Genomic DNA, 141840 nt, shown 5'->3' on the forward strand with positions numbered 1-141840 from the left:
GAAGCTGCCACGTGTGTTGTGTGGCCAAGGGGAGAGGCGCGTACACCGATGACTCAAGAGTGAACAGTGGAGAGTGAGGGGGTGGGTGGTCTATGCACTGAGTGAGAGGAGCCAATTTCAAGTCTGCACATCAGCCCTCCCGAGGCTGTGCGTGGTGCTCTGGGTACCTTCCTTCGGTGGGGCTGTTTCCCGGGAATTGCTGATGTGCTGGGCCTGTTCTATGTGGGCATTTAAGGAAAGCAGGCTGGCTGGAGCAACAGACTTCTTTCACGTTCATACTGGGAATGACCGACTCCAAGTGACTTGGAAGAAGGACTGAGTGCATTTGTGCGATGTCACTTTTCTTCCCAAAACTGTGGTGGTCCATCGTGATGAGGCAGATACTCTCCCTGAAGAAAGATTCTGTTAAAAATCCTTCACTTTGCTCTAGAAATTTGCAAAATATTGTCCTCTGCAGTTTGAAGGCAATACTGCTTGTCTCTCTTTTTATCGTGTTGTAAGCTTGTAATTAAGATGATGAGTTTTGATGTTTATTATAGGATTTTGGAGAATATAAAACAGGAAAGATATCTTTCAGACTCATCACTCAAAGACTGGATTTCTTCTGTGGTGCAGAGATTGTAACTTTTTAAAATTTCATTTTCTGTGTAGTATTGTATCACCAATATTTTCACGTTAGGACATTGTCCCAAAGTCTCGAAACTTTCACTCCTCCATCAGCGAGCATGGCAGGGCTCATTTCTCCATATTGTCGACAGTACTGAGGATTATCCTTAAGATCCAAACCCAAAGAAAACATAATATTAAAACCTGGCTCACGTGTTAAAAAAACAAAAAAAAATTATTTTGCCATTTTTGTCCCACCCCTGTAATTTAGCAGAGCAGTATTTTTGGCTTGGCCTGGCCAAGAAGATCAATACAAGGAGAGCTCCGTAGCTTTGGCCATTGGAATGTAATCGAGAATTCCACAAACACCAGAAAATACTTGTATGCATATGCAAGCCTACCTTGCAGCAAATTCAGACTCACTGCAATTTAAAGGTCATGTTAAGGACCTAGTGACTTGGAGTCAAGATATGAGTGGTGAGATGGAGCCGTGGGGCATGTTCATGGGGTGATTTCCTGAACTTCCATCCCACCCCATGAGTCATGCTCATTATACTTATAAAAATATTTTGTGACTCAGCCTCTCATAATTGTACATGATACTGTAAGAATAAGAGGCTCCTTTGCTTTTTTTTTTCTTCAGCTTTATTGAGGTATAATTGAAAAAAACTGAGGTTCTTTTGCTTTTTAAGCTTAGTGTCAAGGTGCAGTAATATGATTTTAAAAGTGTTCAAGAGGGATGGGTTTAGGGGTGCCTGGGTGGCTCAGTCAGTTAAGCGTCTGCCTTTGGCTCAGGTCATGATCTCAGGGTCCTAGGACCGAGCCCCAAGTAGAGCCCCCTGCTTAGCAGGGAGTCGGCTTCTCCCTCTCCTTCTGTCCCTCCTCCCTACTTGTGCTCCCTACTTGTGCTTTCTCTCTTTCTCTCTTTCTCTCTTTCTCTCTCTCTCTCTCTTTCTTTCTTTCTTTCTTTCTTTCTTTCTTTCTTTCTAAAAAGATTTTATTTATTTATTTGGCAGACAGAGATCACAAGTAGGCAGAGAGGCAGGCAGAGAGAGAGGAGGAAGCGGGCTCCCTGCTGAGCAGAGAGTCCAATGTGGGGCTCGATCCCAGGACCCTGAGATCATGACCTGAGCCGAAGGCAGAGGCTTTAGCCCATTGAGCCACCCAGGCACCCCGATCCACATTTCTATTGACCAAAAGTAACACCTGTATTGCCTGCCTTCTAGGTTTGACCTGAGAATCATATGCTCTTTGTATAAATATGAAATTTTTAACTCTTTATTTATTTACTTGAGAGAGAGCACAGGCATGGGGTGCAACAGAGGGAGAGGGAGAAGCGGGATCCCCGCTGAGCAGGGAGCCTGACACAGGGCTCCATCCCAGGACCCCACCATCATAACCTGAGCTGAAGGCAGCTGCTTAACCAACTGAGCCACCCACGTGCCCCTAAATACGTATTTTTTTTAAAGATTTTATTTATTTATTTGACACAGAGAGAGGTCACAAGTAGGCAGAGAGGCAGGCAGAGAGAGAGAGAGAGAGAAGGAAGAAGGCTCCCCGCTGAGCAGAGAGCCCGATGCAGGGCTTGATCCCAGGACCCTGGGATCATGACCTGAGCCAAAGGCAAAGGCTTAACCCACTGAGCCACCCAGGTGCCCCCCTAAATATGTATTTTTAAGTTGCTATTGTGGTAACTGGATAATCAGAGTACTAAACAGACATGTGAATGATCAGGAGTGTTCATATGTAGATCAAGGAAGGAATGGAAATAGGAAAACAGGAAACCCCATTGTGAACCTACTGGGTGCACTAGGCTTGGTACTTTCAGACACAGAATCTCATTTAATTGTCACACCTCAGAGGTGGATGTTCTGCTCTCCTCATGTTTAAAAGGAGAGTGGTGAAGTCTGTAAAGTTACAGACTTCACCACTCTCCTTCTAAAGGTCACACAGCTAGTAGAGTAAGCCCAAGCCAGGCGAGGTAACATGAACTAGATTCCAAAGGAAGCCTTGAGGATAAGTACTCAACGATTGCAGACAGTGTTTTTAACGTGGCTGGGCAGGTTCCAGGCTCAAGACAAGGACAGTCACTTTTCCCATGACTTCTTTCCTCATACCAGGTAAATGGAAGAGGAAAACCAGACAGGAGTGGTCTACTTCCACTTCCACCCTTTCTCAACGGACCCAGCAGTGGCTCGCCTCATATTTGTGGCCCTCTTGGTGTTGTTCTTAGGAAGTCTTGTTGGAAACATCACCATTGGGCTCACCATCTGGAGAGATCACTCCCTCCATACCCCAATGTATTTCTTCCTTTTTGTTCTGGCCATGCTGGAAATTGGCTACTCTACCAACATTGCTCCCCTGACTCTCGCTAGCGTCCTTTCCATGGGGCAGATGCTTATCTCCCTCCCGGCCTGTGGGACTCAGATGTTCTTCTTCGTCCTTCTTGGAGGGTCTGACTGTGTCTTGCTTGCTGTCATGGCCTACGACAAGTACGTGGCCATCTGTCACCCACTGCATTACAAGCTCATCGTGAGTTGGCAGCTCTGTGGGCAGATGACTTTAGGTTCTCTGGGGCTGGGATTCCTGTTGTTACTGCCTTTGACCATTCTGAACTGCCGCCTTCCATTCTGTGGCCGCAATGAGATCTACCACTTCTTCTGTGACATGCCTGCAGTCATGCGCCTGGCCTGTGCAGACACCCATGTATATGAGGCTGTTGTCTATGCCATTGGTGTGGCCGCTGTGGCTGTCCCCTTCCTCCTTATCTGCCTCTCCTACAGCTGCATCGTGGCCACCCTCCTGAGGATGAATTCAGCTAAGGGAAAGCATCGGGCTTTCTCCACCTGTTCCTCCCACCTCATCGTGGTTCTCCTGCAGTATGGGAGCTGCACTCTTATCTACCTTCGCCCCCGGTCCAGCTACTCTCCAGAAGAGGGCCGGGCAGTGTCTGTTGTCTACACCTTTTTTTCACCATTGCTAAACCCCTTGATCTACAGCATAAGGAATCAAGAGGTGACTGACGCAGTAAGAAGACTTTCGGCAAGAATGTGCTGGTTTAGGAAACCAGAAATATTCCTTGCTAGAAAAAATATTGCCCAAACCAGGAGGAGCAGCATGATCTGAAGGACAAGAAGCTCCGAAGCAAAAAGGAAGGAGTGGAGAGATAAACGTGTCCATTGACTATCTTAGTCTGTGAAATGCTTATCACTGCAAATTCCTCTGCTTTTTCATGGATTCCAGTGAGGAAGCCCTGGATTGGCCCTGCCTGCCTAGCCAGCCTTCTCTCTCACTGCACAGCTTAGAATACGGACTGCACCGGAGTGTCAGTGAGGAAAAGGATGGAAGAATGGACACATAGAGACATGATAGCAGTTCATATAATGGATGCTGTCCTGTTACCTAAGAGCCTGCATCCCCGACAGTACACAGAGCCAATGCGTTCACGTATCCAATCGTCTTTTGACCTTTCTCTTTAGCTGCTCTAGTCCCACTGTCTAATGCCACTGTCTAGTCCCACTTTAAAGTCCCACAAACTTTATTGTTTGTCTGGCCACCCCTTCAACAGTGATCTTTCTCTTTTCACTAAATCACACTTCTTTTTATATAACCAAGTTTCTTTTCTTTTTAAAAGATTTTATTTATTTATTTGACAGAGGGAGAGACAGTGAGAGAGAGGAGGGCGCAGGGGGAGTAGGAGAGGGTGAGGGACCCTGGGATCATGACCTGAGCTGAAGGCAGGCACCCCTATAACTAGGTTTTATATGTTTTGGCATTGCCTTTATAATAAGTCTCTAAGGCCCCTTGGAATAGATGAAATGGCTTAGTCTTTCTTCGTATTTTCTGGTAAGTGCTGCATACTTAGCCTTAAGGTCCAACTATAAACTTGAGTCCTAACATTTCCTTTGCGTAAAAGAGAGGATGGTGATATCTACAGGCTTCCTACCTCAAGGGGGTTGGAGGGACAGACAAGTGAGAATATGGATGTGTGAAAATATAATAGGAAAGTACAGAAGAAGCCACGATCGTTATGTATGTATGTATGTCCTCTGTCCCTTGCCCTTGAACGGCTTTTACTAAGTTGTTCAAGTCCTGCCTTCCTGCTGATCCCATCAGCCCTTCCCAAAGCAGTTGAGTCAGTGGTTCCTCATCACAGCAGGTGGGTCCTGTGACTGTCACAGGCGAACCCCAAGCCATAGCGGGCAATGAGCAGGGCATTGGTGGCAGGGACCAGATGGAGGATTGAGAGTAGGGAAAAGTATTTCCAAGACATCTTCCTTGATAAGAGCAAAAGAAAAGAATCCCATTCTCTCTAGAAGTTTCAAGCGCACTTGGTGATAAAAACCAGCCTCTCGCATATCTGATTGTTTTGCATGTGAGAAAGAAGGGGATATGGAATCCTCATGGTAAGAATTCCTGGGGCATCTGAATATTTTCAGCTGTGCTTGTGTGGAGATTCAACAGATATTTTATTGATAGCAATGGTGTTTGTTAGAATTAATACATTACTTCTCTACTTTTTATTTATTCTGTTTCCAATATGCTTCCACAAAAGATGTGAAGCAGCTTAAAAATACCTTGGATACAAATGTTAAAAACACATAAGCAAGAAGATTGGGGTAAAGGAAAAATTTAGGTGGGATTATAGAGAATATAGTAGTAAAATTCTATGTAGAAATGCAAACCATGTGTTCTCTGCAGTTTCTACAGTGGTGATCTACAGGTATCTGAGATTTCTAGTAGCCAAGGAAAAGAATAAAATACAATTCAGTTGGAAAATTCAGAGTTCATATGATAATTTATAGCAGAAATATGGAGAAATCTAACACTTTTTTTTGTTAAATCTCAGAGGTAAAAGAATCTTCTCCCAAAATCTTCCAAAGGAGAATATTCCATATTTAGTAACCTACCTGCAATTATAATAATAACCCTAACTATCATTTACTGAGCACTGAATAATGTGCCAGACATTGTTTAGTACATGTTAACTCACTTGATTCCTACAATATCTTATAAGATATGTACATGTTAACTTGGTACATGTTAGCTCACTTGATTCCTACAATATCTTGTAAGATATGTACCATTATTATCCATATTTTACACATAAAGAACTGAGGCTCAGAGAGGTTAAGTAATTGTCCCAAGATCACACAGATAGTAAGTGCTGTCACAGTCTTAACTTCAGAGCCTGTGACCTTAACCACTATAACATACAGTAAATATGAAATGAATTTTCTAGGGTTAATTCTCCATGTAAATTGATAGTGTGATGTGTTCAAGTCACTTAAAGTAGTTCTGGAAGGGATGATTATGGTCAAAAAGGATGCATCTTTCAAATTTTCTAACTTGATTTTGGGGAATAGACCTAAACTATTAGAGCATGATTGGCCAGCACGTCTTTCCACAAACACTATTTTACTCAACCAGGATCTGGTTAGGAATTGGAGAAGAGGAATTTCCAGGTTATTATTATTATCCAAGAGTTGGAATGCATATATTCTGCATTAATAATGAGCCAAGAAGTTTTTTGCTTAGTACAGAAGATTTGGACACGATTTGGTTTTCTTTTCTTTCATTACACATCCATCAGCATGCTCTAATTTCATAATGGTGTTCCGATGGAATTAGATTTGAACAGCACAAAATACTGTCATCATATTCTAATTTGATTTTATTTACTCATCAGTCTGAGCCTACTGGAAAGACTCCTAGTGGCATTATCTATGCAAGGGAAGTGGCCTAGTATGCTCTGAATGTTTGTGTTGCTTCAAAAATGTATATACTGAATCTAATCTCTGATGTGATGGTATTTGGTACTGTTTGGAGGTAATTAGGTCATGAGAGTGGAGCCCTCATGAACAGTATTAGCACTCTTATACCAGAAATCCCACAAAAGCTCCCTAGCCCTCTCCACCATGTGAGGATATAAGGAGAGTGTGGAAGTGGGTCCTTACCACACCATGTGGCACTCTGATGTCAGACTTCCCACCTCCAGGATTGTTAGAAATAAATTTCTGTTGTTTAGAAGCAACCCACTTTGTTCTAACAGCCAGAACTAACTATGCCACGGTCCTACTGCCTAACTAGTTTATAGAAGGTAGTTATTTAAGAAAACATTCCCTTTTTTAACTAAAAATATCAGGCAGGCTGTCACTCAAGTTTAGGTGGGCCCCTGTGGATCCACTTCTTGTTGTTCACCAAACTGATGGAAGAGAGTGATTGAGGACATCAACCTTCATCCTTCTTCCTCTTCCCCCTTCCCTTCTCTTCCTCTCCCCTCCCCTCCCCTCCCCCCCTCTCTTCTCCCCTTCCTTCCTGCCGGCCTTCCTTTCTTCTTTCTTTCTTTCTTTCTTTCTTTCTCCTTCTCTCTCTCTCTCCTTCTCTCCTTCCTTCCTTCCACACCTAATTAACTTAACCTGATCAAGATCGTCTTCTGTGAACACTCTTAGGGAAATGGTTGTGTAAATGACCAACAGCAGATATTTAGAGTACAAGTGGTACAAGCTAAATAGCGCCTCAGCTCTGAAAGAAATGAATCTGTTGTAACAGAAAACAGGCTATCAAGTAAAATACACACGCGAATTGGAAAAATACAACCTGTTCACTTATGGATGTTACTGAACACAAATCCTTGTATGTATATTTTAAGATTTGATTGTTACTCAGGTAAGTTTGACCTAGAAATTAAAAGCTTTAGGAGAGAATAGTAAAAGCCAAATGATTTTATGATTTGTTTGTAGTGAAATTCAGAGCTCACCAGTCCTGGTCTTTACCCTTAGCAAGGAAAACGATCTTTGGGGCCATGCAGTGTTTGCTATAGTGTCTCTCTGGTTGCTCTTCCTAGAGAAGTGAGATATTGGTCAAGATGAAGTTCAAGGGCTTCTCTATTAACAGCAAGATTTACTGACTCCCCTCATCCCATAGAGACAATTTGCCAGCTATGCCTACTGTGGTTTGTGGTTGCCTGTGGAAGAACTGACTGAAAGTTGGGATCAGATGGATGCACTCAATGAATCACTGGAGAATGTGGAGAGACCATGGGGGAAAGAGGTACATTGATCATAGACATCATTGGATGACTCCCCCTTGGATGCACTCACTCTCTTTCCCAAAGTCTCTGGAGTCTGATTCTAGAAAAAGGATAAGAAGATGACTCAAGGCTGGTGCCATTTGCCAAGGAGTCAAGTGGATTTTTCTCCCTGTAGCTTCTTAAAAATGATACTTATTTAATACCTATAAGGCAAAGGCACATTAAATTTGGGAAAGAGAAAACCATCATTAGGGTTGCAGGAAAAAGTAAGCACGGAGAAGGAGCAAGATGGTAGAGAAGTAGGAGAGTCTGTTTCAACCGGTCCCCTAAAGTGAGCTAAGTATCTATCAGAACACTCTGAACACCCATGAAATCAGCCTGAGATATAAGATTATACACTTCTGGATCTCAACAGGGGCAGAAGACATCAGTGGAGAGGTAAAGTGGAGTGGGAACACTCTGTTATCGGAGGATAAACAGAAGGGGGAGGGAACCACCAGTAGTGACCCATTGGAAAGTAACCCCCCATAATGAAAGTGCCCTGTGATTGGGGACAGCATTAACTTGGAGTCTGGTTAAAAGCACTCAAAAAGAGCAAAAGATCTTAAGGGGCAACTAGTGGAATCGGGCGGTCATAGGCATGGGCCTATGCCCATGGTTCCAGGACGGTCACCACCGGTGACCACCCATGCCAGAGAGAGCCCAATGGGGCTCCAGTCCATGTTCCCTGAGTCCATGGTTTTCCGCTGCTCGCACCACCGCTGGGCTGAGCATACTTCTGCCCATGCCTGAGAGAGCCTGGTGTGGTTTCAGTTCTGGGTCCCTCGGCCCATGCGCCTCCAACGGGGGTGAGTGCACCGCGTGCAGGCGTGGACCCCAGACAGCAGTCCTGACAATGGCCGTCACCAGGATTCGGGCTCACCCAGTCCAATATTGCTCGCTGTTTTAGTGGCATGGGAGTGCAGAGACAAGCGGGGGCCTTGGGCGACCGCTGGGATGGTGGCGGGGGTGCACACTGCCTGTGGGAGGTTGTGGTGTACATATAGATATAAGCTTCAAGGTAATCCTTTTTCCCTATTCAATACTACCCCTATATATAAACCAGTTTTAATTTCCCTAACAATTGTAAATATTTATGCTCCCAATATAGGAGCAGCCAACTACATAAGGCAACTGTTAATCAAAATGAAGAGTCATGTTGATATGAATACATTAATTGTAGGGGATCTTAGCACAACACTCTCAGTAATAAACAGATAATCTAAGCATAAAATCAATAAAGAAACAAGAGCTTTGAATGACACATTGGACCAGATGGACCTCATAGATATATATAGAACATCCCACCATAAAACAACAGAATACTGATTCTTCTCGAGTACACATGAAGCTTTCTCCAGAATAGACCACATATTGGGTCACAAATCAGGGCACAACTGATACCGAAAGATTAAGATTATTCCCTGATGGATTCCCTGGGGGAATTCATTCAAAGAAGAAATAATAGAAATGGCTAATAGACACATGAAAAAATGTTCATTATCATTAGCCATCAGGGAAAGTCAAATCAAAACTGTATTGAGATACCAGCTTTATACCAGTTAGAATGACCAAAATCAACAAGCAAGAAACAAGTGTTGGAGAGGATGCGGAGAAAGGGGTACCCTCTTACACTGTTGGTGGGAATGCAAGATGGTGCAGCCACTTTGGAAAACAGTGTGTGGATTCCTTAAGAAATTAAAAATAGAGCTACCCTATGACCCTGCAATTGCACTACTGGGTATTTACCCCAAGGTTACAGACATAGTGAACAGAAGGGCCATCTGTACCCCAGCGTTCATAGTAGCAATGGTCACAGTCGCCAAACTATGGAAAGAGCCAAGATGTCCTTCAACAGACAAATGGATAAAGAAGATATGGTCCATTTATACAGTGGAGTATTATGCCTCCATCAGAAAGGATGAATACCCAACTTTTGTAGCAACATGGATGGGACTAGAAGAAATTATGCTGAGTGAAATAAGTCAAGCAGAGAGAGTCAATTATATGGTTTCACTTATTTGTAGGGCATAAAGAATAACTCAAGAGGACATTGGGTGAAGGAGAGAAGAAGTGAGTTGGGGGAAATCAGAGGGGGAGAAGAAGCATGAGAGACTGTGGACTATGAGAAACAAACTGAGGGTTTTGGAGGGGAGGGGGGTTGGGAGGGCCTGGTGGTGAGTATTAAGAGGGGGGGTGTATTGCGTGGAGCACTGGTTGTGGTACATAAACAATGAATCTTGGAAATTGAAAAAATGAAGTAAAATTTTTAAAAAATAAGAAAAATAGGCAGAAGCAATAGAAAGAGAAAGAGGAATGGAATTGAGAGAAATCGTGAATAAACTACTGCCACATTGCCTGCTGTGTCACTCAGAGACATCTGTGGCCCTAGCTATAGTGGTAAGAGATCTGGACTCCAAAGAAATGGAGTCCCAACTCAAGTATGGCAGCTACTCTGCTGCATTGCATTCTGGGGCTTTCCACAAGGCAATGAAACTGTGAGTGCAGCCACCTGAGGCCCCCCACTGCCCATTGGTATCTTGTGAGCTGCAGCTTTCCCCTTCTGCTCTAGACAAGAGAACAGTTCTGATGGTCCTTCTCTGAGTGGACACCTGACTACTTCTCCTTTCTGAAACATGTTTCAGTTCAGTGTACGTACCATGAGACTTAAAAATGGCTGGTGATTGTGTTTCAGGAATCGCTTTGTATTTGTCGTTCTAGATTACTTTGACAGCCTCCTGCCAAGTTCTCTCTCTCTCACACACACATACCCACACCCCTGCAGGCCTTCATTTTGATCAGGTTCACAGAGTCTTCAGAGTTACTGGTTCTTGAAAGGAAAGTTTCAGGTGACACATAAATGAGCATTTAAACATTTGTTTGTATTTATTGAAAAATGAGAGATTACCAAGGAGAACCCATGTAATATACATTGATATGTAACAAAAAGTAAGTTGAATTTAAGTCAAGAAAAACATTAAGTCGTTCATACCAGTAACTCAGATAAAACATAAATCATGAAAACTATTCATTCATGTCTGAAGTTTGGGAAATGTTTTTCCTACATTTTATAAAAGCCTTAACCAGGATCACTATAAACTGTTGTTGTAAAACAATTTAAGGGCACCTGGGTGGCTCAGTTGGCTCTTGACTCAGTTGGCGACTGACTCTTGTTTTCAGCTCTGGTCATGATCTCAGGGTCGTGCAACATACCACACCATGCAATGCAATATCTCGTTGAATTAGTTGCTCCCATTGCGCACCTATGTGGTAGGGATGGAGTGACAAGTAATATAATAAACACAACATAGAGTGATAGATGCTACAGGACAGAAAACAAAGATAGATGCCATATGACAAAGCCATCACAGAGCATGAAGCAGGGAGTGATTTTTCCTTTTTTGGAGGAGGGAAAGGGAAGGGGTGTATATCAGAATATGGCTTTATTTAACACTTGGCTGAGTTCTGAAGGATTCCTATAATTTGTCTAGGTGCCCAATATTAATTAATTGGATAAATTAAAACTGTTTATCTTTTAAGCTCTCTCAAACTTGGAGAGTAAAAATTAAGCAATACTTGGACTATAGCTAAGTCTAGTAGCAATTAAAGCAATTTAGAATATCAAGTCTCCAAACAATTCCTATTTGTGTTCAAACATTGACCTACAGGGGATGGTCAAGTTAAAAGTGAAGTTAGCCTCTTGGGGCTTTATTGAACCAAAGCTGGCAGGGAATTCCCCAGAAATAAGATGAGAAGAACTGAGAACTAAAAGAGAACCCAGAATTCTGTCTCTGCAAGACCCAAAGTCCTATGTTTCCCCCTTGGGAAGACACAGCAGGGAAGGAATAACAGTGTCCGGATGTGTGCTCCCCTCAGTACTGGGTGGTTTCTCAGAGTGTCAGTCTCCACGATTCCCAAGATCCTTGAGAAGAGGATTCCACTGTGGGCTTCACTCAGCTTCAGGGAAGGATGTGGCTGCCAGGTTCTCCAGGCAGAAGGTAAGGAGAGCACAGGGAAGACCAGGCTGGTTGAATTGTTGTGTGGTCTAGACCCTGGGGAATGGACCAATGAACCTTACCGACCTTGGGATTCCTGATCCCCTGAGGGGCTTCCTGGGGTGGAATTACAAATGGGTTGGAATATTTGTGCCATCTCCTGGAGCAAATGAAGTGACACAGTTTATGCCAAATATTCTAACAACAAGCAAATCTTTAAAACAGACAGCCCACTGCTGAGGGTGAGAGAGTAAGTCTGCCTCTCTCTCAAAGTGTGACCAATTTCCTAGGTTAACCGAGAGCGGTGAGAAAGTGTTATCCACCCTCCTTGTAGGAGAGGTACATGCTTCATTGGGACACCCAGGAAACATAGTGTAATCTACTCAGTTTCTGAGTTACATGCTCAATGCCTAGTTGGTAGTAGATGCTCAGTAAGTACTTGTCGAACGAGTGGATGCAGAACAGTTCTGTTAATTATACCGTATGAGGGAAGAAGGTAGAGGAGTATGCCAAGGCTCCTTCCTTCTCATCAAGGAAGAGGAAGGGATCTTTCTTTGAGTGTTCGCAAAATCTTTGGAAGCAGTACTGGTACCACAAGAGAAATCAAAGAAGATGCAACATTATTGAGGCTTTATATTTCCCAGGTAAAAAGAGAACTAGAATTCCCTGATCCGATGTTTAAGCCGCAAGGGATTATGCATCAGCAAAGGCAGAAGAAAGCAGACAATGAAAGAGAACATTTAACTACCACCAAGCTCACAGGGTTGTCATTTTTATACCATTGAGAGGAACCCAGAGAAGGAGCAAAATTGGGAATGGAGAGCGGAGAGATTTCTCATTCACTTGTCAATACCTTGGATGAAGACACATAAGGCAAGAAAAATTTTTTATTCATATAATATATTTACTAGGGTTTGAATACTCCTAAAAATAGAGTGCCTTGCAATAAAACCCTAGCTACAGTAAGATCAAAATTCACTTGTGCATTATAAAGGCAAGAACGAAACAGAAACAGAGTTACTGGAGTTGAGGAATGATAAGCAGTTGAATATAAAACTTAGTTTTGGACTTCCTTACAGCTAAGGCAAAAATGGATGAATAGTCAAGTAGGACGACATATATGTGTTCATTAGAGGGAAACGTGTGTGTCTGGGCAAGGGTGTGGAGAATGTGTTGTGGATTCAGGTGAGTCTAAGCAATGAGAATTAGAATTCCTTATCTAAGGAATGTTGAACATCTCTCTGTAATCAGTGTGATTCTGTTTTGCAGTGGAATATGCTGTTGTTTTTAAGACATTCCACACAGAGAACTTTTCTTTAAAACTGGGTGTTATATGCAACTGATGATTCACTGAACACTACATCAAAAACTAATGATATTATATGATAATGATAGGGTGGCTAACCGAACGGGGATAAAAAAAACTTCTGGGGCGCCTGGGGGGCTCAGTGGGTTAAACCCTCTGCCTTCGGCCCAGGTCATGATCTCAGAGTCCTGGGATCGAGCCCCACATTGGGCTCTCTGCTCAATGGGGAGTGTGCTTCCTCTTCTCTCTCTGCCTGCCTCTATGCCTACTTGTGATCTCTGTCAAATAAATAAATAAATAAATAAATAAATAAATCTTAAAAGAAACAAAAACAAAACTTCTTTGAAAACCTATTGATGTTCTGAAGAAAAGTTTTAGGGATATTGGGGTTATTATGCTTGAGGGATGTGGCTTCCATATCTGATCTAATATAGCTATAAATGGGCATTAGACCAGAAACATGTTCATTAAATTTGTAGATGACAATGGGAGAGAAATCAATTGCTTGTTGGAGCAAAGAATTGCAATTTTCCGTAAGATCTTGACGGGTTGGAAGAATGAGCTAACTCTAAATGGTTGGCTTTAAGAAGAAATGAGGATGGGGCGCCTGGATGGCTCAGTTAGTTGAACGTCCGACTCTGGGTTTCGGCTAGTGTTGTGGTCTCCAGGGTCATGAGATGGAGCCCCGAGTCAGGCTTCATGCTAAGCAGGGTGTCTGCTGGAGATTGTCTTTCTCTGCTCCTTCCCCGCCCCCACTCTTGCTCTCCCTCTCTCTCATTAGAGTAGATTAAAAAAAGTCTTAAAAAAAAAAGAGATGAGGATAAAGAAAAATAAAGAGGGGAAGGAGAGAAGGGAGGAAAAGGAAGGAAGCGACACAATAAACTTAGCCCAAGTCAAGAGTATGATATGCCTGGGAATTAACAAACATAAAAATAAATATCTAGATTTAGCGCCATCTTGGTCTGCCTCACTGGCAAGTGTGCAGATCCCATGGCCGTATCTGGATGTTAATCTTGGTTCTGACAATGAGTGGTTGTATAACTAGGGGTGTGTTATGTCTCTTCAGTTTCATAGCTTCTCAAATGAGAATTCTAAAAATTGATAACATTTTTATAACAAAAAAAATAATAAACCCACATTTTTGGGAAGAAAATTTGAAAAGTGGAGAAAGCATGAAGAAAACATCATCCCTCATTTCTCCCAAAAACACTATGAAGAGTGTACTGTTGCCCTGTCTGCTGGCAACAGAACTGGTTGTTGCCATGCACGCAGTTTGCTTCTTTGTTTTCTTCATTTAACGTCATATTATAAACATCTTCTTACTTTATTAAACCTCTTTATTATAACACTTTTAAGGGAAATGTAATATTTTGTCACATGGATATACTCTAAGTGACTGAAATGTTACTTTCCATTAAGCATTTGTTTTGGTTCCTTATGAGAAATTATTAAGACATACTATACACATCTTTGTGCCTTTGGATCCATATTCTGGGCTATTTCCTTAGGGTAGATCCTCTAATGAGAGTGCTGATTCAGTGCATTTGACATCCGTTTTTTTGTTGTTTGTTTGTTCATTTGTTTTTTTGGTGTGGGGGGGTAGTAGGGGCCGAAGGAGAGGGGAGAGAGAATCTTAAGCAGGCTCCATGCCCAGCACAGCACCCAATGGAGGGGGGTCTCGATCTCACAACCCTGAGGTCATGACTTGAGCTAAAATCAAGAGCCAGTGCTTAACCGACTGAGCCACCCAGATGCCCCAATGCACGTGACATCTTAATCATTTCTTGAAAACAGCTGATTATTTTTGTGGTGTCTGGGTGGCTCAGTCGGTTGAGCTGCCAGTTCTCGATTTTGGCTCAGGTCATGACCTCTGAGTCCGGGAATTGAGCCCCTTTTCAGGGGCTCAGCGAGGACATGGCTTGAGGATTCTCTCTCCCCTTGAAGCACCATGCCCCCCCCCCATTCTCTCTCTCTAAAACAAATAAATAGATCTTAGAAAAAGAAAGAAAGAAAGAAAAACAGCTGATTATCCCTCCAGAAAGGATATGCTTAGTATCAGAGTGCTAAAATGAAGATTACTATTTCTACTTCAAAAGTACTCAGTATTAGTTGCTGGCATTGATAGGGCCTCAGTAAATCTCTAGTATTCATGTCAATACGGAATTACATTGTGCCTGGCACTGTGCTAGCGTCCTGGGCATTAGTGAAGAATGGGACCCAATCACCCCTTCCCTCATGGAGCTTTGAGTCCATGCTGAGCAGAGAGCCTGATGTGGGGCTCCATCCCAGGACCCTGGGATCATGACCTGAGTCGAAGGGAGAGACTTTAACCCACTGAGCCACCCAGGCGCCCTACCCAGTGTTTTTTTACTATTCTTCATTCTCCTGCCAGTACCTCTCATTGGCCAAATTCAATCAGAAACCACAAGGTGAGGGAGACTGGTTAATGCAGTTCTTAGTGACTAGCCTCCCATGGGGCAGAGCAGGGTGGAGAGTGGATCAGGAAGCCGACCTAGAATAACCAACAAAATCTTCCTTTTGCAAATTATTAAGAGGAAGGGTGGTCTCTGGAAGTGACAGAAATGGAAAAGTGAAAAAAATGTAAAAGTGTCTAGAGAGGTAGAGTAGCATTACAGAGGCTATGGGTGAGGAATTTCAAGAAGTAGGGACAGCTTCAAATGCAATGCTGATCAAGTCAAAAGTAGCTGTTGGATTCAATGATTTGGAAGTCATTGGTGACCTTCACATTAGAGTGGTTTCAAGGAGTAAGATGGAAACTGGATTGCCTGTACTAAACAAGAAGTGGGGAATGGTCATAATGGGAAGGAGATAGGGAGGCATCAGAGGGTGATGTAAGATTGCGGGAATGTGTTACGGATATGGTGTAGGTCTTATGTTCTAGGTCCAGTGCTAGTGAGGGTGATGATGGGCTGCCTCCAAGTAGCTTTTGTTATTTCTTTCTGTGAAATTGGAGGCTGGGTCATCTATTATTGGTGAGGAAGGAGGTAGCAGAGGAAAGACTTGAAGAGACCAGGGAGGTTTGCACTTTAGAGGACTGGGGACAGTGCTGGGGTTGGTAATGCCCCTTTGCTGTGGCCCTGTCAGCAGGGTTTTGCAATCTTTCAGCCTGGAATAGGTATGTTGGATATTACAGAAGACAACAGGGTTGACAAAAAGTCAAGGAGCCAAGGATAATAACAATATTGGAAAAAGACTAATGGAAGAGATAAACCATAGGTCTTGGTTGGGTGGAAGGGAGTAACGCCCAAGGAGAAGGAGGCTTATTTGGAGGAACTGGAAGCATCAAGGTGGTCTTGAAGAGTTGGAAGAAATGAAATATTAATGATTATTACTACAGTCATGGAGAGCTTACTAGGGGCCAGACACGTTTACTTCTCAAAACAATCTTAAGAGTTTTGTCCTATTGTTATTTTTAAAGATAGAGAAATTGAAGCAGAAAGCCTCAACGAGTTGCTCTAGGTCATACTCTTGGTCAGTGGCAGATTAGGGATTAGAACCCAGATGGTCTAATCCCAGAGGCTGTGCTCTTGAGAACCAGGGGAGGAATTAGGGAACAGAGAGATCTGTGGTCTGGGTATGGTATTCTGACTTAAGATTTCGGTGTGATGCAAACAGATACTTACACACCTACGTTCATGACAGCATTATGCACAAGAGACAAGAGGTGGAAACAAACCAAGTGTCCATGAACAGAGGAATGGATAAACACACAATGGTATATACACACAATGGAATGCTATTCGGCCATAAAACATAAAGGAAATTTGGTATGTGCTAGCACATGGATGGACTTGAAAACATGATGGTTAGTGAAATAAACCAGATACAGAAGGACAAATATTGTATGATTCTACTTGTGTGAAGGTACCTAGAGTAGGCAAACAGAGAGAGAGAGAGAGAAATTGGGATAGAGGTAACTAGAGGTTGGGAGGAGAACACATGGTGAGTTATTGTTTAGTGGGTACGCAGTCTTTGTTGGGGATGATAAAAAAGTTTTGCTTATGGGTAGAGGTGACAGTTACACAACATTGTGAATGTATTTAATGCCCTTGAATTGTACACTTACACACGGCTAAACTCATGAATATTATGCAATGTATATTCTTTTTTTTTTTTTGCAATGTATATTCTAATACAATAAAAAAGAAAAGGATTTCTGAGGTGAACTACTTCTGGATGATTACAACAAAAAGTCTGATTTAGAAGTGCATTGCAGAATTTATTTATTTACTTATTTATTCATTTTTAAGATTTATTTATTAGAGAAAGAGCACGAGAATGCACAAGTGGGAGGAACTGAGGGAGAGGGAGAGAGAATCTCAAGCAGACTGCACTGAGCATGAAGTCTGACACAGATCCCCTCTCAGGACCATGAGATCCCAAGCTGTAACCAAGAGTCAGATGCTTAACCGACCCTGAGCACCACCCAGGTGCCCCAATTGTGGAGTTTAGCCTGGAGAAAAAGATGGTTGGGGTTGGGGAGCTCAAGAAAGGGAGAAGCCAAGAGTTGAATGGGTCACCCAGCAGGAGCTCTGTGTCCTGACATTAATCTATCCTCAGGGCACAGCAGGTTACCATCAACAGGCCCAACTCATTGACTACATGGAGAGTGCAAATCAAACTGGGATGATTCACTTCCACTTCCGCCCCTTCTCCAAACTGCCTGAGGTGCAGATGCTGATTTTCGTGGCCTTCCTAATCATGTACCTGGTCAGCATCAGTGGCAATGTCTCCATTTCTCTCATCATCTGGATTAACCGTTCTCTGCACACCCCCATGTACTTTTTCTTGGCCAACTTGGCAGTTCTGGAGATCTTCTACTCTTCCACCATTGCCCCTCTGACTCTGGCCAGTGTCCTGTCCATGGAGAGAGCCCTCATCTCCCTGCCTGGCTGTGGCACCCAGATGTTCTTCTTCATCTTCCTGGGCAGCACTGACTGCATTTTACTAGCTGTCATGGCCTATGACAGGTTTGTGGCCATCTGTCATCCTTTGCACTACACCCTCATGATGAGCTGGCGCTTGTGTGTCCAGCTGGCCCTGGGGTCTCTGGTGCTGGGTTTCATCTTGGCCATGCAGCTGACTGTGCTCATCTTCCAACTCCCCTTCTGCAGCAGCAAAGAAATCAGCCTATTCTACTGTGATATCCTCCCTGTCATGAGACTGGCCTGTGCAGATACCTGGGTCCATGAGGTCACGCTGTTTGTGGTCAGTGTCACTGTCCTCACCATCCCTTTCCTGCTTATCACTCTCTCCTATGTCTTCATTGTGGCCACCATCCTGAAGATCCGCTCGGCAGAGGGGAGGCACAAGGCTTTCTCCACCTGCTCCTCTCACCTGACTGTGGTCCTGCTCCAGTATGGATGTGGGAGCCTCATCTACCTTTGCCCCAGCTCCAGCTACTCTCCAGAGAGGGGCCAGGTAGTGTCTGTGGTTTACACATTCATCACCCCTGTGCTGAACCCCTTGATCTACAGCATGAGAAATAGAGAGCTTAAGGATGCTTTGAAGAGAACAATGATCAGGTTCCTGTTGTCCTAAATACAGTGAAGACTCTGGATGTTCTTCTCCAACATTGCTGGGAAGAAACAAATGAGTGTTCTTTCTGGAAGATGAGGAGGTGGGAGCTAAGAGGTCACTGGATTTGTACTGTTACTTCTTCCTGTTATATTATTTTTGAAAAGTCATTTTTCTTTTCTCAGCCTTGGATTCTTCATCTCTAAAATGGGGATGAAAACGCCCACCAGACTTAAACCTGGGGTAGTTGTGAGGACCCAAAGTGAAAATACTTTGTGACTTTAAAAGGGAGATGACAACAGGATGTGGTCATTGCTTATCCTCATCATTACGTGTAGAGTCTAGGTCTTGTTCTCAGGTTCTTAGCAGGGTCATATGTATATGTGAGCAGGGACAGAACCAAGAATGAGATACATATCAAACCGAGACCATTGCAACCACTCTGCTGATTCCTGTGGTGCAAATGCTGGGCTCCTACCTTCTCGAATTCTCTTTCATCCTAAATTCTTCTTCCTGGGAAAAGTGATGGGGAAAGAGCAGGAGCTTAAAAGTTGTGTTTTTTTTTCTTACATTTATACCCAGAGCTAATCTGTCTCCATCTTAGTATCTGACTCTGCATTAGTTATTAGTCTGAGTCTAACTCACTCTCCCCATGTCCATTGGGTATCCTCCCCTCAAGTTCCTTCTGTCTCAGATACAAACACACACACACACACACACACACACACACACACACAAGTCTCACATTTCTCTTTGTCCCTAGATGCTGTGGTATGAATATTTGTGTCCGCCCACCTCAGGTTCATCTGTTGAAATCCTAATCCCCAGTGGGATGATATCAGGAGGTGGGGTCTTTGGGAGGTATTTAGGTCATGAGGATGGAGACCTCATGAATGGGATTAGTGCCTTCATAAAAGAGACCCCACAGAGCTCGCTGGCCCCTTCCACCATGTGAGGGTACAAGAAGTCTGTGACCTGGAAGAGGTTCCTCACCCAACCTTGACCTCAGACTTGCAGCTTCCCAAACTGTGAGAAATACATTTCTGTTGTTTCCAAAGCCACCCCAACTACGGTACTTCGTAATGGCAGCCCAGTTGGACGAAGACATGAAGTGGACATAATTGGGAGGTTTGCTTTTTTAATTGAGCCTCTCTGGGTCAGGGAGGGGTAATGTTGGTTCAAATCTCAATTCGGGTTGAGGAAAGCTCGTTCTGTGGAGATAAACACTGGCTGGGCACAATGGAGGGAAAGGACTGTAGTGTGGCTGTGAGTGGGAGCATAACTGTTGTAGGATGATCCTTGTTTCAGGGTAATGGCATTGGAACATCAGAACATAGATGGTTTACTATCTTTTTGTAGGGTGGTGGAAGTTCATTTATTCCTCTGCCCATTGATTAGTGAGTCATTTATTGGGGTGCTAGACTGGCTCAGTTGGTGGAATGTGCACCTCTTGAGCTTAGGGTTGAGTTCAAGTCTCATGTTGGGTGTGGAGCTTACTTAAAAAAATAAAAAAAAATTATGAGTGATTCATTCATCCAACAACATTTAAGAAGACAGTAAACAACTGTTTATTGAACTCTGCTATGTACTATGTACCCACCTGTGGTAGGTTGGGCAAGATGTAGAGAGGTAAGAGGCAGTTCCTGCCTTGTAGGAAGGGAAGTCTGGTAGTGTTGAAGAACACGGGCCATGATAGCCCAACAGCAAGTGATAGAATGCAGTTAGCTTCTGACGAGGGACAGAGAAAGGAATCAAGGCAAGTGTGTCTGGGGAGGAGGCATTGGAGCTGACCATGCAGGTGTCCAGGTCTCTCTGTGTGCAAACAGGAGCAGGATGGGCATTTCTTTCTTTTAAAAAGATTTTATTTATTTATCTGAGAGAGAGAGCGCGAGAGAGTGCATGTGTGGGGGGTGTGGAGGCCGGGGGCGGGGAGGGTTGGGGGGCAGGGACAAGCAGACTCAGCTGAGCCTGACTCGGGGCTCAATCTCATGACCCTTAATGGACTGAGCCACCCAGGCACCCAGGAAGGGCATTCCTGAAGGGGGGATTGTAGAGGCAGAAGAATGAGCTCTTTGTACCTCTGTTTCCTATCTGAAAAATGTTTGCTACATTTTTTTCTTTTGTTTTGTTCTGAAAATGTATCATAGGCTTAGAAGGCAGAAACCATGGCCAGGATTCGTGTTACATGGAACTAAAATGTTCCCATCTTTCTTTGAAAGACAAGAAGCGGGGGGCACTTGGGTAGCTCAGTCAGTTAAGCATCTGCCTTCAGCTGGGGTCTTGATCCTGGAGTCCTGGGATCTAGTCCCACATCGGGCTCCCTGCTCAGTGGGGAATCATCTTCTCCCTATGCCTGCTGCTCCCCCTGTTCCTGTTTGTGCTCTCTCTCTCTCTCCATCAAATGAATAAATAAAACAAAAAACAAAAAAAAAGAAAGAAAGAAAGAAAAGAAAAAAACAAAAAGACAAGAACTGGAAAGGATCTTCTTTGGCTCACTTACGGACACTTTGGGCCTCTCCCGTGTTCTAGTGCAGTATTTCACTAGGTCGGTGTTTTCTGCAGGACATGAGTCCTGTTGAATAATTTCTATTTGGGAGAAATAAACTTTCTGTGGTCAAACAGGTGTGAGGAGCACTGTGTTGATCAAACCCCCACCAGTGGTCTCCTACAGGTTCACTCAGTGCCTGTAATGTGCAAATATGCAGTCAGACTCTAGGATGTGGGGTGCATTTCTCTTAGTTTTCTGAACTCTGTCCCCACCAAACTCTTCTATTCCTTACCCTGTTGAACCTGCTGAGGTTGATCGACTACTCAGAGGGGGGTTTCTTTCACTAGTGACTGAAATAGTCTAGGTACTTTTCAATTCCTGGTGCTCCTTGAGAAAAACAAGTGTAGTTATCATGGGTTTGCAGGCTTCTTCTCAAGGATTGCACAAGGGAATTAATGATTGCCCATTTATCATCACAAAAACCCAGGAGACAGACCCTGTTGTTTTCTCTGCTTACAGATAAGGAAACTGTGACACAGGGAGTTTCAGTAGCGTGTTCAAGGTCGCACAGCCAGGACAGGCAGAATGTGGGATTTTGGTGTAGATGGTGTGTGGTTTCAAAGCCCAGGGAACAAAACTACAACCTCTCTCAGCAAGCTCTCCCTGTACTATGGAAGCTTGGGAAATCCCTTCATTTTTCTATACTTAATTTCATAATAAATGAGGGAAGTAGTATCTACTCTATTCCTCCAAATTATTGTGACATCTTTGGGGGACAGGGAAAAACTGTAAAAATACAATAAAAGATTCAGCATGGTTGGTTTAATATCCAAATGGAGGGGTGCCTGCATTGGCACAGCTGGTAGAGCACACAGCTCTTGATCCCAGGGTTGTGAGTTCAAGCCCCACACTGGGCTTAAAAACACAACATCCAAATGGAGAAATATATGACATGACTTATTTTTTTGGTTATAAACATTTTTTTTTAAGATTTTTATTCATTTATTTGACAGAGAGAGATCACAAGTAGACAGAGAGGCAGGCAGAGAGAGAGAGGAAGGGAAGCAGGCTCCCCGCCGAGCAGAGAGCCCGATGTGGGCCTCGATCCCAGGACCCTGAGATCATGACCTGAGCCGAAGGCAGCGGCTTAATCCACTGAGCCACCCAGGCGCCCCTGGTTATAAACATTTTAAAGCCATAGTGGTTCACTTGCCTTTCCCCTTTGCTCCACTGTGTTTATCTGTTCTTCTTGATAGGTGTTTTGAAGACGTTGCAAGAAGCAAGAAGAAGTTGTCTTCTGCAACTCAAAGTAACCATAAGCTCTTCTGGGTGAGGCCTCTTTTCTAGGTTCTTCAGGGGAGCACCTCATGCTTTTAGGCTCTAGGGATTGAGGAGTTTATATAAACAAAGTGAGAAATGCATAAGGTTCAAATTATTTACAGTGTCAAGTTGAAGGCACAGGTATATGGCCTGTGGAGTTTTGTGCTAGGAAAACATCTGAACAACACAATATAAGACCTTTTTCTTTGTAAGGGGCACCTGGATGTTTTAGTCAGTTAAGCATCCAACTCGATCTCAGCTCAGGTCTTGATCTAAGGGTTGTGAGTTCAAGTCCTGCAATGGGCTCCATGCAGTCCCTTTGGTCCACTGGAAAAAAAAAATCAGTTGACCAGAGATATATGCATTTATTTCTAAGGTCATGAACTCAAGCCCCATGTTGGGCTCCTACTTGAAAAAAATAAAAAAAAAGAGACACGTTTGCAAATATTTTAAACTCAATTCTCCAAAACATGTGGCATTGCAATTGCATTCAGTTTTAAGTAAGGATTATCTTTCTTCCTCAGGGAGAAGAGAGGAGGATCCGAAGGGAATGCATGAGAGAGAGAGAGAGAGAGAGAGAGTGTGTGTGTGTGTGTGTGTTAGTAGCCAACCATTCTTTGGTTTATTCTCCAACTATTTGCATTCCACTTCGTAGTAGCACTAGGAGGTGAATAATACTGGTTTGTTGCTCTTAAGCAGTTTATGGTCTAGCCAGGGAGACAGAGTGGTAAGCAGCTAGATATAAGACAACACAGGGTGGGCTTTCAAAAGAGGTCTGAACAAGTTCTTCTGGGAGCAGGCAGGCCATGGGGGCCAAGGGGCTGCCTGAGCGAACAGAAGGGTTCCGGGCCTTTTTTTTTTTTTTTTTAATGTAGTGTTCAATGATTCATTATTTGTATATAACATTCAGTACTCAATACAGCACGTGCCCTCCTTAATATCCATCACCCGGCTACCCCCTCCCCTAACGCTCTCCCCTCTGAAACCCTCAGATTGTTCCCCAGATTCCATAGTCTCTCATGGTTCTTCCTCTCCCCCTCTGATTTCCCTCCCCTAATGTCCGGAGGGTTTAGGTCTTAAAGGAGGAGCAGGGATCTGACAGATGTGAAGTGGAAAAAGGGCAGAGGGAGGTGGGAAATCCTGGGCACATCTGGCTCAGAGAAGAGGTGGGCGTTAGGTGAGGCGGACGATGGGGTTGTGTGTGTCATGGGGGTGACAGTGCTCGGGGCCGGGCCAGAGGGGGCGAGGGCCTGGCCTGAATGCCACTCTAAGAGTATGGACTCCCTCTTCTTTGTAACGAGAAGCCACTGAGGAGTTCCAATCCGAAGAGAGACGTATGGAGCGTATCATGGGAAGACTCACTTATTAAATGTGGTCAACGTTAACGGAGTGCCTAGTATATTTCTGGCCCTACGGCTGGGTCTGGGTCCACGTCGGTGAAGAGGAGAGATGAAGCTGCTGTCCTCACAGAGTTTACAGAAGGAGTGTGAGGCAGACCAGTGGCCTGTACGGCAGACCACGTAACTGGCAGTGAGGTATGGGCTATGATAAAGTCCAGGCCGTCAGGGGGACTTAAGGGGGACACTTAAGTTAATCCTGGAGGGTGCAACCTTTACTCTGAGGCCTGGAGAATGTATCAGGGTTGTCCAGGAGGTGTATGGGGGAGAAGCAAGCTGTAGGAAGGTGAAGAGTGTAACTCTGGCATTAATTTGGGATTTGACCTCGTACTGGGTAGCTGAGAGATGGCTCCTGGCTTTCATTCTCCTCTGTAATCCTCTTCACCTCGAGTGTGGTCTGCAGCCCGCAGAGTCACTGCTAGTGAACAGAATACAGCAAATGTGATGTCACAGCTGGCATTAGGTTACAAATACACCTTGGCTTCCTTTACCCTTTCTTGTTCATCTTCCTGCTCTGATGGAAACCAGCTGCCATGTTGTGAGCTGCTCTAGGCAGAGGTCTACATGGCCAGGAGACGGAAGGAAGCCTCTAGCCAGTAGTTCTTGAGGAACCAAATCCTGGCCATGCAGAGCGACCTTGGAAGAGACCCCCCCAAGTCAAGCCAAGAGATGAGACTGTTGCCCCAGGCGACACTGCTCTCTGAGGTCTGTGAGATTGTGCCACAGAGCCACAAAGCTCAGCTGCACGGGGATTCCCAAATCACAGAAGCCAGAGGATGATAAAGGTTTGTTGCTTCCAGCTGGTGGGTTCAAGGGCAATTTGTTATGCAGCAGTATGTAGCCATACAAATGCTAAAGGAGTTGAAAACCATGGGTCAGTAAGTTTATTCTCCATCCTTCCCAGTGGTGGGGAAGAGCTGGGGAACAGAAAGGACCTTCCCCTTAAATTCTCTTGTTCCCCTTATCTCTACTCACCACCATACCTCAAGGTGCAGCAGCCAGAAAGTGGTCTCACTGGTTCTGCAGCAGCCTCTTGAGGTCCAGATGGGGTAGGGCTCAGTCCTTTTCTCCAATGGGAAAAGTAGACTCAGAGGGAGGAGAGAGAAGGAAGTGGAGCTCCCAGATGCCAGGATCCTCTCTTTGGTTTGTTTGTGAAAGTGAAATTAAGTGTTGGCTGAATTATACAGAGCCAAAATGCACACTTGACCTGGACGAGGTTTGTTTAATGGGGAAACAGCCACACCCAGACAGAGTGGGTGGGAAACCAAGTTCCTCTGTGGGGCAGAAAAATAAAAATACTTGAGAGAGAAAGGGCTCCTAGCGAGTCTGGAACCTTGAGTCCCTGTCCACCTACCTGGAGACCCTAGAGTCCACTTGGGCTCAATATCAGAGTCTTTTTCACCAGCCCCCAGAAGCCCCCAGGCTCCCCTGGCCCAGGTCCCATATCCCACTGAACTTGACTTTTCCAGTTCCTTGTACACAGCTAGCAGGTGGAATCCATACTTCTGCCTGGTGGGGAAGAGCACACATTAATATACTAATAGAAAATGAACAAAACAGGATTCTTGCCCAACTAGAGGTCTTTTTTTTTTTTTTTTAGATTTATTTATTTATTTATTTGACAGACAGAGATTACAGGCGGAGAGGCAGGCAGAGAGAGAGGGGGAAGCAGGCTCCCCGCTGAGCAGAGAGCCCATGCGGGGCTCAATCCCAGGACCCTGGAATCATGACCTGAGCCAAAGGCAGAGGCTTTAACCCACTGAGCCACCCAGGTGCCCCACCTAATGAGAGTTTTAAAGGCCTCAAGTCTGTAACTGCCTTCAAACAGAAAAACATAATAAAGATGTCTGCTGATATGGCCCATCTTGGGTTCCTGGACTCCAAATGCACTTAAGAGAGCTCTTTAAAAAAAAAAAAAAAAAAAAAAAAAAGATTTGATTTATTTATTTGACAGAGGGGGCACAGTGAGAGAGAGAGCACAAGCAGAGTGGGAGAGGGAGAAGCAGACTCCCTGCTGAGCAGGGAGCCCGATGCGGGGCTTGATCCCAGGACCCTGAGACCATGACCAGAGCAGAAGGCATTTGTTTAACCAACTGAGCCACCCAGGCGCCCCAAGACATGGTATTAGTTTAAGGTATACAGCATAATGATGTGATACACACACACACACACACACATACACACGGAAAAATAAATTTAGTTAACATCTGTTACCTCACATAGTTAAAATTTTTTCCTGTAATGAGAACTTTTTTTAAAAAAAGATTTTATGTATTTGTTTGCAGAGGGAGAGAGAGCACAAGCAGGGTGGTGGTGGGGGGTAGAAGCAGAGAGAGAAGCAGACTCCCCTCTGAGCAGGGAGCCCGATCCCAGGACCCTGAGCCTCTCAGAACCCTGAGTCGGAGGCAGATGCTTGACTGACTGAGCCACCCAGGGGTCCCAAGAACTTTTAAGATTTACTGTTGGGGAATGTGGGTGGCTCAGTGGGTTAAGCCTCTGCCTTCGGCTCAGGTCATGATCCCAGGGTCCTGGGATTGAGCCCTGCGTCGGGCTCTCTCCTCAGAGGGGAGTCTGCTTCCCCCTCTCTCTCTGCCTGCCTCTCTGCCTACTTGTGATCTCTGTCAAATAAATAAAATCTTAAAAAAAAAAAAAAGATCTACTGTCTTGGCGACTTAGAAATGCACAACACATTCTTGTTAACTCTGGTCACCGTGCTGTACGTCCCATCCCCTGGACTTTTAACTCGCAGTTTGTACCTTTTGACCTCCTCCTTCCATTTTGCAGCCCCACCTCTGGCAACCACCGATCTGGTCTATGCCTCTGAGTTCGAGGAATCCAAATTTCTGATTATCCCATAAATATATTTTGATAAGGTTATGGAATCTTCTGAAATAAGAGATGCATGAATGAAAACAAAGACAATAGGACATTCTTAATCTTGAAAAGGTTGGGAACCACTAGTTTTGACCAGCCCCTATGTCACAAAGGAGAATGCAGGTTGTGTGATGTGAAGGGACCGCTGTTGTGTGGCAGAAAGTCTGCCGAGAACCCAGGCGTCCTGGCTCTGTGTCAGCAATCCTTCTACAACGCCATAGCAGCTCTCCCTTCATGGAAAGCACAGATTACATTTCTTAAAGGTTTGGACAAAGGCAAGGAGCAAGAAATAGCAGCAGGGAGGGAGATTTTTGTTTTGTAAAGCAATACACGAACAAAAGTTGGAACTTTTCAACCAGGAAAGATGTTTCCTTGAGGTGTCTGGAAAAACTGCGAAATAAAATGGAAAAAAGAATTATTAGGTTATTAGGTATCAGATGGCATGCTGGGCCTTTCTGGGTTATTTGCATTTATTACTGATTTGTGCCTCCTGTGGTCTTGTAACTATTTTACAATTCTGTAAATTGTAGAAAACTGCTCAGAATGCAAATAACTCTTGTCCATAGAGATGCAAATGAGATCTTTCCCAAGGAGAAGCCAGTTTTGCATTTAACATACTCATTTCAGCATTCCTGATTGCCTGTGTATGGGTGTTCCTTGGGTCCTTCCCTTAACAGTTTTTTGACACCTTAATGGTTCCCTCATTAATTCGTCAAATAAAATCTTTGATGTGTGTTCATTTTATAGTTGTCTGAGAGTCATGATTTTATCTTTATTTTCAATATTTTATTTATTTATTTGAGAGAGAGATAGAGCGAGCACTGGGGTGGGGGAGAGGCAGAGGGAGAAACAGACTCCCTGCCCAGCAGGGAGCTGACTCAGGACCCTGGGATCATGATCTGAGCCGGAGGCAGAGGCCTCACCGAATGAGCCACCCAAGTGCCCCTGATCTTATCTTTTTAAAAACAATTATCTTTTAAAAGGAGGCCTTGAATATTCCATCTGTGGATGTGTTCAGGCAGAAGCTGAACGGCTATCCTTGCTCCTTATTCCAGACTCCTATGGCCCGTTCCAGACTTTAATGTAAAGCTCTTCAAATATCTTGGGATATTTCCCTCAGGAGACTCTCTTTTTCTAAGGCGCGGGATCCCGCTATCCCATCCCCACTAACAAAAATTTAAGGGAAGGTGGGATACGGTTTCTGACTTACTCACCTTTTCCATGTATGACCACCAGGGGGCGCAGAAGCCTGCCTTTATCAAGGTCGGGAACTCCTCTAAGGGAAGGCCGGGGGTGGAAGGAAGCGGACCCTACAGGGAGGATCCGGGCTGAGAACCAGAGTTCACCCACCGACCGCTTGCAGACCGTATCTTTATGGGAGGCGATGAAGTCAGCATGCACCGAGATCGCAGAAGAGGGCAAAGTTCTGTTAGAATGACGAAAGTACTTACAGCCTTTTAACCTGAATACAGAGCGCACAGTCCTGACCTGAGCATCGAGTCTCCGGAACGCCAGTCCCACTGGCGGAGCGCGGCCCGCGGCTGGACGGATCACCGGTTCCCCAGGAGGAAGACGAACGGGAAAGAGGGAAGGGTGCGTGGGGCGGGGCATGCAGGGAGGGGTCAGCACGAAGAACCCGCCCACTTTTCCCGAAGACACATCCCACCTGCGGACCCGCACCGCGGAGGAGCGGAGGCGGCTTCAGCTTTCCAAAGAGACGGAGACACGCGCGCGCGTCCCCATCTCAGCACCCCGCGCTCTGCGGCGCGAGCCAGTCGTTCCTCCCCCGTCGCCCGGGCCTCACGGCACACCCAAGTGGGGATTCACTCTGCCTTACAGACGCGGAAACCGAGTCCCCGGGCGAAACGGCGACTTCCCCAAAGTTGTACACCTTCTGAGCGGCAGGTGCTGGCGTCGGCGCTGGACTGCGCCCCTTCCTCGGAGGAGCCCCGACTGCCGGCTGTGTCAGTCCCAAATTCTTCGCCCCCACCTGCCCCGTCCCGTCGCATGCCCAGTTATTTCCTCCAGGAACGCGCGTCCACAGCGTCCGCCCGCAGGCCCCTGGACGGCCAGCTCCGGCACCCGGAGCGCCCTTCCTCCCGGCGGCGCGCCTGGCTCTCCCGCCCATCTGCGAGGCGCCGAGCGCGTCGCCCGAGTTCTCGGTTCGCCGGACCGCGCGGGGCTGGGGCTGGGGCTGGGGCTGGGCCCGGCACAGCCTGGAGCAGCCGGGGAACGGCGGGCGGGCAGACGGAAAGGGTGGGCTGTCCGTCGGTCGCGCGGGCCCGGCCCTCCCTCAGGACTTCCCCGCCCCCTGAGGGGGCCGCCGCGCGGGTAGCGGGAGCCGTGGGGGCGGGGACCGGCTCGGGCCCTTTAAGGAGGAGCGCGGGGCGCGGCCCAGGTGAGGGGCGGGCCCGCCGGGCGGATCTGCGCTGCGCGCCGGCGCCGGCCCGGGAGCCGGATTTGGAGCGCTGGGCGCCGGCAGGGCCGGAGGGGGCGGCGCGGCGGAGCCTCCCGTGGCCTCGGACGCTCCTCCTAGCCCGCGGCCGCCGCCCGCCTCCGCCTGCGCCTCCAGCTCCGTCGCCCCGGCCGGCCGGCCGCCACTTCCGGCCGCTCACCTGGGACGCGCTCACCTGGGACGCGCTCACCTGCCTCGGGGCGCCTGGGCACCAGGATGAAGGACCGGCTGGAGCAGCTGAAGGCCGTGAGTCCCGCCGCCCCCGGGAACTGGCGGCCCGGGGGCTGCAGCTGCGCGGGACCGGGCCTTCCCTTTGCTTCCCACATCGGGGCTAGAGGGGGGCCCCCGTGCGAGGCTTGAGCTCCCGGAGCTCCAGCCGCATCCGCGCCCCTTCCTCACCCCCCTCCCCTCCTCTTCGGGGTCATGTGGCGGTGATTCATCCCTGGACTGCGATTTCCGTGGATGCCTGCCGCTCTTCCCCCGCCCCGCCCCTTCCTCCAAGCTGGACTGTCACTCCGGAGCTGGGGTCGGCGGGCCGGGGCTGCCTGAGCCCTGCGGGATTCTCTGTGAAGTCAGGGGTCACCTCCACCTGCCTGCTCCTGCCTGGCACTCTGCCCAGGATCGGCCTCCTCTTACCCTCCTTGTCTCCCTCAGTGGGGCGTCGAGTCAGGCTGCCCCTCCCCTGGGTGACCTCCTGAGCTGGGAGCTGGTCATGTGCCAGGAAGGGCTTTGCTCCCCGCCATTCCGAGGTCTATAATTATTAATTTCTCCCCCATCCTTCGGACAGCTGGGCAAAGGATCCGAAGATAGACTGTCTTTGGTCCCACCGCACTAAAGCTGAAAAACTCAGCCTACTTACCCTTCTGAGCTTCTGTTTCCTTATCTTTTGAGTGAGGATGATCATGCCTTAGAGATTTGTTATGATATCAAATGACATAATGGGACTTGATGTAGAGAATTGTTAAAGCGTGGGTATTTGAGTCATTGACTCATTCTACAAATAATTACTGAGTACATTCTATGGGGCAGGCCCTGTGCTAAGCCTTGGGGATTGGGTGACACAGGCTCTGTCTTGATGGAATTTTAAATCTAGCCTTTGGCAGATACAGAACAGTCCCTCTACCTGGGAGCTTGTTAGGTAGCGAGAAGTCTAGGCCTCTCCCCACCCCCGCCCCACCTGGACCTACAAAATCAATCTGATTACTCAGGAATCTCCCCAGTGAGGCAAAACCACATTCAGCTTTGGGGAGCACAGGAATATATAGAACTGGGTTTGCCTCCTGGCTGCACTGCTTACTCGGAGCCTAGTTTTGTCATCTGTAAAGGGTGTGGTTGTGAGGACTGATAGTGGGAGAGCACACAGACCCCTTTTCAAGGTACAGAGCACAGGTAGGATTAATATAAGGTAAATATTATGCTGGTAGCTGTAAAAGCTCTTTGGAAAAATCCAGCCCTCCTACAAGCGTGAGGGACTGCCAGGAGGGCATTGGGTTGGTATTTCTTTCTCCTCCCTTGTCTCTGGTGGGACCTTCATGCCCCCCTCGCCTGCTCTGCCAGCTCTGGGTCTTAGGGCTGCAGAGGGGGCCAGGGTGATGGGGAACCGAGGATGCAGAAGGCACAGCTGCAGAGAGTGGGAGGGAGACTCCCTGCCTCCCGCTCGCCTCGTCATCTGAGCCTCATAACATCCTGGTCACTGACGGGACAGATTTTATTGCCCCTATTTTCATACAAGAGGCAAGTAGAACCCAGCTTGGGTAGGAGGGGTATCCCAGAGCTGGGCAGGGCACAACCCGGAGTGGATCCCAGGCTCCTGACGCTCTCCACCGGACTCTTTTCCTGAGGTGTGCTGGCTGGGGAGGCAGGGAGGAAAGAGGAGTGTGGTTTTGAAGCTCTTCCTCTATGGGCCAGCACACCCACCAGTCCTAAAACAGCGCTGAACTGAACAGGGGGCGGAGGCAACTCCCTTCCTTGTGTTAGAAAATCCCTTTGCAGAGGAAGATAGCCCACAGCCCCTTTTAAGCCAACTGTCAACAAGTAGCAGAGAACTTTGAGTTCTGAGTTTCCTTGCCAGGAAAGCCAAGCAAGTCCCTTTGGGTTGGTTCCCCGAGTCTCATTGTCACCCTCTGTCAAATGGGGCTTCGCCTCCAGGGAAGGTCAGGGTGCCGCCCTAGTGTTTTGGAGCGGAGAGGACCAGGCTGCAGGTTCAAAGGTTCTGATTGTGGCCCAGCCACTGAAGAGCTGTGTTCCTTCCTATCCTTTATCCTTTTGCTTCTCTGTTCCTCTTTTGTTAAACAAGAACTTTTGTTCACCTCAGAAGCCCCTCCTGGTTCACGTCTTCTGTGAGGTCTGTTCAAGTTTGCTTGGATTTTTGTTTCTAGTCCGCACCCCGCCCCTATCCCCCTGCGGGTGAGAGGTGCCTTCCCTGCAGCAGGGCAACCCTTCCTCTGGTTGCTTTCATCGGTGAAGGACGTTCTTTACCCTGCAAGAAACCCGTTTCACGTGGAGGAGTCCTGTGCAATCTCCTCTGTGGGATCTTTCTAAACCTTTTGGGGAGGCGAGCTGATAACTGCCTCCAGATAGTGGGAGGGATGTCACGTGCAGGAGATTAGCTTTCGTCCTTGTAGATAAAAGGAGATTGAAGTTGATGCGTAGAAGGAAGGACTCTCTGCACAAAAGCTTTGTCAGTAGTGAGAGCTGCCCAAGGACAGACTGGGCTGGCCGGAGAGGTTGGGAACCCTCAAACTGGAGGTGGGGGGGGGGGGGGGGTGGGGTGAGGCAGGAAGCTTGTGGGAGGTTGAACATTGTAGGAATTTGAGCAGTGAAGGCAAATGAAAAGATTTCAGGCCCTCATTCACCCTAATGATGTGTGGATGCTTTGTTGTATGTGAGTCGGTTCTAGGTGAGGTGAGGCTCTGAGGTTTCCAGGACCGAAGTCTCAGGGTTGCACCCATAAAGCGGGTCATTGTACGGTCCCCCCATAGTGCCGTTGTGGAAGTTGAATGAGATAATCTGAGATAATCATCGGCCATAGGACATGTGAGTTCCCCAACCTGATCTGCTGGGAGCACCGTCCACACTGAGGGGCATTCCTTCCAGAGGCCAGGGTCACAAGACCTGACTCATCCCTTTCCCTGTTCTCCCTGGTAGGCTTAGTCAGCAGCCTGCTTCCCCAGGGAGGAGGACAGGCTCGCCAGGAATGGGCACTGCCTACCCCCCGCCCGTCTCATAAGGCGGTTCTTGCTGATTTCTCACTTAGCCGACTTTGGGGTCCTTGGAGTCCATGCAGTTCCTGTCCGTGCTCCTTTTTCATTCCGCAAACATGTACCGAGCACCTGCCATGGCCCAAGCACCAGTGATGGGTATTTGGCTTTACTGGCGATTACCGCCTGTTCTGCATGTTCGTAGTAAGTTCACAGACAGGGAGATGCAGGAGAAGCAGAAGATGACAATCCCGTCCTTGCGGACGCTACAGTGGGAAGAGCCTGTTGACTGGCCTCTGGGGACAAGGCACTAGAGAGTGCTTGCCAGAAGGGATAGTTAGCTGGTTTTGTTGAGACCACGTCTCATCTCTCCAGGACACGTAAAATCTGAGAGGGGAGGCTCTGGGATTTTCTGAGCCACTCTCCCACTCATGAGCGCTTCCCTTCTTCACCACGATCAGTGCTTTGGGACTTGTATGTGCTGGGAAGGCTCAGCCTCATCCTCTTGGACCTCTTCCTCCTGGACATCATGTTAGACAGAATTAGGACACAGAGTCTGGGTCTTAAAGAGTAAATGGTCACATATGAAAGAAGAACCCAAATCAAAGGTAGGTTATGATAGTGGGAAGCCAATGATGTTGGGAATCGAGGTCAAGGACTTTGGACCCCCTGAAGTTGGCCTGTGAAGGACTAGAAATAACTTGGGATACACCAGGCCCTCCAAAGCCAGTGCCAACAGGGACACACTAATGAAATCAACCACGTCGGGCTCGAAAGGCCAGACGGACTCTTTTTTCTTTCTGTTCTGTCTTGTGTCTTACTGCATCCGCCAAAGGCTTCTTGGCCTCCTGTTGCATCTGACGTTCTGGGGTCTCCTTGGGATGGGGGGGCCCAATGGTAAGGGTTCAAGGGTAACCCCGTCAGAAGCATGGGGCTGTACTTCCCCTTTAAAGCTTACTTCATTCAGTAAATATATATTGGGCTCCTCTGGTGTGCCAGGTGCTTTGGCTCATAACCAAATCTTGACATCCTGACTTGAGAATCTCTTGATGGAGATTCAACTTAAGAACCTTTTCACTGAGCTTCTGTCCTTTAGTGATAAGATTTCTCACTGGTCAGTGGTTTCCTCCTGGGAGGATTCACCCCATGGGAGAGCAGTTGAGCTGGAGCAGACAGGAGGCCCCACGGGGCTGAGTGACAGGGGATTGAGCAGGGATTACGGACTCATCAGCCAGAGGCCAGAAGAGAAAGCGCTTGGACCGAGAAGGGGATTAGATTTATTTTTGTTCTGGGAGTGAGGGGGAGGCCGGGGCCTGGCAGAAGCTGGGGGAGAAATGCTTGTTTGTGTCATGCTCTCTCCCTTCTCCAACTATCAAAATTCCTACCTATCTTCCAAAACACATTCTTGACACTCCCCCTCCCTAACTGCAGCCTGGATCTCCTGCTACCGTTCCAGGTGCCCACATGGTCTGCACTGCTTTGTAGCAAATGCCTTTCTCCTGTGAGGCCAGTGGGGTTTTTGTCATCACGAAGCAGGCTTGAAACCACCTTCATTTGTTTTTTTTCATGAATTGGACTCTTTGTCTCCTAGGTCCTCTTGTCTTTAAGATTGATGATTCTAGGGCCACCTGGCTGGCTGGGACTCTACAGCAGACTATCTTTAATCTCAGGGTTGTGAGTTGAGCTCCCACTGGGTGTAGAGACGACTTAAAAATAAAATCTTAAAAATTGTTAATTCTCTTCCTTGTTGTCACCATATCATCAGCTGCTGTAAAAATGACCCTTTTTTGAGCAGCTACTGACTCTCTGACAGGACTTGTGTTAGGGGCCTTATGGACGTTGTCTCTAAACTAACCCTGTCAACTGTGCAAGGCAAGGTGATGGTTTCTATGGTTCCCATTTCACAGGTAGGGAGATTGAGGCTCAGATTTGATTGACGTTCCCAGCTAGGAAATGTTGGGATCAAGAATCGAACATGTCTGGCTTTTCTAGGTTTTCCTGCGTCCGTATTTGATCGTCTCCCAGCCACACTGCACTGCACGCCCCTTGATGCAGTGGCAGAGAGGAGATTCCTGTGGGGCTCCAGTGCCTGGCACTCTGCGTGGTGGTCATCTAGCCAACATTTGTGTATTGTGTATTGACAAATCCACGGCGTGGCCCTTACACAGCCCTTACTCATGATTATGGCTTCGGCTTTCCTCTCCAGTACCTATAGGTTGGTGAAATGCAGCATTTACTCAGGAAGCCTGTGACTTTGCTTAAGAAGCCAGGGGTCACTGATTCCACCCTCAAGGACAGGATGGTCGAGTTCTGAGGCTCCTAGCTGTTCCTAAACCCTCAGCCTGGTTCATCATGGAGCATGGCCCCGTTCAGAAGGACAGTGAAAGAGAAGATGTGGATGCCACGGGTGAAAATGTAGCTCATCCCATTTTTTCCCCTGGCAAAGCCTTAGACACCTCTGAATGCTCCAGTCCAGGGTCACCGCAGGGCAGCCTCCAGACCCTGAGTGGGCAGCACTTCCCACTCCTCGAACTCTTTATTCTTGCTGGTGGGTAACAGCAGGGACCGAGTGTTGGAAGCTGCCTGCCTGGTGTGTGTGCTGTCTGGGGGAGCACAGACCATAGAGCCCCCAGCAGGGAAGGCTGTAACCATGCATCCAGTGAATGAATGGGGACAGTGTGCACATGAGCTGACTTGGGATTCTGGAGCCCCCGGGGGCCATACCTACAGCCACTTGGACTTCAGGTCTATGTGGCTTCCTCCTGTCACCAGTGTCCTCAGTCTCCCTGGTCAGGTCAGCCGGTTTTCCGGCAATGGGCCATTTCCACGGCAGCGTTCCCCTGCGGGCACTGTGAATGCGGTTCAGCCTAAAGGAGGTGAGGGGAACAGCTGCTCTCTGGGGTGCTTAGCTGCTTGGGTCAGGGCAACTCAGTGGGGCATTGGGCTTGCTTTTTTAAAAAAATAAACTTTTAACTTTGGACTAATTTTGGATTTACAGAAAAATTACAGAGACAGGGCAGGGAGACCCTGTCTACCTGCATCTGGTGTCTTCCCTGGATAACACCTTCCATTATGATGGTGCGCTTGCCAAAACTCAGGAACTGGTATTGGCCTGTTACTACCCACTGAACTCCAGACTGGATTTGGATTCCACTCCTTTTCCCACGAATGTCCCTGTCTCTGACCTGGGCTTCGGTCCAGGACTCCAGATGGCAGTTGGGTGTCCTGCTTCCTTCACCTTCCCTGGCCTGCGACGGTTTCTCTGTCATTCCTTGTTTTCCACAGCCTGGTTGGTGTTTCCACGGCTTGGGTGTTTTCATGCCTTGGAAGCGTGTTTCGGGAGGCCAGTGCTGCATGCCTGCGCGGGGGTGTAGTGGCGGTTGGAGGCGTCGCTCGCGGCCGTGGGAGCAAGGGCTCTCCTGGCTCAGGCGCTCACCATCTGCGCCATCTTGGGCAGGTTGCTTGGCTTCTTTCTGCTTTTATTTTCTCAGCTGTAACATGGGGAGGGTCCCCAGAAGATCGCTGTCGAGGTTAAATGGTAAAGGTAAAGTGCACGTCTTAGACGAGTCCTCAGCCCGTGGGGAGCGCTCAGTAGATGGGAGCTCGGGTACCTAATAGTGAAGTGTTCTAGAAAGATCGTGATGGGATGGGGCGGAAAGGAAGTGTTGAGCAGGAGGCTGGGGATGAGTCGAGAGGAAGATGGTTTTGGTTCCTCCATTCTGTGTCCTTGAGAATGGGGTGCTGTGGGGGTGTCAGAGGGTGGGGTGCGGAGGGAGAGGAAGTCAGAAAAGGCTGGAGTAGGGGGCAAGAGCTGGAAGGGGACCTGACCCGTCCAGGGAGAAGCAGAAGATATTTTTCAGTTTCTTTGAATGGCTCCTGGGATATGAGAGGACACAGGAAGAGGGGTGGACTTCTCACTCCGGTGGCCTTCCTGCAGGTATCCTTTGGGTAAACCTACTCATCTTTTAGCATTTCCCCACGGGGTCACCTTTGTAACATTCTCTAATAGACACTCTCCTCCCCAGGAAGGAATCCCCTTAGATTCAGGCAAGGTTGGGCACCCCATCTTCGCCTGGTTGTGTGATTCCTTCAGTGCTATCCTCGCTCAGCATGTGGAGCTGTAACGACCGGTGTGCCTCCCAGTGGAGCTAGTGAGGTCCTGGAGGACAGGGCGTGCCAAGCTTGGTCTGTGCATCTCCAGTGTCTGTACTGTTGTCTGGCAAATGATGGTTGTTCAGTAAATACTGTTGGGTGAATGAATGGATGGGACTTCATCCTGTGGGAAAGAGGATGTGTGGCTGTGGGGTGGGCTGTGACATCCCATCATCTCTCTAAGTTCATGCACCATGAACCCAGTGGATTGGGCCAGCAGCGTTCCATCCTGGCTTGGTTCCATGTTAGCCGTGTGATTCTGGACGAATTAACCCCCTACCACAGATTCCTCATCTGTATAGACATCTACCCAGAGGACGTTTTCCCCCACCTCCTTTTCTTTGGGTGAACTTCCATCCCTTTTCACTGTTCCTTCTCCAGACCTAGCTCAGGTCCCGAGAAGCAGAAACAGTTGGCAGTTAACATGGTACTGGGAATGAAACTTCAATGATTTTTATATCCAAAAAATGGAAAGCAGGATCTTTTCAAACACATGTAGAAGACTGAAAAATACTGACCGTGTATGAAGACAAGAAGAAAATATATGTCGGATTGCACAGAATATGAAATCTTTTAGGCCATGTTCTCTGATGATGACATAATAAAATTAACAATACAATAATCCTCCCCCCTGCCCCACCCCCTCCCCCTGGGAGGCTTACCTGCTTTAGAAATTTAAAACATCTTTCTAAATAACTCTTGGATTAAGAAGAAACCAAAAAGGAAATGACAGAATGTTTAGAGTGATAATAAGAGTAGTGGATATCAAAATTTGCTAGAAGTTGGCAGAAGCCAAATTCAGAGACAGCTTTATTTCTTTAAATGCATATTCCAGAAAAATGACTTTATTCAAATAAATGAAGGAAGTTTCAGTTCCGGCTGAGGGACCTTCTGTCCTCACCTGAGAATTGGTATTATTTATTTCTACCACCTTTGGTAGAAACTCTGTTCAGAGGACACAGGCCCGGTTCTAGATTAGGTGGCATGGTCTTGGGCATTTAATATGTACACAGCACTGCTCTCAACATTACATGTACTGACTCATTTAATCCTCACAACAGTTCTGTGAGCAGATTCTTCATATTGCAAAGGAGGGAGCCCCACCAGAGAGGTTCAGTGACTTGTTTAAGATCATACAGCAGCTGAGCTGCAGAGCTGGGTTCTTAACCTGGGATGTCAGATGTGTCTGTGTGTCTCTGTATAGGTGTGTAAGATTCATAGGATTTACATACGTGGATAAATTTTAAATAAATAATTTATTTATTTTGGGGGGGAGAGAGAGAGTAGAGGAAGAGGGAGAGAGAGTCCCAAGGCAGACTCTGCTAAGTGTGGAACCCGATGTCAGGCTTGATCTTATGACTCTGAGATCATGACCTGAGCCAAAACCAGGGGCCTGTTGCCTAACTGACTGAACCACCCAGGCACCCCTGTTCTGGTAACTTTTTCATTCATGTGTATAGATTAATCCAGTTCACAGCATCCCCTGAAGTCAGCGAGGCTGTGTCAGAAGCTGGAGTGGGAAGGAGCTGCAGGTGGAGTGCGGAGGGGAGGGACCAGAGCGCTGGTCCCCGCAGACCCTCTGTCAAGCCCTCCTGCTGCCCCTTACTGGCCAGAACCCCTGTGGACACAGTGTTTAACTGCCTGCTCGAGAGGTGGCTTCGTGTCAGTGACGAAATACACACCTACAACAAGAAGTAGTGTTGTTGAGGCAGAACCTGTGGCGTGGGGCCGTCAGGGACTTCGGGTCCTGCTCGGTTGTCCACGGACTCGCTGGCCTTATTGGCCAGCCTGGCCCCGGGCTGGTTCCTCAGTTCTTCGTTTTCCAGACAGGGCCAGTGTGGGCCTCAGGTTACTCATCTGGAAGACATCTTGAAAGTAAAAGCGCGAGGCTCACTAGGGTGTTGTTCACGGTGGATTTCCTCTTGATTCCTCTGGCAGGCTTCGGTCAGAAGGGGAAGTGTCCCCCTGGAGGCTTTCACTGGAGGAGAAAACAGGCTGGGAGGGAACATGGGTGTTGGAGAAGGGCCATCGGCCGCTGTAAGTGGGGAACACGAGCACCGAGTACCTCTTGAGAGCTGACACGCTTACTCAGAATTTCTGGCTCTTTTAATTGAAGAAGAGGGACTGGAAAAACCAGATGTTGGGCAGTGTGTCCTGGGCATGTGTGTGTGTGTGCGTGCACACTTAGAGTCCTCATTGGTGCTTTTTGTCTCTGGGAATCCACAGCCCTCATTCCAGAGGGAAGCGGATGGCAGAGGGACAGCAAGGACAGGGAAAGTCTCACGCCATTGTCCCTTTGAATTTAACCGGGGCAGAATCCGGGTTTATGAAGAGGAGTGGGTAGCTCCCAAGCAAAGAGCTGTTCCCGCATGTGGAGGAGGAAGTGTACAAATTTGTGTTCACCTGCTTGAGCCAGGAGAGCCCTGCCCCCGGCTCCAGCCACAATCCTTTAATACCCCACTGGGGGAAGTTAAGGACCAGATGTCCCTTCCTAGTCCAGACTGCTAGTGGCCTTCCCCTCTGAGTATTTCCCTCATCCCGGGCCTTCTGGCATGTCCCGGGACCCTCCTGTCTTCCTGCGGCCTGGCAGCTGTGGCAAGGCGGGAATCGGGGACGTCTTCATTTGGGATGCTCCCTGTTTCTTTCTTTGTCCTTCCCCACCGTCTTGCTGCTCTGATGTGTATGATCCTTGAGGGATGGCTGATGATTTAAACTTACATTGCAGCCATATTGTTTTTTTTTTTTTAATTTTTAATTAACGTACTGTCAAAATATGATGTTATCTTAGTTTCAGGCGTACAACACAGAGATTTTGATAACTCTCTGTGTTACGCAGAGCTCACCACAGTAAGTGTGATTACCCTCTGTCCTCATACAACCTTATGACAGTATCCACCGTAATCCCCGTGCCATACCTTTCATCCCGTGGCTTATTTTATAACCGGAAGTTTGTACCTGGAAAGGAGGGAGAGGCTTGCTTTCTCTATCTCTGTGCTCCAGAAGGCATCTATTTGTTGAAGCCTGTGGTTTCCTGGCTAGCTAAGCTTGCTGGTTTGCCTGCCCGCTTCCTTTTTTCTTCCTTTCTTTTTTGACAACGGGACTCTTCAAATGCAATGTTATATTCAGCCCTGGGGTATAAAGCAGATAAAAGGGAAGGTGTGCAGATTTCAGAGTAGGGAAGGGCCTGCCTGCTTGGCTCCCCGAGTACCCTGGCTTCCCTGGGTGGTTTGGGAGGCCCATCTCGAATGAATGTCCTGGGGTTCCACAAAGCCGGGCTGGAGAGCTAAGCTCCTTACTTGGTGAGAAAACCCAGGCTTAATGAGACAAGCGCCCAGCTGGGCTGCTGCTCGCTCTGGCTGCTGGTTGCTCTGGGCGATAGGCCGCTTTGGGAAGGTGCACTGGAATAACAAGGGCGTAAGACAGACAACCCAGGTGTGAGCGTAGACGCTGCCGATCAGCGGCTGGGAGACCCTGGGGAACTTTAGCACGTCCATGGCTTGCAGGTCCTCAACTATAAAACATGGACGGGGCTCGCTGACATGATGAACGTGAAGCAGCTAGGGGGTCGTGGCCAGGGGTCTGTGGGGGCGAACAAGGGGGACCCGAGTCCAATGGACTGAGGTTAACAGAGAAGGCGGTTAGTGTGGAGTGAGAGGAATTAGGGCTTTGGCCCCTGCACTTTGTGCTCTAGGGCCCTGAACTCTCCCCACTCTGCGGAGGAGGTTGTGGTCACGGCTCCTTCACAGGACTGTGGGGCACATTTGGGAGGCAGGGGTGGGCGGCAGATCCAGCGCTGCCCCCTGGCAGATCTCCCATCTCCTGGGGTGGGGGTGGGGTGGGGCGGGCAGCAGGAGGCTGTGCCTATGGGAGGGGGAAGGAAGTGGCCGAGCTCAAGGTTCTCAGAGTTTCTGCTGCGGCCCCACGTTGCAGTTCCTGCAGTGTTCCTGTTACCACACGCCTTGATTCTTTGATAAAGATGGTGAAGTTCTTTTCTTGGCTGTGCTCAGTCTTGTGGGCCGAAGAGAAAGGGTGCTGCATGCTTGGGGTCCCTGAGGCCTCAGTCCAGAGAGCCTTGGCTGTGTCAGAAGGGACAAAGGGTCTCCCTGGGACCAGTTAGATCTCCCAGTGTAAAAGCCTGGTGGGAGTCCCCATGTCCCACGACTCCGGATAACCCGTGATGACAGGCTCTTGCTTGGATTCTCTGACCGGACTCAAGCTGTGCTGTTGTCGTTGGTGTTGCTGTGTTACATTTTTGGAAGTGGCCCAGCCTGGTGGGAAAGACTGTGCAGGGGAAGATGGGAATCCAGAAACCCGAGCTCTTTTCCTGGCTGTGTCCATAACTCAGCCTTTGGCTGTGGGCCTTGATTTGCTCATCTCTAAGTGAGAGAATTGATGATAGAATCTGTACAGTTGCCTTCAGCTCTAAGAGTCATGTCTCTCCCCCCTCCTTCCCCATTTAAAGATACTTAAATTCAGGTTGCAGCTGTAGAGAAGCTGGCTAGATCTTCTGTATGGCAGCATTTTTGAGTTGTAACTACGTGCTGTCTGTTGCCTAAGGAACTTTAAAATATTATTGAATCCTCACAGAAGCATTGGTGGATACTATTATCCCTATTTTGTAGTAAGGAAACTGAGGCTCAGAGATGCTAAACCAGTCGTGTAAGGCTTGGCGACCAGTATGTGCTGATGTGAGCCTTGGATCCCACCTCGCCTGGACGCCCTGGAGCCGACCTTACTGTCCTAGCTGTTAGTGTGAGAACTTCCTTGAAGGAGGAGACCTCACTCTTTTAGACAACATGTCTTTACAGCAAGATGATAGGGAAACTGGTGTGTACCCAGTGTTGTGCTGGAGACCTTCCAGATGTGCTGTTTTCTAATGCCCATCAATGTCGTAAGGTGTGTAGTGTTATTACCACTTATAGGTAAGAACCCCAGAGCAGTAGGAGACTTGATTGGGGTCTCACGGCGAGCAAGTGGTTAACAACATGTTTTAGACCCAGGTTGTGAGTTTCCAAAGACTTCTCTTTTCCTGGCTCACACATTTCTCTCACTGGAGATGGAGCAGTCTGTGCCCCCCCCCCACCCCCCAGGCCTTCTTCAAGCCAAGAAGCGATGTCTCGGATGGGGGGAAGCTTTGTGCAAATTCCAGGGACCTCAAAGATGTATGTTACAATGGACTGCTAGGTGCCTGCCTTCCATGCTCCAGGACACAGTTGTTCTCAGCTTCCAGAAACCTCCCTCTGTCCATGCCAGGGTGGTAGCCTCATCCCACTTCCATGACGTCTGTAGAGAGGAAACTCAACAAACACTTATTAACTCACCTTCCCTGAGGAAGACTGGGACCTTGTATTCCAGTGAGGGTCACAGAGATCCTTCACGGGACACGGAGCTCTCTCTGGAGGCTGCCAAGAGGCCCACGTACTGATGATAGTTGATAAAGGAAGTGCTCTGTCTCTACTTTAGAAACTGCTGGCTAACCCCGGAACAAATAATGCATTATATGTTAATAAACAAACAGACAAACAAACAAATAGAAACTGCTGAGTGCAGGCTGCATCTCTGCAGAGGCTAGTCTATCAATGGGCTGAAACTGATTCCATTTTTTTACATATCTGGCCCCTGGTCAGTGCTCAGTATACACCTGAATGAATGACAAGAGCCAGTTCCTCCAAAACGGAGTTTTTGAAATATTAGAAGAGTACTGTTCAGCTCATTGGAGGAGTGCTAGGAACCTCTGTGGAACATGCCGGAAGCTGAGATGCCGCTTCAGAAGGGTAGAGGCAAGGGTGACTGCAAAACCAGCAGGTGTCTCTGTTGGGCACTGCTGCTGGCCGACTCAGCTCTGTTCACTGTGCCGTTCAGATCCCTCAGGGAGCCGGGGTCCAGGTCGGTCCCCTTTACCTTTCCCACACAATTCTGGGAAGGTCCTCTGCACCGAGGAAGGTGTTCTGGGCAGGCAGGGACACTCAGAGTGTCTGTTACAGTAGGTGAGGCAACCCTGGCCCTCGGGGTTTACAGCCAGGGTGGGGAGGAGATGAAGATTGATAAGCGAAGGAATAATTAACAGTAGGCTGTGCTGGGTGCGCTGTGACCTTAGCGGGGACCGGGAAGGCACACAGAGAAGCTGGTCTTGAGATTGACTTTTAAAGGCTAGGTACAGTTTTTCCAGCTGGTCCTTGTGTGACATTTGAGCAAATGAAAGAATGGTGTGTCCTGGAACAGCCAGGAGTTGCCAGTGCCTGGTCTAGAGAGTTCACCCTAGAGGGTGGCGTGTGGGTGGGGCCAGCCTTAATGGGTCCCGTGTGCTCTTTTAGGCAATGGGACTTTCAGTCCTGGAGGAGATGAACAGAAAGAATGACTTTTTAGGAAGTCGATTTCAGGGGCTGTAGCGCTGCCCTCGAATTCAGTTTCTTGGAATATGGCTGTCAAGTTTGGGTTGCTGATGGTTCCAGACAAGCCAGAGAATGCCACGATGGGGGAGCCAGCTGGTCAGAACGGACTCTGCAGGTGTCTGGAGAGTCTCAGATTTCAGTGGGAATTCCTAGTAATTCCATCATCTGTTGAGGGTGGGGTTGGGGGGTGTGGGTGGTGGTGGTGGTGGTGGTGGTGGTGTGTGTATGTGTGTGTGTGTGTGTGTGTGTATGTGTGTGTGTTGGGGAGGAGGTTGGTAGCAGGTAGAGAAGAGAGGCCCCTGGTGGGTTCAGAGTGTCTGGGTGACACATCTTGGTTTAGAAAGCCCCCTGGAGGTCGTGGAGAAGCAGGTGTAGGGGGATTGCCGCTCTCCACTTCTACTGCCAAGGACCCGTTTTCCCTCTGTGCTTAGAAGTGGCCAGTGTGTTGTGTGGCGCTGGGGAGAACGTAGAAACAGCTGAGGCCCTGGATGCTGAACGGGAGTGGAATCAGTTCCTTTAGGTAGCCATTTTATGATTTTGCAGAGGAAGTGGAATGAGATCAAGAAACCTGGGGTCCCCAGGGGTTGCCGGGGGCTGAGGGGAGAGCTTCCGTTTCCTTATAAACATGCGTTCTGACAGGGAACAACACACAGTGCCGGGTTTTTTGCAATAGGTGGTTTATGAAAACAGGAAAATCTTTGCTCCCACTGTGAGGATCAGAAGCGAGTGCTGTGGAGGAACTGAGGCTAGAAACTGTTCCAATAGAGATCTCTGGTAGGGCAGACACGCATTTGAACACTGTGGGGAAGGCGCTGGGAACATGGGGTCCAAATCCAAGAGACAGGCTAGAATCTGTCTCCACATTTTAGCTGTGTGACTGTGGCCAAGTTGTGCAACCTCTCTGTTTTAGGTTCTCCAACTGGATTGAGTTATAATACTACCCCTACTACTACGTACCCTACTACCTCCAACAACAACAGTAACAACAACATTAAAACCTAGCATTTATTGAGTACTTACAGTATGCCAGGCACAATGAAAACGTGTTTTAGCTTCATTGTCTCATTTCTTAACCACTCCCCCTTCTTTAGTGCATTGTCCACATTTTACAGATAAGGAAGCCGAGGCACAGTGAGGTCGGTAGCTTACCCATCCCTCCCTTTCTCCCCCACCCCACTGCCAAAAGTCAGTAAGCGGTGCAGCTGGGGTTGAAGTGCACACAGTGTGAGGTTGGAGTTTGATGCCTCATAGAGCTGTTCTGAGTTTTAAGGGAGATCCTATATGTATAATGCTTAGTATGGGCGTAGCGCCAGTTGGTGCCCTTAGCCCCGTCTCGGGTCCTGAGCCTCACTCTGCTCCTTTCTGTCTCCCACAGAAGCAGCTCACACAGGATGATGATGCGGATGAGGTCGAGATTGCCATTGACAACACGGCTTTCATGGATGAGTTCTTTGCAGAGGTAGGAGACTGTCTTGAATGTCCATGAGGAAACTCGGCTCTTTCAAGGGTAGCAAAGGATGGTCGGTCTTTTTCTGGGGTGGGGGCGGCCAGGTCAAGCAGTTGTCCAGAGATTCTCTTCCATACATACTTGGGAGGGGCTGGATCTTTAATCTTACTGAGAAAGTCAACGGAGGGTTAAATTATACCTAAAGAGATGTTTTTAGGGTCTTATGCTACATGACACCATTTTCATGATACCCTTTCTTGCCTAAATTTTGTGATTTCAATACAGGATCAGCCATGGGGGTCACGTCAAGAGTGTAGAAGAAAAAAATATTACATTTTTTGGTCCATGATTCAGATAGATCCTATTTGTTGTTTCCAAAAACTCAAGCTCTTTAACTTAAGTCTAGTGATAACTGTAGCACTTAAGAAACAAGCAGTTTATGTTTTTGGAAGTTCAACAGGGGCAGAGATCCCCATCTGTAGATCCACATAATCTTTGATCTTGAAGGTCCTCGTGGGGAATGCCGTTGTTCGATGGTGAGTGGTGGAGTAGAGTCATGGGTTCACATCTCAGCCCTGCTGCTGACCTGTGGTGGTTCCTTCCCACACATGGTTTCCGTATCTGGATCGATACTATAATCCTCCGTGGGGTTATTACGATGATATCCTGGAATAATGTTTGTAAGGCATTCAGTGTAGTATCAGACCTGTTCGGGTCTGATGGATATTCCTTCAAAACAAAAGCATGAAAAGTTCCATGATGGAAGTTTCTGCCATCATACTGTGGGTTTTTTGTTTGTTAATTTTATAAAATTTTTTATATTTTTGGAAAGAAGACAAGGAGCGCTACATTCTTTCCGCAGGAAGAATGGGGGTGCCTCCTGTCTCTAGGTCGGGGATGTGGGAAGTCGCCCTCGAGCTCTTGTCTAAATAGCATGGCGGTTCACGGCAGGTCGTCTGTGGGAGTCGTTAGCAGGTAGGAGCGAACTGCAGCGTGTGCTGGCCTCATGGAGAAGTTGTCTGTGAACGCCCGCAGTTCCCCACGCTCTCCCTGGGTGGGTCTGTCCTTCTGGTCGAGGAGTCCCTGTGAGACCCAAGAGCACTTGAGTTTTGTGAGTCCAGTGCTGTCCCAGGTGTGGATCGTGGCAGGAACAGATCTTTTCAGGGGTGGGGAGGACCCCTGTAGGCACGGTAGCTTGTTCTGATCTTGCCTTGGAGGAGCAGAGACGTTAGAGAACATCTTCCCTTAGATAAGGCAGCTTTGCCAGAAACAGTGCTTTGCCCCTTGTAAGCCAGCGTGAGGGTCCCCGGAAGGCAGGGTCCCATGTGAGGTGGGAAGATGGTGGGCCTCCACAACGTGGTCCCAGTTCCTCAAGCATTTCTTAGCAGTTGATTTTGGTCCAGTCACTTAACGCCCTTGGCCTCTAATTCCTGCTCTGGAAATTGGGAATGTCAGTACGTACTTTCAAGGTAGTTATGGGGGTAACGTGGGTTTCAGACATCCGGCAAGGGTTCTCTGAACAGACAAGTGCTGGCTGCATCAAAGTCACGTTTGGAATCTTAACAAGACCTCAAGGGCTGCTTTTCTTTTTTGCTTTCTTCTTACCAGATGCTTTTCTGTCATTGAGGAAAAGGAAAAAACAAAAAACAAATCCAAACCCTGTCATAATTAGGGTGGGGGAGGGGACTACACAGTGGGGTGGAAAGAGAGTCATCTTTGGAGTTAAGTTCTTTATCTGCTACTAGCTGTGTGATCTTGGACATGTTTCTTGACTTCCCCCAGTCTCGATGAGCTGGTCTGTGAAATGGGGAGCAACACAGTCACCTTGCAGATTTGTTGGGGAGTAAAAGAGTTGACCCCCAGAAAATGCTTTGTTTGGGCTTAGGTAAATGTCACTCCCCTGCTTTCCATCTGACGGGCCCCCGTGAGGATCACGCCGCAGTGGGGCGGGGACGGGGGGAGGGTTAAGGGTGGCTTTGGACCGCTTGTGTCCACGGGTCCTAGTCCAGATCTCAGCACCTCCCTGACCAGCAGCATGACTTTGGAAAAGTTGTTTCACTACCCTGAACCCCAGCTTCCTCTAAAGCAGGACTAGTGGTGTTACCTGCTAGATATTATTATTATTTTTTTTAAAGATTTTATTTATTTATTTGACAGAGAGAGAGATCACAAATAGGCAGAGAGACAGACAGAGAGAGAGATGAGGAGAAGCAGGCTCCCCGCTGAGCAGAGAGCCCAACGCGGGACTCGATCCCAGGCCCCCGGGATCATGACCCGAGCCGAAGGCAGAGGCCCAACCCACTGAGCCACCCAGCCGCCCCCCTGCTAGATATTATAAATGTAAATGGAGAATATATGTAGATGTACCGCGCATGGTGGCTGACATACAGTATGTCTTCATCTGTCTGAGCTGTGCTCGCTGTTCCTGATGTGTTTGGGAATGTGGACTGGAAATAGCCTTGAAAGTGGGATAAAGTACGTGCCAGGTGACGGGGGTTTGGACATGAGGAGGGGCCCCTGCATGTGGCTGGGGACACACTGAGTGCATCCTGCGGGAGTAGAGCCAAATAGATGGCTTGGGAAGCACTCTTGTGAGATGCCTTGCTTTCTGGACTTGTTCCAGCAAGCAGGTCCCCGCGGCTGTTTGTCGAGGACTGAGTGTGTGAATCACAACCCGGTCAGAGGGGCGGGTGCAAGGTGCAGGTGAAGTCATGGGACCAGGACGTTTTCAGAATGTGCACTGCACCGTAAAACTCAAATGGGTTCTCCAGCTTCTCAGCTGTTACAGAAAAGAATTGGCCCTTGGGTCCCCAGGCCTGTGATGATTACGCCAGGGGCCGGTAAATGATAAACCTCCGATTAGTGTCTGATTTGTGCCTGTCTGTATTTTCTTTGCTCTGTTTGCTCAGTTGGCAGAGAGAACACATTTGCAGAGGAAACGGACCTGCCTGCGAAGGCAGAAGCATCAGGGGCTTACTCTGTATCCGTTCGTCCATTCACGAGAATACACACAGGCTTACATCTCACACGGTGTGTTAAGGGCTGGGACTAACAACATTCTGTGTGACAGGGTCCTTTGCCCTCTGGTGTCCCTTTATCTGGTGATTCACCGAGATAGAGACATCAGGCCCCGGGGGAGCACAGCAGGGGAGAGCGGAAGGTGAGGGAAGCCCCGGTGGTTCCACCGGCCCCTCAGACTCACCTGCGGAGCTTCCCGCCTGTCCACGTGCCCCGTTCAGGGGGCCTGGAATGGTTTAGACTTCCAGGTCTTTGGGAAGTCTGTCCAGATGAGGATGCGTCTTCTGCTTCTGCGGCTATGAACTGCGTCAGAGTGACAGGGGAGCCTTTGAAGGTGTTCAGCAAGAAAATGCTGGGCACAGACTGTGTTTCAGGAAAATCGTTCTGGTGGCAGTTCGTGGAGGCGGGGGAAAGGCCAGCAGTGGAAGGACTAGGCGGCTGGCTGGTGCAGCAGCCTGTGGGAAGGGGGATGAGGACTCTAACCCGGGTCTGGACCGTCTAGGGGTCATACCACGGCATTCCGTCTGGGGTGCTTTTGAGTTATTGTGGCTTAAGCAATAAAGGTGCATAATCAGTTCCCACGTGAAGACGTCCGCTTTGAGGTTGGTGCGGTGGGTTGAAGGTGGTGGGCGTCTGGGTCAGTATGTCTGTGATCTTCTTGGCTTTTCCCTTGGGACTGGGAAATAGAGTCTGTTCTGATTCCCTGTTGCCATATGACAAATCACCCCAGTATTTAGGGTGTCAAAACAACCATTTTATCGTGCCAACAGAGTCTGTGGATTAGGAATTCAGGCACAGGGCACAGTGGAGGTGGGTGGCTTTTGCTACATGATTTCCGGGGACTTAGTTGGGAAGACTAGAACAGCTGGGTGCTGGAACTTAGAGTGACTTCTTTATTCAGATGTCTGCTGACTCAAGGGAAATCTCCATAGAGACACTCCATCAGAGCGCCTCTGCCTGACCCGTCTCTGCGACTTGGGTTTCTTAGCCCCGCCGACTCAGCATCCTCAGGGTCTCCTCTCTGTCACATGGAGGCTCAGGGCTCCAACGCAGGGTTCCGGCTCTGGAGGTCCTATGGTACATCACTTCTGTGCTCGGATGTCAGAGCAGTCACAGGCCTGCCAGGTTCACAAGAGTGGTGCATAGATACCCCCTCTTAGTGGGAGGGCCGTTAAAGAACCAGTGCCACATTTTAAAAACTTCCAGAGCCACAGCTCCATATGATACAACACCACCGTGTACCAGCATCGCAAGAAGTCAGAAACAGGGAAGCCAGAGCAGTCCCGGATCCTTTTATGAGGTGAGAAAACCACCCAGATCCTCTAAGTTGACTTCCCCTTGGGGCCCACTGACCAGCAGTGGATCACATGTCATGGCCACTGAGCTGGGAGGGGCACCAGGGATTGACGTGGAACTGATCCTGACTCATCGTCGTGTGGGGCTGACGACATTGCCGCCCAGGCAGACTCGAGTTCTGTTCACAAGGAAGGGCAGGGGCAGGGGATGGCTATTTGGTGCATCAGAGTGCTCGTCAGAGCTGGTGAGCAAATATGTTTGAAAATGCTTCGTACTCTTTTCCTCCTGTGGGGAATTAAAATGTACATGAATTTACTAAAGGCTCTGAGATGTCTCGTAATAAAGAAAACTGTTTAATTTGCTTATCTGAGCATTTTTTTTTTCACAGAATGCTTTCTGATGCATAACTTCTATTAGCAGGGGTGAATAGTGACGTTTCAGAAAATGCTATTATAAAGTTTTTGGTGGTTTTTTTTTTTTTATTAAAGATTTTATTTATTTATTTGACAGAGATACAAGTAGCACAAGTAGGCAAATCAGCAGGCAGAGGGAGAAGTAGACTCCCGGCCAAGCAGGGAGCCCGATGTGGGACTCAGTCCCTGGACCTTGGGATCATGACCTGAGCCGAAGGCAGCCGCTTAACTGACTGAGCCACCCAGGCACCCCAGAGGAAGTGTTTTTAAAAAAAGTCTGTGAGACTGTTTGGCAGTTCCAATGGTCTATGAAGCTTGCTTGTCTCCCGAATTACTTGCATTCACTTATGTACTCAGTCAACAGACTTACACTGCGTCACGCCCCGTGCTTGGCCAGTGATGGCTGTGAGGTAGTGCAGGCAGGAGGAGGTCACTGCGTCAGGGCTGGGACAGGTGAGAGTGCAGGGCGTGTGTGCCAGGGGCTGGGGGCCTGGCAGGGCGCAGCGATGCCTACTTAGAGGAACTGGAGGCAGAGGCATTTCTGCAGAGGCTTAACTTTCATTAAAACTAAGAACTTCAGAGTGAAAGTAACATGGAAACCTCGGGATCGAGTCAAATCTGGCAGGTTAAGGACTCTTTAGTTTCTTCTACAGGTGGAATATTTGGGTGAATCAGTGAGCTGGGCAGTGTGAAGCCCTTGCCCGTCGCGTGTCTGTTTGCCCTTCCTGGGCTCTGCTCCGTACCGAAGGTCACTCATTTCCCAGGTTCCCTTGCCCGCTGGCTTTGGTGCATCTGCCCTAGGGGAGGCACTGACAGAAGACTCAAGGAGGAGGGAAGAGGCCATGGTTTTCCTCCCCAGACATGCCTCCTCTGTGGCCTCCGTTGTTGCTGGGGAGAGCCTGCCTCCATGGTGCCCGTTCTGCTGGGCAGCTCCAGCATGCTCTGGCTCCCATCAGAGGGCCCCTGGCCTTGGGCTCTGGTGACCCTGCTGTTGGTGATTTCCAGCGTGCCTCACCGTCCTCTGTTCGGCCTCTTGGCCCTTCCATCCTGGGGGAAAGAATCCCTGCATTCTGTTATTTTGGCTAAAATAACTAGAGAGATTTTTGCTTTCCTGACCACATTTTGAGTGATGCAAAACCAGAACGTACTTAATTGATTTGAGATTGTTATCTAAGAATACAAGTTTCATCTGTCAGAATGACTCTGAGACTGCTCATTTCTTTTGGTTCGTGAAAGGGGAGTTCACTGGTTTATCACTAGTCTTGATAAAACCCCGGACAGACTTGACTTCTGTTGCTTGGGCTGAGACCTCTTTGTTCCTTCTAGTCTGTTTGTTTTCCAAAGCCAAGAAGCAAACAAATCAAAGAGGACTTGACTGAGAACTTATGAAACAGGAACTGTTTTGGATTCTCCTAGTTCTGAGGACTAGAAGGTGTATGAACCGTGACCCTTACAATCCCATTACTTTGTCACCGTAACGAGGTGGCACATAATAAATATGCAGGAATTAATGTATGTCTAACTGGGGGTACAGAGTATGTGGGAACTTAGGGGAGGCAGATACTCGTAAGTACAGTGGACAAAGCCTTCCACCCTCCCCCACGGCAGCATGCCGCTTCTCCAAAGAAGGGACTTTCTCTGCTTCCCATTATCTAATTAGATTCCACTGTCTCCTTAGGTCTAGAAGAAGGAGGCCATCCATGCCTTGAAAATAACTCCCTCCTTCTAGTTAGAGGGTGGTGATTAGTATAATCTGGTAGTCATAATTGGTTCCCTGAGGCAACACCCAACGTGGAGAGCGACTGACTTGCTGCCCTACTTGATTTCCTGGGGTGGCTGCGGACAGCATCACAGGGCATTTTGTTAACGCTAGGGATTGCTGGGAGGTGTAGATGAGGCGCGCTTGTGAAGGCAGGCATAGCGCCTGGTGCGTCGTACACAGGCGGTAATTTCTGGCTGTTCCTGGATTTCTCATCATTTCAATTCACTTCATGAGCATGTACTTCTTGTTAAGCCTTTGACATGCGTTATCTCATCTTATCCCCGCAGAAACTCTACGGAGTGGGAAACAGTGGGAAACAGGAAAATCCTCGTTTCACAGAGAAAAGAACCAGGGCTGTGTGTGTGTGTGTGTGTGAAAGGGGGTGAGCGGATTGTTCAAGGTTATAAAACTGCTGGGACATGGAGCCGAAACTTGAGCCTGGCCTGTTTGATTCTTAACATTTTCTGAACTGTACTGTCTGAATGGCCACATTACAGACAAGTCATTGAAAAATACATTTTTAAAAAATCACTTTAAAGATTTATTTGAGAGCGAGAAAGAGAAGAGGGGCAGAGGGAGAGTATCGTTAAGCAGACTCCCCACTGAGTGCAGAGGCCGATGTGGGGCTCAGTTTCATGACCCTATGATCATGACGTGAGCTGAAATCAAGAGTCGGATGCTGAACGAAGCCACCAGGTGCCCCAAAAAATACATTTTGAAAAGTAACATATAATCAGTAGGCACTGAGGAAGTACTGGCTGCAAATTTAGCATGATGGTTAAAAAAGTTACAACTTTCAGATGGGTTCCCTCCATCAGCAATGATTCTTGAGGACTCTTGGTGCTTAAAGCTCTCTGTAGGAGAAGGAAGCAATAAGCCACATGATACCAGTAAACAGCAACTGAGCCCGTCTCACAAGACAGGGAGTGGAACATGAGCGTTAATGTGACACTGGCTGAATACACCGGGACGAGCCAGAGAAGAGAGAGGAGCCTCCCATTGGCAGTTCTTGCACCTCTGTACCTGGTTCAGGAGACAGGGTTTGGGGTCTAACAGACACCCGGTTTCACCTCCTTCTGCAGCATGGCCCGCAGTGAGCGCCGTCCTGTGAGCTGCAGTATTCTCAGGTTACAAAAAGGGGCTAATGAGGGTGAGCTCACAGAAGTGTCCGCTTGTCTCTGACATGCAAGTTCGTTAAATCAGTTCAGTTCTTAAATATGTTCTTGTATAAGGTGATGTCAGGACACGGGAACAGCCCCCAACAAACACAAAGAGCCCTGGGGCTTTGGGATTCAGCCTGGTAGGCTTCATACCAGGTTTGCTCCCCCACCCGCCAGTGAGGCTTCAGTTATCTGGCAAATGCACAAAAGAAAATAAGTTGCATGTAGCTGCCACCATGAAATACCCAGAAAGTCACCTTGGAGGAAAACCAGCACTTCCAAGAAAAAACAGAGACACCGAGTTCAAAAAAGGGAAGCTTTGTGATCAGCCAGTTGCCCCTCCTGAAGGTCTAGATGGGCTCTGTGATTGTTTGGTGAATTGACAGTTCCTGTATTACTAAATCAGAATCCCCGAGATGCCTCCAAGTGGTAGGGTTGATGGGGACAGAGGAAAGAGGGTAGCCAGCCCACACTGGGTGGAGGGTGGAGTTGCTGGGAGTGGGAGCCCGTGCTCCCTGGGGTGGGACGATCCACAGGCAAGCTGAGGGTGCAGCACCCAGGGCTCGGCTCTCCCATCCACGGGGTCCGATAGGCCATCTGCCTGCTGGTCTCCGAACATCTGGAGTGACAGTGGACGTGAGGCCCTGCAGCTAACAGCTTCCTATCTCATCTTTCTACCATTGACCAAAGTTCAGATCAGGATATTCTTTGCTTTATGAAATAATATTCCAGAATATATAGTCTAAGACATCCAATCTGTTGAACATGCAAAATCTGAGGCCTTATGGTGTGTTAGATGTGTGAAACCCTTTTTGAAGTGGTTTGTGCATTTTATTCCAGACAGCCTTTTCCCTCAGTCCTATGTGATGTAATGGAATTACTTTGGCAAGACAGTCCCATGATAGAAATGGAACGTGGTGTGATGCAATGACCTTTTATGAGTTGTGAGAGATAAGGGAAGGGAGGGGCAAAGTGGCAATTTCTGGGTTGACCCGAGGGCCTGATTCTGAGGTGGTCACACCTCTAGAGCCTGCCAACATTCACAGGTGGTAACACAGACCCTTGTTAGCGATGGGTGGTCTGGGATTCTGCTACAAGTTAAAGAGTATAGAGAAGCCAAAAGATCAAGTCTTAGAAATAATGCAAAAAAGCATCTTAGAAATAATGCAAAAGTCTTAGAAATAATGCAAAAAAATGCAAAAAATGCTAATGCAAAATAATGCAAGTTTTAGAAATAATGCAAAAAACATGCAAAAATCAGGTTAGAGTCTGGAGTGCTCTAACATCCAAACATCCCTATTTGAGTGTCATCATAATATGTGACCTGTGATGTCCTCAACCTTTAGGTTCCTCACGTGGACCTCATGCATCACTGTGGTTGGTTCTGCCAGCTGCTAATGTGCTTCGCAAATGCGTGGGTAGCAACTTGTACTTTGATTTATACTCTGATCACACGGTTACATTGACAGTTCATCCTGCATCCTGAAGCAAGAGAGTCTGCTCTCAAACTGTGGTTCTTCACAACCACTGTGTTTGTAGAGAGGCAAACTCCACGGTTCCACTGGCAGCAGGGCTCATTTGAGGGTTAGAGAACTCAAGTTTTATTTTTCCTGTTGTCTGTTAAATCTGGAAAGCTCTGACTAGGTTTTCAGACACAAGTGAATTATGTGCTGGAAGAAGGCATGCTGGACACTGCGTACTGAATTACATTTTACTGTATCCCTGACGGTAAGATCCTGCCAGATGGTATTTTACAGAATTTGTTGGTTAATTGCTGCAGTGTTGACAAGCCCGACCTTCTGGAAGTGCGTCAGCTAGACCTGGAGGGCACTGAGGTCTGTGTCAGGCTCCTGCATCAGCAGGGGCCATGGTGCCTGAGTGCTCGTGCATCCGTGTCTTGTGATGCTGGAAATATTTTATGATGTGCACCTTGCATAATCAGGAACTTTAGACAGGTGTAGAAATGGCCTGTGGCTGGAGCATCTGGAGGCTGATCATCTGGGGAAATGCAGCAGAACACGTGTCCAAGGGAAGCTCTGGCATCTCCTGAGGGGGCCATGCTTCCTAGTCTCTCGCTCTCTCTTCTTTGTTTTCACTCTCTATATTTATTCTCTCCCATTCCTTACCTTTCTTTCCTCTTCCTTTTCTCCTCTCTGCCCTCTTTCCCCCTCTGCTGTTCTCATCCTGGGGATGGCTGACGGGTCTGCTTGATGGGGTTTATTGGCCTTGTCCTTCGACTCATCTTCATGGGTTTTCCCGGCTCTTCTTGTCTCTGGTCTGCAGCCTCCCGTCCCAGATGGGCGGATGTGTTCTTCACGAGGAGCAGCATGTGTGGGTTTTTGGTGACTGCTCTGGATGCTAGTTTATCTGGCCATGCAAAGGGCGCTTACCCAGGAGCAGCAGACTTTTCAGTCCTCATTAGCTGTCCCACAAACCCAGAAGGTGGACAGCTTTCACCAGTGAGCTCTGCTAAGCTTTTGTCTCAGTTGTGGACATGTTCTTCCTCTCCCAACAAAGGCCATTGTCTCTGTGATTCTAGATCGAGGAAACTCGTCAGAACATCGACAAGATCTCAGAGCACGTGGAAGAGGCTAAGAAACTCTACAGTATCATCCTGTCTGCACCGATTCCTGAGCCAAGTGAGTGTTTCCTTAGAGCTGAGTCATCCAGCGACGGCCCTTGGCACTGGGACTGAGCCAGTCTTGCTCCTGTGAGCAGCAGGGAGTGTGTGCGCCGCCCCACACTGTGGACACACTGGCTGCTCTCCGTTCCCCTTTCCCTGCCTGAGCTCACACCCCCAGCGTGGCCAGCGCTTGTCTTCATGGTCCTGCGGAATCCACGTGGCTCTGCTCTGCTCTGCTCCCGTCCAGCCTCTCTCATGCCTGCAGTGACGCTGACTGCTTCTCACGCCCCCCATCTCCCACCCTTGGCAGTACCTTTGCGTGTGCTGTTTCTCCACCTGAAATGCTTTTCCCTGTCCCCAACCAGATCCTGCCAGATCAGGGCCACCTTTTTTCCATGAAGTGTCCTCCCATTTGTTGCTGCCGCCTCGGCAAACTTTCACATTTTTAGAGTGGGGCCTGAGGCTGAATTTTAGGTTCCTTAAGGACAAGGAATGAGCCAGACAGTATTATTTTGCTCTGAATTGATCAGTGGCTCCCTAGCACCTGAAGGTTAAAGCTGGAACATTTCAGAGGAGCATGTTGGAATTGTCTTGGTCACATGCCTGCCATCCTCTGGACCTTTTCCTCCTGCCACCTCCGCACGTCTCCCTTACTTTAGCCAGATTGAACTTGGGCTGTTCCCCAAGTAGTTCTTGTCTCATGTCTTCTACATGTTGTCCCTTCTCCCAGACACTCTGCTCTTCTCCTCCTTTCCTGCCTGGTTAATACTCCTGCCTTCATCAAGACGCGGTCTTACCGTCATCTGTCTTTAGAAGCGTTTCCAGATCCCTCCAGGCTGTGCTACAAGCCTCTTCATCACCGTCCTGTGCACACCTTGACCAGAACTCACACCTTACTCCACACTGCACATGAGAACAACAGATTGATTTGTCCCTTGTCCCTTAGTAGACCCTGAGCCCCTGGAGGCAGGATCTCTGTCTTCTCTCTGAAGGCTTGGTGTCTAGCTCAGGTCCAAGCTTGTAGCAGGGGCTGAAACATGGTTTCTGAATGAATAGTCCTGGCCAGTGCTTACTTTGCTCCATAGATCCTAGAACAGCATTGTGCACCGTGGTAGGTATGTCATAAATATTTGCCTGAATCCCATGAAACTCTCTCTTACCTTTGAGTTGAAGCCATCGTGGTAAACCAGATGATTTTCTCATAATTTAATTTTGTGTGCTGGAGAGTACTTGGGAAAGCTTTTTTTAAAAATTCAACTTAATTAAAGTTAGTTAACATGTAGTATATTGTGAGGCTCCGGTGGAGGTCAGTGATCATTGGTTGCATATAATACCCAGTGCTCATTACATCAAGGGCCTTCCTTCCCTCCCCTCCAGCAACCCTCAGTTTGTTCCCTAGAGTCAAGAGTCTCTTATGGTTTGCCTCTTTCTCTGTTTTTATCTTTCTTTTCCTTCCCTTCCCCCTCCCCATGCTCATCTGTTTTGTTTCTGAAATTCCACATATGAGTAAAATCACATGGTATTTGTCGTTCTCTGACTCACTTATTTTGCTTAGGATAATACTGTTTAGATCCATCCATGTTGTTGCAAATGGCAAGCTTTCATTTTTTTTGATTCAAGTAATATTCCATTGTGTGTGTGTGTGTGTGTGTGTGCATGCGCGCACATGAACGCACGCGCACCCCACATCTTTATCCATTCATCCGTCAGTGGACATCTGTGCTCTTTCCATATTTTGGCTGTTGACATTGCTGCAATAAGCATTGGGAAAGTTTGTTAAAAGACAGCCTGTAGGGCTCCAGCTGTGGGGGTTTTAATTCTGTAGGTCTGGGACCAGGGTGCCTGGAAAAGTGCCTTTTAAGTGAGCTGTCTGTGATTCTAAGGACAGATGCCTGGGAGCATCCCAGGATAAATACTGCTGGGGGTGGGAGCCTGAGAAAGCTCCCACCTCCCCTTGATTGGTGAGGCTCACAAAGCAATTAGTCTTACTGATTCTGCTTGCCTTTGTTTACCCAGAAACCAAGGATGACCTAGAGCAGCTCACGACCGAGATCAAGAAAAGGGCCAACAACGTCCGGAACAAACTGAAGAGTATGAAGGGAGCAAAGGGAACAAGCCAGGCCAACACGACCCCCTCACTTCCGCGGGGCCCAGCACCACCCCCTCACATCCACGGGGCCCAGCACCACCCCCTCACTTCCCTGGGGCCCAGCACCACCCCCTCACGTTGCAGGGCCCAGCACCAGCCCCTCACATCTGCGGACCCAGCTTTTCGGGACGAAACACATCCAGATGATACACTCGTCCCATCTTTCCTTGCGGTTTGGGCACTGCCCCTGAAAGTTTGCCTGTCCTGGAAGCAGGACGGCAGTCGAGAGAGTGCAGAACTGAAGTGTGCTGCCGGCTGCTGAGTTGTTACGTGACTTGGTGCTTTAACTTAGTCTCTTGACTTTTCTCTTACTCGTCCTATTTCCCAGCGTCTGCATCCCTGTGGGCAGAAATGCTGGAGCTGTCTGGATGCAGAACATGTTATTATTCAGTGTGCAGTCATTTCTTGGAGGGCCAGGTCTCCACCGCTTCAGTTTAGACCTTTGTTCAGTGAGACCCCGGTCACAGATGGGGTACCCCTGGGGCCAGAAAGGTCCCTTTCTTCCAGCTGCACTTTTGCCCCGTTGTTTTGGGAATGCAGGCTGTTGGTCAGGGAGTGGAGGCAGCACTTAGCATTTCTTCCCCCCAAATGAATCACAGTCCCTGTTTTCTTGGGCAGAGGGGGAGGTGGCTAGGGGCAGCTTCCAGTAGTAGCTGGGAGAGTGTGCAGAGCCCTGTGTGTTCTTATCCACTGCCCGCTGGGTGGGGGAGGTGCTTCCTTCCTCCGTTCTGCACACGAGAGGACAGGAACACTAAGGTGACATGGCCTTCCCAGAGTCACACAGCTGTCGAGTGGCAGGGCAAGGATTTGAGCCTGAGCCTCCTGCTGACAGAGACTCTTGCTGTTAGCTGGGCCACGGTACAGTCAGACAAGACCTGGTCCAGTAATGGGTGTGGGACGTGAGGCCTGTGGCTCCCTGGTGAGCTGGTATGTTGGGATGGTGGATGCCTGTTGTGTCTACATCCGCGGGCTGGGTGTGAGAGGGGGTGCGGGAGCCTTGCACTGAGCTATGCGTCTTGGAGGAGAGCAGCGATGATGTTGCCAGAGTAAGCTTGCTGTGCTCCTCAGGTATGGAGAGGCACATTGAGGAAGATGAGGTCCGGTCGTCCGCAGACCTTCGGATTCGGAAATCCCAGGTAAGATGTTCCCTGATCATTTCATCCAGTCTTAACTTTGTTGTTGTCATTCTTAGCTGTGGAGCCTCCCCCCCCACCCCAAGTACAGTTCTTGTTTGGACTCATTTGGAAGAACTGGTAAAGGATTGCTGCCCAGGCTGAAGCAGGAGAGGGGCCAGAGGCCAGGCCTTGTGGCCGCTCTGCCACCCGGGCTTCTCTAAGGAGGCCCTTAGAGAACTTCTGAGGGTCCCCCTGGGCACAGCTGCAGAATTATTCGCCTCCTGAGGGCATGGAGGTTTTCTCTCTGAAGATTATGGTCATTAGTTGTCCAGTTTGGAGTTAGGCTCTCTGGTGGTGATCAAAGATATGATCCGTGTCCTCAGAGAACTGTCAGTCACGTTCAAGTGGCATGAGGAGGCTGTCACATAGGACCCAGCAGAGTGGTGGGAAGACTCAGTGACGTGCACAGTGCTCTCAGCATTCACAGAGCTCGGGCAGAGTTGGGGGCGGTCAGAGGGGGCTGGGCCTTGGGTGGGCAAGAGTGGCAACGTGGCTCAGGGGTAGAGAGGTTCCTTTAAGAGGCGTGGGGACAGGAGTGGTGGTTATGTTAGTAGCAGTTGTGGTAGTGATGGGGGTGGGGCAGGGGTGAGGGGCAGGCATGGAGAGAACAGCCTGTCTGGAGAGAAAAGTTAGTTGTGGGCTTGTGGCTGTTGAGGTTTGGTTTTATTTATTTATTTATTTATTTATTTGATAGACAGAGATGACAAGTAGGCAGAGAAGCAGGCAGAGAGAGAGGGGGAAGCAGGCTTCCTGCTGAGCAGGGAGCCCGATGCAGGGCTTGATTCCAAGACCCTGAGATCATGACCTGAGCCGAAGGCAGAGGCTTAATCCACTGAGCCATCCAGGTGCCCCGTGGCTGTTGAGTTTTTATCAAGAACTTAGTGCTGTATTTCAGAGATCTCTGAATACCTGTCTGGGGAACCAGATAGCCTGTGTCCATTTCCTTCAGCTTGTATTCTGTTAGGAGACAGTCTGGGAGCCTCCCGAAAGTGGGACCAGAGTATGGGAGGGCTGAGAGGCAGGTGTCTCTTGCTGGGCTTCTGCAGTGACTTTGGTTTGAATGTGCGTGCTGCAAATACTGGTGATTTTGCAAGGGTGAAGCCAGTAGGCCTTGATGTGGAGAGGTGGGCAAGGAGTAGAAATCATGGTGAAGACTGGAACACAGGCACAGGGGGCTGTTGAGCGAATGCATTGCGTTATAGGCAGGGGAAGATAGGGAGGGCAGGTTGGGTAAGAACTCAAGAATTTTGGCACGTTTTGGATTTGGAAGGGAGTCTGGCAGCTTTAGAAAGCAAGCCAAAGGTTGTGCCAGAAAAAGGCAGCTAGTCGTGTGGATGCAGGGCTCTCCTTTGGCCTCAGGATTACCACGTGAGGTCAGCAGACAGATACTGGACACATGCCTTGGAAAGGTCAGCAGACTCTCCTGATGGTGTGAAGTTAGGAAAGCGGAACGCTGAGTCTCATACCTGGTCTTCCCTTCCAAGTGCAGCGCTGCCACAGACTGGGCCGTGTGGGGCGAGGGGCGCGGGCTCTCTGACATTGAGGGCTCCCCGGCCTTCTGCTCCCGGGGGCTCACTGCATTCGGATGGTTCCCACAGCACTCCGTCCTGTCCCGGAAGTTTGTGGAGGTGATGACCAGATACAACGAGGCTCAGGTGGACTTCCGCGAACGCAGTAAAGGGCGAATCCAGCGGCAGCTTGAAATCAGTACGTGTGTGAAGTTTGGCGCACGCCCCTGTGCCTTTCCCTGCCCTGGGCTGTCTGTCCCAAGTTGGGAGAACTGGGAGAGCGAGCGGCAGCCCCCCGCTTGGCCTTCTGCCTGCATTCGCACCCGAGCTCAGGAGAGGCCTTCGGTCACCGGCGTGTCTGATGCCCGTCGTGGCTGAGGGTGGCGCGATGCTTGTGGGCCCGGGTTGTTTGGTTCCTGGGGGTGCCAGCATTTCCTCACACGGAGGGGAGGCGCCTGCTGACAGTTGCTGTCCTGGGGACCTGTGATGTCTTTTTGTTGTGTCTTTGACAGCAGAGAACATTTATGAGATGATAGTATGGTGCCAGGTGCTGTGAGGAACGTGACAGATGTGACGGACATGACATGACATTCAGGGACTCGGGGCGCTGCAGGGTGCCAAGGGCTCTAAGTGGAGGAAGTGTGTGAAGCAGCACGTGGTCAGAGACACGCGAGTGTGTCTGGGAGTGCTGCCCCTGTGCAGCCTGGGAAGAGGGAGCCCTTGGGAAGAGCAGTGTGGGGTTCGGTGGAGGAGGGTGGGCTCGCCTGGGAACTGGCTCCCGATCCTCCGAGGCACAGTGCATGGGCCGGTCAGCTCTCTGAGCAGGAAGGGATGTGGTCAGACTCGTGCTTCAGGAAGTAACTGCGTGTCATGCTAAGGGTGCACTGGATTAGGGGAGAAATCAGAAGGAAGCAAGACGCATCGGGGGCTCTCAGGGGTGTGTTATAGAGGCCACTGTCTTTAGAGTGAAGTTACCGTGTTCCCACATGGTAAAAGTTCCAGAGACTTTTTTTTTTTTTAAGATTTTATTTGTTTGAGAGAAGCAGAGATAGTAACAGAGAGCATGAGTAAGCACAGGCTGGGAGAGGGAGAAGCAGACTCTTCGCTGAGCAGGGAGCTCAGGATGTGGGGCTCGAGCCCAGGACCCTGGGATCATGACCCGAGTTGATAGCCAGTGCTTAACTGACTGAGCCACCCAGGCACCCTTTTCAGGGAACTTTGAATTGGTGTGCTTTGATCTTGTATTTGATGCTCTACTTCTTTCGTTTTAAAGCTGGCAAAAAGACCACAGATGAGGAGCTGGAGGAGATGCTGGAGAGTGGGAACCCTGCCATCTTCACTTCTGGGGTGAGTGTCCAGGAGCTGGGATGCAAGTCCCTGTCGTGGAGACTGGAGGCTGCTGTGGAGCTGTGTGTGGTCGGTGAGGGCGGGGCTGCAGGGGCAGGGAGGCAGGGAGGCAGCGGGCTTGGCTGGAGTGGGGGTGGGGGCTGTGGCAGGGGTGCTGGCTCATGGTCTTTGTGTGGCCTGTTGTAGATCATCGACTCTCAGATTTCCAAGCAAGCCCTCAGTGAGATCGAAGGGCGGCACAAGGACATCGTGAGGCTGGAGAGCAGCATCAAGGAGCTTCATGACATGTTTATGGACATCGCCATGCTGGTGGAGAATCAGGTAACCGGCCGTGGGCACCACCCTGGGCAGAGGGAGGAAAGCTCAGGTCCTGCTGAGAAGGGCGCGCTCCTGAGAAGGGTGGACTGGAGTCAGGTGAGGTGCGGTGGGGGAATCTTCGGGAATCTTCACATGGGGTAACAGGATCCCAGTGTCCTGGAAAGGAACGCCCTCCTGCGTCCGTCTCAGCCTCGTCCTCTTGCCCACTTCGTCGGCCTCACTTCTGCCTACTGTGGGGTTCGATGCGCTTGGTCAAGTATTGCCTCCTACTGTCTCAGCACCTCTTGTGCCCTTTTACCTGGGGATGTGGGTTCTTTTTTTTTTTTTTTTTTTTTAAAGGTTTTATTTATTTATTTGACAGAGAGAAATCACAAGTAGACGGAGAGGCAGGCAGAGGGAGAGAGAGGGAAGCAGGCTCCCTGCTGAGCAGAGAGCCCGATGCGGGACTCGATCCCAGGACCCTGAGGTCATGACCTGAGCCGAAGGCAGTGGCTTAACCCACTGAGCCACCCAGGCGTCCTGGGATGTGGGTTCATAATGGGGTTGCCTTAAAGCGGCCTCCTGATGGGAACTATTTCATGGGTGACACCAAAGACAGGATCATTTCCCCAGTTCATGGTGAAAAGTTAGCTTTCCCAGAGGCTTTAATTTTTTCCCCATTTTTGTTTTATCTTCTGTGTGTTTTCCCCAAAATTTTGGCACTTTTTGCTAAGGAACAAGAGCAGATAACAAAAGGGAGGGAGGAATAGTAGAATAATATTTATGGGAACACTCGGAACACCCATGGTTTGACAGCTTATTTTGTCCCTGGGCTGCTCGCTCAAGGCCGTGCGTCCCTGTCACCTGTACGTGGTGCTGGCGGCCACTGGTCCTTAAGACGCAGTCAGAGATGCCTTGGTGTCCATGTGTGCCACCGTTACCATGAACCCCCTGGTCGCTCTGCCGCCTGGGAAGGACTGAAAACTGCTCCTTATGGAGGGGCTGCAAAACCTAACTGAAGCCTGAGCACTGCTTGGCTAGTTTCTGACAGCTGTCCCCTGCTCAGGGCCCGGCTGCCTTTCCTCTGTCCCCTTCTGGCCTTTCGGACCATTCCTTAAGTGCCCTCTTCCCTGCTCTTCTTTTTTTCTCTCCTCGCGGCCTTGCTGAGGACTTGGTTTGAGAGTCGGTGTTGGTAAGTGCCTTTCTCTGTTTACAGAGTGTCGTCAAGCAACGGGTTGGGTCGAGGCAGGTCTTGGTAGGGGAGGGTTGTTGCCATCCTAAGATGCTCAGAATTCATTGGAGTGACCAGACTTTTGTGTCAGGAAGTAATCGCCGGGAGATGGTTGGGAACCTCACCAAGAGACTGTTGTCTCTTAATAACCTCATAGATATAAGATGTAACCAGATAGCTTAGGTAAAGCCCGTGCCTGTCAGTTAGGGGCTTGGGAGTATCTCTTGGAGAAAGCGAATGTTCCCAACCATGGGTGTTTATAGCTCCCGTTTGCTAGCACTGTTCCGAAGCACAAGTCCACACACTTGCCTCAGGCCAGATGAACTTGGTTCAGGTCTGCACGACCAGGAAGAGGCCAGCATCCCAGTTATGCCCTAAGATACTCTTATTTTGGTTTCTCTCCTCATGCTTAATTAAAAACAGAACAGTGGTGGTGGGATCAGTCTTAGAACACGTATTTACCAGGCATCTTGACAGTGTGCTCCAAGTGTCCCCTGCAGTGCCTGTCCCCAGAGAAGTGGTACTGAGGGTTGCTTGTGTGAGTGACCACCACCAAGGACTGGGGGGGCCATAGGTAATCCCATGGAAGATGGAACGTGTGCCCCACAAAGGACTTCCCCATGCTCCTCTTTGCACTGGGGATTATAACAGAAAGCCCTGTCCCCAGTGAGCTCTGACTGTCCTGGGGCAGGTTTATGGGGTGTAACTTGTGTCTGTCCTTTGCAGGGTGAGATGCTAGATAACATAGAGCTGAATGTCATGCACACAGTGGACCATGTGGAGAAGGCACGGGAAGAAACTAAAAGAGCTGTGAAGTACCAGGGTCAGGCCCGGAAGGTGAGACTCTCCAGCTGCCTTCAGAGAAGAGAGTCCATTCTGCTTGCTCTCTCTCGCTCTTTCTCTCTTCCCTCTGCCTGTCTCCTTTTCTGCTGCCACCACCTCTTGCATCCGGGCAAAGGGAGCCATGATTGACCGTATCGAGAACAACATGGACCAGTCAGTAGGCTTTGTGGAGCGGGCCGTGGCGGATACCAAAAAGGCTGTCAAGTATCAGAGTGAAGCTCGGAGGGTGAGCGCCTCAGTCTCCACGGGTCCGGCTTGCTCCTCCTCTCTCTGGTCCTTCCCACCCGTGTCCTTAAGCCCATGCTTTTTCTCTCTGTCCCGGCTTCATCCCAACACCCGTGTCAGCCTTTCCCAGAGAGTAGCTCCTTCCTTCCCTGGCGTGCCTTGCATGGATCTGGCTCACATGTTCTCTACCCAGGAACCCACACTTGAAGGCAGTTCTGCAGGGTGGATGCGTTGCCCAGTGTCATTGCTAGTCTTCTCCTGCACAGAGCTCATGATCCTTTCAGATGTCACACTTGACTCCTCTGTTCTTCAGAAACCTGTTCACTCTCCTCCATTCCATTAACCAGGCCCAGCCCTCTTTTCTCTGCTGTGAACCCCGTGCTGTGCTGATGTCCGTGCAACATGACCTCCTATGTTACGGAACACCTGTTATTCCTACTTACAGGTGAAACAGTGGAGGGTCAGAAGTTCCGTAATTGGCTTCATGGTACCGAGTAGTATAGGAGTGGGATTCCGGTTCAGGTTCCAGTCACGCGCTTTCCACTGTACCAGCATTATTTACCCTCTTCCGCTGCCCCTGTTGCTTGAGGACTTCGAAGCTTCTCTGCCCACTGGGGTAGCCAGCTCTGGTGGCTTGCACTTTTTAGACTCTTCTTTTCTGACTACTTCTCCTGGGCTCTGATACTTTCGTTCTTCAGTTCTTTTTCTTCTGCTTCACCCATTGCTTGTGCAGGGATTCAAGGAGTTGGGAAGTTATTTTACCTGATGAATCCAGGCTGGCTCACAACCGGACCGCAGTCCCGCTTTCTGTTCCCTAGTCCCTGGACTGGGTCTGATGGGTGGGCGTGTGCTTTAGGGGAGAGACAGAAGTTTGAAATTAGAGCTATTTGAAAATATACACTTCTTTTTGAACAGGAAAAATTGGTCCCTTGATACCATGGCCGGTTGTTGCTAAGAGATCCTGTGATGGTGGTTTTTTAAATCTGTGCATGCACACAAGACTGAAGTGTGAGCTAAGAGTCAACAGAAGCTCCGTATTTCCATTTGCTGGCCTTGCGAGCCAGGAAGTCACTTAAGATATGTAAAATATCCTAGTAGAATGTCTTAATGTAGAGCTATAGTCTTTTTTGGGTTGATAAGAGTCTTTCAGTGTGGAGGTGAGAGGGGTTGGGTTTTGGATGAATTGTTATTTGGTTGTTTCTAATGATGGTTTGTTTTGTTTCTCTTATCCTCTCCAGAAATTGATAATTATCATTGTGGTAGTAGTGGTGTTGCTGGGCATTTTAGCATTGATTATTGGACTTTCCGTTGGGCTGAAGTAATGGTGGCCCGAGTGGCTGCTGCACTGAAATGTAAGTAAATGGAAGGTTCTTGGGGATTCTGGATTGGCTTTCTCTTGAGAAATTGGCCTGGGGTTTCGCATGGCAGTGCTCTTCTTTTGTGATTGTCCTTGGATTCACAGAGCTTGCTCGGACTTTCCATCGCCTGTGCCTTCTTTCATCTCCTTAAAATACTCCTCTGGGCTTCTAGCCCTGGAGAAACTTCTCTTCTGGGCCAGGCTCCCATTGGTTCCTCTCCTGGGGACTCTGTCCCAGCCCTTTTTCTTACACCATGTTTCGCCACCTTTCCTGACACACCTGAGCACCACATTTTTGCTCCTTTCGCTCAGGAAGCATGCTCCTAATTGGGAACAATCTGTGTCCTGGGTCTGGGGTTCATCTTCTGAATTCTTGCTGACTTTGATGGATGTTGGGCTTTGCTTTCCATATCCTTTTTAGTGTCAAGAAAGCTCTGGGTTGGGGTGTGGGGTGGCGCGGTTTTGTTTGTGGCTGATGGGTTGGATCTTGAATGATAAAGCAGTTAACGTTTTTGAGTGTTGAGTCATGCCGGACCATGTACTGAACACCTCATACACACGTCCTTGAATCCCCACAACACCTTCTGGAGGTAGGTACTGTCGTTTACCATATTTTACAGACAAAGACACTCAGGCTTATAAAGAGATCTTAAGTCAAAGGGCAAGTTTGAACACACAGCTGATGGGGGGTTCAGGAGAGTTCTTTCTTACGTCTTAGCTTCTCTTTGTGAAATCAGGTAGCCATTTATCATTGTCTACAAAGTCTAGAGAACCTTGGAGGAGAGCGAGTTTAAAATTTAGGTTATCGATTTCTTTAAAATCTGGTGAAAAGAATAGAGCTGACCACTGAATCAGGGCTTCATGGGCATAGCAGCGTGATGGGAATGACCTAATTGTCCCTGTTAACACACTTGTAACTTCCTAAATATTACTTTTCTGGATAAAGTATAGGATGTAATGTTAACAAAAACTTCTAAAACAGAAACTGTAAACAGAATTAATTTTTAATATTATTGTTGATGACCTTGTGGCATGCTCACACACTCACACATGGTCCACAGACTTCAGAGTATATCAGTGGTTTTAGACCCAGTCCAAAAATCCTGTGTGTCATTCCACATCACTAAAATCTCTTGGTGAATCTAATTTCCAATGCAAGATTGTGAGTATACTCTGAATTATTTAATACTTCCCCAAAGTTGGAGTTTTGCGATTACAATGTTACTATAATGAATGGTGTGACTAATCTATATTTTTCTCATTTTTATTTTCTCTTTATTATGAAATTAGAGAATTAGGATTGCTGAGGTAATAGATACAAATGTCTTCAGTACTCGTCACATTACTTCCATGTTGGTGCCCAGACCTGATCCTTCTTTTCATTTTAGCTTCTGTGTGCCTCTTCCTTCTTCCTGCTCCTGTGAGCCAGAGGGTCTCAAAGTCAGATAATTAGAGCACTGAACAACAATTTCTTCTTGAGAATGTAAATGAATCCCTTTTTTAAATGAGGAGACTAATGAATGTATTGTTTTTAGTTGACTTACCTGATGTCCAAGAGGCTGCCTCTCGCTGAGCAGTGTTGAATTTACTGTAGTGTGTTCCATGTCCATGAAGTCACGACTGGTTGCTCCTTTTAGGTCTGGACCCACCTGTCCCTCCCACGTGGCCTGAGGACGAGGTCTCTGAACAGGAGGGAGGGAAGACAGCCTACCTTTGACTCTCTAGTTGTGTGCCAGGTACTATTCTAAGATAGTAACATGGTCCCTGTTTTCAGATGGGAAACTCTGAAGCTCAGTGAAGTCAAGAAACTTGTCCAGGCTTACCCAGCCATTTAAGAGGAGCAGCCGTGATGACCTCTGAACTTCTCTTTATTCTTTTCACGGTGTAAGAGAAGTGTGGAGCAGAGGAGTAATGGAGCAGAAGATTCCAGTTCTGCAGCTTGTATTTGAAAAGCGCTGATGAGGACCCTGTAGAGAGAACAGGTGCTTTTGTGCAGTGACTGCCTCCCGCTGATGTGACAGCCTGTGTGGAAGGATTACAAGAAGTCCAGGGACTTTTTTTCCCCCCTCTCATAATACAGCTTTTTGTTTCTGTCACAGCAGGATATTTAGTTCCGGATCCCATATCCCGTCCTGTCTTGGGTTTGTCTGTAGGATTTCTCAGGTTTAGTGTTGACTTCTCTATCACTTTCCTTTTTTGCGGTGACGTCTGATCTTCTGTCTCCACCTTCTAGGTTTGTGACTAAGTGTTAATGTTGCTCTCCACCATCATTCTGTGCACTGATCAGCAACTCCTTCCTGTGCCTCTCTTAGAACCCGATTTCACTCCAGCCTGGTGTGGCCACCCTTGTCTTCAGATGGGAACGGAGTTTGAATGGCTTTCCTGAGAGAGAGTGGGACCTGTTCCTTTGTTTCCTTGTAACCGTCCTTGGACCTGACCCAGCAAACAACTTAGCCCCGGAGGAAGCTAATCTGCCTGATGTAACCCTGAGTTCTCAGAACCTTCTCCTGCCCCACCAACTCTGAAGTACCTTCTCTCCCGGACAGTTTGAACCAACCCAGCTTTTCTTTGTTCCCTCTGAATGTGTCAAAGTAAGCCTTGCGCCTTGGAAAGCCGATTCCAAACCTTCCCAGGGTGCTGTATTTTCTACCTCATGGAGTATTCTTCTCCCAGAAATTGCAACGTATTTTTTAAGGGGTATCTTTAACAACACAAAGGGATTCTTCCCTTCCAAGTGTGGTGACAGTAAGGCTCAGCTCGAGCCTTGTACTTGGCAGGGTCTTGGTCCTCATAGTTTGTTGTCCCTATGTCTTGAAAATATGTGGAACTGGCAGGTGTCACTTTGGTCTTAGCAGCTGACTTGTTTGAAGTTCAATCTTAAATTAAGCTCTTGGTATGTTCAGCTTCATGGCCAACTTCAGTCTTTATGTTGTGTTCTCTCATGTTTACTCAAGGAGGCACCAGGATGATACGGTTGTCTGACGTTATCATTTGTAAAGGCTGAAGGTATGAGATATTTGTTTGCCTCTCTGAGTCTTGGAAACCGGCTGTTCTCCTTTGGAGCAATGCTTTGTGAAGCCACTGCCTTGAGGCCAGAAATAATCAGGCACTTAAAATTGGGCCAGGGACAAGGTGCTTGAGTCTGAGGCTCTGGAAATGCTTAGATTGGTGCGAGTGTTCAGTCACTCATTTCATATGTTCCAGATGTACTTTTATAATCGTGTGTGAGACGTACATATATATTTGCCTCTCTCAGGAAGTAGGAAACTAGAAATGGAGAATATTATAACATCAAAAAACAAAAACTTTGGGCTGAGCTAAAAATTAGGTAAGACATTTGCTTATTTGCAAATGAATCACAGCAGAAATAGGATCTTCCTGTGTCATTGAGAAACCTTGTTTTCTGGATGAGTGCTGGGACGATCATAGATCTTTGGGGTTAGGACTACACTGATCCCACTAAGTTTTTCTGCTTAGCATACAGCTATGACAAGTTTTGGCACCTCTCCTTGCTGCTGCATAGGTGAGGCTTGTCCTGGGAGTATCCCACAGCAATCTTAGATCATTCCTGGGGCCTTTAGGATGATCCTGTCTCCAGGGCTGAGTCAGCTGGGGGAGACCGGGGACTACTGAGTAGCTGGTATTGCTACCAGGTAAATGAGCTTGACAGGTTCTTTGTCTCCTCCCCAATTCTTATCATGGAGGAAGCAACAGCCAGGAAATGATTTCAAGTGTAGTGACTATGGTGACCCAGTGGTGAGCCCCTTAGATTCCCTGCCAGTCTCCCTGATGTATAATTGAACTTCGACACTCTAGGATAGAGTGAGCACCTAATCCAGGCACTGCCCTGGGCTTCCTTTGCAAAGGCTATGTACTCCGTCGTTGCTCAGCACTCCGACAGAGCCAAAGGGATGCCCTCTTCCCATGGCTATGAAGTCAGACAGTGGACTGGCTCCAGCAACGAGGGAAGACAAGCTCTTAACCATAGGCCTTTGCTGAGCCCTGGGGCTTAGTTTGGAATACAATAAGTGAAGGTTTTTTTTTTTGTCATTTGTGTTTTTTAAATGTAAACTTGATTATTTTATTGATAATTTAAAAATAAATGACTTTATATTGATCGTGAAACAGTTCTTGCTCTATTTCCCTACAAAATAGTGGTTGGGTGCCACCATGTGGTGGTTTTTGTTTAGGTTTTGGAAACAAGGGTTAACAGTGCTTTTTATCCATGTGCCAGACTGCATGGATCAAAAGTTCTAATTTTTGAAAATGCGTTAACTCTCAAGAATATGGTTTAACTATATTTGAGTTTCAGGTTTAAGGTGGTCTCCCTAAGAATTCAGTTGACTCATCAGGAGTATCTGTCTCTAGGAGGAGATGGGGTAGCTCTGGTGTGGTGGGAACCAGAAAGCAGAACAACATACTGAACATCCTCAGAGACTGCTGTTGATCTCATTTTGAATCTCTTGCCTGAAAGCATCGCTTCTAGTAACATCCTGGGTTCTTGAAGCCAGATCCATCACCCTTTCCCTTCACGTCTTCCTCCGTGTCTGGATCCACTTTCGCCTTCCTTCCCCTGCAACTCTGCGCAGTGATGCTGCTTCTCACATGCTTTTTCTTTCCTTGTCTGGATGAGCAGAAGAAGATCATGATCATGATCTGCTGTATTATCCTTGCGATCATCTTAGCTTCTACCATTGGGGGCATATTTGCCTGAAAAAGGTGAGCCATTTGTGGGGAGATGATTTTTTTCTTTCACTTACTTGAAACTCTTACATGCTTAAAAGCACTTGTCGCTGGTTCCCCAGATTTGGGAGGGAACAGGTATTAGACTAGAAAAAGGCTGGAGAGAACTATGAAAAAAGGTTTCATAGAGAAGTACGGATGAATAACGAGTTGGCCATAGATGGGGAGGCAGGGGGCAGTCTGCTCTGTTTAGAATGATTTATAGAAGGATGTTGACTTCCAGCAGCAAAATTTGGGTGGTGGTGTCTGGGAATGGCTAAAGGAGAAAGAATTAGTTCTTGCACTGGAAGCACCCCTCTTTAGTAGGAGAGCGCCAGCCAGTAACCCCAGAGTAAATTAATGTCCTCTCTTTGAGGGTTAGGACCGTTAGTGCAGACTTGCCGAGTAGACTCTTTGCCCCTGCAGAGGAAGCACTTGGTGATCCTGGATTCAAACCTCCTGTTGTATAACCTGTGATTTTCTTCCCCTTCCATTACCCCTTGTAGTCCTCACCGATGGAGCCTCGGCCGGCACTTTTAATCCTCCTTCCACTTTCTGTGGTGCCATCACTTCTCCACTGCAGATTCCTCAACAGCTACTCCTTTCCACTGTGAAACCTATGACATAGGGTCTCCATCAACCACCTCTTAAAAGTTATGCAAAGGTAGACTTAGGACAGTGTGGGATTGGGGGGGGGCAGGGCTGAAGGAACACGAGCTGGTTAGGAAGGTGGTGTCAAGGAGAGGCTGAGGGGTAGAGAACACGTGCTTGTTGGGGAAATAAAACAGAGCCAGGCAGGTATTGGAGCACATCCAGCTCATCAGCATTTAATTTTCTCTGACCAATACCAGGCCTGTTACGTCTGGTCTTCAGGTTCTTCTAGGTCTCACCTTCGACCAACGCTCCATCTACTTCCTTCTTCAGGGTCTGATAGTCTAAAGTGAAGATGGTCTAACCACAGGTGCCACGCATGTCTTGCTCACAGCTGCGTCCCCAGTCCTTAGTACAGTGCTTGCCACTTCCAGATGTTCAAGGATGGGTTGACTTAATTAGCTGTAATTAAGCTCTGATTTCTGCTCACGGTTGAGTCCGTGGGTTTTACTTTGAAACCTTTTAAGGCATCAGTGGTAAGTGGGTTTGTTAGTATGAGAGGCTGTGTGCAAATACCTGTGAAGGGGCTGATTCACTTATGCAAATACATGACAGGCTTCCCACTACTGTGACATGGTCTTTTATGAATGGCGATGGGAGTTGACAGTCTCTCACTCTCAAAGACTGCTGGTCCCAGGATTGTGGCTCCCAAACAAAAGAAACAGGTTTATACCATGACTGAACTCCCAACAAGCATCAGGACCATGCTCTATGAACTGTAACAGAGAGGAGAGGTCAGGTCAGAAAAGTGACAGGCAGCTACCACTTGCATCGTTTCTTACATGGTTCATGTTGCTAGGTGAAACTGAATTTTCTTGGCCAGCAGTGTGCCTAAAACTATCCTGAACAATTCAAAGTTCAGATGTGTTCTAATGCAATTTAGTAATTATATTACAAGAGCTTCACTACAAATACATTAACCACCACCTTGTGCAACTCTTGAGGACCATGTAACTGTTTAGATATAATTGCACTTTTGAAAGATTATTCTTTGCCACACGTCTTTTTTAAGAAAGCGGGATTTAAAAAAAAAAGCTGACGTTTCAAGTCAGTGTGCTCTTTCTACCCATTTTCAAAAGCAAATGGTGTACGATTTCTGTCCATTTGTATTTCTTTCAGTTTGAATAGGGGATAGAAACCTGCTGGGTAGTTCTGGAAGAGATGAATCTTGTTACAGACCAGACAGGAAGGTGGAGCCATGGGGATTTGAGATACATGGGGCCTTTATTCATCCAACAGTAACTAGTTGAGTGCTGTGCGGCACCGCACTGTCCTAGAACCTGTGGGGCCACAAAGGTAGAGCCAAATACATGCCCTCCTCGGAGTTTCAGACCTAGGAAAGGCCAACTTCAACTTTTATCACTTACTTGTGTTAAAAGGCAAGGGTATGTTCCTTATCATATTGTCCAACATTCCCCTTTGTCTTCTAAAATTGAGAGATGGGTAGTTGGGCATAAATAAATATCTGTTGAATTAATGTACGGACTGGTGTGTTTTTGCTTTCCAAAAACATCTGTAACTAGTAAAGACAGCAACTAGCTCCTGTGCTATAAAAGGTGGTACAGAATTCTCCCAGTGTCCAAAAGTAGTGTTCCTAAAACTGAAACAATGTACAGTGAAAAATTACCATTTTGTGAAAGCAAAAATCTTCAGATTTCTTTCAGTTTGAGGAAAACAGGTACCAATGTAGCTCTTTGGTAAAAGTGAAGTGATGTGAAGCAGACTTGGACAGCAAGGAAACCCAGGCAGATGTTAAATCCAACTTATACAGAGATGGGAGATGGAGGCATTTGTTTCAGCCCTGAAGATATACATCTTACAGCTGGGGAGAACTAGACCCACTAACAATCAGTGAAGCTGGCTCAGTAATCATTTAAGGATTAGGAGTGACCAATGAGAAGTTACATCCTGAGGTGATACTCAGACTTTATTTTATATAAATATAATGCACTTAAAAAAATCAATGGATATTCTATAATTTTTCACAAATCATTTACTCGTACTGCTCCTGGGTTAGATTATCAGTGCCACCCATAGACTGTTAAAGGCAGGCTGAGGGGAATAAAAATGTAGATTTTCTTTTGGTAGCTTTTGTATATTTGTGTCTCCCATTCTCACTACACACGTTCAGGCATATAGAACTTTCCCCAGTACCGCCCCTTCTGGGTTAAGTCATATGGGCTCAGGACTTTGCGTATCCCAAGCATGTTGGCAGTGGCTATGCGCTCAAAGGTCCAGGGGTTTTGGTTGTTCTGTTCCCGTTCCTCTTGATCTTTCCGCATCTTCTCTAGAGTCTCCTGGCTCACGGCCTTTGCTGGGAAGGGCAACTTGTGGGCAACCTGGTCCAGGAAACCTTGTACCTCTTTGAATTCACAACGCCCACCCACTTCTACTATGAGACGGCCAGCCTTCACGGGAGTCACGTAGTGATCAATGGCACCTTTGCCTCCCCCCATGCGCTGTCCCATACCCTTGCGGGTAATGGGCTTGAAAGGGGCTGGTACTCTCCATAAAGCAAACATGTTCTTGGGGTCCATAGAGCGGTTGATCGTCAGGCGCATCATTTCAAAATGGCCCCAGTGGAGGTAACCACCACCCAGTGCCTAAAAGTGGATGAAAGGATTAGAAATACGTGGGGACTTAGTTATCTTGCATGTGCTCTTTCACAGTAACTGTGGCTTCAATAATTTACAAAAAAATAAAAAGTTCTGGTAAGGACCATGGAGAAAAGCCTAGGGTACAGAAGTAAATGAAAACAAGGTGGACCCATTTCAATGGATAACCAGGGAAGGCCTCTTTGAGGAGCTGGTATTTATTTACTTAAAAGATTTTGTTTGTCAGAGAGAAGTGGGGCACACAGCACAAGCAAGGGGAGCAGGGACATGATCCCAGGATCCTGGGATCATGACCTAAGCCAAATGCAGATACTTAACCAATGAGTCACTCAGGCATCCCGAGGAGGTGATATAAAGCTGAGACCAGGATGGTAGGTACCAGCCAAGGAAAAACAAGTTAAAGGAAGAGGAATGGCTTGGTGAGTGTGAGCAGAAGGCAGAATGGCTGGAAGAGAGTGAAGGACAGGGTATGGGCTTGGGCCTGTGAGAAGCAGTCCAGGGCTGATCAGCAGGTGGCGGGAAGGACTGTAAACTATTGCTCTGGCATCCTGATAGGAAATCAGTCCTAGTCCACACCCATTTGTGCAGCTACTGACATCAAGTCTCCATGGAAGCCACTCTAGGAAGGAATCGTGTCCTGCATCTTAAGTCATGGATAGTTTTATTTTCACCAGAAGCCTGTGAGGATTTCATAGTCTGATTATAGGGGCCAATTTGGTAGCCTGCCTTCTCCTGTTTTTGTATTATTTTCACTTGACATGAAAAAGAAATTCAATTGTTCACTGGGTAGTGCACATCAGTTTAAAGAGCAAATGGTGGCCATTCCAATAAAACCCACGAAGGACGAGAATTAACTCTAAGAGCATGAGATTTTGCTAATCCCTGGCTTCTATCATGCAGCTGCTTGACACTGAACTCACTTACCAAGATTGCAAAACTGCCTTCTGTGAACTCAGTAGCTTCAGTAGAAGGTCCCCGGATGTCCCTCAAATTCTTAGGTTCTCTTCTCACTTTTGGCACAAGTGGTACCCTTTCAATAAATCGAAGCTTGGGCTTTTCAGGAATGGAAACATCTAAAAAGGAGCACAGACAGCCAAGAAGAAATAAAACCACACATCTCCAAGGATCCAATTTCTTCCTACAAAGATTTATATTAATCAAGTGGAAGTCTTAAGAGTTACCACTGAAAAATATAATTTCAAAAGTATATTAGGTTTTTCCTGTGGCTGCTTTTTTATTGACACTCGAATCTTTTGATTATGACAAGTATTAATGGAGAGGTTCTGAACCTTTGAAGATAACGAAGTTTCAACTTTCAAAGGAAATGCACTCTACATAACACTAGAAAAGAGACCATCTGGGAAGGTACAGAGATTGAGACTGTCACAGATAACACTGGCTAACTTTTTTTTTTTTTTAATGTTTACTAAGTGCTAGATGTTGAACTGAATGCTTTATGTGCAGTATCTAATTTAATCTTTTTTTAAAAAAATTATTATTATTATTTTTTAAGATTTTATTTATTTATTTGACCGAGAGGGATCACAAGTAGGCGGAGAGGCAAACAGAGAGAGAGGAGGAAGCAGGCTCCCTGCCGAGCAGAGAGCCCCATGCGGGACTCGATCCCAGGATGCTGAGATCATGACCTGAGCCAAAGGCAGAGGCTTAACCCACTGAGCCACCCAGGTGCCCCTTAAAGATTATTTTTTGACAGCAAGAGACATAGCAAGCAAGGTAACACAAGCAGGGGGAGTGGGAGAGGGAGAAGCAGGCTCCTTCCTGAAGAGGGAGCCTGATGTGGGCCCGATCCCAGGACCCTGAGATCATGACCCAAGCCAAAGGCATATGCTTAACAACTAAGACACCCAGGCACCCCTCATATAATCTTTAAAACCACTTTAGAGGCGTGGTAATTTTTTAGGCCTTCCCTTTTTAAAATTTTGAACTTTGAAGTTTGGCACAAATAATCAGAAGGGCGCCTGGGTGGCTCAGTGGGTTGGGCCACTGCCTTGGGCTCAGGTCATGATCTCAGGGTCCTGGGATTGAGTCCCACATCAGGCTCTCTGCTCAGCGGGGAGCCTGCCTCCTCCTCTCTCTCTCTGCCTGCCGCTCTGCCTGCTTGTGATCTCTCTCTGTCAAATAAATAAATAAAATCTTAAAAAAATGTACAGGTCAGTGAATTATTAGAAAGTGAATGCATAAACACATCCACATTAACAGTCACCCTGCTCAAGAAACTGAACTTGAGGCAAGTACTTTTTTTTTTTTAAAGATTTTTAATTTATTAGACAGAGATCACAAGTAGGCAGAGAGGCAGGCAGAGAGAGAGAAAGGAGGAAGCAGGTACCCCGCTGAGCGGAGAGCCCAACATGGGGCTCGATCCCAGGACCGTGGGACCATGACCTGAAACAAAGCCAGAGGCTTTAACCCACTGAGCCACCCAGGAGCCCCTATTTTTTTTTTTTTTTTTAATTTATTTGACAGAGAGAGATCACAAGTAGGCAGAGAGGCAGGCAGAGAGGGAGAAGCAGGCTCCCCGCTGAGCAGAGAGCCAGATTTGGAGCTCGGTCACAAAACCCTGGCTGGGATCATGACCTGAGTTGAAGGCAGAGGCTTAACCCACTGAGACACCCAGGTGCCCCTAGGCAAGTACTATTTTAAATCTCCATTTTATAAAAGAGGAACCTGAGACCTAGAGACATTTTATAATCTGGTCTAGGCCATCCAGTGAAAACAGCAAAGCCAGATGGATTTTTTTTTTCTTTTCTTAAATACTGCACAGCATCTCTGGATGTTAATTGGGGTGGTGGAAAGAATACTACACTGTACATGAAAATACTTAAGTTCTGCTCTGCCAGATTGTTAGGAAACCTAGAACCTAGGAATCCTTTGATCTATGCTCTATTTCTACAGGGGCTTTTCATGCTGGCACCTGTGCATTTCCTACAATGTGCAGCAGCTTGCTGTGTTGAGAGTGGATGGATTGAAATGCAGGCTGGACATGGTACATCTTTTTCATAGCAGACATTCTGACAAGTTGGGGGAAAAAATTATTAACTTGAAAGGCACTTAAAATATGTCTCTGGGGGCGCGGTGCCTAGGTGGCTCAGTGGGTTAAAGTCTCTGCCTTTGGCTCAGGTCATGATCGGGCTCTCTGCTCCACGGGGAGCCTGCTTCCTCCTCCTCTCTCTCTCTTGCCTGTCTCTCTGCCTACTTGTGATCTGTCTGTCGAATAAAAATAAAAATCTTTTAAAAAAACCAACAACCTGTCTATGGTAAAACAGGCACAGCTTTATCATGGAGTCAAATATAAAACAAGGGCCTTCAAGGAAATACCAAATTATTAATTGGCTAATACGGACCTAGAAACTGCCACCTGCTCTCCTCCAGTTTTTTCTCTTTTTTAAAAAAATATTTTAATTTATTTGAGAGAGCATGCACAAGTAGGGGGAGTGGCAGGCAGAAGGAGAGGGAGAAGTAGGCTCCCTGCTGAGCAGGGAACCAGAAGTGCGACTGGATCCCAGGACGGTGAGATCATGACCTGAGCAGAAGACAACTGCTTAACCAACTGAGCCACCCAGGCAGCTCTCTCCTCCACCTTCTATAAGCAGCTACAGAGAAATTTAGTGATGCTGTCCCCTCCAAATCCACATAAACTTCTGGAGCATACAGTAGTTTCACAATTATGTGTAGAAGATAAAATCCTCAGAGCTCAAGGACACTTTCATATTTTTTTTTCCAATTGTTTTTCTTTCTTTAAGATTTCCAATACAGTAAAGACATGATAAATTATATTTACAAAATTGTGGTTTACCTTAACGTTTGTATTTAACAAGTTAATGCTTTCCCCATAGTTCTATGACTACATAGTGTAGCATCCTTTAGGGAGAACGTCAGAAGTTCTAATTTGATGGCAATATGCGCTGGCTGGGGACGAGGGGTGCGCTGGGGGGAACCGCCCCACACAGTACCACAGGGGAGGTACCCCATTACACGGTCGCGCCGTAACAGCACCTGTTCTATCCCGACCGTTTACACCACTTCCTGGCACACAGCAGGCCCTCTAGGGTTATTCACTGAGTGAATGGAGGGGGGAACGCAGGACCCGCCTTCATTCTCGCCTCCCCTCTTCGGGTCCCATCAGAGAAGACAAACCCGAAAGGGACACAAGCTCACCCTCAAAAGTCGGCACCGGGAGCAGCGTCTTGAGGCCAGCGCTGGCGGGCGGGACGGTCCAAGAATCTACAAAAGCAAATCAAAGAAAGATCCGGAAGCGACAAGACCCGGGCCTGCTCGGACCCAGACCCAAGTCAGTCCTGACGCAGGGCCCCGAGGGGGGGCCGTGGGGTTCCGCTACATGCGCTCACAGGCCCAGCACCAATTCCCACCCCCCGCCCCCGGGGAAGCCAGCAGGGGTCTCCGAACGTTGACCCCCGCAGGTGGCCGTGGCCCCCCGGCACGAGTCCCCACGGCGGGGACAGCGCGGCCCCTACTCAGCTACTCAGCTCTGGGGCAGCGGTCGGCGGAGCCGGCTAGGCGCCGCACGGGGGGTGGGGAGGTCTTCTGAGGGACCGAGGGCCTCCTGACCTGACACCCGCGCTCGCAGGAGCGGCGCCCCAGCACGAGCCAGCAGCCGCCACATGGCCACGCGGGGTCCACCGCCGCCGGACTCCCACCGCGAACGCAGGGACTCCCTGGACCTGGTCGGGCCGGAAGTTGCTTTCGCAACGGTCCGTTCCCGCAGAGATCCCGGCGGAAGCAGAGGAAACCGGGCCGCCTCGCTCGGGTTCCCGCGCCGGCGTGTGCTAGTCACGCCCAGCGCCGCTTTAGGTTTCTGGAAGTCTCAATACGTATACTCTTGGGGTCTCTCCCTGGATGCGGGCAGCGGGGTGGGGATTTCCGCTGCTTCTTTAGTGGGGGAAGCTCAGAGACATTGGGAAAAGCCCACTGACTGACCATTGCTTGAACTTGTCAGTGTTCGGTGGCAGTGTGGTAGGCGTTCAGTACCCTGTCATTGCCTGTGTCCTTCAGAGTTCAGGAGCTAATGACGTCATGGCACCCATGTGCAGATAACGTGCCAGGGGTCGAAGGATTTCACTTAGGGTCACACAGCAGAAAACGGTAAGATCAGAATTTGAGTCTGTCACTCCAGGGACCCGAGGGACTGGACTGGATCCAGATTTGATGATCAAGTTAAAGTCATGCCTGACTCTTCTGGGAGGATGATGGTAAAATCATGGGTCTGAACCCTTTAAATACTTAGACTGAGAGAGGCTCTTTTCCCAAGTTTCTGGGACACAAATGGGATTAACAAATGGAGACTGATGTCTGTTGTATTTAAATCACGCTGCATCTGTGTATGGTCTTTCCCAAAGGATTAATTTCAGAAATGGCAAAAACTAAAACCTCTAATGCTTGCAAAGTTACTGGGAGAACTTTCTCTGTCCACAGCGTTAGGCGCTCTTGATAAAAGCTGTCTCAAAAAAGAGTTAATGGACTTTATTTTAGCCATTTCCGGCCGTGTAGAGCAGTTCTGAAAAGGTTTAACTGTCCCCCACTCCCAAGCCAGTGTCAGATTCTAGAGAGCTCTTCCCTACTCTCTTCCACCCAAAGTGGGAGACCTGAATGTGCTCAGGCATTTAAAAATCTCAGGCTGAATATTGTGTAATTTTATCTTGGATAGAAAGTAAAGTGTCAGTACAATCTCTCTGGATTGGTTTCTATGACTCTTGGTGACCCTTCAGATGCAGATCAGGGGGCTAATGATAATTGCTAGCATATATCTTGGGGGGTGGGTAGAGATAAAGGAAATTTCCAGAGGGAATGATCTTCACCAGCAATGTATCAGAGTGCTTATTATCCACATCCTTGCTGAGTTGTCTTGCATAGCTTTGTTTAGAGCTCTGCCAATATGAAAGGAGAGAAATTATACCCAATATTATGTTTATAAGAGGCTGTTGGAACAGGATTGTGTCTGACTCCACTTTGCCTGAAGCCCCAGTGTATGTGGTAATCTGTACATTCCAGAGTGAGGTGTTGGGCCATCTGGACAGGCCTGATGGATTGATTGATTTTAGATTTTATTTATTTATTTGAGAGAGAGGGAGAGCATGAGTGCTCAGGGGGAGGTCATAGAGGGGGAAATCTCAAGCAGCCTGCATGAGCCAAGTGTGGACTTGATCTCAGGACCCTGAGATCATGACCTGAGCCACAACCAAGAGTCGGAGCCTAACCATCTGTGCCACCCAGGAGCCCCCTGGGTAGGATTTATAAAGGAGGTGGTAGGAAATGGCTTTGTTATTCTTAGCTCCTTACTTTTTTCCAGACTGTAAAAAGGACTGGGAAAATCAAGAAAAGAAGTGGAGACTGGAAATTACATTAAAGATTTCTTTGGACTGAGTTGTTGGTATATTGTGAGTTCCACTGTTCCTCTCTAATGGCTCGGGATTGGGGTGCTCCATCAAGCTTCATGAGAGAGAGCGTTCAAGACCACTCAGCTTGATATGAACCCACTGTTTGAGAGGGATTGGTGTTTGACAAAAGTCTGTGTTTGGAGGTTTGATGCAAAGTAGAGGGCTGCAATTGGGAAGTAGTTACATTTCCATTGATGGTGGGTCAAAGGTGTGCATACCTTCTTCACCAGACATGGACCCCCAGGCAGTGTACTGGTTTAGGGATTTCTTGTATCCCATCTAACAGGCCCCCACTGAGAAGCAAGGAGAAAGATGCTGGAAGAGATGAAATGATGGGTGTCTAGGGCCCGAGGGAAGACTTGTATGCAACCAGCCAGTCATTCAGCAGAGATGAATTTGCATGCATCGAGATATAGCCTCAGCAGTTAGGGTAGGGTGTGTGTGTGTGTGTGTGTGTGTGTGTGTGTGTGTGTGTTTGTGTTTCTCTGAAGAATCCATAAAGCTCCCCTGAGAGAATGAGTGTACTTTAAACTATACCAGGAGCTGAGTCAACTACTGTTGGGTGCTGTATCATTTTGCTAGGGCTTCTCTAACCAAGTACGCCAAACTGGGGGGCTTAAACAACAGAAGTTTATTGCCTCACATTTCTGGAAGCCTGAAGTCTAAAATCAAGGTGTCAGCAGGATTGGTTCCTTTTGAGGGCCGTGAGGAGAGGGCTGTTCTAGACTTCTTTCCCAAGCTTGTGGATGGCCATCTTCTCCATCTTCTCCCTTTCTCTCTTCCTTTATATGTGTCTTTGTGTCCAGATTTCCCCATTTTATTAAACAGTAGTCATATTGAATTAGGGCTCACCCTATTGACCTCATTTTAACTTGATTACCTCTGTAAAGACCCCTTCTCCTAACAATGTCACACTCTGAGGTACAGTGGATGGGGGCAGAAGTGGGGAATAGGGGGGTGGAGGGGGTGATTGGGACTCCAACACTTATTGGTTGGTCAGGGGGGAGGTGGACATACTTCAACCCATATCAGGTGCTATGCCAGTCTTCCCAGAGGGGTCAGCAACAGAGGTGAGAGATGAGGGGCAGGAGAGATCTTACATGACTGGTAAAAGAGCAAATTGAGGAAATAGAGAACCCTCTACCCGACCTCATTCCCATTTTGTTTCCGCTACAGTCACCCTATCTGGAGCAGGCCTGAACTAGCAGAGGGAGGCAGCTTCACTGTTAGACGGAATTCAGAGTTGTGACTATTACACGGTATTGGGCATTTTAGTTACTGAAATCAGAATTATCTTTTTTCTTTCTTTTTTCTTTTTAAGTCAGAGAACTGAGAAAATACAGACACCCCACCCCCCCAGTCTGACAAAGTTGGTTTGGAGTTTGGGTAAGTAGGAGCAGGGTAACCTAAAGGTTTTTGTTTGTTTGTTTGTTTGTTTTTTCTGAAAGATTTTATTTTTATGTAATCTCTACCCCCAGTCTGGACTCGAACTCACAACCATGAGATCAAGAGCCACATACTCCACTGACTGAGCCCTCCAGGCACTCCTAAGTTTGATTTCCAATACCATTTTCTGAGTCCTACTTCATATAATTTACACACTGAATATACATTAGTTTGCAATTTTTTAATGACTAGTGATGTTGAACTTTTTCTCCTACCTTTTTTTATATGTTTATCCATTTTTTCGTATGTGATTTGTTTGTGTACTTTCTGTATGATTCAAATGTACTGTTTCTTTTTTATCAATTCTAAAAGCTTATTGTATATTGATCATATTAACTCTTGTTTGTATGATTCAGTTTCTTACAGTGTTATTATATCCTCTAATTTTATTATATTATTTATTTTATTATATTCTTTAATTTTTAAATTTTCATGCAGTAAAATCTTTCAGTTATTTTCTTAAGAGTTTTTGACTTTGCTAAGATGCTTATAAGGCCAGAAGTAGGGATGTCCTTTGGCAAGTTGAAAATTCTCATTTCATATGTGATTTTTTGGGGTCCCTGGGTGGCTCAGTCAGTTAAGTGTTGGATCTTTGATTCCAGTTCAGGTCATGATTTCAGGTCCATGAAGTGGATGCCTGCATTGGACTCCGTGCTGAATATGGAGCCTGCTTATGATTCTCTCTCTCTCCTTCTGCCCCTCTCTGCTAATGCAGGCTCACACTCTCTCTCTAAATAAATAAAATCTTTAATAAATAAAACAAGATGGGATTGGGAGGGAGACAAACCATAAGTGACTCTTAATCTCACAAAACAAACTGAGGGTTGCCGGGGGGAGGGGGTTTGGGAGAAGGGGGTGGGATTATGGACATTGGGGAGGGTATGTGATTTGGTGAGTGCTGTGAAGTGTGTAAACCTGGTGATTCACAGACCTGTACCCCTGGGGATAAAAATATATGTTTATAAAAAATAAAAAATTAAAAAAAAAAAAAAAACATGTGATTTTATAATACGCTAAATTCTCATGTAATATATTTTTTAACATTTTATTCCATTCCCTTGCTCTCCCTGATCTGAAACCAGGGTTAGACTGTTTTAATTATCGTTACTTTATTACATATTTTTATATGTTTGGTCAAATTCACTTTACTGTCCAAAAAACATCATGGCTGTTTTGCATGTTTGGTCTTCAAGATAGAATTTGGAACTATTTTGTTCTAGTCTCTCTCCCTTTCTATTTTTATTTTCTTGGCCAGGATTCTTGTTGTTGTTGTTGTTATTCCTCTTCTTAGAAATCTCAAAGGCGTTTGTGCTTCTGAGCAAGATTCTTTGTCATTTCAAAGACTTACAGGATCTTAGTTGGAAGGGGCTGGAGGAGGATCTCTGTAGTTCCACTTCCTCACCAGGGTGTGATCTTCAGTCACAAACTTGGCATACATCATTCGTATATCTAGTTAAAGGAAAGTACAGTTGGATTTGGTAACAATCTTCCCACCTCTCCCCTGCATCTTCACAAAAACAGTAACGCAGAAAATTGACCACTTCCCTGAAGGAAGTTTAGGCTTTACCATCCATGGCCAGTAGAGGTGGCAAAAACACTTATGATAGTCTCTCAGAGCATTACCAAACCCGTGCTTGGACAGTTATGCAGCAATGAACACACACAGACTACATTTTATTACAGCACTTCCTCAAAGTGGAATCGCAACTTGTCATAGAGCCATTGTCAGCTTGCTCACCTGTCCCCCATCCTTGCCAATACAAATAAGCACACCCAGTTCATTGCAAAAGTTGGACAGTGGTTCCCTCTCTCTCTCTCTCACACACCCCTTCCTTTCATTGCCTAATTTATTGATAAGTAAAAAAGTCATCTTTGTTAAAAGTAATTTTTCCCATTTTCTAGTCCAATTATTGTATCGAATGGAGAGAATGTAGACACTAGAGAAGCAAACAAACAAAATCAGTTACCAGTAATTCCATCACAGTTAACCATTCTAATACTCTGGCATGCATGGCATCAGGGTGATCATGAATGTCTTTCTATGTCAGCAAGTATTTATCTCCGGCACAAATTTTACTGACAGTTAAGAAAATAAATTTAAAAGAGCTGCCAGGGTGGCTCAGTCGGGTTGAGCATCTGGCTCTTGATTTCAGTTCAGGTCATGATCTCAGGGTCATGGGATCAAGCCCTGGTCTGGCTGCAAACTCAGTGTGGAGTCTGCTTAGGCTTCTGCCCCTCCCCCCCATAAAAATGAAAATATTAAAAAAATTAATTTGTATACTTTAAAAAAATTAATTAACTTTTAAAAAAAGTATAATTAACATACACCTATATTAGTATCTGGTATACAAGTAGTGATTGAACACTTCATACATTACTCAATGCTGATCCCCATAAGTGTACCTTTAAAAAAATTTTTTTTAAATTTTTTAAGATTATTTATTTATTTGTCAGAAAGAGCAGGAGCACAGAGAGCTGCAGGCAGTACAGGCAGAGCAAGAAGTGGGCTTCCTGCTGAGCAAGGAGCCCAATGTGGGACTTGATCCCAGGACTCTGGGATCATGACCTGAGCTGAAGGCAGATGCTCAGCCAACTGAGCCACCTAGGCATCCCAGTGTACATTAAAAAAAATTTTTTTTTTAACTTATTTATCAGAGAGAGAGAGAGAGAGAGAGAGACTGAGCACAAGCAGGAGGAGTGGCAGACAGAGGGAGAAGCAGGCTCCCTTCTGAACAATGAAACCTGATATGGAACTCGATCCCAGGACCCTGAGCTGAAAGCAGACGCTTAACAGACTGAGCCACCCAGGCGCCCCTCCATAAGTGTATTTTGAACCTTCTCCATCTATTTCACCCATCCCCACCTCCAGTTCTCCTCTGGCCACACCAGTTTGTTCCCTCTAGTTAAGAGTCTGTTTTTTGGTCTCTTTTTTCTTCATTTGTTTTGTTACTTAAATTCCACATATAAGCCAGTAATTCCTTTACTGGGTATTTGCCCAAAGAAAATGAAAATGCTAATTCAAACAAATATATGCACCCCTATGTTTATAGCAGCTTTATTTACAATAGCCAATTTACGGAAGCAGCCCAGCTGTTCATTCGTAGATGATGGATAAAGAAGATGCGGTGTAGCTATGCAATGGACTATTACTCAGCCATAAATAAGAATGAAATCTTGCCATGTGCAACAGCATGGGTGCTCTAGAGGGTATAATGCTAAGTGAAGTTGGTCAGAGAAAGATAGATACTGTATGTCCTCAGTCATATGTGGACTTAAGAATTTCAGTGACTTTTAAGTATCCCAGCATATGGATCCTCCAGGGTTTATCTCTTCATTGCCCTGTTGTTGGGCATGTAGGCTGTTTGCGTGTTTTCTATATTATGATTATCAGGGCATGTTGTGAGAGATCACTTATTCACATTCCTGGAGGGTGCCTTCCACCACAGCACCAGCGCTGGGCTTTTCCTGGGGTTCAGTGATGTACCTAATGGTATGCTTGGGCTGGTGGCTCACATCTCCTTCTCCTGGGAGCCCCTGTTGCCAGAGGGCAGGCTCTTGCTCTGAGCAGCTGGGGCGGGGAGACTGGGCTGGGGCAGGTGGAGCTCTGCCTTGGGGTCAGTTCAGGAAATGTACTGAGTGAAATAAGTCAAGCAGAGAGAGTCAATTATCATATGGTTTCACTTATTTGTGGAGCATAACAAATAGCATGGAGGACAAGGGGAGTTAGAGAGGAGAAGGGAGTTGGGGGAAATTGGAAGGGGAGGTGAACCATGAGAGACTGTGGACTCTGAAAAACAATCTGAGGGGTTTGAAGTGGCGGGGGGGTGGGAGGTCGGGGAACCAGGTGGTGGGTATTAGAGAGGGCACAGATTGCATGGAGCACTGGGTGTGGTGCAAAAATAATGAATACTGTTATGCTGAAAATAAAAAAAAAATTAAAAAAAAAAAAAAGGAAATGTACTGAGGCTCCATCTCTAGGGTTTGCTCTGTAATTGCCTCAGCACACATTTTGATTCCGGTATATCTGTGCCCTATTGTGATTCTCTCCTTTGTATACTTTTGAGAATTGGGATTTTGGAGGTTGTACTTGAGTCTGTTTTAGGTCTTTTGATACAATTTTCATATCCTTCACTAGAAAGTTGGTACCAGTGTTGACTCCTACCAGCAGAGAATAGAGTTACGACTGTCTTTGAAAACTTAATTTTTCTTTCAAATGTAGGTATGGGGTGTGGTTATAGATTTGTATTTCTATGTGTAAAATACATATGTTATATGTGTGGTTTGGGATTTTAAATGTATATTTATATTTAATATATAAAATAGATATAAAATATAAAACAGATATCAAATTTTATATTACATACTGTAGGTTATACTTACATATTAAATGTGTGTATTTAACTACAAATTATATAAAAATATACATTTTAAACTAATTTTACCCAGAATGAGCACTAGAAATGCAAGGGGAGAGTATGAACATGATTTACCTAGTTCTAAACCATCTGGGAGACTCATGAAATAATTTTGGTCATTTCACTAAGTGATTTGAAAAACAGTACTTGGCATAAGAAACAAAAACAGGTTTTTTAAAAATAGGAGTTTTTAATATATATCACTTCATTTGTAGAAATAAAGGAATCCATTTGTTAATTAATCATGAAGATCAGAATGAACTCCAAAGACAACACCTGGGCTCTCTCTCCTCCCCTCATCCTAGGTTTAAATGATGACTGGCAGTCATTGCCTTGAGAAGCTGGACCTTTTTTCATGGGTCACAGATGTTAAGACTCCTGGGAAGTTTGAATCATTTATTCTACATAGTGGTTTCTGCGTTTTTAGCAGGAATATAGCAGCATTGTAGATATCCAGGATATTTTTGCATAGACTTGGAATAAAGTGAACAAAAATTCCACCATCTTTTGAAGATGTTTGAGAGAACCTGAACCCACCTTGTCCTTAGTACTGTGTGAAATTGGCCATGATGTGCTCATGGTCGGCGGGTTTGTAGTCGGCAACTCCTGGAAACAAGCAGAGAAGAACATGAGGAGACCATGGTGCATGTAACCACCCCCACCTCCCAAAGGACCAGCCCCCTTGCTAGAGGAGGAAAATCATCCCAGAGTGCAATGGGCAGCTTGATGACTATGGAAGAGCATGGAATTGAGATTTAGGGAGTCTTTGTTTCCAGGCTCAGAGTTGCCACATGGAGCATGTCTTTGGACAAGCCCCTTAAATTGTGAGATCCTCTTTTGCCTCATGTCTAAAACTGCACTAATAATATTTACCCCAAAGAATCATTTCAGTATTAGGAATAATGACTGCCAGATGCCTAATATAGTACCTGACACATGGTAAGAGTGCAAGAAAATGACTTAGTTAAGCCAAGTTTAGAACATTCGAGGTAGGAACTCATGTTCACTTTTGAAGATTTTGCCAAAAGTAGGGAAGGGCAGTGGGTTGAGAATTCTTGTGTTTCAGGGCAGAGAAGTTAGATGATGGCAGTATTGATGATTAGCTTTCAAGTCACCGGGCATCAGAAAGAATAAGATCTTTCTGGGAACTTTTTGGATTTCAGAGGCCTGTCTGTTTCCCCTTCTTTCCCCAGAAAAGAAAAGTAATTGGCAGACATGAGACGAACCCTGATTTAGGTTCCTGGGTAATTCTGGAGATGAAGGTGATAGGAGAACTAATAATACTTATACTGAGCATTTGTGAGTGCGTGCTCTGCAGGAGACATTGTACTTACTCATTTTAAACATGTTATTTTTAATTTTCATACTAACCCAAGACATGGCTATTACTGTGTTCATTTCATAGCTCTGGAAACTGGTTCTGAGAAGATTCACTCTTTGCCTAAAGCAGCTAGTAAGTAGGAGAAGGGGGCTTCTAACGAACCCTTATGTAACCTTGAGGTCTTTATTATGTGTTTTGCTGCAATTCAACAAATTCTGACTGGACAGATTTTGTTACATACCTGACAGACTCTAAGAAAACATCTCTCCCATCGTAATCTTGGATAATGAAGCATCTTACAAAGCCGCAGCCACAGCTCTGCTGTGACCCTACGTGGCCTCACATCTTCCTGCACGGTGACGATTAATATCCTTTAACTAGCGAACATCTTCCTTAGACAAAATAGCATGCATGGCTCTTTAACTTAGAGTTATTTTTAGTATTTGTGCAAAATTTTAAAGAATGTTAAGGTTTTGCTGAAGTCTGAATTTTATTCTTGCCTCTTCCCCACAAAAATGTGTATAAACCTTCTTCTATTTGGAGATTTTTTTTTTTTTTTTGTGGGTTAGACGAGACGATTTTATTAATGCTAAATTTCCTATGCTTGATGATTGTATTACTGCTCTTTATTTATTTTTATTTTTTTTTCCTGCTCTAATGTTTTTTAAAAATCTCCAAATATTCGAGAGATATTTGGAGATTTTTAAAAAACATTAGAGCAGGAAGAAAAATGAATGCTGAGTGAAGCTGTGGGGGAAGGACAGTCATGCTACAGTTTGGAAGCGTGGTCTGGATGATCGCTCAGTCCCACCCTAGATGCAGGACTTGTCAAGTCCCTTTAACGCCTCCGAGACTTAAGTTTCTCTCTCTGTAAAAAGAGAATCACTGATATCTACAGAGTTGACATGTGGCATACAATAACATCACTGCACGAAGAGCTAGGTTTCCCCTTCCTCATGTTTGTTTCCCACAGGCTATGAAGTTGCGGTGATTTTATATTACATGATGATATTTAATTTTTAAATCCTAAAGTGGCCATCTTCTTGGATCACATACTACTTTTTCTACCTTTATTATTATTATTATTATTATTATTATTATTTGTGTCTCATGTTATCTGGGTTCTCCTTTTTCAGCTCCTATTGCTTTAAGTAGTTCAATCCACTTTTCGTGGTCACTGGATATGTCCCCATTGGTTCAGGATGGAGTCAGGATTCTTCATTTTCGAAAAAGCTATTTTAGAAAGCCAGCCACCTGTTCTATCATCCATCTACCTACTCATCATTTATCTGTTATTCAATCAAATCAATTCATATATATGAATATATATATTCATAATACATGTGTACATGTACATGTATATTTTATCACTGTATACACAAGTGTCTCACATATCTCACATGTGAGACATACAGTCTCACAGTTTTTGATTAAATGAATGAATGAATTAAATAAGTAAATGAAAGAAAGCAGCCTGCAGACTATGGAAGAAAGTCCCAGATTCCTTTCCTTTTCTCACCTTCATTCAGAGGTGTCTTGCCGCTAAGGAACTGCCAGTATGTCCGCTCATGAACACTTTCACTGATATCATTGATAGAAGAGACCACAGGGCCCCAGGATGTCATCGTGGTTTCAAATCTGTAAGAATAAAAATATATGTGATTAACCTCATTTATGTCAGGCAATAAGGTGTTAAGGTGAACGGACAGAGACATTCTAAAGACTTTAGAGATCATATAAAAGCCTTGAAGTGTCATGTCATCCACATAAAGTAACCCCAAATTACTAGAATTCATAGAGCAATTCACCAGTGCGGCAGGATACAAAATTAATGCGCAGGAATCAGTTGCTTTTCTGGGAAACAAACAGAGTTACAGAGGGGAGGGGAGTGGGGGGTGGGGTAACCCGGTGATGGGTGTTAAGGAGGGCACGTGTTGTGATGAGCGCTGAGTGTCATACATAACTAATGAATCACTGAAAACTGGTCAAAAACTCATGATGTACTATACAGTGGCTAACCAAACATAGTTAAAAAAATGTCTCCCTTTAGGTACAAATAAAATTAATGCAAATTAAAAATATGTTTATTTTTAAAAATGCTTAAAAGAGAAATTGCTAATGACTAATGGATATGAAATCACTTCACTTGGTACTAAATGATATTTAAATGAATGGGTTTTAAAAAAAACCTATCAATAAGCAAATTTTAAAAATGTAAACGCCCAACAATGGGTGAATACTTACATGAGTGATGAGATGAATATTCAAGACTGAATTTTTTTTTTTTTGGCATTGACAAAATTGTATTTTTCCACACTTATAAGTGACATTAAAAATGCTTATGCAACAATTGTTAGGTGAAAATGTGGGACACAAATTTTACATGAAATAACTATCCTGCCCATGTGAGGGGTCACAGCTATCTATAACATGCACAGAAGAAAACACCTACCAAATCATAAAGAAATGTCAACAGTGATTACATTATGGATATACTGTACATGCTTTGTCTTGTTCCTTTCTTTTTTTTTTTTAATTTTTTTTTTAATTTCTTTTCAGCGTAACAGTATTCATTATTTTTGCACCACACCCAGTGCTCCATGCAATCCATGCCCTATCTAATACCCACTACCTGGTTCCCCCAACCTCCACCCCCCGCCCCTTCAAAATTTATTTGAATTCAGTTAATTAACAGACAGTGTACTACTAGTTTTAGAGGTTTTGTTCATTATGCATCACCCCCCAACGGTCCACTGTATGAATTCATAACATGCACGGTCAGAAAAAGAAAAATCAGGCAAAATTATAGTTAAGCTCGGAGAAGTAGTAAGGTATATTCTGAGGGTATTTAAAACCCAAGTATTCTTGAAACGCAACTTTTGTCTTGACCTGTCCGTGGGAGTCAGGGAATTACGGAGCTGGGCTGTGGACAGCAGGCACAATGTATGGAACCTAATCCTGTGGAACAGGTTCCCCATCCCACTCAGGTGTCACTTCCTTGGGCTTGGTCAGTCTTTCTCTCTGGCATCTCTCTGCAGAATTTGGGTCACATCATTGTCCTTTGAAGGCCTCTCCTCTTTTCCTTTCCAGGACCTGGCATTTCCCCTCTGCTCTTTCTGTGAGCTTAGTTTTCTCCATATTTCTCTACTGCTTCCTCTTCTTGCATACTATGAAGACATCCCAAGTTTAATTTTATTTCTCAGGATTTATTTCTATATTTTGTCCTTTCCTGACAAGAGAAGAAAAAAAGTGGAAGGAACAGTGGAAGGAACGTGAGCTTCACAGTCAACTGAACTAGTTACATGTCATGGCATCTTAGGAATGTTACTTAGCCTCTTTGGGACTATGTGGTGCTATCTGTAAAATGGGCATATAGATCATGGTTGGTTTGTTTGTTGTTTTTAAAGTGGACTTACGCCCAACACGGGACTTGAAGTCACGATCCTGAGATCAAGAGTCGCCTGCTCTGCTGACTGAGCCAGCCAGACACTCTGGACTTGTGGCTTGTTGGGAACTTTTCTCTGCTACCTCTGCACAGTTCCTCAACTTCAGTCATCCCCTCTATCAGATGACCGTCTGACCTCTTTCGCCTGTCCTGACCTCTTTTTCTAGGCCTTCATCTAAACCTCCAAAAGCTCCCTAATGTTGCTGTTGTGAACACCCGCAATTAGACATGTCTAAAGGAACTAAGTCTTTTTCTCTGAAAGACATTCTTTCCTCCTGACACTCCTATCCAAAGTTTGGAAGCTTCTCTCTATTGCTGTCTCCTCTCCCCCAGTACTCACAGAGCCAAGTGGCGTCTTCCTTGGTGTGAGTCTGTTTATCCTAGAAGAGGTCTTCATCACCTCACAGATTCGTCACCTCAGGCTAGCCCCAGATCTCTCCTTGTCTCCCATTCTCGAACCAATTAACGTTTTACAACGTGACTTTTCTTAGTTGAAAACTTGCAGTGCTTTCTCTAATAGAAGTCTGATCTCCTTAACCTGGTTTTTCAGACTTTGTGTCTCCCAGCCTATCCTTACAAGTTACTCACTTGATTCAGTCCCCTATTCTCTTCTCTAGTCAAGCTGGCCTACCCACTGACCCTGAAGTCCTTGCTTATTCCTGTCTCAAATGCTTTGTCCTAGCCATTCCCTCTTTCTAGAATACCATCTTTCCCCATCTTCCCTAACAGTACTTATTTTTCAAATGGGCTCCAAAGCCACAAGCCTTCCTGGACTGTTCTAACCCACAATAGACTCTCCCCCCTTTGAATTCCTGTTTGTAAAACTCCATCGTATGTTGACTGGGGTGATTGAATTTTCCTGAGCCAGCTTTGATAGTTAGATTGCATGCTTCTCAAGGGGGGATGAAATGATGTTAAATTATCAGAAGGAAAAAAAAGTAAGAAAATGAAGGAAGGTGGGAGAGAATGGGAATTCAGGTGGGGTTTGGGGAGAATGGTGAACATTGCTTACAGCACTCACTTGAACGTGGGATTTCTGCGTTGTGCTTCCTCTAGGACAACAAGTAGTACTGATCCACTTTTCACACTAATGTCCATGGTCTCATTGAAGAGCAGACCCACCCCCCTCAACTGGTTATTTATGGTGTATATGATGGTGATGTTGTATGCTGTGGTGGGAACAGGGCTGGGTTGAGTGGGGAGAGTTGGTTGCACTTCAACACCTGTGAAGAGCGAAGAGGCCACATTTGTTAATGATTACAGGGCTTTTATTATAGGTGCAAAAATCTTTGTTATTGGCAACTTATCCTAAAGAAACATTTCAAGAAATGGCAAAGATTTTGTGTCCTTTGTGTGTGGTTCTGAGGAACTCATGTGATCTATGAAGCTCTCATTCCAATCTAGAGAATTGCTCATAGCTGAAGAGCTGATGGCTCATTTTAACTGTTTCTTTTCTTTTTTAAATATCTTTTTTATTTTTCATAAACATATAATGTATTATTAGCCCCAGAGGTACAGGTCTGTGAATTGCCAGGTTTACTCACTTCATTCACAGCATTCACCATAGCACATACCCTCCCCAATGTCCATAACCCACCACCCTCTCCCTACCCCCCTCCCCCAGCCCCCCTCAGTTTGTTTTGTGACATTAAGAGCCTCTTATAGTTTGTCTCCCTCCTGATCCCATCTTGTCTCATTTATTCTTTTCCTACCCTCCAAGCCCTCCATGTTGCATCTCCACTTCCTCATATCACGGAGATCATATGATAGTTATCTTTCTCTGATTGACTTATTTCGCTAAGCATAATACCCTCTAGTTCCATCCACGTCATCGCAAATGGCAAGATTTCATTTCTTTTGATGGCTGCATAGTATTCCATTGTGTGTATATATACTACCTCTTCTTTATCCATTCATTTGTTGATGGACATTTAGGTTCTTTCCATAGTTTTCCATAGTTTGGCTATTGTGGACATTGCTGCTACAAACATTCGGGTGCACATGCCCCTTCGTATACATTTGTATCTCTGGGGTAAATACCCAGTTGTGCAATTGCTGGGTTGTAGGGTAGCTCTATTTTCAACTTTTTGAGGAACCTCCATGCTGTTTTCCAGAGTGGCTGCACCAGCTTGCATTCCCATCAACAGTGTAGGAGGGTTCCCCTTTCTCTGCATCCTCGCCAGCATCTGTCATTTCCTGACTTGTTGATTTTAGCCATTCTCACTGGTGTGAGGTGGTATCTCACTGTGGTTTTGATGTGTATTTCCCTGAAGCTGAGTGATGTGGAGATGGCTCATTTTATATTGAACATTAGTTTTGTTAAAAGAATTTATAACCAGGGGCACCGGGGTGGTTCAGTTGGTTAAAGCCTTTGCCTTCTGCTCAGGTCATGATCCCAGGGTCCTGGGATGGAGCCATGCATCGGGTTCTCTGCTCAGCGGGGAGCCTGCTCCCCCCCACCCCCACCACTGCCTGCCTCTTTGCTTCCTTATTCTCTCTCTCTCTTTCTCTCTCTCTCTGTCAAATAAATAAATAAAATCTTTAGAAAAAAAAAAAGAATTTATAACCAGAAAGGAGGATGGTTAGCCCTAAGTCATGTGTTTTACATGGTTGAGTTCTGTGGATTTGTGGGATTTTTGGTAACACTGTGAATCTGGAAACAAAGGTAGTAAGTTTCAGACCATCTAACAAAACACCTGGGCAGCTATAGTGTAGAGTCCTTGGAAAGACTCCATGGCCACCTTGTTCAGGTTGGGAAATCACTGGGAAGCAGCCTAAGGAGTTTGGTGAATATAGCTGTGTTTGGTGTGATTAGGATTGGGTTGCTTGATTACAGTCTGTATAGACTCTGTTCTGAGATAGGAAAGGAATTTAGTAATCTCTGCTTATCTCAACAAATCCATGTAACATAAGACATCAGTACTCTATACTAGTATTTGTCTAGAAGGAGGAGTTGGAGCTGTCTTTGCCAAGACTCATTATCGCTGGAGAGATAAAATTTTATGCAGGACTCCCACTTTCTTTGTGCATATTTCTACAAAGTTTGAATTTTTAAGTAGCCCTATATTATATTTTTAATTGGCTAAAATAGAGATATTTAAAATAAAAAGGCATATTAATGCCTCGTTTCCACCCTATTCCTTTGGTGTGCCAGGAGCACCAGGCCTTGTATTTAGATCCCCAAATCTGGGCTTAAAATCCAGCTCTTTTTCTCATAAGTGTCTCAGACCAGCTCAATGATTGGTCACACTTTCTTTGCTATGCACTACATGTGGCTTCTATTTCTATGTAATACTTATTTCATTCTTCCAAATGTTGTAGTTTTTGTCTACATATCTGTATCCTGACCTTGTAAAGAGCAGGTATCATAAGATAGTGCATGAGGTTTGGTGCATTTGTCAAACGAATGAAGGAAGTTATGTATCATCTGATTGTTAGGACCATGGATGTCCCCTCTTCACTAGTGTCTCACAAAATGCTATGTGTATAGTAGGTGTTCACTTAAAGTGTACTGAGTGAAGTAGACATGGGGGCTAAATTCTGAGGACAGGCTGCCATGGCTGTGTGTTAGCACACAATGGTTGGGGACTGGATATCAGATGTGGCTCTGCCTACATAATAAGCCTGTGTGCCACTTAAAATTGATCCACATAAGGAGCCACTACTTTACGACATAAGGAAAGGCAGATGTTAAGAGTTCTTACCAGGGCTGCAGGACACATGGGGCACATCCAGGTATGTCTTGCCTTTCAGGGAAGGGAGGATTTGGGCAATGGACATGGGATTGTGGAATTTTCCCTGCTCAATCTCCTGAAGTATTGTGTCCATGGTCTTCTGGCAGTTCCACTCCTTGTTAGGTTGCTTAGGTGTCACAGAGAGAGCCTGGGGGCAGGAGAGAGAGGGAATGAGAGATTGATTAGGCATAGCTGAGAGTTGGCCTCTATAAGCTTTACAAGAGATATACTTGATCACTAATCTTGGGGGATCACTCAGAGTCCAAAACTGAGCTGCCCAAGGTTTGGGACATTGTCTGTCTTGTTCCCTGCTGTGTCTCCACCTCTTAGCTCAGGGTCTGTCACATAGCAGTCACACAACAAATATCAGTGCACCAGTTAGATTTGAGGAACACTACTGGGGCTGCTGTATTTATAGTATATGTGTATAAAACAGTTCTTGAATGTAGAATGAAGGTGAGTCCCAGGGAAAGCAAGCTCCAGGAGCAGTGTTAGTCTGGGACATCTGGTCATCCAAACATAGCAGTGCTCTTTGTTTTGTGTTGTCCTGCACAGCCTTTGGCAGACTCCTCCCGTACTTTGTGATCATGTCAGGACAGTTAGCCAGAGGTTCCACAAGCCTGGCCACAGGGGTGGACTCCTAGCTTGGGCTGGGGTAATCCTAGAGTGCCATCCTTTTGCTAACAGTGATTAGTGGGCACCCCACTAGCCAGCATCCTTCCTTGACATACAGACATTCAGAGAGAGAAGCACGTCTTTTCCTCCTGCTGGGGTATTCAGCTGGGACCATGTAAGTAATCACTGGGCTGTGACCATCTTCTTCAGCCCCTTTGAAGAAACCATGCCATAGGAGACAGTGAGGAAAACCAGGGCTGAGTGACAAAGAAAAGTAGTGCCTAAAAGCACAATCTGAGCCCTTTATTCTGCTTAATCCTGAAACCATTTAATCTAGCCGTGGACCTTCTAGTTTATAACATGAAATAGTAAATCCCCATTTTTTTCTTAAGCAAAAATTATTTGGGTTTCTGTTATCTGCACAGTGGTTCTTGATTAATGCTCCAAGCAATTCATTCTACTTTGCTGAGATTTGTATCACATGAGTAAAATAGAAATCACAATTTCTTCCTACCTTTGCGGGTTCATTTGAGGTTCAGATGTGGGACAATAAGCAAAAGCATTTTGTTATGTGTAATGTGTAAGCTGTTATCACCACCTCCCTCCCTTTAGGGTTGTGCTGACCATGACTCTCAGAGTAAGTCAGTGGTTTGAGATTGCTGGTGACTGATTCACCTGAAGCTTGGAATAGGAAGTGAGAGAAGAGAGTCAGATCAGAAATGGATAAGGAAGATGTGGTCCATATACACGATGGAGTATTATGCCTCCATCATAAAGGATGAATACCCAACTTTTGTAGCAACATGGACAGGACTGGAAGAGATTATGCTGAGTGAAATAAGTCAAGCAGAGAGAGTCAATTATCATATGGTTTCACTTATTTGTGAGCGTAACAAATAGCATGGAGGACAAGCAGAGATGGAGAGGAGAAGGAAGTTGAGGGAAATTGGAGGGGGAGGTGAACCATGAGAGACTATGGATTCTGAAAAACAATCTGCGGGTTTTGAAGGGGCAAGGGGTGGGAGGTTGGGGAAACCAGGTGGTGGGTATTAGAGAGAGCACGGATTGCATGGAGCACTGGGTGTGGTGCAAAAACAATGAATACTGTTACGCTGAGAAGAAATTAAAAGAAAAAAAAAGAAATGGCTCTGTGAGCCAAAGGCAGCTGATGAACGACCCAACAGTTTTTGACATGACCAACACTGTTAGACCTCTTTGCTCTGCCAGAGGTCACTTTACGGGGCAGCTTGGCTTAAGGGGCTTCAGGTAGATCCTCCTCAGCAGCCAGATCTTGTTCATTTGCCATATTCACCTCTCAGATCCCAAAAGCAAGATGGATCCCCTTGGGATAAAATATTACCAATGCCAACACTCTAGAGAGGAATAACACATTACCTATGAGAACTCATTAATGGCTTTGCATAAAGATGTTTATCAGATCCTTTTTCCAAGTTAAATCCCCAGGTTAAGAGGAACTTTGAAGGCTTTGGATTCTTGACAGAAAGCAGAGAAGAAATTCTACAACAGAGGAAGTGCCTCCCGAGTGCCTAGGGAAGCCAGGTGGGTGGCCCAGGCTACTTGAAGGGCACTGGCATCCTGAAAGAGGATGAATGAAGACTGGAGAGGAAGCTTGATATCACCACTTTTCCACTGGCAGAAACCATGAACACTTATTGGCATCACATTGTGCTTGTGATGTTTTAAAAAAATACCTGTGCAACCTTGTTTTTATGGGGAAAGTGAAATTCAGAAAAATTCAATATTTGCCCACGGTGGTGGGAGATCTGGGATTCAAACTCAAGTTGTGACATCTTGAGAGCCCTTTGCTTTTCCACAGAAGAACATTTTAAATTAGAAAAAAAAGTCGTGTATTAGATATCTGGTGATTTCAGACTTCAGGCTGCTTGGGTAAATTCTCGTTATGTGCCATAACTCGAGTAAGGAGAGGTTATGTATCCTAACTGATTAGAAATACATATGACCTATGATATCAGATAAGGATGAGGTCTTGCCTTTTCATAAATAAAGCTTTAATTCTTAGGTACAGCTTATCAGAGTGTACCCTGTGGGTGAGAAAATCCCAAACGGAATTCATAAACCTAATTAGCAAAAGCAAACATTTCTCTGTCTGGCACTAAGGGGAAGCAAGTTTATTTTAAGTGAGGTATAGATAAAACCCATCTTATATCCTGTCCACACTGCCTCTGATATTCCACAAGGCTTTCTAGCCCTGAATCCCAGGATTGTTCTTGTATGAGTCAGCCGTGGTAACAGTCTTTTTTTCCACGACAAAACTTCATTCACCTTGACATGCCATGGAAGCTGATTAGTTGCTCCAATACACTGCACATTGGAGTGGTGATATTGTATTTACTTTTGTGTTTAACATAAACTAATTTCTAATCTGTTTATGTCCTTTGCTAATTTCTAATGTGTGGAACATCAGGGGCAGTCTCTGCTCCTCTCCCCAAAGGAATTTCTTTTCACCACTAGTCCAGAGGTATATTAGGTTTAGACCTGGCATTGTAACTCCAGGGTTCTCTGTTTCCTGGGCTTTCTGAGTTGAGAAGGTCATGGTACAGTTTTTCCATGAATCACATAAGGCATTTTATGACTTCGGAGCATGAACTTCTGAGTTTGGTCTAGACGATTTGGCCACAGATGACCCTTTAATTTCTGATTCTAGCTGGTTACCTCTCCCCACTATCATTAGTATGTCTTCCATGGGAAGATGCTGCCCTAGTCAACCCTAATGAATGGGGTGAGGGTTGCATTTGGAGATATATCAAACAGCATCTTATGGAGTCCAAGCCTGGCTTCTGTACTAGGGAAACATAGGATTGAGTATGGACAGAGTACCAGACACACCTGATTCCCATTTAGAACACTGTGTGAAGTTGCAGTGAGATCGAGATTATAGGAGCTTGACAGGTCAGCTTTAGGTGTTTTCACTGCTGTGTTCAGGTTGTTTCAACCTGTGTTAAGGTTGAACATAAGCCTACATTTTCTGGATCAAGATAAAGGGCTAAAAAAAGAACACTTGACTGGCAAGATGGAATTAGAAAATTTAATTTTTTGGAGGGCCTAGTTTAATATCTTATTTTTTATACATCAAATTCTCATCAATCTATGATTATTATGAACACACTGATCATTGTCAGTAATAACCTGATATGTTTCTGGGATTTATTTTTTTTCCAAGAAAGAGAAAGGAATTCTTATAATTTTATTTTCACCCTTTACCTATGAGGTAAGAAGGAATTAACACCTGTGTTTTCCCAGTAGAGAAACTGAGACAAACACCACGAGGAATCTACCTCAAGTCATACTAGCTTATCTTCCCCAGAGATAGAATTGTAAGAACCTGGTGTCTTGATCCCACAATCAAGTCTTATCATACTGGCATGGGCTCAACAAAGAAGCATAGGTGATGTGTTTACCTGCATGGCCAGGCCAGTACTGTAGATGTCTCCAATGATGCCATTGTCTTTGATCCTCATGCTGACATTCTTCACGACTTCCTGTAGTACCTCACCGAACAGAATTTTGAAACCTTCATCTGAACCTTCTGGGATCTTGTTGTACATACAAGTCAGAGCCAAGGTCGCCATAGCTCCTGTGTCTGTGAATCATGGTTGGTGGGAGGTGGGTGAGACAACCATCACCCAACAATATGAACAGCTAACATTTACTGTGTGCTTATTGCGTTCCAACTACATTATCTCCTTTATTCTTCCGGACAACCTGTGAGATAGGACCTATAATGAACTCCACTGAAGGGATAAGGAAATGGAGGCACATAGAGGCCAAGTCATGGCCCAAGGCCACACAGCTGGTAAGTAGCAGTGCCAGGACCTGAACCCAGATCTAAGGTTCATGTTTTTAAAAAATTCATGTAGACTGGTGCTTCATTCAGTCTTGTCCCAGTGTTTATCTTTTAAAAATTTCACCGGTTCTGGAAGGCCCGGCCATCACCACCTTTCAGTGAAACCTTTGGTCTGCCCAGTGCCACAGGTACAGTCTCTTTTCTGAACTTTTCAAAAAATAGGCTCCACACCCAGCATGGAGCCCAATGTGGGGCTTAAACTCCTGACCCTGAGATCAAGACCCAAGCTGAGATCCAGAGTTGGACACTTAACTGAGCCACGCAGGTGCCCCTCTTTCCTGAGCATTTTTATCATGTGTTGTTCGGACCTGTTTTGCCATCTCAGCACTCTCTGCTCTGTTTTATCGTTACTGTGCTCTGTGAGCAACTGGATGGTGGGAACTTTGCACGCCCCAGGGCACCTGGCACAGGGGCATTTTCATTATTTGCATGGGAAAGTGTATGTGGATTGAATGAGCAAGCTACGGCAGGACAAGAGAGAACAAGTGAAAGACTTGCCAGATGACTTCTCTGATCTTCTCCCTCCTATAATCACCACCTGAATTGTATAACCTCATTAAGGATGACAGTGTTGTTGAAACCATTGGTGGCCAAGAAGTCAAATCTCCTGAACTGACAGACTCCCTAGCAATGCATGAGGTCCCAGATGGAAAACAGAGGCCTGTCTGCTCTTGAGCCACAGGGAGGGCACTAGAGTACTTGATTATGATCTGAAAGAGACTGAAATGGGAGAGTTTGCCTGAAACAAGAGAGGTTGCAGGGGCAGGGTGGTTAACGGGGTGAAAACCCAAGATATGCTATTGCTTGTGAGTCCAAAGGAGGAAAGGTGACCATGAATGAAGGGCGCGTGATAATGTCCACAGAGAGGGTGTTACTCAGGGCAGGTATCATGACCTGCAGAAGGGTGGACAGAAAAGGACATGGTGCTGTAGGGGAAAAAGCTTCTCTTACAGAATGAAGAAGTAACATGGTTCCAGTGTGTCCTTGAAGGGGAGGAGCATCATGGGTTTAGGGTTCAGAGATTATCTGTTTACTAGAAAGAGAATATCAGGATGTTATAAGGAGAAACATGGAGAGGAACAGAGAGTAGAATCATCAGTAGTGATAAGAGAGAGGGTTCAGGGGGCCTGGGTGGCCCAGTCATTTAAGTGTCTGACTTGGTTTTGGCTCAGGTCATGATCTCAGGGTCGTGAGATGGAGCCCTGTGTCTGGCTCTGCGGTCAGGGTGAAGTCAGCTCAAGGTTCTCTCTCTCCCTTGCCTTCTGCCCCTCTCCCTGCTCTCCCTTTCTCTAAAATAAATAAATGAATCTTTTATATATAATATATATGTAATATATTATATGTAACTATATATAATATGTAATATATATGTTTATATATATGCATAAATATATATTTATATTATATATATAAAAGATTTTATTTATTTATTTGACAGAAATAAATGAATCTTTAAAAAAAAAGTTTCAGGATAAGACTTGGGTCTAGACATTGATTTAATCGTTTAAGAATGTGTCTGGGAATAACTGCTGACTTGTGTGACTTATTTATTGTTCTCGGTGGAGATTCTGTCATTGTCAGACATTTCAAGTATTGCCCTGGTTTCTTTGTTTTACTGTCTCCCTTTCACTTATTCCCTAATTCACATGTCCAGCAAATGTTTGTTCAGTGCCTTCCATCTGCAGACATTTTCATGACCCTTGGCTCCTCCGCCATGGAAAGCTCCCCCTCCCACTTTCCCCTCCTGCCCCCCTCCCCCACTGAGTGTCCTTGATATCCCCAGCTCAGGGCAGTGTTTGGAAGTGGCAACCAACTCACCCGTATTGAAGGGGGAGGAACCAAACCTCAGGATCTTGGCAAAGCGGGCTGCTATGGGTAAGGCTCTTGTTGGGTTCTCCTGGCACAACGCCAGGACCGCCAGACTGGGCCCATAGAAGTTTGAAGCTGGAGCACGGGGACCTGGGAAGGGGGCAGAGGGTCTCTGTAAGATTAACATTCACCATAATGAGGACATCTGTGAAAAAGCTAAAAGTCAAACCTTTAAAGCAGAAATTTCCAGAAAACCTGTCCAAAAAAGAAAGACTCCATATTGGCAAAAGCTAACTTTAACATTTCTCAGAATAAGAATGTCACCCAGCAGGACAAGAGAATAAAAAGGATGACTGTCTTCAGGTGACGGCACAAGTCTGTTTCCCAGGATGGTGATCTTCTCTAGTACATTTGGAATCGAAGTGAATATCTCACTGTGTGGTCATCCAAAGAATCCTGAGTGGAGATAACTTGTATCCTCTCCCTCATTTTCCACTCATCTGTCTTTTTTTAATTATTTTTTTAAGATTTTATTTATTTATTTGACAGAGATCACAAGTAGGCAGAGAGGCAGGCAGAGAGAGAGAGAGAGAGAAGCAGGCTCCTCCTGAGCAGAGAGCCCGATGTGGGGCTCGATGCCAGGACCCCGGGATCATGACCTGAGCTGAAGGCAGAGGCTTTAACCCACTGAGCCACCTGGGTGCCCCTCACCCATCTTTTTTGTTCTAGGTTTAATACTCTCAGGAAGGACCATTCGCCTCACCCTCCCCTCCCTTCTGCTGAGGTCTTACCTGAGGGTGGCCAACTTTCCATTTGTCTCTGTAGAACTGACACTTTATTCCCAGGGTCTCGGCAGGAGGAGTTGAGGGCCATGATGGTAAGGGCGAGTTGACCAATGGTCAGGTCTGTGGAGGAGAGAACAAAACAGTCACAAAGGTATTCTCAGGGGAGAGTGTGCCAGGGGTCAGGGCTGAGCTCTCTGATCTGATCGCCAGATCATTTTGATTTTTTAATAATACGATTAGAGTCAGTTATATGGTTTCACTTATTTGTGGAGCATAACAAATAGCATGGAGGACATGGGGAGTTAGAGAGGAGAAGGGAGTTGGGGGAAATTGGAAGGGGAGGTGAACCATGAGAGACTATGGACTCTGAAAAACAATCTGAGGGGTTTGAAGGGGAGGGGGGTGGGAGGTTGCGGGATCCAGGTGGTGGGTATTATGGAGGGCACGGATTGCATGGAGCACTGGGTGTGGTGCAAAAAACAATGAATTCTGTTAACGCTGAAAAGAAATAAAAAAAAAAATCTTCTTAAAAAATACCAAATCTTGTCAGAGGGGAAAAAAAAACCCAATACGATTAGATAATTTTTTAAAAAGTTTTTTTTTTTTTTTTTTTTTAAGTAATTGTTATACCCAGCCTGGGACTCAAACTCACAATCTGGAGATCAAGAGCCACATGTTCCCACCATGGAGCCAGCCAGCTACCTCGAGATAGTTTTTTGATCTTGTTTTTCTTAAGGAAAGAAGTATGGAGAAATGTTCAAGGAGGGTTTAATCTAGTGACCACTGTGTGACTCGACAACTTCCTCAGCAATCCCTGGTATCTATTTAGAAAAGCAGCATGGGCACCCATACAAATTCAGACCTGAAAATAATTTTAACTTTACTATCTAATTTGATCCTCAAGGCAACTCCTGTGAAGTAGGCAGAACAGAGATTTGATTATTATTATCATTGTTATTATTACTGTTAGAATCCTTGTTATTAGAATCAGCTGCATTTTGAAAATGAAGGCGTGAGGTTGGTCTGGATTTGTGACCTGTTCAAGGTTCCAGAGTTAATACATGGTGGAGCCAGAGCTGCAAGCCCCCTCTTTTTAATATCTGGTCTAGAGCTTATTCTGCTTTCCTGTGTAACTCTACAGATGCTCTGACTTCACGAACCTTTCGTTCCAGGTACATAAGGAAAGGTGTTTGGGTGATTCAGGGATGATCACAGGTGGCACTGGTGTGTGTGGGAATGTGAAGTTGGGATCTGAGCCTGGAGAATCAGGGAGTGTATAGAAAGGCTCTGATTTCTCACCTGCACTGTCACTGGCCATGAGCTTGTCAGTTAGGAACTTCTGGGCCTCCATGTCGTAGGCTCCAGCCAGGTTCATGGCAATCAGGATGCTGGGATTGGGGTAGGCTGAGCTGGTCACAGAGTTCTCCATGAGCACTTGTATGCCATGAACCAAGGGCTGCTGTGCTGGGGGAACAGCTGAGAAGAGAAAAGCCATTTACTAAACCCCTAATCTACTCTCTCTCATCTCAGAAACGTGTTTCCCATGTGTCACTCTGTTAGAAGACAGGATTAGTTAGCATTAACATTTTCAGGGACACCCTCTAGTGTCCCTAATAGAGATGGAGGGGCACCTGGGTGGTTGAGTCATTAAGCGTCTGTCTTTGGCTCAGGTCATGGTCCTGGGGTCCTGGGATCAAGCCCCACATCTGGCTCCCTGCTTAGTGGGAAGCTTGCTTCTTTCTCCCTCTCCCACTCCCCCTGCTTGTATTCCCTCTCTCGATGTCTCTCTCTCTGTGTCAAATAAATAAGTAAATAAATTCTTTAAAAAAATAAAGAGAGGTGGATTCTTCTTCTACCCACTTAATTGGGAGGGAGACAAACCATAAGTGACTCTTAATCTCACAAAACAAACTGAGGATTGCTGGGGGGAGGGGGTTTGGGAGAAGGGGGTGGGATTATGGACATTGGGGAGGGTATGTGATTTGGTGAGTGCTGTGAAGTGTGTAAACCTGGTGATTCACAGACCTGTACCCCTGGGGATAAAAATATATGTTTATAAAAAAAAATTATACATCAGTCATGTTAATTATATCTGTTTCACTTAGAAAAAAAAAAATAAAGAGAGGTGGAGAAAACATTGACATTTTCTTTTGAGGCCAGGTAGACCAGTTAGATGTTGGATCTCCTCAAACAACCCTTATGTTTAACAAGGTGACTTCTCACTTAGGAAGTTCAAGCAATATGGCTCATGGCCATTTCATATTATTTTTAGCAGATTCCTAGAAATCACTGATTTCCTTGTATTTTTTTCTCACTCTTTTATTTTAAAGTTAGCTTTTTTTCAGGGAGGTGCCTGGGTGGTATAGTTGATTAAGTGTCTAACTCTTGGTTTTTGGCTCAGGTCCTGACCGTAGGGTCCTGGGATGGAGCCCCACGTCCAGCTCTGTGCTCAGCATGAAGTCTGCTTGAGAGTCTCTCTCTCTCTCTCCATCTTCCCCACCCCATCTCACTCTCTCTTTCTCTCAAATAAATAAATCCTAAAAAAAAAAAAAGTCCTTTTTTTTTTTTAAAAGGATTTTATTATTTATTTTTTTAATTGTTAGAGAGATTAAGAGAGAGAGAGAGAGAGAGAGAGACTGAGAAAGAGAGTGAGAGTGACCTGGGAGCCAGCAGGGAGAGGAGCAGAGGGAAAAGGACAAGCCGACTCCTTCCTAAGAGCAGCACTCAACGCTGGGCTTGATCCCACCACCCTGAGATCATGACCTGAACTGAAAGCAGGAGTTAGATGCTCAACTGACTGAGCCACCCAGGTGACCTTCCTTTTTAAAAGATTTTTTTTTTTTTTAAATCTCTGCACTCTGCATGGGGCTCGAACTCACAGCCCTGAGATCAAGAGTTCCATGCTCCTCAACGAAGCCAGTCAGGCACCCCCTTTTCTTCTCAGTCTTACATGGAAAATGTGGAAGACAAGGGATACGAGCTGTCCTCAGTGAGTTCCAAACATCCCCCAGCAGTGGCATTTGGTCAGAACAGCTCTGAGCGTCTCTCTTTGTGCTGCCATCCATTGCTCCTGCACCACTATTTTAACCTCTTCTAAGGTAAAATGCATAGACTTGCCTCTCCAAGCACTTACGGGGTTCAGTCAGGAAGGATGCAGCACACACTCACTCTGACTTGCCCACTTGGAACTCCTACAGTGATTGCCGTTTTCTTTCTTTTTTTCTTTTCTCTTTTTTTTTTTTTTAAAGAATTTATTTATTTGACAGAGAGTGAGAGAAGGAGAGAGAACACAAGTGTGGGGAGCAGCAGAGGGAGAGGGGGAAGCAGGCTCCCTGCTGAGCAGGGAGCCTGATGCTGTACTTGATCCCAGGATCCCGAGATCATGACCTGAGCCGAAGGCAGAGGCTTAACCCACTGAGCCACCCAGGCGCCCCGTGATTGCCGTTTTCAATCACCTTCTCCTCAGCAGACCTCCGTGTGAGAGGTTTCCCCCTGTGCTCCGGGGGAACTGCTCCCCTGACCTCTCTGGAAAAACCACCATACTCACAGCATGAGCTTCGGGTCCAGGTGCTGGTCCCAGCTGCAGCCCAGAGAAGGTTCAGGAGGGGGAGGGTGAACCAGGTCATCCCACTCTCTCTTGTTTAGTCTACGGCTCCCGTGTACAGATCCCCGTGTTTGAAAGCAGGGTGTTTCTCTACTTTCTCTTATATGTGCTTCTTTTTGTCAAACAGTCTGGCGTCCTTCCCGTTCTGACCACTCCTAACCACTTAAGCTGACCCCTCCTTCTCTGATAGAACAGATTTCCATATGCTTATCTAGGTTCCCGCCTATCCATCCTCCCAGGAGTGTGGAGGTGACTTCTAGGAGGGACAGTCGTAGGAGACATTTGGGGCTGAGTGTGGGGTGATGGCCATGACAGAGTGTCCTTTCCCACAGTCCTGGGTCATCACATCAGGAGTGTGGCTGGTGTGCGAGTGAGTGTAAACAGGCCTTCCTCCTGGGCCTGTACACACCTGCCCAGACAGCCTCCTGGCTGTTGGTCAGTAGCCACTTCACCAAAGGTTAGGCAGTTCTTAAGGCACCACCTTGCTTTTGTGAAGTTGGCCTTTATGCAGTTAATAAGTTGCTGTGACCTGAGTCCCAGCCTAGGCCCTTTAAGGTTGTTTGATTTCAGGTGAGCAATGGACCCAAGCTTCCCAGAAACTGTATGTTTGTTTTTTAAGTAGGCTCCATGCCCAGTGTGGAACCCAAGGTGGGGCTCCAGCTCATGACCCTGAGATCAAGACCTGAGCCGACATCAAGAGCGGATGCGGACCTGAACCACCCAGAGGTGGTTCAGAGGCTCCGCCCAGAGATTGTTTCATTGGACTTTTCTTTCTTTATCTGGGAACAAAGCAGTTTCAAACACCTAGGGCTTTCAGTTATTATCTTTTAAAGTAAGTAATTAGAAAATGTGGATCAATGGACTATATTAAATGTTAAATGCAGCTATATTAAAGCAAAGTATACCTTCCTATAACATATAACTAGAAATAGTATTTGAAATTATGAAGGGAGGGGCTAATTTTTTTTGTAACTACTGGAATTTAAGTAGCTTTATTTGGCGGGGCCGTTCTTTAGTGACTCCGATCTTAGAATAAAATTCAAGTCATTTTTAATGACAAGACCCTGTCAGTTCTGGCTCCTGGTTGCCTTTGGATATCCCCTGTGACTTCCTTCCCCCTTGCTCCCTCTGCTTCAGCGGCACTGAGCTTCCTGTTCCCTGAACCCATCACCTGCCTTTGGATTTGCTGTCCGCACTTCCCGGGACACTCCTCCTCAAATATTCTCACTGTGGCTCCCGCACTTCCTTCATGTCTTTGCTCAAGGACCAGTTCTCAAAGAGGTCTTCCCAGACCATCTCTCTTATGTAGAAGACAGTGTTACCCCCATGGACACTCACTGTGCCCCTTCCCTGTTATGACTCCTCACCCTCTGTCACACTGTGTGGTTTGTTTACTGTCTGTCACCCTCTCCACTGGAATGTTCACTCCAAGGGGGAAGGGTCTTTGTTTCTTGTTAACTGTTCTATCTCCAGCCCTTGAGCTACTGTACTGCTTATTTCACAGTAGGAACAGAATAAATAATTTTTGGATGAGCAAATTAATGAACAAATATAGGACTTTTTTTTCTTTCTCAGGGGAGTGTTGGTGGTTTTGTGAGATGAAAGCACAGGATATATATTGGAGTGCATTAGATAGCTTTTGACATGGCCCTGTGTTCCCACATCCCGATATCCATGCCCTTGTGAAATCCCCTTCCCCAGAGTGTGGGCTGGCCTCACTTCTTATGAATATAATACAGGAAAAGTTATATGATGTTACAAAGGTCCAAATCCCCTCTTGCTTGAAGTCTCTCTCTGGTTCTTCTTGCTTCTTGCTCTGAGAAAGGCAGCTGCCATGTTCTGAGCTGCCTGATAGAGAAGTCTCTATGGAAAGAACTGGGGGTAGCTTCCAGTCAACAGCCAGGGAAGCAGAAGTTCTGCCAACAACCATGTGAATGATCTTGAAAGCTGATTCTTCCCCAGTTGAGCTTTTAGATGAAGCTTCATTTGACATGTTGACTGTGGCCTCATTGAGAGACTCTGACCCACAGAAACTTGAGATAATATATCTTGTTGTTCTAAGCCATCAAGTTTTGTGTTATTATCTACTATGTAGTGTACAGTGGGGTGAGGCCAGAAAGACAGTTTGAGGGGTTTGCATGTCATGTGAAGGAGTGGTAGGCACAATTATGCCCTCCCCCCAACACCATACAGGTATCTACATCCTAATCTCTGAAATCTATGAATATGTTAGGTCACATGGCAAGGGGGAACTAAGGTTGCTAAAATGAGCTGATTTTAACATAAGAAGATTATTTTGGTTTATATCAGAGGATCCACTGTAATCAGAGGTCCTTATCAATGGAAGAGAGAGGCAGCAGAGTGAGTCAGAAAAGGGGATATGGTGATGGGAACAGAGGTGGGAGTGATCTGAGTGCTGCTTGGAAGGTGGAGGAATGCTGGCTTCCTCCAGAAGCTGGAGTAGGTGAGGAAATGGGTTTCTCCCCTAGAACCTCTAGAAGGAACTCAGCCCTTTCAACACCTTGATTTTATCTCAGTGAAACCCCTTTCTGACATCTGACCTCCACAACTGTACGATGATGTGTTTGCCTTGAGCCAGTAATTAGTGGTAATTTGTTGCATCAGCAGTAAGAATCTAACACAGGATTAGGATCCCAGCATGGCACTGACTTTGGGTTTCAGTGCCTGATTGTGCCCATCCTGAGATAAGCCACAACCCCTTCATGTGCCTGCTCTTTAAACACACTTTTCCTTATAAATTGCCACAGTTGTGGTTGTTGCAAGACTGATTATGATACAATTGTCTCACTTAGCAAGTAACTTCCGGAGCAGAAACCACACAGGCCATACATTTCTTAACTCATATATTTCGACAGTCCTTGACTAACTATTGAGGGAACTATTTTTTTTTTTTTTAAGAGACCGGGGTGGGGGTGTTGGGGGAAGATGGGGGAGGGGCAGAGTGAGAGAGAGGGAGGAAGAGAATCTCAAGCAAGGTCCATGCTGAGCACAGAGCCTGACTTGGACTTTGCTCTCAGCACTCACATCATGACTGGGCCAAAATCAAGAGTCAGATACTCAACTGACTGAGCCACCCAGGCATCCCTTGATGGAAAATTATCAATTTATTTGTCTGTTTTTTTCTGTGCCTCACTGTCTGGTATCCAAGCACCCAGACTCTCAATGGACGTCTGAGAGGTTTATTTGTGTTGATTATTCTCTGCTGTGACAGCAGAGGGAAGTTTCTGCCCTCAGACTCTCTCGGTTCTGTCATAGTGTTAAGCCTTAGAGCTTCTCATAAGGCAGGTGTGGCCAGAGCTAGGATTCCCTGGGCAATGTCATTAGAATGCAAAGGGAATGTTACTCCATTTCTCTCCATGTCTGTCTCTGTGATTAAATGCATTCCTATCAGATAGCAATGTTACTATATTCTACTATGGGACCAGTGATTGGGAGAAACTGAGCTCTGTCTGCTAAGAATGGAGGCTCCTGGTGCTACAGGGAAGTGTTAGAAACACAGTGGTATTAATGGAGATTTTATGTTTGATCCAACGAAAGGAATTAAATGAGAATTGTAAAGGAAATGACTTTTTCATGCTGTGATAACCTGTTATTTGATTCTGTGTCAGTGTGCCAACTAGAATATCCTTATACCACGTTCGGGAGAATAGGTCTAATATAAATTGTGTGCTTTACTCATGTTGAGTGACTATTATCGAAATTGACCTAGAATCTTTGTGTGATAGTCTGCAATCTCAAAAGGACCCATTCCAATTTCATTATTTTGAAATTCAATTTCAGTGGTCCATTGCAGGTTCAGTACTTCCTGTAATTTTTTGCTGGAGCTTCATTATTTTTCCTAATGGACAAAACCAGCCATATGTACTGTTTTTCCCCCCAGGATATTACCAGTTTCTAATCTGTCTTTTTGAGCGTAATTGTTAACAAACAACACTGTTTACAGTGTTGTGGTTGGATGATAAGTTGTATGGTCACACTGTGTATCATAGTCAGGAATAGCAATTATGTAACATTCTGCATATTTATTACCATAAACCATTATCCCTCAATTTCACATAGCTTGTAGAGTCTACAAGCATGTCTGACAGCTGCTGCCCCAATATGAGCAGCACCATGAAGGTCTCCTGTCTCTAGCTTAGCTTTCAAGATGAAACCCAGACTCAAGGGGATAGAATCCATTGCTGTCTAGTGATGAAGGCATCTGTCATATCCAGTTAATGAAGAATCATGTGGAGATGACCCTGAGGGTTGAGGACCAGTATCAGAAAGCAATGGTCAGAGCCTGACTATGAAGAAGGGTTGCTGGTGGTATGGGAGGAAGCTAAGAGTATCATGAAGGGAACACAGGAGAAATGAGGGAGGCACTTATAAAGTAATTGAACTAATTCTGCCTGAAGGCGTCTTCCTTTTGGGGTATCTTTATTTAAAGATTTTATTTATTTATTTGAGAGAGAGCGAGGTAAGGAGCAGAGGGGGAGGCAGAGGGAAGGGGGGAAAGAATTTCAGGCTGGCTTCATGGTCAGCATGGAGCTAGCCGTGGTGCTAAACTGCACTGAGCTCATGACAGCTGAGCTCAAGTATGGGACACTTAACTGACTGAACCACCCAGGCACCCCTAACTTATTTTTATTTTTAGATTTATTTATGAGAGAGAGAGAGAGAGAGAGAGAGAGAGCTGGGTGAGGTGCAGAGGGAGAGGGAAAGGGAGAGAGAGAATCTTCAAACAGACTCCTCTTTGAGCAGGTAGCCCAACACCATTGATCCCAGGGTGTTAAGGTCAATGACCTGAGCCAAAACCAAGAGTCAGCTGCTGAACTGACTGAGCCACCCAGGCACCTGTAGGTGCCCCTGATTTAATATATATATACTTTAAAAATGTGAATTCTACTGAAATCATCAAAGGTGATTTTTTCCTCATGTGTATTTTGATGATATGAATATCAGAGTGATTTTTATGGTGAAATAAAAGGAAAATACATGTGGAAGAAGAAAAAAATGGAACCCAAGGGAGGTAGCTGGAGACTATTCCTGAGACTTTATGGACTGGTCTTTTATGTAGAAGTCTCACCTTTCCCTCTTTCTCAGACCTTTTTCTCTCTACCCACTGCCTTTCTGAGGTCAATATGTCCACTCAGTCAGTCCCTTACATCTGGGCCTCAGAGAACTGCCTCCCTAGAGATTTTCTACCAGATCTCATTGGCTGCTGCTTCAACACTAGATCTAGAACCTTATCTCCATTCCCACGCACTGCCTGAGGTCACCCACCCAGTTAGCAGTGGAACCGTGAGTAGAACTCAGTTTAGACATATGGTCTAATCTCTTTTCCCTTCCCCTTCCTTCTACCAATAATCCCCCTTTAAAATGAAATGATTAGAAAATGCTCCTTTTGTATTGTTGTTGATCTTTAATTGAACACCTACCGAGAGAAGGGAGCTTATTGACGCTCCTATTAAAATGGAGATGAGAGAAAAGGAAGGGATGAGGCCAATCTCTGCCTGTAAGTCCACTGTTTGAATTTATTAGTATGTGCTCCAGCGAACCTCCAAATCATCTCCTGCATGGACAACATAACTACCAGCTCCTGAAAAGGAAGAATGAAAAGTGGGTCAAATTATTCTTTTAAAGATTTATTTATTTTAGAGAGAAAGAGAATAGGAGCAGGGAAGGGGAGAGACAGAGGAAGAGGGAGAGGGAGAGTATGTCAAGCAGACTCCTCACTGAGCATGGAGCCCTACTCAGGGCTTGATCTCATAACCCTGAGATCATGGCCTGAGCTCAAAACAAGAGATGGACACGTAATTGACTCAGTCATCCAGGTGCCCAATGGTTCAAATGATTTAACTACCAAATCACCAAATAATGGTTCTCACTTTCCCAACACCTTGGCACATTCCCCACCAGAGCTTACACACTCACTTCTGGATGTTTGGGGGCATTGTCACTCTGTGGGGCTTTTTAGCCCTCTCTCCCTTACCTTGGTTCAGGTGTTCACCATTGCTCCGGAGCTCCCAGTAGGTCCTGTCATTTGTGCTGGCCTTTATGCCTTGAACACTGATGATGTAGGGGCCCCATGCGGTCTCCTTTGTTTTGAACCTGTGGGGACAGCAAATGGGTTTCAAGAACTTAGAACTTTCAAGGGCAACTTTAATGGGCATTTCTCAAACTCCAATGGACCTAAGAATCATTTGAAGCTATTATCAAGAAAAGCAGATTTCCCGGCCCTATCCACAGATAATTTGATTCTGTAGGTAAATAGGTGGTGCCTAGGAATCTGCATGTGTCATAAACACTCCAGGTGGTTCTGATGCAGGCACCGCACAATCTCTGCTGAATTAGAGGAATGAATCTTATTTCTGCCCCTGCCTCCCTTTGTGGTAGACACTCTGTATTTAACAACTGCTAATCTTCTACCCCAAGATAGTAATGGTTGAAGAGACAAAAGCAGCAGAAGAAAATGTTAAACTCACATCCTAGAGGCATCATAAGTAAGTAGGTTTTCTCTTAGGAAAGAAGAACAGGAAAGAGCAACTTAATATTTCATGTTGTGTTTATTAAAAAGTGACATAGCCAATGTTTGTTTCCCGGGACACATTTCTCTGCCTTCCTGGGAGCCCTTGAAAGCAACCTTTAAAATACTTACATTATGTGGGTGTGTGTGTGTGTGCACACGCGCATAACATTTACAGTACATACTATATATATAAAATTTTCTCTATGGCATCTTACATTATGTTACTAGACAAAGTAATTGCTGATTAGGTTTAGGGAGTCAAGTGAATCATACCTTTCAGAGGCAAAGTTAATATCTTAATTTTAATATTTGACCTCTTTAGGCCAGGAAATCTAAATTTGGGCTCCATGAATCTGAAAGGGAGGAACATGGAGAGACTCAGGGCATTTGTGAAACCTCTGATTTAAAGGAAGTTTTGTGTCTGTGTTTACTTGTGTGGAATCAGAAGCCACTGCACTCATCTGATTTTCAAAGGGGTCAGTGATTCAAAGATAATGACCCAGTGTTCTGAACACAAAATGGCTGAGCTAAGAGGTTCTCTTTGTTGAAGGAATTTTACTGACAGAAGAGAGATCTCTTGGACTTATTCACCCATTAAGTGACCATTAATTTAGTGTACCTACTGTGTGTTGGAAGATGGAAAGTCTCACCTTTTTTTTTAACCCCTGCCATGAGATATAGATGGAGAGCAAAGTACTAATGAGACTTTTCAAATATACTTTTCAAATATACTTCTATTCAGGTACTTATGTGTTCTTACTGAGTCTTTCAAAAATCACCAACTACCTTCACCTTAGGTTAGGCACAGACATACCTAAATAGAGTTGGATTTTCTTTCTGAGCTTGTTCCATCACATTTAGGAAGACAGAACCATCTGTCACAGAGACCACAATGCGATCTTTTCTTTTATCAATTACCACAGAGTAATTTACTTGGATTTGTGAAGGTGAGACAGCAGGTGTCACTGATACAATAGGCTCCTGAGTGGAAGGGTGGAAGGAATCTGGCAGAAACAGAAAAGCAGAGAAGAATTACTATTCAGAAAAATAAAAATGATGTTCAAGTTTACAAACATATCCAACCCCTCCCCCAGGCCTGGTAGAGGGGGAGTTTTCTTTAGGTAGAGGAGGATTGCTACAAGGAGCAAGAATCATCAGCCAAGCGGAGGATCTCTTGTGTGCCTAAACCAGATAGGCATCAGCTTGTAAATGTGTGGTTCAGCTTCACTCCCAGCTGTTTAAACAGTGCAGGTTCCCTGTCTCTTCTTTCTTATCAACACTCCTGAATTTTTTTTTCTTTTCTTTTCTTTCTTTCTTTTCTTTTGTATAGCCTATAATGATGCTTTCCTTTTTTGGGATGCCTTTTATTTCTTAACATTTATTGAAGACATATTAAGTATCAGGCACTGTACTAATCATTTCACATAGCTTATCTTATTCAGTCCTTACAACATATCCATGTTAGGTATGTTTATCATTTGCATGTTTTATATTCGTAAACTGAAGTTTAGAGATTAAACATTTTGTCTGAGGTTTCTTTTTTTTTTTTAAATTTTTTATTTTTGATAAACATATATTTTTATCCCCAGGGGTACAGGTCTGTGAATCAACAGGTTTACACACTTCACAGCACTCACCAAATCACATACCCTCCCCAATGTCCATAATCCCACCCCCTTCTCCCAAACCCCCTCCCCCCGGCAACCCTCAGTTTGTTTTGTGAGATTAAGAGTCACTTATGGTTTGTCTCCCTCCCAATCCCATCTTGTTTCATTTATTCTTCTTCTACCAACTTAAGCCTCCATGTTGTATCACCACTTCCTCATATCAGGGAGATCATATGATAGTTGTCTTTCTCTGCTTGACTTATTTCGCTAAGCATGATACGCTCTAGTTCCATCCACGTTGTTGCAAACGGCAAGATTTCATTTCTTTTGATGGCTGCATAGTATTCCATTGTGTATATATACCACATCTTCTTGATCCATTCATCTGTTGATGGACATCTAGGTTCTTTCCATAGTTTGGCTATTGTGGACATTGCTGCTATAAACATTCGGGTGCATGTGCCCCTTTGGATCACTACATTTGTATCTTTAGGGTAAATACCCAATAGTGCAATTGCTGGGTCATAGGGCAGTTCTATTTTCAACATTTTGAGGAACCTCCATGCTGTTTTCCAGAGTGGCTGCACCAGCTTGCATTCCCACCAACAGTGTAGGAGGGTTCCCCTTTTCTCCGCATCCTCGCCAGCATCTGTCATTTCCTGACTTGTTGATTTTAGCCATTCTGACTGGTGTGAGGTGATATCTCATTGTGGGTTTTGATTTGTATTTCCCTGATGCCGAGTGATATGGAGCACTTTTTCATGTGTCTGTTCGCCATCTGGATGTCTTCTTTGCAGAAATGTCTGTTCATGTCCTCTGCCCATTTCTTGATTGGATTATTTGTTCTTTGGGTGTTGAGTTTGCTAAGTTCTTTATAGATTCTGGACACTAGTCCTTTATCTGATATGTCGTTTGCAAATATCTTCTCCCATTCTGTCAGTTGTCTTTTGATTTTGTTAACTGTTTCCTTTGCTGTGCAAAAGCTTTTGATCTTGATGAAATCCCAATAGTTCATTTTTTCCCTTGCTTCCCTTGCCTTTGGCGTTGTTCCTAGGAAGATGTTGCTGCGGCAGAGGTCGAAGAGGTTGCTGCCCGTGTTCTCCTCAAGGATTTTGATGGATTCCTTTCGTACATTGAGGTCCTTCATCCATTTTGAGTCGATTTTTGTGTGTGGTGTAAGGGAATGGTCCAATTTCATTTTTCTGCATGTGGCTGTCCAATTTTCCAGCACCATTTATTGAAAAGGCTGTCTTTTTTCCATTGGACATTCTTTCCTGCTTTGTCGAAGATTAGTTGACCATAGATTTGAGGGTCTATTTCTGGGCTCTCTATTCTGTTCCATTGATCTATGTGTCTGTTTTTGTGCCAGTACCATGCTGTCTTGATGATGACAGCTTTGTAATAGAGCCTGAAGTCTGGAATTGTGATGCCACCAACGTTGGCTTTCTTTTTCAATATCCCTTTGGCTATTCGAGGTCTTTTCTGGTTCCATATAAATTTTAGCATTATTTGTTCCATTTCTTTGAAAAAGATGGATGGTACTTTGATAGGAATTGCATTAAATGTGTAGATTGCTTTAGGTAGCATAGACATTTTCACAATATTTATTCTTCCAATCCAGGAGCATGGAACATTTTTCCATTTCTTTGTGTCTTCCTCAATTTCTTTCATGAGTACTTTATAGTTTTCTGAGTATAGATTCTGTGTCTCTTTGGTTAGGTTTATTCCTAGGTATCTTATGGTTTTGGATGCAATTGTAAATGGGATTGACTCCTTAATATCTCTTTCTTCTGTCTTGCTGTTGGTGTAGAGAAATGCAACTGATTTCTGTGCATTGATTTTATATCCTGACACTTTACTAAATTCCTGTATAAGTTCTAGCAGTTTTGGAGTGGAGTCTTTTGGGTTTTCCACATATAGTATCATATCATCTGCGAAGAGTGATAATTTGACTTCTTCTTTGCCGATTTGGATGCCTTTAATTTCCTTTTGTTGTCTGATTGCTGAGGCTAGGACCTCTAGTACGATGTTGAATAGCAGTGGTGATAATGGACATCCCTGCCGTGTTCCTGACCTTAGCGGAAAAGCTTTCAGTTTTTCTCCATTGAGAATGATATTTGCGGTGGGTTTTTCTCAAGAAGAACTAATTCCTATTCTCCTGAAACTGTTCCAAAAAATAGAAATGGAAGGAAAACTTCCAAACTCATTTTATGAGGCCAGCATCACCTTGATCCCAAAACCAGACAAGGATCCCACCAAAAAAGAGAGCTATAGACCGATATCCTTGATGAACACAGATGCGAAAATACTCAACAAAATACTAGCCAATAGGATTCAACAGTACATTAAAAGGATTATTCACCACGACCAAGTGGGATTTATTCCAGGGCTGCAAGGTTGGTTCAACATCCGCAAATCAGTCAATGTGATACAACACATCAATAAAAGAAAGAACAAGAACCATATGATACTCTCAATAGATGCTGAAAAAGCATTTGACAAAGTACAACATCCCTTCCTGATCAAAACTCTTCAAAGTGTAGGGATAGAGGGCACATACCTCAATATTGTCTGAGGTTTCTAAACCTGCAAGTGGCTGAGCCAGGAATGAACATAGATAAAAGTCAAATCTTCTTTCATCCCTGGTTTAATAATCAGTTGTTTGAATAAATGATTCATGTTCTAATTTTCTTCTTATAACCCTTTCATATTCCTTCCATATTCCTCTGAGTTCCCTGAGGGCTCACTCATTGTGCATAACGGAGAGTCAGAGAGAATACTTTGTTTAGAATGGGAATGATGCTCAGAACATCTCTCTAACCATCAGAAAACATCCCTTTGAAGACAGACATTACTGAATCAAGTCTACATTGTTTATCAGTGTTTGAAACAAGAACAACCATCTACGACACTGTTAAGAACAAATCCTCAGGTGGTTATAATCACTGGTGACACATGGAGGACCGCATTCTATCTGGGAACTGTTATGCTTTAGGGGTTTATCTGGTCAGTTTTGGTCCCTAAGAACATCTTAGTCTCACATTCTTTGGGTATTCTGCTCTTTAGTACTCTACCTGAGCTATAGACGCAGGAAGAGTCTTTGTTAACATCCAAGTAGGTCTTTCCCTTCAGGGCTGGTAAGATTTGAGCTGCAGCAGTTGGCATACGGAATGCTCCTCGAGAAATTTCTGTGAGCACTGTATCCCGTGTTTTTTCGCAAACCCATTGATTTTTGTTATAATAGTTGGATGAAACAAAGAGAGCCTAAAGTGTGAGAGAAAGAATGAAAGGGAATGAGAATGAATGAGAGAAAGGTCAAATAGGGGCAAAGCCTACATCTAATGAATTCAGTGAATGTTTACTGGACACTGACCACAGGGGAAGAACCTTGGATAACTAGGATACCTTTCCCGACACCAAGAAGTTTAAAAACTAGCTTGGGGGGAGATGGAGAATTGCTTAATAACACAACCAGTAATGGCATCAATAAGAACAGACTTTACCTATTCACTCTTGCAGCCTTGGCACGGAACAATACCTTTCACATGGGAGATACCTGATAAATGCTGTTAACAGACAATCATGAAGGAGTCCCTAAGGCGAATGCCTTAAGAGAAGCATCTAGTGCCATGGCTTTTCAGAAGAGGGAGAGCACATACTTGAGGAAGGTAATACTTGAGGTAGGCCTTGACGATATTACAGCATTCCAGTAGGAGACAGGAGAGGAGCACTATACCCAGAGGGAATAGCATGATCAAGGATGCTAGAGTAGGTGAGGCCAGGGCATGGCCTGTCTCTGATGACACTGTCTGCAAAATCCCTGGGGAATTCCTCATGGCCTTGGAGGACTGGTGTACAGGGGAGACTCAGGGTGATTGTGGAAGAACAGGCAGAGAATGTGGTTGGGGCCACATTGGTGGATCCCTGAGCTTCAGAGTGAGGTGTCTGACATTATTTCCTTAACAGTGTGGAGTCAGATAGATTCTTGAATAGAAACTATAGAAGCAGCAAATGTAAACCGGAGGGGACAGCATGATGGGGTAGGAAAATTTAGGAAGGTATCAGAGTGAGTAAGACAAGGACAAAAATGGGTTGGTCCTGCAGATGTTGCTCTGTAGTTTCTAAGGGAAGGATGGTTCCTCTTTTCATTTTTCCTGAAGACTCTTTAAGTTAACCAAGAAGTCAACAAGCATTTGTGGGATATTTAAAAAAAAAAGGTTATGGGGTGCCTGGGTGGCTCAGTGGGTTAAGGCCTCTGCCTTTGGGACATGATCTCAGGGTTCTGGGATTGAGCCCATATTGGGCTCTCTGCTCAGCAGGGAGCCTGCTTCCTCCTCTTTCTCTGCCTGCCTCTCTGCCTACTTGTGATCTCTGTCTGTCAAATAAATAAATAAAATCTTTAAAAAAATTAAAAAAATATAAAAAGGATTATATTTCATTTCATCTTCAAAACTGTCTTGTAGGCATGCAGTTCCCAAGTCTGCTGTGAATAAATATCCCCTGGAGGTTTTCAAAACCAGACCAAGCTGGGTGTTATATGTAACTAATCAAACATTGAACATTACATCAAAAACCAAGTCATGTATTATATGTTGGCTACTTGAATTTAAATGAAAAAAAAAAAAAAGTAAAATTGGACCAAGGCCCATGCTCCACCTCTCAGTTTCTCTACTGACTGGCTGATGGAGCCTAAATATTAGTGTTTTCCAAAAGCTCCTCTAGATGATTCATATGTGCAGCCAGAATGGACAACCAGTGTTCTATGAAGGCCAAACTCAGCAAGACAGACAACAGCCTCTCACCAACAGTAAAGACAGCCTGTGTGATTGGACCACTATTAAACCCCAGCTTCTTGTAATTTTTCTCAAGGACCCTCACTGGCCACATTGAACACCTTGATCTTGCTAAAATGTTCTTTCATGCTTCTTGCTGTCCTCTCTCCCTTGGAAAGCCCTCTCATCCTGGGGGGGCCTGGCAGACCCCTACTCATACTAAAGATTCAGTGAAGTTTTGTTTCCTGTCAATCTTCCTTCATCTCTTCTTGTATCTACCCCGCAGGGTCATGTAAATCAGTGAGTGAATGCAGGAATAAAGCCCCAGACTTCAAGGAACATATACAGGACAGAGTGGGTGCCAAGTATGAGTTTTGAAACCAACTGTTTAGGTTCCCTCTCCATGTAAATCACATTTTGGCCTTGTAATGTTAGGCAAGTTACTGATACTCCATGACTCATGCTCTTATTCTGGGAAATGGAGCTAATAATATTTTCCTCACTAGGCTGTTGTGTGCATTCATGAGCATGCCAGTAAATACTAGCTGGTATTACTGGCACTGCCTCTTATCACTTGGACAGCCATAATCTAATTTAGGAGATAAGAGGCAAGCACCAAACGCTAGCATATGGCATATGGTGAAATTGCATGTGATAGAACAACATAGGAGGTTGGAGTAGACTCTAAAATTAAAAAAAGTTGTAGTCAGGAAAAGCTTCATGGAAGCACTGGACATGGAAATCTAAGGATCTAAGGTGAGGAGAATACATTTCCATCAGAGGAGAAGAATCACATAAGATCAGTTCGTATAGGAAACAGAGTGGATAATATCTTCTGGGGCCAGGAAGAAAGGATACAGATATTTCTTTCCTTCATAACTCTCTTCTCTGTCTCCTGTTTTACCCTCTGACTTACCTGCATAGCTTCTCCTGTACTATATATGTTTCCAAGAAGACCATTTTCTGTTTTCTGAGACAGAATCTTGTTTATCAGTGACTCTGTATAATTATTAATATTCTCTATATCCTTTTTATCTATTTGTTTCTGCCGTCTTGTTTTGTTCTTCACACAGGTCAGAGCCAGGACAGCCATCGCGCCAGTATCTGCCAGGAAACAAAACATTGGTGATAGGTTGACCAACCATTCCAGTTTGCCTTGGTCTGAGGGGTCTCCTGGTAAGTAGGATGTTCAGCACTAAAAGAGGCTCTCATATCTGGACAAACTGGGAAGATTGGTCATCCTAGTTGATGATGGGAGAGAAGGATTTGAAGAGATAGCAATCATCTCTTCAGCACTAAACACTCAAATATTTCAATATCCCTTTCTTATGTTCAGTATCCCTGTGCCTTGTACACAATAACTCACCTGTTGGTCATAGGAACACATACAGATTTGCAGGTGCATACACATGGACAGTTTTCCACTTCTACATCTTGGCTGTTCTCATTTTTTTTTTTTTCATCTCTCAGCCATATTGGCAAAGGAATTGGGAGAATTCATGATGATACCCCAAGCAACATATGTCTTTGCAATGTTCCAATGTTTCCATTAGGCTGATTAGAAAAATAGCACTTAAGAGAGTTGTTTTCCAATAAAGCTTCTTAAGCGGGAGCATGAAGCAACAGTTTGGAAGAAAGGGGGATAAAATCTTTTTTTCTGGCTTGTTACTTAGTTCCCCTGCTGGATTCTTTAAGTGTCGTACCTTCCCTCTCCCATGGAAAGAAATATCACCTCACTATCCAGAGATACTGAGTGGTGATTCTCTTTGGGCTTCTTGGAGAAAGATGAGCTTGTGTCTCTGGATCCATAAGGGCTGAGCAACAATGCTAGTTGTCTAGAGGGGGCTTCCTTTTGGATGTATAAACTGACCCAGGAGAAAATTTCTAGTCCTTGTCTATTGAAGGTACAGACTTTATTAAACAAAATATTGGGCCCTTGTCCATGGAGAAGTTGTGTTGTCCAAGTAAGCCCACACATTCAGTGCTCCCAATAAATTAGAGAAAGAGGTGAAGTTAAGTTAAATGAATTCCACTGTTTTCCTGCCTCTATACTTACACTTCCTAAAATGTCTTATATGAAGATTCTCACAATCTATCTTTATTTTACAGATGGGAAAATTAAGGTCAAGGGTTAATATCCACTGGTTATATAATTCAAAGAAGGAGTAGTGTGGGAACTGGATCTTTCTACTATATTAGATATCTAGAAAGATGCTTAAATGCCCCCCAATATTCATTCTTCTCAAAAAGAAAATTCTCTTCCCTGATCACTAGGGTAAAAAGGATAAAAATAAAGTCCAAGTACTTACAGGTAGAAAAACTCAAAGGAAAAGACTTACCAGTGACTGTGTCCTCTATGCCAAGGGAACTGGGTGTAATCACTCACCTACTGAGAACTGTCCATGAAAATAGTAATTTTTATTTTCAGGATTGAGGAATTTAGCAACTTCAGTGATTGAGTAATTCCCATTGAACAGACACAAGGCCAAAATGTCCAGGCTGAGCTGGTAGTAGTTAGTCAGTGGATTGCCATTATGATCTTCTGTTAGAGAGGGAAGAAATACCTTACTCATGGAAGTAATAGTGGAGTAATAAACTTTCAATATACTCCTACCTGCTTTTTTAGAATTTCTTTACATTTAAGAAAAGGTGAGTAATAGAGGGAGAAAGATCACTCATAGAATCATCAAACCTAAGAAATGTAAAAGCTGTTAAGAGCCACCAAATTAACTCAACTCCTTTCATTTTATAACTGAGGTGACTCAGCACTAAAGAGATTAAAGTACCATCCTGATACTCAGGTGGTTACAGAAGTAGGACTAGAATACAGATTTCCCACCACTAAGCTTCTTGCACTTTGAATGGAAATGTGTTGGAACTGGAAGTAGAAGAAGTAGAAGAAGTAGAGGCCATCTCACAAGAAGATGGGATTAGAACAGCTTAATGGATAACAGGATGAATACTGGTTGGGTGTTGAAATAAAAACAATGCACCTCAGTAGCCACGATCACAATCAGCCTATTTTTCCCAGTGATAAAGCACTTTTGGCCATCTTTATCTCTTTATCTCTTCCACTAGTATCATATGTTTTGGTACTTCTGACATAGTGTCTTGTATTGATCAGCCATTTCTGGTGTATTTCATTATTTGTCTAAAAGTCAAGCTTCTAGAGAACAAGAAAACTGTGTTCCTTTAGTGTGTGTGTGTGTGTTCATCATCTTATGTAAGGTGGATGTAAAGTCCATGCTCATTTGGATCTATTTGAAAAGAAAATTCAAGATGTGTGTTGAAAGAGGGAAGAAGGGAAAATGATCAAAGTTATGTGGGATGAACAGAATGACGAGAAGGAAAGACTGAAGGGAAACTTCTTGAGATCTGGATCAGTGGAGGAGAAGACAAGTTGTCCAGGGACTCTGAACATTTGACTCTCACCCATATTTCTGATTTCTTCTTTGTATTTATTTCCTAGTCTTTTGACCAGTTCAGAATAATTTATAGACATCCCATCAGGTGCTTTACATGCTCCCAAAGCCAGTATAGCCAAGGCAAGCTGTCCCGAGGTTAAAGATGGCTCTGAAAAGAAAAGTATTCGAGTTTAACAAGGTACATGTTTGTGACTTTTTTTTTGGCATCTTGTCTTACTTCACCTGTCAATTCTCTCCTTTTTTCCACTCTATACAAATATTTACTTCTTTATTCCCAAAGCAGAGACTTTTCTAGCAGTGTTGTATAAATGCCAGCTAAATCATAGTCTTCCCCATGAAATCATGAAGTGTTTTGGGAATCCTGCAATCCTTATAACAATTTTAAAAGGAAAAGAATAGATAATAAAACTTTGGGATTTACTCTCTTTGTGGGTGCCATCTTGCCAAGATAGTAATAATTGACTTGGATGTTCTGCCTTGTAGAGTATCAAAATTCTCAGGTTTCTTGTAACTCTTAGAATAATATTGTGAGGTAGGTAGGGGTGGCTTCATTTCTCCCTTATCTCAATCAGAAAGCTAAGGCTCCCTATTGACATGAAGGGCTCAGCATCTAGCCTGCATTCAACCCCAGTGCTCATCTGGGGTGCCTGGGTGGCTCAGTTGGTTAAGCATCTGACTCTTTGATTTTGGCTCAGTTCATGGTCTCAGGGTTGTGGGATTGAGCCCTGTATTGGGGTCTGCACTGAGTGCTGAGCATGGAGTCTGCTTAAGATACTCTCTTTCCCTTTACCTTGGTCCCTCCCCACCTCTCTAAAACAAACAAAGAGCAAAAAGAGAAACAAAACCAAGAAGACCCAGTCCTCATCTCTATTTCCCTGCGGTTTCCTTGCTATTGTCCAGTTTCTTACATGTGGGCCATATCCCTCCTGGTTGTGAACTCAGGTAACTTACAGAACAGTATTAGTAGATAAGAGTCTTTAATTTATTTTGATTTTCTTTGTGACTCTTTAAAGGAAAATGTTTTTCAGGACACAGACAAGTAAGGCCTAGCAGTAAATAGCAAGAGGATTTGAGGTATCTTTCTTTCTTTCTTTTTCATTTTATTATAATTATAATTATTTTAAATTTACAAATAATGTATTATTAGCCCCAGGGGTACAGGTCTGTGAATCTCCAGGTTGACACACTTCACAGCACTCACCATAGCATATACCCTCCCCAATGTCCATAACCCAACCACCCTTTCCCAACCCCGCTCTCCCCGGCAACCCTCAGTTTGTTTTGTGAGATTAAGAGTCTCTTGGTTTGCTTCCCTCTGGATCCCATCTTGTTTCATTTATTCTTTCCCTACCCTCAACCCCCCCCATGTTGCATCTCCACTTTTTGAGGTATCTTTCTGTCCCTTCAAGTTTTATACAGCTAGAATAAATGTAGCAGGGACACTTTAGATACAAAATTATGTCTAAAGATCTGTTGCTGGAGATAATCTTTATGGATAGGTAAGTCTTCTCCTAAAACTTCCAGAGAATAAAGCTACTCACCTGTACTGTTCACAGTGAGTATGAATTGTTCAGTCAGATGTTGATCTTGGCTTTGGTTCAGGGACCCACAAAGTCTGAGAGACAGCAGTGCATTGGCGGCATGGATTCTTTCGGTATAATTTGAATTGATCATTGTATGTATCAGAGGTTTTAGAGCAGTTTTGTTTTCCTTGCTTACCTCTGTGGCAGGGGAAGGAGGAAATAAGAAGAAATAAGAAATGCACACTAAGAAAATATTAAGGAAGGGACGCCTGGGTGGCTCAGTTGGTTAAGCAGCTGCCTTCAGCTCAGGTCATGATCCCAGCATCCTGGGATCGAGTCCCACATCGGGCTCCTTGCTCGGCAGGGAGCCTGCTTCTCCCTCTGCCTCTGTCTGCCATTCTGTCTGCCTGTGCTCGCTCTCTCTCCCTCTCTCTCTCTGACAAATAAATAAAATCTCTAAAAAAAAAGAGAAAATATTAAGGAACAGGAACCCTAGGAACAGTGTTGGTATTAAAATGTTTTGTAACAGACATGTTTAGTAACAGGGCCCAGGGAGAACAACCCAGTGGTCACTGACTGTGTTGCTGGAACAATACAAAGGTGGGTCTGGAGTCTCTGCTCCTTTAGCAGCGTGGAAGTGTTTCAATTTTTTAACAGCTTTTTCAGCCTTATTATTGTGTATTGGCAGATTATCAGTCCTGCTTGGGAGATCTAGTAGGATTCCCTGATTTTGAGGAGGAAGCCTGTGTGCCCCTAAAGAAATCCTGAGGCCAGGGTGTTCTTAAAGAAACTTCCATAATTGAAGGCTTAATGGAGACTAAAATACAGGTCTTCCCAATCCCAGTCTGTAGTCCTCACTACTTGCTGGATTGAGTTCCTTCCCTTCTCCATCTTCTAACTCAATCAGGTTATTAATACTGAGGGAAAGAGGGCAATAGTTCTATGGTACGGTGGTGACTGACCCCAGAGATCTGAATTGTCTGGTTGTCCAACCGATCTGGCATCAGGATCGTTATTCAGCAACCTGTACCTTTCAGAAAACCCTCTAGTCTTAGCCTGTAATATGACCAAATCCCAAAGGAAAGGATGGAGGAGTCACATTCTGCTGTGGAATTAAGAGTCCCGAGACCTCAATAACTGGAGGAAAATAAGAAGAGTTAGTTTTAAGAGTTCTAAGAGTTACCACTTAAAATATTTTTTGTTGGTGGGAATGCAAGTTGGTGTAGCCTTTTTGGAGAACAGTGTGGAGATTCCTCAAGAAATTAAAAATAGAACTTCCCTATGACCCTGCCATTGCACTCCTGGGTATTTACCCCAAAGATACAGATGTAGTGAAAAGAAGGGCCATCTGTACCCCAATGTTTATAGCAGCAATGGCCACAGTCACCAAACTGTGGAAAGAACCAAGATGCCCTTCAATGGATGAATGGATTAGGAAGATGTGGTCCATATACTCTATGGAGTATTATGCCTCCATCAGAAAGGACGAATACCCAACTTCTGTAGCAACATGGGCGGGACTGGAAGAGATTATGCTGAGTGAAATAAGTCAAGCAGAGAGAGTCAATTATCATATGGTTTCACTTATTTGTGGAGCATAACAAATAGCATGGAGGACATGGGGAGATAGAGAGGAGAAGGGAGTTAGGGGAAATTGGAAGGGGAGGTGAACCATGAGAGACTATGGACTCTAAAAAACAATCTGAGGGTTTTGAAGTGGCGGGGGGGGGGAGGTGGGAGGTCAGGGTACCAGGTGGTGGGTATTAGAGAGGGCACAGATTGCATGGAGCACTGGGTGTGGTGCAAAAATAATGAATACTGTTATGCTGAAAATAAAAAATAAATTAAAATATTTTTAAATGAACTTTGCTTAGGGGTGCTTGGGTGGCTCAGTTTGTTAAGCAGCCAATTCTTGATTTCAGCTCAGTTCATGACCTTAGGGTGGTGGTATCAAGCCCCACTTTGGGCTCAATCTTCTTGAGATTCTCTCTCTCCCTCTTCTTCTGCCCTCCCCCAAATCATGGTCATTCTCTCTCTCTCCTCTCTCTCTGTGTCCCTTTCTAAAATAAATAGATACATTTTTTAAAAAAATGTACTTTGTTAACACTCCCAAGAAAAATCCTACCCATCTCCAGATTATTTCTTGGGTTAGTGGGGATACTGAGAATAGCACGAGCTCTTTGTTCAGCCAGACTTTGGCTGGATTCTCCAGTCCCTAACTTATGACTATGGGTGACTTATGTAACTTTCTTGACCTTCAGTTCCCTCATTTCAAAATTGTGGATATTAACCTTTATTTTATAGTTATTGGACAAGAAATCAGTTAACAAACTATAAAGTACCACACATATTATCACTCTTAGCTCAATTGTAGTTTCGATCACTATACTTAGGGAACTGAGGCAATGTGAGTTCTCTATCCCCGATGTGGGGCTCAGGATCACCACCCTGAGATCAAGAGTTATATGCTCTGCTGACCGAGCCAGCCAGGCACCACTCTATCTTTCTTCTCTTTAAAAGACAGGGCGATCTGGACCAGTGGTTGTAGAAAAGTCCTTCTTTGTTAGAAGAACAACTGGACAATTGTTGAGTCATGACTGAGATTTTATGGAAACATCCAGTTCAGCAGATTTTCCGGCACTGAAACAGACTTTTCATTTCCTGGTCAACCTCTCATCAGGTTCCTTGTCCACTAAAGACAGGTAATTATTTTTTACAGTGGATTGAACTTCAAAACCTCCACAGAGACCCCCTATTCTTAGGATACAACAAAGGAAATGACAGGCCAGGAAGAAGAATTAGAGTTGGCAGCATTTCTGCTTTAGCTTGTGTGAACACAAGTCTTTCAGCTGTGGTGTTGACCTCTTCTTGTAGGCTACAGAACACCAGGAGCATGTAGCCACCAATGGCACCACATAGTCATCTTTGGACTGGGTTTAAGCACAATTCCAGGGTCAAGACTTAGAAAAGAGAAAACATGAAGCTGAGAGCTATACCAAGCTTCATAACATCACTTGCTCCAACACCCTTCCCCAACTCTCCTCAATTTATGGATAAAGCTAAAAATACTCAAAAGCATTGGATCGTACAGCTAGTAAGGGGTCAGACTATACCTGAACCAGTTTTTCGTTTTCCTACTTAGTAGTTTTTAATAGAACCTCATAATCATGGATTCCTATACCCAGAGGAGAGGTGATGGGCTTGTATGCATGCCCTGTGGGGATGAATTGGAGAGGCTGATGTGTACCTCGGAACATCTAAACTCAATAATGACAAGGGAGAAGTTTTTGTTATTTGAAAGGGATTTTTAACATTTTTTTTCTGTGCAGTTATAAGGGGTTAACCCAAAACCCATGGGTTGAACTTCAAAAAAATAGATTGCATCTCAAATTCAAAATAAAGCTTTCTATGATCTTGAAAAATTTCTGGTATCCTGAATAGTCTATCCTTGAATAGAAGAGGAATAGACAGTTTCTTGGTAGGGTTCCTATGGTGAAGAAAATCTAAATATAGGAAGAATAGTTAGGCAAGTTAGCATTAAATCTACAATGCCTCTTAAAACAACATATGTTATCGAACTTTCCTCGCCATGTCCTGCCAAATTTTACATTACTCAGTCCAACCATATATAGAACTGAAATAGGGGGGCATCTGGGTGGCTCAGTCAGTTAAGTGGCTGCCTTCTGCTCAGGTCATTATCACAGAGTCCTGGGATCGAGTCCCGCATCGGGCTCCCTGCTGAGTGGAGAGCCCACTTCTCCCTCTCCCTCTGCCTGCTTCTCTGCCTACTTGTACTCTCTATCTCTCTGTAAAATAAAGAAATAAAATCTTAAAAATAAAAAAGAACTGGAATAGGATATTTTCTCAGGTCACTCTACACAAGTCCTCTGCCAGGAGACTTTAGAAGACTATCACACAAGGAGTAATTTTAGCTCAATGCGTACTTACCACAGATCTCGCATTGTTGTCTTGGAATAAGAGAAAACAATAGGAGCCCCAGTAGGGGCAGCTGGTGAGATTGTCTCATCTTTCCAAGTGTTCTGGAATGGTGAGGGCTTGTCTGGCTATTTATTGGGTGATGGCAGATGGTAATGAGAGTTCCTCCTTTAGCTTGCCTCAGCCTCTTTCCCTTAAGCAAATATTGAGCAATGTCAGGGGGTGTGGTGTGGTGAAGTGTATTTTTCCAAGAATTGTGATAAACCAGGAAGAAGACTTGAAAGATAAATGGTCAGGGAGGAAGAAGAACTAATATTCTTTGTTCCCCATCCCAAACTTTAGGATTCACAGTCCTTACTTTCCTTCAACCCAGTGAGGATAAATTAAGTTTCCCTCTTTTTCCATTCCAGTTTGGTTGTATTTTATTTATGTCTCTTGAAACATTAGATTTGATGGGCAAGGGCTTAACACATAAAAAAAATGGAAGTAGAAGTTGTAAGACTGAAATTGGCCAGGCAAGTTGCGGGAGCCTGGCACCTGAGGATCTTTGGCATCGTGGTTTCTGATGCATGATTTTTTCTAAGATAGATGCCCTGCGAGTTTCATAGCCCAGGAGGAACACTACAGAGATACACATCAAATGTGGATTTTTGCTGTGCCAGGAAAGATGCTACAAGCTCCATGTAAGATGTGTTGTCTATCATAGGTCCCCCAGAAATTATTAGAGAATACTATCAGTTTGGCCTTAAAATGTTTGTTATGGGTCAGCCAGATGGTGGAATATCCCCCCACAGCAACAGTCATTTTAGCAGCCATCCACGGACAGGGGTTTCTATGTGGGAATTTTGTGTTCCAAGTAAGAGGTTCAGAAACCTTATTGCAGCTGCTGAGGAGAGCTGTGATGAAAGGACCTACCAAAGAAGAAAGACTTGTATTCACAAAAGCTAAAGCACAGAATTTGCCTGCTCTGATTTTTCTTCCTGGCTTTTTCCCTGTTGTACCCTGAAGAGCCAGGCTCACTGACCATGGTCCTGGGTACTGACCAGAAAACAGCCTCATCCCCTTGTGGACTTGGCTCTGTCAGTGTTTGGCACTGGTTCTGTGAATTGCACCATCGGCCAAGGGACCTGGAAGGAATCATGCCCACCTGAGCCTTGGGTGATAGGACTGCTGACCTTGGTTAGGGCTGAGGAGCCTGAAGCGCTATGACTGGGGTACAGCATGAGCCATGGTCTGGGAGCAGTCTTTCCCACCCAGGCGCCTAGCAGAAGACACACTCTTCAGTGCCTAGGAGGCAGACTGGCTGACTATGGTCCACCTATGGATCCTGAATGGACCCTGTGACCTGGCTCCATCCCCTCTCAGCTATGGTTCAGGGACAATCCTGCCCATGCTGGGATCTCTCCAGTGACCCAGCAGGAGCCAGGACTGTCATGTACCTGATAATAGACTTGTGGTTTGCAGACCTAACTGAGGACCCAGCAGCAGCAAGGTGACCCAGTTTCATCCAACCTTGGTCACTGTGATCCCGGAGAGAATCCCATCAGCCCTGGGTCTGACAGGAGAAGGTCTTTACCTGTCAAAAACCGGCTGTAAAGATGGATAGGTGCTTGCTCCTTCGAACACACAGGCACAAATATAAGGCCAGACAGATCACAAAGCAAGCAAACACGATGCCAAAGAAAACTAATAAACGGACTTAACATACATAGAGAGAAAACAAAGCAAAGAAGCTCCTTGACATGGACCTTAGCAATGGTTTGTTTTGATCTGACACTGAAAGCACAAAAAACAAAAGCAAAAAATAGAAAGTGGGCATGCTTCAAACTGGAAAGCTTTTTGCATAGCCAGGAAACAATAAACAGCATGAAGAGGCAACCTATAGAATGTAAACAAATTCTTTTTAATCAGATACCATATATTTGATAAGGTATTCAGAAAAATAATCTATAATGAGCTCCTACAACTTAATCACAACCCCCCCCCCCGAATAATCCCATTGGAAAATGGGCAAAAGACCCAAATGGACATTTTTCCATCAAAGACACACCAATGGCCAACAGTTACATAAAGAGGTGGTCAACACCACTAACCATCAGGCAAATGTATAGCAAAACCACAGTGAGATATCACCACCCCCTCTGTTGGAATGGCTGGTAGTAAAGTGATAGTATGTGTTGGCAGGGGTGTGGAGAAAAGGGAACCCTCGTACAATGTTGGTGAGAAGGTAAATTGATATAGTCATTATGGAAAACAGTATGGAGGTTCCTCAAAAATTAAACGGGGAACTACCATATGACCCAGTAATCCCGAATATATATCCAAAGGGGTAGCTGCACTCTCATGTTCTCTGCAGCATTATTCACAATAGCCAAGAAGTGGAATCAACCTAAATGTTTGTCAGCTGATGAATGGATAAGGAAAATGTGGTATGTATATATGGTGCAATATTATTCAGCCATGAGAAAGAAGGAAATCTTATCATTTATAACAACATAGATGGATCGCAAGGGAATTATGCTAAATGAAATAAGTGAGGCAAAGAAACACAAATATTATATGATATCATGTGGCATTTTAAAAAAGTCAAAAGTCGAGCGCCTGGGTGGCTCAGTGGGTTAAGCCGCTGCCTTCGGCTCAGGTCATGATCTCAGGGTCCTGGGATCGAGTCCCACATCGGGCTCTCTGCTCAGCAGGGAGCCTGCTTCCTTCTCTCACTCTCTATCTGCCTGCCTTTCTGCCTACTTGTGATCTCTGTCTGTCAAATAAATAAAAAAAAAATCTTAAAAAAAAAAAAAAGTCAAAAGTCATGGAAGCAGATGGTAGAATTGTGGTTGCCAAAGGCTACAGGCTGGAGGAATTGGGGAGATGTTGGTCAAAGGGTACAAACTCTGAGATATAGAGTGAACAAATTCTGGGGATCTAATGTACAGCATCATAGTTATGTTTATGTCTCCTGATGGATTAGATTTGATGGGGCAAAGCCTTAAAATATATAAAAATGAAAGTAGAAGTTGTAAGCTTCTTAATTGAAATTGGACCCCTCCACTAAGACTGATCTTATCAGGATCATTTCCACACTGCTGTTTTCAATGTTGATTAAAAATTTTTGGAGCACCTGGGTGGCTCAGTGGGTTAAGCTGCTGCCTTCTGCTTGGGTCAGGATCCCAGGGTCCTGGGATCGAGTCCCACATCCGGCTCTTTGCTCATCAGGGAGTCTGCTTCTCTGCCTCTCCCTGCCACTCTGTCTGCTTGTGTGCTCTCTCTCTCTCTGACAAATAAATAAATAAAATTGTCAAAATAAACAAACAAATAAATAAAATTCTCATTTATCTCACCTGACATTGATTATTCTTTTTTCCTTACTTACTTTACTTGGCTAGAAGTTCATCCTTCTATGGAGTTTTTCTTTTTCTTTTTCTTTCTACTGTCCTGACAGATCCTTCTTGAGGTTCTCTTGCTGGTTCCTCATAATGCACCTAAATTTTCTAAAAGTTGTCATATTCTAAGGTTCAATTTCCAAAACTCTTCTCTCTCCTTTAGTAGTCTTATTAAATCTCAGGGTTTTAAATGATACCTACATGCTAAAGTTTTAAAAACTTCTATCTCACATGCTTTGTCTCCCTCTCTGATTTCTTCCCATTCAGTTTCCCTGCATTCCCCTATGGTCCTATTAACTCTGGACTCCAGGAAATAAACTGAGGGTTATAGAAAGGAGGAGGAGGAGGGGATAGGGTACCTGGGCGATGGGCATTAAGGAGGGTATGTGTTGTGATGAGCACTGGTGTTATATGCAACACATGAGTTGTTGAACACTACATCAAAAAATTATGATGTACTATATGTTGGCTAACTGAGCATAAACAATTTTTTCTACCTCTGTACAGGAGTATATTTAATTTTAGATTTGAATTTAGCCTTGGTCATGTCATTTACTTTGGTCAATAGGAAGTTAGCAAATATGATGTAAGAGGAAGTTTGAAAATTGCCTTTCAATTGAATTCTGTGGTTTGAATCCTGGACCTGCTATATGTAGGAACAAGAACTAGCCTGCTGTAAATGCCACACATGGGAGAACTCAAACATTCTAGTTGTCAGCCTGCCAGCTGCCTGATATTGTGTGAGGAGCTTTTAGCTCATTTAGCATTGGTTGAACCACCTGATGAATAAAATAATGTGAATAATCCTGGTCAAAATTAATAGAGTATCTAGTTAAACCTAGATGGTTTAAATATATGCGTCAAATTGCTGACCCATAGATTTGTGAGAAAATGATTGTATTAAGCTACTAGGTTTCAGAGTGGTGAGTTTTGCAGCAGTAGATAAATTATATGCAATATTTAGAATTTTTCCAGTTATATAGTTTAAGCAATACTTTAGGAAGCTGATCACCTATTTCATTCCTAGGTACCTCCTGATTCATTAGCTGATTTCATAGATCTCTGTGAGTTAAAATATTCCTATTGTTATTCTGTTGCCTGTTCCAACCTTGTCCAACTCCAACCATGATTCAAGTACTGTCATCACATCTGGCTGATTTAGGGTGACATTATACCAACTGAGATAACTGGAATGACTATCTCTATTATTTCCAACCATTTTATTTCACTAATTGATTTCCTAATGTCATTGTGACTCTGGACTCTCCCCCAAGGAAGAAAGAGTCATGTGAATGGGTTGCCCATGATAAAAATCCTCTTCAGTATGGCCATCTCCTTAAGACTTTGATGGTGCCTTTTGGGCATCACATTCTTACTCATGTAGGTCATTATTGAGTCCAGCTTCCATACTAACAACCAAGAAAAATGGTGGAGCCACTTGCTGTTGCTCAAGTGCTGACACTTCATGGTCTCTGCTAACTGCATCTATATTGATAAGTTTGGCATCATCCAACATTATATTCTGTTTTCTTTGGTCTAACACATCAATGATCCAATTCTACACATGTTTTTTAGGTTTCTGTAAATGTTAATTATGAAGATCTTGTAATTAGTTTTGTGTTTAAACTATCTTCTCTTGAGTCTAACTTTGCCCCTGTCTTCTTGGGTCACACTGGGATCTGACAATAGTGATGGCTCTGAGTAATGAGTAATCACAGGCACAGGTTTAGGCAGAACAGGCATGTCAGGGCCTCCAAGCAAAGGAAGACTAGTCCTTTCAGTCTTGATGGGAAAATCTAATTCTGTGAAAAAGGAAGTTTCAAAGCGATTGGGTGATTCAAGATTCTCAGATTCTTTGAAGTATATTCAAAATTCTCACCTTGAGTCTCAGAATCCCACTCCTTCCTTGTCAATGGCCACATCTTTACCATGGAGATTTGGTAGGCTAAATACTAAACTTTCATTCTGCAAGCTGTACAATTAGATTGTGCTCTAATTTTCCTAAGTCCCATGGCCTGTGGGTATAAGAAATAAATGCATCTTGTCTAGCTCATATAGAAGCTGTCTGGTTTTCTGATTTAAGTTGAACAGAGAGGGTAAGATTTTGAATTTATAATTTTATTCCTGTAAAGCTGATCCATGATGTCGGAAGCAACATCTAACCACATATTCCTCTTAATCATAATTTCTGAAATCAGCATCTAACCACATATTCCTTTTAGTCATGATTGCTGAAATCAGCATCTAACCACATATTCCTCTTAATCATGATTGCTGAAATCACAGGCAACTGCAGAAACTAACTGATCTCCAAAAATCTAGCCCTCAACAGTAGGCCCATCACCCTAAGAAACACTAGGTGACCGATAAACCAATGTGATGCCACCATATAACACAGGTTATTTTAAAAAATATTTAATTTATTTATTTGAGAGAGAGAGAGAGAGAGAGAGAGAGCGTGAGTTGGGGGAGGAGCAGAGGGAGAGTGAGAAGCAGACTTCCACTAAGCAGAGGCTGGATCCCAGGACACCAGGGTCATGACCTGAATGGAGAGCATTTGCTTAACTAACAGAGCCACACAGGCACCCCTCCCACGGGTTTTAAAATGTCATTTTTTACTAACACTGAGGTGATACTGCATTCCTACAAAAATAAATAAGCATTCAATCCCCAGATTGTAACTTAAGGCTGTATTTTGTAAGACCGCTCCTGCTTTGAACTATTCTGTTCAGGGTCTGGTTAGGAAAGCAGAAAACACACCAGATAGCTCAATAGAGTACTTTAATATGGGGGTTATATTTTTGAGGTTTGTGGGAGCTGAAAGAAGAAATAGGAGAACATAAGGCAACTCAATCTAACAACTGCAGAGAGACACCATCCCAGCCCTGGAGGGGCTGATGGATGCAAGGGACCCATGGAAAGGAAGGGCTGCCTGGCAGGAGGTAGACCGACTGTAGATGTCTCAGGATAAGAGATTCAGGGGAGAAACCCCACAGACCCTCCTCTTCTCTCATCCTCTAGTCTCCTGGCACTGCCTTGGCAGTGTCTCCTCTGTTCTTCCAGCAGAAGTGAGGTTAGATGCAAATTCACAATCCAACTCATGAGGCGCAATAGGCTTCACCCTGGCTCAAGTTTGCTTAGCTATAAGGAAGGCTTCAAGACATGAAACTACTCTGCGTGCTCACTCAGTATCAACACAGAGGAGATGTTATGACTCCCAGGCACAGCTTCTGATGTTCCATTCAGTCTGTACTTGAGATGGGCATGGCCATGAGACATGAGGCTTGAGCGTATGTGGACAGCCTTAGCTTAAGGGAACCATCAGTGCCGGGGTCTCCTCTCACCTTTTATATCTACCTGTTTAGTGACACAGGCCCTCAGGTATCTGTGACTAGCTTCCGTTCTCTGGCGTAGCAGCAATGAAACAGTAAATAGTCTTCTTTTAGATTGTCACTTATTGTGCATCTCCTGTAAGTATTCGTAACAATTCTCTGAGTTAATGTTAGGAGAGTTAACCAAGGGTCAAATACCCTGGCATCCTTGGAGAGTAGACAACAGCCCATGGAACCAGCTGTAAATTTCTACCGTCCAGCCTCCCGTTGATTACTTCTTTCCTTCTTTCTTTCTTTCTTTCCTTCTTTCTTTTCTTTCTTTTTTCTTTTCAGCATAACAGTATTCATTGTTTTTGCACCATACCCAGTGTTCCATGCAATCCGTGCCCTCTCTAATACCCACCACCTGGTTCCCTCAACCTCCCACCCCCCACCACTTCAAACCCCTCAGATTGTTTTTCAGAGTCCATAGTCTCTCATGGTTCACCTCCCCTTCCAATTTCCCCCAACTCCCTTCTCCTCTCTAACTCCCCTTGTCCTCCATGCTGTTTGCTATGCTCCACAAATAAGTGAAACCATATGATAATTGACTCTCTCTGCTTGACTTATTTCACTCAGCATAATCTCTTACTTCTAAAAAGGAGACAGTAGAGGGATCTTGGGAAGAAGTTTGCTGGGATTAGTCCTCTGACTCAGAGCTGAGCAGAGGAAGGCAGGGAATAGTCAAAGGGTTGGAAGACACTTTAAACGTCTTCAGTTGTCCTCTGCCTCCACCATTGTACCAAACTCCTCAGATGATTTTGCCAACAAGCTGTTCCCAAAAGTAATAGACAGCTCACCTTCACTTTTCAAGAAACAGCTTTTGTTAGTAATAATTCACATCCTATACAATTTAGCTGTAGAAGGTGGTTTCAGTGGTTTCTGTTTCCATGGACTTTTGTGTGTTCACAGGTATGTCCAACCATCACCACAGTCAGTTATGGCACATTTTCATCACTCCAGAAAGTTTATTTGCCAGTTTTTAAACTGGGTCATATCTTTTTTATTATTGAGTTGGAAGAGCTCTTTTTATATTCTGGAGACAAGTCCCTTAGTAGAGAGGTGATTTGCAAATATATTCTCCATTCTGTGGTTTGTCTTTTCTACCTGAATTCTTATGAGCAGTGAATGTAATAGATTCTCTAATTTGAGATACATTTTCCCCTTTTATGACAGTGACCTCAAACTTCTCCCCCGATTGTCTTCCCAGACTTTTTGACTGCTCCTTTGTACTCACTACCAATATTTTGTTTAAACTTTGTATGTTATTATGTCTTCAGGACTTTGTATTAATCTGTTCTTGTTTCTCATGCTACACACTCAGGGGCTAGTTTGAAGCCTACAAATATACTAACATTTCCCACATTTTTATTTCTATTTTGGATTCCCTTCTGAGTCCCAAGCTATGGCCAAAGACTTTCTCTGCATTTCTACTTAGATGTCTCATAGGAATCTCAAAGCTAGCATATCCTAAATTCAAAGCTTTTTCATCTATTGCTAACTTGCTTTTTCATTGGTGATTCTTTGCTTTTTAAGAGCCATGTGACCTTAGGTAAGTCTCTTAGGGAACCTCTCCAAAGCTTAGTTTATCAGTAAAATGTAGACATTAATAATTCTTATCCCCTGTTTCATGAGAGTTTGGTGAGTACCACAGAATTGCTGAGAATAGTACCTAGTCCATAACAGGCAGTACATAATTTTTAGCTCTCATTATCTCACTAATAACCATCAATTCAGTTGATTGCACCTAAAGTCTGGCTGTCAAGCATGATACCTCTGTCTCCCCATAAAATGATCTAATCAATCACCACTTCCCTGATGGCCCAGGGGAGAAGAATGAGGCACAAACAAGTCAGCTGCAAGAGAACGGGAGCAGGAGTTGACCGCTGAAAGGACTGTTGTCTTGAACAACTCCTCAGTCCCTTATTTATTAGATACAAGATAATGATCAACAAAGGAGTCAAAGGAGATTATAGATAAGCAAGAAGATAAGTAAGATATGCTTGGTCAAGCAGTATAGGATTTTGTGGTTGAGTAAACACATTTAAAGGGATATAATTTGTTGTTGATTCTCCAGTTCTTTAAGGTGTAAAGACAGCTGGTGTATTCTGGATTTTTCAATTTTTTTTTTTGAGGGAGGCTTGGATGGCTATGTATTTCCTATTTAGGACTGCCTTTGCTGTATCTCATAGGTTTTGGACCAAAGTGTCTTCGTTCTCATTGCTTTCTGTGAATTGTTCAACATAGTGTTAGAAGTCCTAGCAACAGCAATCAGACAACAAAGAGAAATAAAAGATATTCAAACGGGCAAAGAAGAAGTCAAACTCTCTCTTTTTGCAGATGACATGATACTTTATATGGAAAACCCAAAAGACTCCACCCCCAAACTACTAGAACTCATACAGCAATTCAGTAATGTGGTGGGATACAAAATCAATGTACAGAAATCAATTGCTTTCTTATACACTAACAATGAAAATACAGACAGGGAAATTAGAGAATCGATTCTATTTACTATAGCACCAAGAACCATAAGATACCTGGGAATAAACCTAACCGAAGAGGTAAAGGATCTGTACTTGAGGAACTACAGAACACTCATGAAAGAAATTGAAGAAGACATGGAAAGATGGAAGACCATTCCATGCTCATGGATCAGAAGAATAAACATTGTGAAAATGTCTATACTGCCTAGAGCAACCTATACTTTCAATGTCATTCCAATCAAAATTCCAGCATTTTTCAAAGAGCTGGAGCAAATAATCCAAAAATTTGTATGAAATCAGAAGAGACCCCAAACTGCTAAGGAAATGTTGAAAAAGAAAAACAAAACTGGGATCATCTTGTTGCCTGATTTCAAGCTTTACTACAAAGCTGTAATCATTAAGACAGCATGGTACACAGAAACATAGACCAGTGGAACAGAGTAGAGAGCCCAGATATGGACCCTCAAATAATTTTTGACAAAGCAGGAAAAAATATGCAGTGGAAAAAAGACAGTGTCTTCAATAAATGGTGCTGGGAAAATTGAACAGATATGTGTAGAAGAATGAAACTCGACCATTTTCTTACACCATACACAAAGGTAAACTCAAAATGGATAAAAGACCTCAACGTGAGGCAGGAATCCATCAAGATCCTAGAGGAGAACATAGGCAATAACCTCTTCAACATCGGCCACAGCAACTTCTTTCAAGATATGTCTCCAAAGGCAAGGAAACAAAAGTGAAAACGAACTGTTGGGACTTCATCAAGGTCAAATGCTCTGCACAGCAAAGGAAACAGTCAACAAAGCAAAGAGGCAACCCACAGAATGGGAAAAGATTATTTGCAAATGGCACTACAGACAAAGGGCTGATATCCAAGATCTATAAAGAACTCCTCAAACTCAACACACACAAAACATAATCATGTCAAAAAATGGGCAGAAGACATGAACGGACACTTTTGCAATGAAGACATACAAACGGCTAACAGACACGTGAAAAAACGTTCAGCATCACTAGCCATCAGGGAGATTTAAATCAAAACCACATTGAGATATCACCTTACAGCAGTTAGAATGGCCAAAATTAACAAAACAGGAAACAACATGTGTTGGAGGGGATGTGGAGAAAGGGGACCCCTCTTAGACTGTTGGTGGGAATGCAAGTTGGTGCAGCCACTTTGTAAAACAGTGGGAGATTCCTTAAGAAATTAAAAATAGAGCTTCCCTATGACCCTGCCATTGCACTACTGGGTATTTACCCCAAAGATACTGCTGTAGTGAAAAGAAGGGCCATCTGTACCCCAATGTTCATAGCAGCAATGGCCACAGTCACCAAACTGTTGAAAGAACCAAGATGCCCTTCAACAGATGAATGGATAAAGAAGATGTTGTCCATATATACTATGGAGTATGATGCCTCCATCAGAAAGGATGAATACCCAACTTTTGTATCAACATGGACGGGACTGGAAGAGATTATACTAAGTGAAACAAGTCAAGCAGAGAGAGTCAATTATCATATGGTTTCGCTTATTTGTGGAGATAAGGAATAACATGGAGGACATGGGAGATGGAGAGGAGAAGGGAGTTGGAGGAAATTGGCAGGGGAGATGAACCATGAGAGACTGTGGACTCTGAGGAACTAACTGAGGGTTTTGTTGGGGGGCAGTGGGAGGTTGGGTGAGCCTGGTGGTGGGTATTATGGAGGGCACATATTGCATGGAGCACTGGGTGTGATGCATAAACAATGATTTCTGGAACACTGAAAAGAAATTAAAAATAAATAAAAATAAAAAAAATAAAGGGATCATCTAATTAACTACAGGCAATCTCTGGAGAAGGGGAGATAACAGAAAAAAGAGGTAGGCAGCATTCCACCTTGAGCGGGCTGCTCAGCTTTAGGGATGTATATCATCCTCTCCCCCAGAGGCCTGTTGCCAGTACATGTTTAAGCATGTTTGGTGACTAGTATAATCAAGAAGTACATTGTTTTGAGGGACAGTTACATGGAACCAATCTGCTTTTTTTCTGCCTCTATTGCTACTACTCTGGTCTAGATTACCAGGGGTTCTGTACCCCAGCCATAACTTCCAAATTTTTGTCTTCACTGCTTGTACTTCCAAGACATTCTCCATGCAACTCCTAGAGTAGCATATCTCAAATATGGTTAATACATAAACCCTATTTAAAGAAAAGAAATTCTCCAGCAACACAGTTTGACTACCTAAGACTACCCTAGGACTTTAACCTATTAAAATGTCAGTTTGCATTTTTCTTGCAGATGAGGTATTTTACTGTTAACACTGGCAATGTTTGTCAAAAGCTATTGTAATCATCACAGAATTGAAGATATGTCTGTGACTCTTTGGGCTCTGAGTATTCACTTTCACTCCTATAATGATCTTCAAAAACACGCTTCTGATTATTTGCTTCCTAGTCAAAAACCTTGAAAACTTCCATTGTACTTTGCGAGAGACTTCATATTTTAATGTACTTTTGTTTTTCAAAGGTTTTATTTTTTTTTATTTCACAGACAGAGATCACAAGTATGCAGAGAAGCAGGCAGAGAGAGAGAGGGGTAATCAGGCTCCCCTCTGAGCAGAGAACACAATGCGGGGCTCAATCCCAGGACCCTGGGATTATGACCCCAGCTGAAGGCAGAGGCTTTAACCCACTGAGCCACCCAGGTGCCCCGAGACTCCATATTTTAAATGTGAATCTTTCAGAATCTGTACCTTCTGACCATGCCTGTGTGTCCAGCATTAACCTCATTATCTTGTCAGCTATGCTATAGCCTCACTCATTCCTTTTCTTCCATTGTGCCAGGTGCCTTCCCTCCTCAAGTCTCATTTGCCCTTATGGTTTTCCTCTTGAAGTCTTGCTTTTGGGAGGTGCTGCTTCATGTCCCTCAGCTTAAGTACTACTTCCTCAGGGACACTCTGTCTGTACCCTGAGACCAGGTTCTATTCCCTGTTATCTACTCTCTCTGCACTCCATACTTTCCCTTGTAACACTTGTGAAAATTCCCATCAGTCCCTTGCAGAATTATTTCTTATCTGTGTTTGTTTAATGTGCTTGTCCTTGCCAGCTTGTGAGTTCCTCAAAGGTAAAGATAACTCTTTCAAGTTCACTGTTGTATTTCCGGCTATATCCTGGGGTCATCAAATATTTGCTGAAAGGAAATACCTATGATCCCCAAGGCAAATGATAAGTTAGGAATATGTGTTGGTAGATAATCTCAGAATAAATATTAGACATTTATACAGGAGAAAACTAAAAATAAAAGTAAATGATTGGTGTGGCTTCCATCAGGATTGAGAATGAATTTAGGATTTAAGTATTGAGTTTGGAGTCAAGGTCACCAGCTATTAACTAGGCTACAGTTGCCTATTTAGCATTTCTTTATCTAAACAAGCAGATTCACTTTGAGATAATCCCTACTTCTTTTGTTTCATTTCTCTTTGAACTGTCAAGCAAGAGTTATGTAATTCTGGTTATTTTGACTCACTGAAGGTATATTGCAGAGTGAGTCCAGAACCATGATGTCTTGTAAAACCCAGTTCCTTCAAGCCTTATCAGCAGAACTAGACAGGGTCCTAAGAGCTCCCAGGGATATCAGAAGATATCCAGCACAAGCCACTCTGAGTTGAATGCCAAGGGCTGCAGGTCTTTTTCTCCCTAGCAGGTTTTGGGGACTAGAGCAATGGTACAAGTGGAGGCATATCTGCCGTATTTGTAAAAGTTATAAATCAGTTGAAGAAGCTTAATCAAGATAGGTTCTGCCCTCCTGTTCTGGCAAACCAACTTTCACAATGAGATAGACAGATTTAATTTAGCGTCCTCAGCCCTCAGAGTTCCATGCTGGAGCACTGTGGTGTGGTACAAGCCACTATCCATCACTATTCCACTCACTTTCCTGTGGCCTGTGGTCCACCTTCTCCTCTCTTTCCAGCCCATCTGACCTGCATTGTAAAGGGTCTCCCACTCATGGACTACCTGTGTGTGGATAGTACAGATGACATGTCCAAGTTCTATCCACAGTCCCAGTACACAATAGCCCAATGGCCACCGACTAGGCCCAATAGGATATATACTTGGGAGGGTAGACCCAGGAAGGAGCTCCCACAGGCCTTGGATGTGAGTTCAGGGCCATTTGGGGAGGTAATTCTGGCGACTCGGGTACTTGGGGTCTTGTCCCCTTGGTCTCACACACCTTTTGCCCCAAGGGAGAGGTAACAGTGGAGAAACCTAGAGTGAGGCTCTTCCCTGAGTAGAAGTCCCTTTTGGCAGATCTGGGAGTGACACAAAATACCATGGTAGCAATGAATTTATCCCATCTCTTTTCTCCTGTTATAATGTGATGTCTAAATGGAGCTAAAGCTGAAAGGGAGGTGAGAAATTGGGTGACGGTTTTCTCCCCCGTCTTTGGGAAAGGCTTTGTTCAGACTGCTGATTCTGGAACAAGATGTAATGCTATACTTGTTGTTCTGGTCTCTCTATTTTCTTTTAGGTCATTCCTGAACCTCAAAAGACCACAACTACTAGCACAAATAACATAAATGCTTTATAATGTTTATATTATACAGATGCTGGAAATAGCAAGAGAGTATATGAAGAGAAGCAGGATTTGGATTCATTTTTGTATTCCTCACTGATTTGTCAAAGATGACATTTATTGAGTAGCACCTAAGCATATCTGATTTCTTAGAATTGTGATTTTACACTTGAAATCAAAAAGCGAACTTCCCTATGACCCTGCCATGGCACTACTGGGTATTTACCCCAAAGATACAGATGTTGTGAAAAGAAGGGCCATCTGTACCCCAATGTTTATAGCAGCAATGGCCACGGTCGCCAAACTATGGAAAGAACCAAGATGCCCTTCAACGGACGAATGGATAAGGAAGATGTGGTCCATATATACTATGGAGTATTATGCCTCCATCAGAAAGGATGAATACCCAACTTTTGTAGCAACATGGACGGGACTGGAAGAGATTATGCTGAGTGAACTAAGTCAAGCAGAGAGAGTCAATTATCATATGGTTTCACTTATTTGTGGAGCATAACAAATATCATGGAGGACAAGGGAAGTTAGAGAGGAGAAGGGAGTTGGGGTAAATTGGAAGGGGAGGTGAACCATGAGAGACTATGGACTCTGAAAAACAATCTGAGGGGTTTGAAGTGGTGGGGGGGTGGGAGGTCGGGGTACCAGGTGGTGGGTATTATAGAGGGCACGGATTGCATGGAGCACTGGGTGTGGTGAAAAAATAATGAATACTGTTTTTCTGAAAATAAATAAATAAAAAAAAAACTAAAAAAAAAAGGGCAAAGCGGATTTATAATATTAGTAATTTTTTAAAGATGGCTCCAATGAAAATGGAGTGGAGCTAACTGAAGTAGAATTGGAGGCCTGCTTCATTCCCTCCTCATCAGTGGCCCTACGAACATGTTCAAGGTTTTCCAAAGTGTAGGTTTCCATGAAGCACCTGGGGGCAATTGTTAAAACTGGGATAGACTCTGGGAAGTTTCATTTTCCGCAAGAACCTGCAGTGATTCATATGTATTTTAAAGCTTCCAGCTATGAATAATCCTACTGGACCACAGTGGGGTTGAGACATCTTTCTAAATAGCATTTCAGATAATTTTGATTGCGTTTGGGAGCCATTGAACAGGGTGCTCCCTAAGGTGATATTGACTATGTTGGTGGTGTTCCAAGTATAGCCCTGGCATCAGCATCATCAGCATCATCTGCATAATCTGCATCATCTGAGAACATTCAGAAATGCAAATTCTTGGGCCATATAAGAATTTGAGGAAGAATGTCCTGGAACACAGCCCAGCAATCTATAGTTCAAGAAACCCTGCAAGTGAATCTGAAAGTTCTGAAGCTTCTAAAGTTTTCCAAACACTCTAAATACCTTTCCCCAACAATTCGGTAAACACCTGTTGACACTCCCTGAACATTTTCTTTTCCCAGGAATTTCAGAGGGCCTGGAGAAGTTAGGACTTCTCAAAGACCTGGTGGTGGCACTGTTGCTCCCCTGATTTCAGTACTGGAGTGATCAGTGGGAAGTCAAGGTTCAGGAGGTAGAAAGCAGTTTTTCTTTGAATATAAAAATGGTGGCTTTTTTTTTTAAAGTATGCTTCATGCCCATTGTGGAGCCCAACATGGGGCCTGAACCCACAATCCTGAAATCAAGACCCGAGCTGAGATTGACAGTTGGATACCCAACTGACTGAGTCACCCAAGAGCCCCCAAATAGTGGCTCTCATAAATAGTTTTTATTTTCTTCTTTGTACTTTCCATATACTCCAAGTATTAATTTGGATCAGCAAAAACACAATACATATATTTGTGAAAAATGAAAGCGATCAGCAGAGTGATTTTTTAAGTGCCAAAAGCTTGGGGTTGGTGGTATTGGCTATAAAATGACCCATGGCTACTAGGCCAGGTGCCTCTAGTATCCTGTGTTTTGGTCACTGGTTGGAGGTTGATATCATGAAGGATTTTGTAGGGTTACAATCATTTCTACTTTTGTGCATGATTTTAGCTTTTTCTGAGCAAGATCCAGGTACAGGAGTGTCCTCATGATTTGTTGTTTGAAAGTGTAGTTTCTACACTAAGAGGTTGGAGGGCTTTTTATGGTATGCTATTTTGAGTGGAGGTGACTTGTGCTTTCTATTTTTCTGACTTTT

General features: G+C 45.1%; 6 protein-coding genes across 10 annotated transcripts; 3 read left to right on the top strand and 3 right to left on the bottom strand.

Annotated features, from left to right (window-relative positions):
- Window positions 1–2730: 2730 nt before the first annotated feature.
- Window positions 2731–3732, top strand: LOC101688626 (olfactory receptor 10V1-like). The gene has a single exon (XM_004770470.1). It carries the CDS (start codon window positions 2731–2733, stop codon window positions 3730–3732), a length of 1002 nt encoding a protein of 333 aa, XP_004770527.1.
- A 13870-nt stretch (window positions 3733–17602) lies between these two features.
- Window positions 17603–18541, top strand: LOC101688346 (olfactory receptor 10V1-like). The gene has a single exon (XM_004770469.1). It carries the CDS (start codon window positions 17603–17605, stop codon window positions 18539–18541), a length of 939 nt encoding a protein of 312 aa, XP_004770526.1.
- A 10592-nt stretch (window positions 18542–29133) lies between these two features.
- STX3 (syntaxin 3) lies at window positions 29134–68771 on the top strand. 4 transcript variants are annotated; one of them, XM_004770432.3, is made up of 11 exons: window positions 29134–29297; window positions 44171–44254; window positions 54431–54530; window positions 56531–56605; window positions 57732–57799; window positions 59437–59545; window positions 60620–60693; window positions 60880–61014; window positions 62948–63058; window positions 64528–64641; window positions 66880–67100. In XM_004770432.3, exons 1-10 carry the CDS (start codon window positions 29268–29270, stop codon window positions 64609–64611), a joined length of 870 nt encoding a protein of 289 aa, XP_004770489.2. In that variant the 5' UTR covers window positions 29134–29267; the 3' UTR covers window positions 64612–64641; window positions 66880–67100. The 4 variants fall into 4 exon arrangements, with proteins under 4 accessions (XP_004770489.2, XP_004770488.2, XP_012900068.1 ...); XM_004770431.3 differs by having other exon boundaries at window positions 66959–67096; XM_013044614.2 differs by lacking the exon at window positions 64528–64641 and having other exon boundaries at window positions 66959–68771.
- Window positions 68772–71928: 3157 nt separating this feature from the next.
- On the bottom strand, window positions 71929–77378 carry MRPL16 (mitochondrial ribosomal protein L16). The gene is made up of 4 exons (XM_004770435.3): window positions 77222–77378; window positions 76811–76876; window positions 73559–73707; window positions 71929–72622 (listed from the first exon to the last, which is right to left on the bottom strand). The coding sequence occupies exons 1-4, from the start codon at window positions 77274–77276 to the stop codon at window positions 72137–72139; spliced, it is 756 nt and encodes a 251-aa protein (XP_004770492.2). The 5' UTR covers window positions 77277–77378; the 3' UTR covers window positions 71929–72136.
- A 4127-nt stretch (window positions 77379–81505) lies between these two features.
- Window positions 81506–104244, bottom strand: CBLIF (cobalamin binding intrinsic factor). Its single transcript, XM_045062992.1, has 10 exons — window positions 104051–104244; window positions 101803–101979; window positions 100510–100623; window positions 99728–99868; window positions 97464–97645; window positions 93379–93556; window positions 90696–90897; window positions 87749–87867; window positions 85446–85514; window positions 81506–81942 (listed from the first exon to the last, which is right to left on the bottom strand). Exons 1-9 carry the CDS (start codon window positions 104127–104129, stop codon window positions 85453–85455), a joined length of 1254 nt encoding a protein of 417 aa, XP_044918927.1. The 5' UTR covers window positions 104130–104244; the 3' UTR covers window positions 81506–81942; window positions 85446–85452.
- A 5268-nt stretch (window positions 104245–109512) lies between these two features.
- On the bottom strand, window positions 109513–126062 carry TCN1 (transcobalamin 1). Of its 2 annotated transcripts, none has more exons than XM_045062997.1 (9): window positions 125915–126062; window positions 121985–122164; window positions 120451–120591; window positions 119405–119557; window positions 117935–118122; window positions 115321–115510; window positions 111454–111643; window positions 110103–110221; window positions 109513–109709 (listed from the first exon to the last, which is right to left on the bottom strand). In XM_045062997.1, the coding sequence occupies exons 1-9, from the start codon at window positions 125991–125993 to the stop codon at window positions 109648–109650; spliced, it is 1302 nt and encodes a 433-aa protein (XP_044918932.1). In that variant the 5' UTR covers window positions 125994–126062; the 3' UTR covers window positions 109513–109647. The 2 variants fall into 2 exon arrangements, with proteins under 2 accessions (XP_044918932.1, XP_004770485.2); XM_004770428.2 differs by having other exon boundaries at window positions 119405–119560.
- Between the last annotated feature and the right edge of the window lie 15778 nt (window positions 126063–141840).

Source organism: Mustela putorius, unplaced genomic scaffold (genome assembly GCF_011764305.1).
Source record: "Mustela putorius furo isolate JIRA1106 unplaced genomic scaffold, ASM1176430v1.1 tig00000127_pilon_pilon_pilon, whole genome shotgun sequence".
NCBI classification, from domain to species: domain Eukaryota; kingdom Metazoa; phylum Chordata; class Mammalia; order Carnivora; family Mustelidae; genus Mustela; species Mustela putorius.

Coding starts and splice junctions, on each gene's coding strand:
- TCN1 (XM_004770428.2), bottom strand. CDS start 125,993: ATGAGACAATCTCACCAGCTGCCCCTACTGGGGCTCCTATTGTTTTCT. Junction 122,165..125,914: donor ACAACAATGCGAGATCTGTG/GTAAGTACGCAT, acceptor CCCCTGCCACAG/AGGTAAGCAAGGAAAACAAA. Junction 115,511..117,934: donor GTACAGGAGAAGCTATGCAG/GTAAGTCAGAGG, acceptor CTCACACTTTAG/GCTCTCTTTGTTTCATCCAA.
- LOC101688346 (XM_004770469.1), top strand. CDS start 17,603: ATGGAGAGTGCAAATCAAACTGGGATGATTCACTTCCACTTCCGCCCC.
- LOC101688626 (XM_004770470.1), top strand. CDS start 2,731: ATGGAAGAGGAAAACCAGACAGGAGTGGTCTACTTCCACTTCCACCCT.
- CBLIF (XM_045062992.1), bottom strand. CDS start 104,129: ATGACCTGGTTCACCCTCCCCCTCCTGAACCTTCTCTGGGCTGCAGCT. Junction 99,869..100,509: donor GGAAAGTTGGCCACCCTCAG/GTAAGACCTCAG, acceptor CCCCCTTCCCAG/GTCCCCGTGCTCCAGCTTCA. Junction 87,868..90,695: donor CGCAGAAATCCCACGTTCAA/GTGAGTGCTGTA, acceptor TTATTCTTACAG/ATTTGAAACCACGATGACAT.
- STX3 (XM_013044614.2), top strand. CDS start 29,268: ATGAAGGACCGGCTGGAGCAGCTGAAGGCC. Junction 44,255..54,430: donor TGGATGAGTTCTTTGCAGAG/GTAGGAGACTGT, acceptor CTGTGATTCTAG/ATCGAGGAAACTCGTCAGAA. Junction 56,606..57,731: donor CGTCCGGAACAAACTGAAGA/GTATGAAGGGAG, acceptor TGTGCTCCTCAG/GTATGGAGAGGCACATTGAG.
- MRPL16 (XM_004770435.3), bottom strand. CDS start 77,276: ATGTGGCGGCTGCTGGCTCGTGCTGGGGCGCCGCTCCTGCGAGCGCGG. Junction 76,877..77,221: donor CCTGCGAGCGCGGGTGTCAG/GTCAGGAGGCCC, acceptor TTGCTTTTGTAG/ATTCTTGGACCGTCCCGCCC. Junction 73,708..76,810: donor CCCGGTGCCGACTTTTGAGG/GTGAGCTTGTGT, acceptor GCTCCTTTTTAG/ATGTTTCCATTCCTGAAAAG.